We start from the raw sequence: 144,179 nt of genomic DNA, 5'->3' as shown, positions 1-144,179 counted from the left end.
CATACATCTCTTCTTGGTTAGTGGAGAATTCCATTGGAGGGAGGAAACTCTCCTGGGGAAAGCTGGAAGAAGGAGATAGGAATTAACATTTGCTGTTGAATGCCAGACATCGTGCGGGCTTCAAATTCAATGTTTGATGCGCCACGATCCTGACCTGCCCGGACTTGCCGTCACTGATGTTGCCATGGCCATTTATGAAGACATTTGCCAAGCCGTACGTTAGTTTTGTTCATTCCATCTCATTTAATCCACACAACCATGCTCCGAGGAAGATATTATCTCCATTTTATGGAAGAGGAAACAGGAACTCAGGGAGATTAAGCTAAGGTTGCACAGCTAACGAATGGAAGAATCTGGGTCCAAGTCTGTGCTCCATCTGCTCTGCCACATTGTGCTCTATCCTCCCTCCACCCCCCAGCCCCATATTTACGGATTGGATTTTTCCCTCTCTGCTCTGTATGGACAGGGAGAATGCTGGAGATGGAGATAGGGGAAGGTCAAGATGCAGAACTGCTCTGAAGACTGAATCCTCCTGGCCATCTCCCCACAGACTATTTCCCTTTTCTTTCTTGCTGTGGAAAGCATAATATTCAAGGACATGCACATTATTCCAAAGAGAGGGCTGCCTCTAAATAGAGGACACACCACCTATCAATTGACTGATCAAGTATCCTTTGAGGCTAAGTATGTCTCAGAACAGGTGTTTCTGAAGCTGAGCACATGGACTGAGTCTATCCTTATGTTAAAATAGTTCTCCCATGGAATTATTTGACCTGGCCCAGCATTTATAAACCTCGCACACATTTCAATATCTCAATCAGGGGCGCCTAGCTGGCTCAGTCAGTAGAGCACGTGACTCTTTGATCTCGGGGTTGTAAGTTTGAGCCCCATGTTGGGTATAGAGATTGCTTAAAAATAAAATCTTTAAAAAAAATACTCTAACCTCAGGGGCGCCTGGGTGGCACAGCGGTTAAGCGTCTGCCTTCGGCTCAGGGCGTGATCCTGGCGTTGTGGGATCGAGCCCCGCATCAGGCTCCTCTGCTATGAGCCTGCTTCTTCCTCTCCCACTCCCCCTGCTTGTGTTCCCTCTCTCGCTGGCTGTCTCTGTCTCTGTCAAATAAATAAATAAAATCTTAAAAAAAAAGATACTTTAAAAAAAAAAATAAAAATAAAAAAAATACTCTAACCTCAGTCTATATTCGTGCTAGCCTTTTTCCCTACCAAAGGAGACCTGCATCATTTTTCCCTCCTACTTTGAAATTGTATTTCCCATACTGAATACTGTCACAAACACATTGGATTAATAAAATTCCAGATGTTCCATGATGCATCTGGGTCAGGAATACCGTGACTATCTCAGGAACTACCAAGGAAAAAGCTACAGCTAGAGAGGGTTATGGAAAGACAGGAGCTGACACCCACACAGTCAAAGAGGGCAGATTTAGTGAAATGAATAGGTTAGAAGTCACTGCTGGGTGTGGCAGGAGATCATCTGGATGGTTCCAGAAGCTAAGTTTTGCAGTACGCTAAGCTGCACAGACCATGTATTCATCAGGCCTCTTTCGGATCCAAGTGTGGAAATCTGACCGGCTGAAGAAAGGAGAAGTTATTGGCGCCTAGCTGAAAATTCTAGGTGTAGTTGTCAAGTGTAACTGGATCCAAGTTTGTCATCACTTAACTTTTTAAAAAGCAATGCATCACTTAAGAGGTGTCATCGGGAATGTGTCCCCATCTCTTCGCTCTGCTTTTCTCTCTGCAGTGATGACAAAAATACCCCCAGGAGCTCCAAACTTCTTTTCCACAGAAATCCCAGTGGGAGGAGAGTACCTATTTCCTAATTGTTCCATCCAAAGTCCCAGGATTGACTGTCAGTTGGCCTGAATTGGCTCATGTGCTGAACATTTCAGCTTGACTTTCAAATCCGCTCTCCACCCTTCTCCCTGCTCTGAAGCTGAGAGGCCGGCCTGTGTGGATGCATCAGTAGCTTCTTTCCCCTATGCTTTCCTTTGGGCATTGTCGTAGGAAGACCAGCAGGAGACTGGAGGAAGAGAAGAATGAGATGAGGATCTTCATTCCCTCCAGTTCCCTTAGCAAGAGTCTGCATGGATTAGCTGTGTCTCATGGTCAGTAGTCACAGTTCCTTCCTCAGCTCTCTCTACTCATCCTTCTCTCTTTGACTTCGAGTAATGGCTCCTCAATCATGTCTGTACAACCTATGTGTGGTACCAACACCCTGCTATGAGTAACCCAAGGAACTGTACTTTCACTTAGAGTTTTCTTATACTCTGCCCACACCTCTGTGGGAAGGTTATTTGATAACCCAATTTGAGAGTTTCATCTGTTTCCAGGATCCTCACTAATACAGCTAACATACCCATGCCTATATCAAATCTATGTTTCTCATTGGGCAGGCCTGGGTCACATGCCTACCCATGAAACCAAGGTCTGAAATCAGCTCCATTCACTGGAGTGGAGGAGGGTAGTCCCCCAAAGAGAAAGGCAAGAACAACCTATAATCACTATGGTTAGCAAAGTAGGTAAAAAGGAATTCTGCTCATGAGCAAGTATCAGGACTACTCAAGTTTCTTCAGAAGCAGTACTCACATATAAAAAAGGATGCGTTTCAGAGAGTAAATGCATGCTGAAACAGCGGCGAGCATGCCTTTCATCCATGTACACTCAAACTGAGGCCTCCAAAAGAGCTGGCTACTCATTTTCTGAGCTCTGGGACTGTTGACAACTCTCTTCTGAAACAAATTGAAATTTCTATCATTGATTCACGTTGAAATGTCATGAAACAGCTTAGGCCTTGGCTGACTGAGCAATAAAGCAGGTCCTCTTGGCAGCTTAAATGAGCTGCCCCTGACAGCAGGACAGGGGACAAGGCATTAAACGTTGCCAAGAATGGGCAATTTGAGAGCTGCCTAGTGACAGAAATGACAAGGCCAGAATCATAACCACTTTGAAAAAAATGACATCAGTTGAAGGATAAACATACAGCAGGACAAAAGCAACCTCATCACAGAGCTATAAATGCTTAGATGAACATTTGGTCTGATAAACCATGAAACCCTTATATCTTAGCAGGGAATTTTTTTTCATATTGGTTAACCCCCATTATAATGACTGGTTCTGCCTTGCAGGTGATGGATGAGTCACCTTGCAGGTAAAACCATGGACCATCACCCCAGGGAATCTCAGTCCTTTACCATAACCCAGAAAACCACTAGTACAGATATTGGTTACCTCATCCCCCAACTCCATGTTTTGATGGAGACCCCACTGTGCCTTTTTAATGGACAGGTTGACATTTAATGACATGTGAAGGATATTTGGCTTTCCCGGTCAGTTTTCTCAACAAAGTCCCAGATGCTGCTTTGGTTGGAGTTCACGAAGATGCATTTGCCAGGAAGACAGGCCTCCTGAGCCAGTTGTGTGCCTCTCCTACACCCACTAGTAGTTCCTTTGTGATACGATCCCATAGCATTTCTCTTCATCCATAAGGACACTTGGATATCAGCTCTCTGGAGGAAAGGAGATCTAAAGAACCGATTTGCTTCAGCGTCTCTGGAGTCCAAGAAATGAAGAGTTTGGGATCCAAAGAGAGAAGATATCCAAGGGCTCTAGCCAGTGGAATCCCTTAGCCATACTTGGTCCCTATGGGAAAATGGAAAGATCATAGCATGAGAGGCAAACAGACCAGGTTCAAGCTCTAGTATGTGACCTTGAGCAAGTCATACCTTTATGAGTTTGTTTCCTTCTCATCTAGTATTATTGTTTCCAAGACACAAATGATATGATAAACATTAAAAATAAAAAATGAGTTCTCTGAGCCAAGGCAGATCTGATTGGTATTTCCAAGGACATTCCTGCTTTGAAGGACACATTTAAACAAAAGTTATCAATAAACTTAAAGGACAGAATAGAGTAGGGGAAGCATGGCATAAAGTTTTCCTCTTACCAGCCATGTTCACTTCATGGGGAAAAAATGTCCTGATCAATGGGTACAAGAGGAGAGTCTGGCACCATGCATGACATCCTTGTTTTGGAGACTGAGAGCATTGAGCTTGAAAGTCAATTCTTAGAGGAAGTCATGTGTCTTAGCTCTTCCTTCAATATCAATAAAAACAAAATTCTAGTGGGTTGTAAACATAAACACTTATTTCTCACTACACAGAGTGTCAGGCTGTGGGTCGTTTTGGATTCGTTCTGCTCCACAATTCTTCTCAGTCCAGGACCCAGGCAGAAGGAGCTGCCCTCCTTTGGGATGTGCTGTGCTCATGGCAAAAAGCAGAAACTCAAATGGCCAAGCCAAGTCAGATGATCACATTTAAAACTTCTCCTCAGACATAACATAAGTCATATTATTCACATTTCATTGGCCAAAGCAAGCCGTATGGCCAAGCTCCAAGTCAATGGGGAAGGGATATATAATCTAACTGGCAAGGCAGAATTGAGAAACAGCAATTGATGCAGTCTACCAGACGGTGTTTGAGAAAGATACTTTCAGTATGAAGATGCGGCATCTCTTTCCTTATTTATTTTCTATAATACACGTGTAACATACATGTAATTTTTTAAAAATTGAAAAGTTGTAAAATGCTAGTGTATCTTGTGAATATTGGGATTCCCAAAGGAGGGAGCAAGCTGATACCTGGAGAGAGGAGGGCACCTATGCTGATGGAAGTAGGGGGAGGAGGAATATGCACAAAGCTGGGAGCTCTTCAGAGAATCTGTGAGTTTATAGGAGGAGATAGCAAGGGAACTAAGTACACGACAAGTAGATCCACAAGGGAAGCCCAGGACAAGCCTCAACAGCAAGTGGATAAGCAAGTGGACTGGTGTCACTTGGATAAGCAGATCAGGTCAAGACCTGCCGAAGGCACAGAGGTCTCAAAAGATGGAAATGAAGTGATGAATGAATGTTAATGATGTTTGGAAAACAAGGACTATGGAATACTGGTTAAAAAAAATAATAAGATGTCTTCTAAGATAGCAGTTTCAACAGGGAGTCAGGCATTATTAAATCATTGAATATTTATCAAGTCCCTACTAGGCAGCAGGTACCATGCCAAGCACTGCCGGTACACTGGTGCACAACACAAGAGACGCCATTTCTGCATTCACAGAACTCAGAGTTGAATGATAGAAATGGGCAACAATCAGGGATGCCTGACTGGCTTGGTCAGTAGGCATGTGACTCTTGATCTCAGTGTTGTAGATTCAAGCCCCACATCGGCTATAGAGATTACTTTAAAATAATAATAATAAAATAAAAATCTTAAAAAAAAGAAATTGGCAACAATCAAATCTCAAATGGATGCTCAAGCTTCTCTCAATCTCATAACACTTCCCCAGTGTGTTCACTTTCTATCACTCAAAACAACTACTTCCCCAGTTCTCCCTCTTCAAATCCATTATTCCCAATATCGCTGCCCCTACACACAGCAGATAATCACTCATCATACCTAACTAAAAAAAAAAAAAGCAACTAACAGTTCCCCCTAATCTTCCCACCAACAAAATACCAACCTACCTACTCAGTACACATTCTCTTTGCTTCCTTTTTCTTATGATGGGTAATCCCTACCTACTCTCTATCCCATCCCCTCTTGCATTCAGTCTTCTTTCCTGCAGTTATGCTTTGTCTCTCCTGCATTCTCCCTCCCTACCAGATCATTTGCATTATTATACAAACATGTTGTAGTTAGGAAAGGGAGAAGGCAGAATTTTCCCTTCCAAGAAGAATTTGGAAATGAATGAGAATGCATTTTGGTTGTCACAATGAGCAAGGAGACCTAGTGGCATTTAGCTGGGGCCAGGGATGCTGTGTTCCATCTTTTTAAAAAGAAAAACTCCCTTAAACCTTACAACTTCCACCAACTATTACCAACTACTTCTCAAACCCTCCACAGAAGAACTTCTTGATAGAGTTATCTCTGTCCACTGTCTCCACTCCTTCATCTCACAATCTCTGGCCACCCACTCCAATCATGTTTCTGGCCCCACCACTTCCCAGAGACTATTCTTATCAGAATTACCAGTGACCCCCACATTGCCAATGCAGAGGTCACTGCTTGATCCTCATCTTATTTGATGTCACACAGCATTTGACCCAACTATCTACTCCTTCCTCCTTGAAAGGTTACCTAAGGTGGGTGTCTCTAACTAACAAGACCAAACAGAACACTCTTGATTTATTCTTCGCCCCAAGCAAATAACCAGCCAACAAAACAAACCAAAAAGACCTGCTACTACTCTTCCTTTTGTGTCCGGAAAGGTTATGCAGATATTCAAGCCAAAACACAAAAACAAAAAACAAGCAAACAAAAACCAAAAGAAACCAAAAAACCACACTAAGCCATTTTCTACTATTTCCTACATAAATCCATCAGCAAGTCCTATCCACTCTATGCCTAAGATATACTTCCAAAGTCTATACTTCCCTCCATCACTATTGCCCCACTGGTCAAAGCCATTGACATTCCCCCCTCTCTGCCCTCTACTTGTGCCTATCTGTGATCCATTCTTCATTCAGCTCCCAGAGTGAACTTTTTAAAATGTAACTCCCGGGGTACCTGGGTGGCTCAGTCCGTTAAGCGCCTGCCTTTGGCTCAGGTAATGATCCCAGGGTCCTAAGATCCAGCCCCACATCTGGCTCCCTGCTCAGTGGGGGAGACTGCTTCTCCCTCTCCCCACCCCCCTGCTTGTGCTTTCTCTCCCTCTCTCTCTCTCTCAAATAAATAAATAGAATCTTTAAAAAATAAAAATAAATAAATAAAATGTAACTCCCATGCTTGAAACCCTCCACTAAAATTTCATTTTGTTATGAATAAGTTCTACATTCCTTATCCTATCTTACAAACCCACATGATCTGACCCTTGCCTACCTTTCTGATTGCACTTGATACTAATATGTAAGCCACACTGGCATTATTTCCATCCTTGAAATATCCATCTCATCCACACTTTTTGTGCAGCAAATGTTAAGGATTTATTGCATAATGCAATTATGCTTAGAGCAGATGTTAGTGGGCAGTGATATAGGTTGCATATCCAGTTTACCACTCTAGATCATAAAGAGCCTCTGATCAGAAAGACAAAGGAGGTTATTATATATTGATAAAGGAGGCACTCCATCAGGAAGATATAACAGATATAAACACATGCATACCTAACAACAGAAACCCAAAATACATGAAGCAAAACTGACAGAATTAAAGGGAGAAGTAGATCTACGCTAATAGCTGGAGACTTCATACCCCACTTCCAATAATGCGTAGAACAATTAGAAGACCAACAAGGAAAGAGAGGACTTGAACACAATAAACCCACTAGACCTAACGGACATATGTAGAACAGTCCACCCAACAACAGCAGAAAACACATTTTCTTTTTTTTTCTAAGGTTTTATTTATTTGACAGAGAGAGAGAGCTCGCGCACAAGCAGGGGGAGAGGCAGAGGGAGAGGGAGAAGCAGATTCCCCTCTGAGCAAGGAGTCCAATGCAGGACTCTATCCCAGGACCCTGGGATCATGACCCGAGCCAAAGGCAGACATTTGACTGACTGAGCCACCCAGGTTCCCCAATACATTTTCTCAAGTACACAGGAAACAGTCTCCAGGAGAGACCACATGCTAGGCCACAAAACAATAAATTCAAAAGAATTTAAATCATAAAGCGTCTTCTCCAACCACAGTGGAATGAAACTAGAAATAAATAACAGAAGCTAGTCTGGAGAATTCACAAATACATGGAAATGAAACAGACTCTACCAATCAATGGGTCAAAGAAGGAGTTCCTGGCAAAATTTAGAAAATTCTATCTCACCTAGCTGCCCAGTAATTATAGTACCTACTTACTACCTTAATACCCTAGAGGAAGTAATTGCATGATGTCAAGGAAATGCTATAAATCCTTATACAAATCAGCTTTCGCTGCATAACAAACCACCACAAAACTGTTGTGCAACAATAAGCATTTATTCTCAGGTTCACAGGTCTTCAGATTGGCTGAGACAGGCTGCTGTTGGCTGTAGATGTGCAGGGAAGCAGAGACAGTCTGCTGAAGGAGCAACAGCTACCTGGGGACATTTTCTTCTCACAGCAAAGGATAAAAACTCCCAAACAATGAGCAGTGATGCTCACAATTCTTCTTAAGGCCTAGGCTCACATGTTGTGCGTTATCACTTCTGCCCGCGTACCATTTGCTTTAGCCAAAGCAAATCATACAGCCAAGTCCAACATCAGTGAGAAAGAGAACAATATTTACCCCTATCATAAGGGTTAGAGGGGAGGGAATGAAGATTTGCTGAATAATAATCTACTCTTCCACAGCACCCCCCCCACCGTCCTGGAAGAAGAGCTTTAAACAGTGGTGCTGTTGTTATTACTTATGGGTACTGAGCAATAATGTCTTTTTATTAACCGTGTTGGTTGTATTATGAATGAATAACAGTCATATTCTTGCTGTATTTGCTACTGCTGAAAGCCATATAGAAATGTTAAATTCTTCAAAGCCATTTTATCCAGATTCAGTCAACACATGACGACTTACTAATTTATTATCAGCTGAGTAGCCTTATCACCTCAAGAACTCGTACTTCAACACAATCTCTTTTCCAGTCCTGAATGAGAACTTTTAAGATGTCCGTGTGATATATCAAAGCACTAAAACTGAATCTGACACCATCAATAGGAACAGAATGAACATAACCTTCTTTGAAAACCTTCCTAAGAGAAAAATCCCTTTGACTTGTGGAAAACTTCAACTTTCTGGAGGAATCTTAATGAACTTTATCTCTGTTCAAGTAAAACATATCTGGTGTAAATACAATATAGTGTCTAAACTTCCCTGGCCCTGAAAGACCTTGATATGCTGCTAATATTTTCACATGCAAAAAAAATGATGAAGCTGATGGTGAATGATGACATTATCCTGAATTCCACATTGTTCAATTGATGATACACAGCCTTCATTTATGCTACAACCTCCCTTCCAATAAACATCTCTCCCACAAGATTTTCATCTTATTTGTTTGATTTAGAGCTCAGTGGAAAGAAGGATATTTTTATCTTAATTTCATGCCAGAAAATATGAAGTCATGAAAACATACTGAAAAGGACAGACGTTTTTTAAGCGGGATCTTAAGAGCCAGGCCCAAAGCCTGTTGCCAAATTCAATGAAGAATTGTTTGGAATAAGAACAGAACATTGCTCTGGGATTGAGCCAGCTAGAAAGGCTGATACACTATGACATCTCTGGCATGTATAACCTCCCTGGCCTTGAAATGAACTCTGGAGGAAGGCAGCATGGCCAAAGTCAGCAATGAGGTGAAGAGTGCAGCTCCAAGACCTAAAGTACCCAAAACCTCACTATGCAAGTCAATCTAGTCGGGGGGAATGTCCATCTAAATTAGTGAAAAGTCAGAATTCTCATTATTTCCAAATACGAGGAATACTTCTGGGTTTAAACTATTGACAAACAGAATCAAAGTTTTTTCCACTTCTTCCAAATGCCATTGAAATAACAAAGATATAAAAAGAAAAACAAAGCAGTACTAGAAAAACCCAGAGGAATGCTATCACCACCAAAGAAATCTTGATGAATTTCTGAGAGATGTGAAGCAGATAGGGTAAATATAGCTTTGTGTATGCTCTTTTTTTTTTTTAAGATTTTATTTATTGATTTGAGAGAGAGATCGAGAGAGAGCAGGAGTGTTGAACAGGAACAGGAGCGGGTGGTGGGGCGAGGGGGGGAGGTGGGGGTTGGGTGGGAGGGGGAGAAGCAGACTCCCTGCTGAGCAGGGTTCCCAATATGGGGCTCCATCCCAGGACCCTGGGATCATGACCTGAGCTGAAGGCAGACGCTTAACTGACTGAGCCACCCAGGTGCCCCTCGGTGTATGCTTTTTCAATTATGTCTTGATATAAATATTTGCTCAAACTGATAAAAAGGCAATTAATGTCAGAGTTAAGTGCCCAATTCAGGCAGAAGAGGATAGGGACAGACTTCCCCCAAAAGAATCATAGGGAGAAAAAAAAAGGAAAACCTCAGCACAGCAAGGACATAAAGAAGAGGAGGCTGGGGAAAGCTCAAAATAATTACATTAAAAGACTTACATTTCAAGGACACCTCGGTGGCTCTGTCAGTTGGACATCTTCCTTCGGTTCGTATCATGGTCCTGGGGTCCTGGGATCGAGCCCCACTTCAGGCTGTCTGCTTGGTGGGATGCCTGCTTCTCCCTCTCCCTCTGCCTGCTGCTCCCCCTGCTTGTGCTCTCTCTCTCTTTCTCTGGTAAGTAAGTAAGTAAATAAATAAATAAAATCTTTAAAAGACTTAAATTTTAGAATTTTGTCACTGTCTCACATGCTAGTCCTATAGACCCACAGTTCTCCTAAGGTGAAGCCCGTGAGATAGAAACACTAACATGTTATTTGCCTTTCTCACTGTGTTGACATTTGCACCGATGGAACAAAAATAATTGTAGGTAAACTGCTGATCCCTTAGGTACCTCGCTGGTATTAGTAGCCATTGTATTCGTCATCACCAGACACTCACAGAAGTTCAAAAAAAAAAAAAGCCTATCTCAAATAATGCCTTTGATGAAGCAGCAAGAATTATTAATGTTATGAAAATACCAACCCTTGGGTCTTTCTAATATTCTGTGTGACAAAATGGGAAGTATATATAAAGCACTTCTGTTGAATACCAAAATATGATGGGTGTCTCCAGGAAAAGCACTTGTGCAATTGTTTGAGCTGCAAGTTGACTTCACTGCTTCTTTTGTGGAACACCATTATTTCTGGAAACGGCAGACAAACTATAGTAATTCAGACTTGAATATCTGGCAGACATTTTCTCAAAAATGAATGAAATGAGTCTGTCAGTACAAGGAAAACAGCTGACAGTATTTGTTGCCAATGATAACATTCTAGCTTTCAGGAGAACATTAGAATTTTGGAAAAATCATATACAACACCATAAGCTTGATGTCATCCCCATATAACTTAAGACTTTTTTTTAAAAAAGAGATTTTTATTTATTTATTTGAGAAAGAGAGAGCACAAGCAGGGAGCAGGGTCTGAGGGAGAGGGAGAAGCAGACTCCCTGTCGAGCAGAGAACCTGACATGGGGCTCAATCCCAGGACCCCAGGATCACGACCCGAGCCAAAGGCAGACGCTCTACTGACTGAGCCACCCAGGTGCCCCAACTTAAGACTTTTTGATGAAATCAGTGGTAATACTATTGAATGATTTTTTGATGTTGTATAATTAAATGCATCAACATTTGAAAGATCTGCATAATTCAGCGAGCCAGTATTTTCCAAAAGACCAATGTATGGTGTTACAAAATCATGCATGGGTAATTGAAAAGTTCAAGGTAGGGGCACCTGGGCGGCTCAGTTGGTTGAGTGTTCGATTCTTGATTTTGGCTCAGGTCATGATCTCAGGTCCTGAGATCAAGCCCCATGTTGGACTCTGCACTCTGCAGGGAATCTGCTTGGAGATTCTCTCCCTCTGCCCCTTCCCCTGTGTACACTCTCTCTCTCTCTCAAATAAATATAATCTTTTTAAAAAGTTATACTTAAAAAAAAGAAAAATTCAAGGTACAAAATAGACCACCTGATTTTAATATAATAGAACACAAAACATTCACTGCTACAGTTTCAGATTCTGTATTTGAACCATTCTTTAAGAAATTTGCACTCATCAAGTTTTGGTGTAATATCAAAGAAGATTATCCACGTATATATGAAAAAGTTCTTAAAATACTCTTCCCTTAATCAAACACATATCTATGTGATTGATACTGGATTTTCTTCATATACCTCAACTAAAACAACATATTGTAATAGATTGACTATAGAAGAGATGGGGAAATCCAACTATCTTCTATCAACTCGTTATTAAAGCAAATTCTAAAAATGTAAAACAATGCTACTCTTCTCTAATTTTTTTGTTTTGATAAACAGAGTAGTTTTTCATAAAATGCTATTTACATTAACATGTAATGAGCTTAGGGGCACCTGGCTGGCCCAGTTGGTAGAGCAGGTGACTCTTGATCTCAGAGTGGTGAGTTTGAGCCCCAGGTTGGGTGTAGAGATTACTTACAAAAAAATCTTAAAAAAAAAATTTAATGAGCTTATTATTGTTATTTAAAAATAAATATTTTAAAATTTTTTCTAATTTTAATTTCTACCATAGGAGCTATCAGTAGATATAACCCTCACACACAAACGCTTTTTAGGATCCTCAATAATTTTTAAAGGTGTGAAGTGGTTTGGACACCAAAATTTGGAGAATCAATGCTGTGTTCTCATGTTTACCATCTGTTTCTTTCTTTTCTTTTCTTTTCTTTTTTTTTTTAGTTTTATTTGTTTTTAAAAGAGTTTAATCTCTACACCCAATGTGGGGATTGAACTCACAACCCCAAGATCAAGAGTTGAATGCTTGGGACACCTGGATGGCTCAGTCGGTTAAGCAGCTGCCTTCGGCTCAGGTTGTGATCTCAGGGTCCTGGGATCCAGTCCCACGTTGGGCTCCCTGCTCAGCGGGGGAGCCTGCTTATCCCTCTCCTCCCCATTCCTGCTCTCTCTCTCTCTCTCTGTCTTTCTCTCTCCAATAAGTAAAAAAAACCTTAAAAAAAAAAAAGAAAAGAGTTGCATACTCTACCAACTGAGCCAGCCAGGCACCCCACCACTGTGGGGTAAAAAAAAAAAAAAAAAGATGTAGGGGTGGGAAAGTGAACACTGATAGTGTCCTAGCTGCCACCACAGTGAAAGGGAGGACAACACATCACAGCAGTGATGTCCCTTAACTTTATCTCCTTGTATCTTTCATGAGTCTAAAGTCCTGAGGAACATGGACACCCAACGATCCATCAGTAGATTCTGGAAAAGTCACAGTTTGAGAGTAGGCTGAGGGAAGCAAACAGAAGGGTTTCCATACAATCTATTCATACATGGAACTGCTGGCCTGGCCCCATACAAATTTGAGAAAAAGGTGGTGGTGGGAGGGGCATTAAATAAATAACCTATAATGAAAAGGAAAAAAATTACCTGATTTCAGTTTATGACTCTCCATCCTTAAGCAAACATACTAGGAGTTTGTACACTGTGGCAGTCACTTTTTTCCTTTAGGAGTTATAAGGTCAGGCCTGGCTGTAAAGATGAGGAGCAGTGGTAGGCAGGGTTTAAAGGCGCAGGCAAAGCCTCAGGACAAGCACTCGGATTCTCACAGATGATTATGGTTAAGCATTTCGTCATCCATTTATTCAGCAAAAGTTCAGTGTATTAACCAAGGCTCCCTGAATTCTGGACCAGGAAAGCTTCGGTATTGAATGTTTTTAAAGTTTAGGTATATATGGATCTGCTACAAGATACACTGTCCTTCACCTACTGCAAATTTTCTGTTCCTTTTAGAGTGATCCATTATTCTCAGTCTAGTAAACAAATGATTACTAAGTCAGTGATAAGGTAAAAGCATTTCAGTAAATTAACAGTGTTCCAATAATTCCAAAACCATAAATCATTCTACTAAAATTTTCAGTGAAATGACTTGAGTCTCCAAATATCCCACATAATTTCCTTGGTGAGTGATAAAATTAACTATTTTCTCCATTTCGATTCTGGTGACTTAATTTGAAGTTTTAAAAAACACATTATTGATAAAGTTGTAAGTCCTGGGAGAACTAGAAAAATGGCTGATGGTCCTAACTGATAACACACTGTCATAGTTTCTTATACAATTTCCATTTCTCGTTTTTATTTTTGGTAACTAGGAGTTAGGGTTTGAGAACATCTGGCCCTGGTCTGCAATCTTTGAAATTCCCACCTCCCTAAAGTGACTTGCCAATATACAGCAGCCAGTGGTAAAAATATTAGAGATCTGGAACACAAACGCTTCTCACTTCCTATGGTAATCCCAGCAAAGTAAGACTCCACGTGTGTTTATGAGAGAAAAGGAGGCACAGGGACACAATGAGAAGGTGAATGAAGAGTGGTATTATGTCTATCTCAAGACAATGTCTCCCACTATCATTCTTGGGCTACAGAGGACAGACACTATAGAGCATGTCACAGATCTGAGTGTCTTCCTCACTAATGTGTTTCTTTTTTTTTTAATATTTTTTTAAGATTATTTGTTTATTTATTTGACAGAGACAGCCAGCGAGAGAGGGAATACAAGCAGGGGGAGTGGGAGAGGAAGAAGCAGGCTCCCAGCAGAGGAGCCCTATGTGGGGCTCGATCCCAGAATGCTGGGATCACGCCCTGAGCCGAAGGCAGACGCTTAACGACTGCGCCACCCAGGCGCCCCCACTAATGTGTTTCTTAATGCTTTAGGGGAGGAAGTCTCCTCTGGGATTTATTGGAACACCAACAAGAAGGGGACACCAACTAAGTAGGAAAACTCACTTTGGTGTGTCTCCTTCACTCTTACAGTACTACCACTCTCCCAACACGTCTGACACCAGAAATGAGGGGTTATTCCCAAACCAAGCAAGTCTGTGACACTAGCTGGGTATCTAACAACCTAATTCAATTCTGACACTATCTACCTGGACATAGCAGCAGATCCCACAGGTTAAGGGCTTAGTTCCACGTGACTGTCCCCCTCTTCAGATGGCAATCATAAGTCGTAGGTCCTCAAGTTACACACAACTTCTGTCTGACTTGACTAGAAATCATCCATGACCTCCTCCCCTTTGGATTCATGTATTCACTAGAACAGCTCCCAGAACTCAGGGAAACATGTTTACCACTTTATTATATAATAAAGAATATGACAAAGGATACAGATGAACAGTCAAATCAAGAGGCATATAGGGCAGGGTCTGAGAGGGTCTCAAGCACAGGAGTTTCTGTCCTTGTGGATCACCTTCACAGTACGTAGATGTGTGCTTGTCAACCTGGAAGCTCTCTGAATCCCTTCCTTGTGTGTGTGTGTGTGTGTGTGTGTGTGTGTGTGTGTGTGTGTGTGTGTGTTTTAAAGATTTATTTATTTGAGAGAGAGCCCATGTGCAGGAGGGGAGGGACAGAGGGAGAGGAAGAGAAAGAATCCTCAAGCCAACTCCAGGCTAAACATGGAGTCCAATGTGGGGCTCAATCCCAGGACCCTGAGATCATGACCTGAGCCAAAATCAAGAGCCAGACACTCAACTGAATGAGCCACCCAGGTGCCCTTCCTTTTACATTTTTATGGAGGCTTTATTACATGGGCATGACTGACTAAATCATTGGTCACTGGTGATTGAACTCATTCTCCATCCCCCTCCCTTCCCTGAAGGTAGAGGGGTGGGAATGAAAGTCCTTACTCTCTAATCACACCTCTAATCACACAGTTGTTTCCCTTGGCAACCAGCCCCCCTCCGTAGGTGCTTTCCAAAAGTCACCTCATTAACATAACTCCAGGTGTGGTTGAAAGGGATTTGTTATAGATATCAAGACACCTTTATCGCTCTTATCATTTAGAAAATTCCAAGAGTTTTAGGAGCTCTGTGCCAGAAACAGGGATGAAAACCAAATACAAGTTGCTTATTGTAAGTCACAATATCACAGCAGGGAAGTTCTGGCACCAGATTTCATTGAATGCGCGCCATCACTGAGTCTAAAATTTAATCATCCAAGCAAACTATTAGAGCCATTCCCAGCTTTACCTAATCCATACCTAACCCACTTTAAATTCGGAATATCCAGTAAATGTACCTATATCAATATATTAACCCTGACACAAAACTATATTCTGTTCTTTCTGGCTTAACATCCTCAGAATCTATTCTCACACATATTTCTTGGGTTCCTACCAATAGAAATTAGCAAACTCCTGCATTTATTTTGTACTCTAAGCAATTTCTTCCCAAGTGAGAATTTCCATTTGTCCTACTTGAGGATTCTGAGATCTGACTAGTTTAGGTCTAGAACAGGAAATAATGGACAGTGAGAATGGGCCTTGAGGAGAATAAGCATCCCCTTGCAAAGCAACTGCCTTGAATAAGGTGATTTTTTAGTCCAAGAAGGAAAGGGCAGTGCTCTCAGTCATAAGAAGAGGGGCTGCAGCTGCTTGCTCAGAGAGACTTGGGCATTTAACTTCATCCAAGTTCAATATAAGTTTTAGAATCCCACAATGCTCTGACTGTCACATAAATAATTTGGTGGGTCAGTGAATTCAATTTCCTTTATAACTCTGCAACCTACCTGGTCACATTTTTAATAAAGTTGGTCTTACAGTTATAAGAAATAGACTTTTTTAGGATTGCCATAAAAGTTCTCTGATTGTCTGAATGCAAATTTAAAGCCTTGAATTTGTCTTTTTCTGTCATTTTTTTCGTGTGGTCATAAGATATCATTCTACCCCATACTCCCTACTTCAAGAGGTACTTCTCCCCAAGCAAGTATCACAGGTGATACTTCAATTAATCATGATCCTAGTGCATGTTATAGATGATCAGAATCCTGTTTTCCATTGACAAGGAACCAAACACTTCATTCAAGGCCAAGGACATCTACAAACATTCCAAGACCCCGAGTAGATGCCTGAAATCACACATAGTACCCAATCCTACATATACTGCTTTTCCCTCTACATACATACCTACCTATGATAAAATTTAACTTATAAATCAGGCACAGTAAGAAATTCACAACAATAACCAATAATAAAATAGAATAATTCTAACAGTATACTGTAACAAAAGTTATGTGAATGTGGCTTCTGTGCGTGTGTGTGTCTTTCTCTCTAAATATCTTATTGTACTGTCCTCACCCTTCTTCGTATGATGATGTGAGATGATAAAATGCCTTCATAGTGAGATGAAGTGAGGTGAAGGATGTAGGCATTGTGACTTAGCGTTAGGCTACTACTTACCTTCTGACAATACGTTGGAAGTCGGATCGTCTGCTTCTAGACCCCAGGTGACCACTGATAACCAATACCATGGGAAGTGAAACTCTGGATGAAAGGGGACTACTATACACTAAAAATCCTAAACGAAGACCTAAATAATAGTTCTAAATAAATGGGAAAACACAAAATGCTCCAGAATGTGAAGACTAGATAATATAAAAATGCTAACTCTCCTACATTTAACCTATAAATTAAGTCTCATCGCAACCCAAATCCCAACATTATTATTTATCAAAACTGAAAAGCTTATTCTAATTTGTTATTGAAAGAAATGCACAAGATACAGCCCTATAATTTGGGGGAAAAATAATGAGGGGAAACTTTCTATACCAGAGATCAAGATAGATTATAAAGTTGTGTAAATAATAAAAATAAAATACAATATTGATGCAGAAATATGCAAATAGCTTTATTTCGAAAGAGAATCAAGAATTGTAAATGTTTGGGGCACCTGGATGGCTCAGTCAGTTAAGCATCTGACTTCCGCTCAGGTCATGATCTCAGGGTCCTGCGATGGAGCCCTGCATCAGGCTCCCTGCTCAGCAGGGAATCTGCTTCTCCGTCTCCCTGTCCCTTGGCCTGTCTCCCCTGCTTGTGCACACTCTCTGAAACAAATAAATAAAATCTTTAAAAAAAAAAAGAATTGTAACTGTTTGATCATTCTGAAAGATGGCATCTCCGATCACTAGGATGAAAATGAACTAGCTAGCATAGGACTTGAAACAATTGGCTAAACATTTGGAAAAATATTGAAGTAAATCCGTTTCTCACAGCTGTTCAGAATACACTTAAATTAAAGAGCACTTGGTGCATTAAAAAAATAATAGAAAAAATAAAAAATAACTTTTTTATAATCTTGGGTAGAAGTGATGGAGGCATTTCCTTCTTGAGCAAAAGACACAAGTCCCAGAAGCCATCAATGAAAAGATTGATTTCGTAAAAATTAAAAACTTTTCCTCAGTAAAAAACACTAACAATGTCTTAAAAGATAAACAGTAAGCTGGGAAAAACATGCTTAATACAGAATTCATAATCATAATATTTTAATAGATTTTACATATCAGTAACAAAGAGAAAACCTCCCAATAGGGAAAATCAGGAAGCTTCTGAACATCATTTCACAGAAAAGTAAATATGGGTTGATAAACTTATAAAGAGATGCTTAACCTCATTAATAATCAAGTAAAAGCAAATTAAAAATCAGAGTTCTAACCTATCAAATTGCAAAATTTAGAAAGATTGATAATATACAAAACAATGTTGGAGATAGGTACTCTCATGTGCCACTTAAGGAAGTGTAAACGGGTATAGGCTTTTGGGGGCACAATGGAACAGGTACATACTTTTTAAGGCTTAAAGTTTAAGCCAATGATTCCACATTAGGGATCTAACCCACAGAAGTACACACATAGATGCACAAAGATGTATAAACAAGGACATGGATTGTAGCATTGTTTGCAATGCCGGAGGATTAGAAACAACTAAAAATCTTTCCATAAGGGAGCAATCAAATAAATTAGAATACTCTGCAACTCTTAAAATTTAAAGAAATAGAGTTTTATACGCTGACATGAAAGTGTCTTCAAGGCATATTGATAAGGCCAAAACATGTTGCAGAGTGATTTATAAAATACGTATGTCAAACAGTTATAGACATCTGTATGTATACATATGTATCTGCGTATACAACAAACTTTTAATTGTGATTACCTTTGGTGTGTGAGGGAAACAGGGGGCTGGGAGGAGATAAAATAAGATCATACTTGTATTTTTTTGTTGTTGAATTCTGCACTTAAAAATTATAATAAGAATAACTTCTGGGCGTCTGGCTGGCTGTCAGTGGAGCACGCAACTCTTGATCTCAGGGTTGAAAGTTCGAGCCCCATGCTGGTTGTAGAGATTACTTAAAAATAAAAATCTTTAGGGGCGCCTGGGTGGCTCAGTCATTAAGCGTCTGCCTTCAGCTCAGGGCGTGATCCTGGCGTTCTGGGATCGAGCCCCGCATCAGGGTCCTCCGCTGGGAGCCTGCTTCTTCCTCTCCCACTCCCCCTGCCTGTGTTCCCTCTCTTGCTGCCTGTCTCTCTCTCTCTGTCAAATAAACAAATAAAATCTTTAAAAATATAAAATTAAAAAATTAAAAAAATAAAATCTTTTTAAAAAAGAATAATTTCTCATGAAATGTTTGTAATTACAGTTTTTAAAAAAATACATGCGACATGGGAAGCACTCAGAGCTTCTCAGAGCATGGTACTGCATAAATGCAAAACAATGATATCATCCTTGTTATTATCAGTGTCCTTACCCTTCACAGCTGTCAACACTGATATGCCTTTTTTCAGAGAAATTTAAACGAGATTTACAAATAGAGGTTCATTTATTCACAGAGCACACCTTGGAAGCAAGGCTATAATTCCAAAATACAGACATAAGAAATGACTTGCCTAGATTTTCAAACAAGTCAGGAAATGATTCAGAGCCAGGATTCCACTCATGTATGAATAAATATATATACTGGCTCTTAGCACAGCACCATAAATAACCCCATCCCCTGGCATTTCAGTCTCTCCCCAAGTAATTGAGTGTTTACATGACTTGCAAACCTTCACTTTGGCTTTAAAAATTGCTTGTGTCTGGCATTCTTTTTAAAGGGATGGTTTTTAACAGTTTAACATCAACCTTCCAAAGAAAGTAAGAGAGTAAGATCAGCTTTCACCTTCTGTAAGAGGACAACCCTAGAAGAACATAGTGTTTTTCCAAATGACAGCTCTGATCATATTATTTAGCCTGAGATCAATAACTTTGCAGGAGTCCTCTATAACTGCATTATCTTAATTCTGAAAACTTTCTAAAGAAAAGGATTGATCCAAGCACTGCCTCTGCCAATAACCATATGTATGACCTTGCACAACTCCATCAACTTCTCTAAACTTCCGATTCCTCATTTGTAAAACGGGAGTAAGAATATCTTCCTGCTCAACTACATGGGTTGTCTTGAGGCTCAAATAAGAGAGATTGTAAACGTGCTCTGTAAGGTATGAAGTTCCCGGTAAACCATTATTAATGGACAAAACCTGAGTTCTCAATACAAGTATCTTTCCTGCCTCACTCCCTCAATTCCAGAATGTGAGAAGACATGTGGTTTGCCATATTCAATCCTCTCAATTTGGGCTGAATAATGTGTCCTTTCTAGACCAGCAGGTCTCCACGACAGCGTCTACAAAAGGCGTGACATCCCTAAGGTGGCATGTATGTGAAAGGTATGTCACAATTGAAAGAGACAAAGGGACTTAATTGTGTTAGATGTTACTCACTGCAGTATCTACCATACTCCTTGTCTGAGGGAACTGCCTCCTCCTTCAGCTTCTGCTGCTCACGCAATGCTTCCTTAACCACAGCCAGAGCCAGACTGAAAGGTGGGTGGTTGGGCAGTTGCCCGAATCATTATTCTATAAGGGGTACTGAAAAATCACTGGAGTAATTAGTAACTATAGAAACAGCAAAGGTTTTCACAGGCATATTCTTACACAGGTGGAGGAATAGAAATTTGCCCCAGCTTGAAATATAGTGCAAGAAAGAGGAAACTAAAAACAGTAGTATTATCTAACGGGTATTTAATGCTTCTTACATATATTATCAAATGCTTTCCATGTATGATTTCGTTTAAACCCAGCAATTATTTGCTTGTATGTTATTGTTTTTAAACCTATTTCTCAGATGAGGAAATCGAGATGTGCCCAAGACTGTGCAAGGAACAGACAGTGGAAGTGCCATATGAAACCAATCTTCCTCTAGGACCTATACCCACTATGCCTCACAGCACCCCCACCCGCAAGTCTAGCTAAGTCTGTCATATGCTTTTGTGTCTTGCATTTATGAAAAAATGATTAGATTAAATTGATCGGGCAGACTAAATCTGAAACCAAATAGTTCATGGATAGTGCTGTTGGCCAGGAACCAGGGATCAATTATAGAATACAAATTCCAAACCTTTTAGCATGTCTTCAAAGAGCATGTCTGGTTCAGACAAATTGCAAAAGTGAAAAGAGAATAGAAACCATTAAGAAACATGAGGTATATTGCCAAATTGCTTCAAAATATTGACACTGCTTAGGGACTTGTTTGTGATTTTAATTGATTGAAAGTGAGGTATCTCATCAACCCCATCAAATAAGGGTTGAACAAATATTTAAAAACTACTTTTGAAAGGTGCGTCACTCAGAATTCAGTTGTAAATAACAGATTTCACTATAGCTAACTTAAACAGGAAATGATTTTCCAGGAGGAATGAGAGATTTATAAAATCAATGGAAGGGCTAGGAGAACAGAGTTGAAGCTATGCTTTCAGGAACAACGTCCAGAACACCATTACAGAAATGGTCCAACATGGGCACCAGGCTTCTGCCACGCTTACGGAGTTGGGAAATCAGGAAGCCATCTCCATAGCTATTGACTCTGACAGAATCTGAATCAGCAAAATGGATACCCTGCTTCCTGTCTCTCATCACCTATGAAATTTAGGGACTGAACACTGGGGCCTCTGCTAGAGCTGGCTCAGAAAAACCAGTATCTGCCAGTATAAATAACAGAAGTGGTAGAAATACAGCCTCCACCTCAGAATGTTCACTTTTAACTTGCATATCTCATTAAAGTACATCTGTTTTATGGAAACTAGGTTTCATGATCGAGGAAAAACTAGGTTTCAGTCCAAGCTGTAAGGACTTCTGGAAAATATAGTGTCTAGGTTTCCAGCCTCAAGCAATAAGACTTGCAGGAAGGGAGTTGTAATTGAGTTGAGTGCATCAGTTTGTGACGTCTGCTACAATCAGATGCCAAATTATTAGAGCTAGCCTAGAGCACCCACCCGTCTTGTTCCATCCCTGGCAACAGTTTAGAGTAAGATTTCAACTTAAGGGCAGCCCACCCACAGGCTGGCCAGTGGCAGGTGACTTGATGAAAAAACATAACTTGGGACCAGGTTCTTCCCTCAGGATTTTGGGGTTGGGACACTGAAGAATTGAACCAATGAACTGAGGGCTTTAGTGATTTTAGGTTAAGTAGATTCAGAGTCAGAACGATGATGGGCCATGTGTGAGCAAATAGCAATATTTATACACATATTCATTGAGAAATATGGAGGCAAATACCAAAAGAGAATGGCATAAAATGTTACAAATGGTTGCATCTGAAGAAGGGGCTAGAGAATTGCTGTTATCATTTTTAATCCTTTTAGTACTATATGAGAATCTCGAATGCCAAGCCAATGAGTCTATCACCCCAGCAACAGGGATAGCTTTGAGTAAGGGAATGACTTTCACGTAAGTAAGTAGAGTGCTTATCTGTGTGCAAGATAAATTTGATAGACTGATGGTAGCCAACGGATTGGTTAGGAGATTAATAATACAATCCCGAACTAAATTGATGGCAGTGGAATTGGAGAGACAAGGCTGGACAAAGAGATATAACAGTGGAGGACTTCCTGGCAGCTGATTAGATACGAGGGGCAAAGAGAGTAAATTTAGTGGGTAGCTACTTTTCCAGAATCTCTTCCTTCTAGGGACTACCTCTCAATCATTCTTTGAGATTCTGGTGGTGAATCAGAGTAAACTCATGTTCTCAAAACTCAAGGAGATAAATATCCCAAGTTGACCACTTAGAGTACTCCTTCCCTCAATAGTGTTCGGTTCACAGGCATAGCCCAAACAGAATGAAAACTTTCTGGGACCCTTTCTCCCAGTGTTATTAGGGAAGACCCTATCTTTCATCATAAGTTTTGGGATGCCAGAGGCTATTACACCTGCCATTCAGAGAGGGCCTGTCAAGAGATAGAATCCAACAGAGTCCTGACAACCTCATTTGAGCCCATCCATACCTGTACCAATGGACTTTTTAGTAATGTGAGCCAAAAAATTAACTTTTTTGCTTATGGGTTGAATTTCTATCATTTGCAACAGAAAGAGGATTTTTAACAGAGAATTAAAAAGGGCTTAATTTACAATATTTATAGTGCCTCTGCCAAACGAACAGTTTTGTGTCCAGTACAATGAGAGGTAAAAGGGTAAAGGTAGAGGTAAAAGGTAGAGGTAAAAATCTGACCTCTAAGTCATGCCCCGTACAACTGGAGATCTTATTCCAGTTTTGTCACCAATTATCAAAGTCATGTAATAGATCTGGGATTGATTCTTCTCTCTTATAAAGCTGAGGGAAAGGGGGATTGATTGCATTGTCTTATTTTCTAAAGATTTTCTTCAGCTCTAAAATTTTATGATTCTAAACCATAATAGAAGAGAATTAGTGAGTCACTGAAGATACTAAAATATGGAATTTTGGTATACAAAACCAATAGAATGGAGAAAGACTAGAAGCCAGCAAGACTGTAGTAATAATTTAGAAGGAACATTTCTGGAGCTTGGTGTAGAGAACATGGAAGAACGACGGGGGGAAGGGGATGGACCTAAGCAACATTCAAAGAAAGTAACAATTCGATGCCAGTCTGTATGGAATATGAAGGTGAGTCAAGAGTGACTACTATTGACTCCAAGTTTGCTTGGAATATTAAAAGAATAATAAAATCTTTAACATTAATGAGGTCATTGGGAAAGTACAAGTATTAGAGAGAACTAATAAAGTTTTAAATATGCTTAATCTGATCTATTGGTATGTATTCAAAGAGAAGGTCTACAGACTTGAAAATCAGGAACTGAAGATCAAGTGGGAAGTCAGTTATGTAAGCGTTATATTTTGAGAATCATTGAACATAGAAGGAATAGTGAAAGTCCTAGGAGAGAATAAAAGCTACAATAAACATTGATAATTGGCATGATTTGTTATTAATATGCAAAATATGTTAAAATTTTAAAAACTCATTTCTTAAGCCTTTAAGCTCAATTTATAAATGTTGTTAGTCTATTTATAAATCTCATCTTAGCATAAAAATATGGACAATCATTTTCATTTATTCTCTCTGATTTAATTAATTCACAAGCGTAACAGACTAAATACTTCCTAAATATTTAACATAATTTGCATATTCAAGTAGTCAAGTTTTCTTAGCCATTTTAAACTACAATTAGAAATATACTTAATAGCTAGCCAGTGAAATCTTTATAAGCACCCAAATAAATCTAATACCAATAAATCAATCTCCTACACATGATCACAAATTCTCTTACATGTTTCATACGTCTTAAATCAAAATACACAGCACCGCAATACTGATAACCTTCGCAAAAATAATGAAAACTGTACTATTTTACCACCTTTATACTAAAGGTTACACACAATGCCAGATGTGGAGATGTGCCACTCAGATCCTTTTTCAAGAAGGACTTGCTGGGGCGCCTGGGTGGCACAGCGGTTAAGCGTCTGCCTTCGGCTCAGGGCGTGATCCCAGCGTGATGGAATCGAGCCCCACATCAGGCTCCTCCGCTATGAGCCTGCTTCTTCCTCTCCCACTCCCCCTGCTTGTGTTCCCTCTCTCGCTGGCTGTCTCTATCCTGTCGAATAAATAAATAAAATCTTTAAAAAAAAAAAAAAAAGAAGGACTTGCTGCCCTGCTCAGGGGCAGGTGCAAGATCAGCAGGTGGCCCCCAGCTGTCAGCTCACTCAGGGTTTGCCTCAGCTGGCTGCCGTCTTCCCTGCCTGGGACAGCCCACACAGACTGAAAGATGGAGGAATGTAAGGGCAGGGGGTGGGACACTCTGACCTACAATACTGGCTCCAGAGCTTCCTGTCTCATCACATGCTCTGGTAAACCTAACTGCGAAGTAAATTAACTCATGCAACCAAGCAAACAGAATTGCTATCTCAGACCTCTTACAGCAACTGAGGCTGCAAATTTGGGATATCAGTTGAAATTCTTGTCACTGCTTCCAGTGATGATTTTACTTGAGCCCCACGTAACAAACAGAGTTCCTTTTTAACAAGGCTCTACCTACTTACCTAATATTTTTCTGTAGTCTTATTCACAATAGTTTTCTAATACGCGTTTGCAAGTGCATGTACACACACACACACCATTTAGATCCACAGGGCTGTAGTTCCCGCAACCAGCATTGCACCTAACCTAAGTTCTGCTACCAATTAGGTTTGGGAACTTGAGCAAGTTATTATCAATCTGCTCAATTTCCTTATCTGTAAAACAGGAACAATCATCTGATAGGGTTGATGTGTGTGAAGAGTAAATGAGTTAATACCTTAAAAAGTGTATAGAACAGCTCCTGGCTTGTACTATGCACTCAGTAAATGTTAGCTATTATCATTATTGGTCTGAGTTCTTTTTTTTTTTTTTTAAGATTTTATTTATTCGATAGAGAGAGAGACAGCTAGCGAGAGAGGGAACACAAGCAGGAGGAGTGGGAGAGGAAGAAGCAGGCTCATAGCGGAAGAGCCTGATGTAGGGCTCAATCCCATAACGCCGGGATCACACCTTGAGCCGAAGGCAGACGCTTAAGCGCTGTGCCACCCAGGCGCCCCTGGTCTGAGTTCTACATAGTCTATATATATTCTAATATGTCTCATCGACCAACATTACATGATACTTTATTGACTAAGCAATTACAGAAAAAATTCTTACGTTTCAAGTCCTTAATTATCAGACCCTCCAGATGTTGAAGACCTAGGTTAAGTCCTAGACTTTACTTGAACTTGTGTAAATGCTATTTTTCCCATCAACTGAATGTTTCAGGTTTTCTCAGTTCGTGAAGATGCAAACCAGATGTGTGAAGATTAAATGGAGAACTTATATGTAAACGTTTATTCTGAAATATAAAACATATGAAAATATGGGATATTATTCCAATGTCATTATCAAGCTAGACAACTCCTGCAATGCTAAAAGGAAATTCTTTGCTCTTCAAGTAGACCTGCACCCCCCCTTCCCAAAAATGATTCCCACCTTTGACCACAACGTCCAAATGAAACTTGAAATTTTGATTATTTGATTTCACGGGAATATTTTTTTTTAATTTTTTATTATGTTAGTCACCATACAGTACATCCTTAGTTTTTGATGTAGTGTTCCATGATTCATTGTGTGCGTATAACACCCAGGGCTCCATGCAATATGTGCCCTTCTAATACCCATCACCGGCCTATCCTAATCCCCCACCTCCCTCCCCTCTGAAGCCCTCAGTTTGTTTCCCAGAGTCCATAGTCTCTCGTGGTTCATTCCCTCTTCTGTTTAACCCCCCCTTCATTCTTCCCTTCCTTCTCCTACCGATCTTCCTGCTATTTCTTATGTTCCATAAATGAGTGAAACCATATGATAATTGTCTTTCTCTGCTTGACTTATTTCGCTTAGCATTATCTCCTCCAGTCCCGTCCATGTTGCTGCAAATGTTGGGTAATTGTTCTTTCTGATGGCTGAGTAATATTCCATTGTATATATGGACCACATCTTCTTTATCCAGAGATAAAAAGCTTCTGCACAGCAAAGGAAACAGTCAAAAAAACTAAGAGGCAGCTCACGGAATGGGAGAAGGTATTTGCAAATGACACTACAGATAAAAGACTGGTATCCAAGATCTACAAAGAACTTCTCAAACTCAACACACAAGAAACAAATATTCAAATCAAAAAATGGGCAGAAGATATGAACAATGAAGACATACAAATGGCTAACAGACACATGAAAAAATGTTCAAAATCATTAGCTATCAGGGAAATTCAAATCAAAACCACACTGAGATGCCACCTTATGCCAGTGAGAATAGCAAAAATTGACAAAGCAAGAAACAACAAACGTTGAAGAGGATGTGGAGAAAGGGGATCCCTCTTACACTGTTGGTGGGAATGCAAGTTGGTACAGCCACTTCGGAAAACAGTGCGGAGGTCCCTCAAAAAGTTAAAAATCACAGGAATAATTTTTTTTTAAATAATGAAGACATATGGATAGACTACTATAGGGCAAAAATCTGAAGACGTTGAATTGGCTTAAAAATATTTAGGACCAAATGGTATCTTCTATTATCAGTCCAAGAAAATCACTTATGCCGTCCTCCTGAAGATGGTAAGGGGTAGGCTTCTTTTTACGCCTAAGAGATTTGTTCACATATGGAAGAAGCGTATTTGAGAAAAACAGAAGCTGCCCTTTGCTTTTGACCACAAGCTGGAGATTTTGTCACTGGGTGCAGTGCCTGAAAACATGACCCAACGTTCATTTAGCTATCTCCACGGGGCCTCGAAAGGTTAAAATATTACAAACAATGGGACCTACTGTTTGATGCTACTCTTACTCTAACAAATTACCCCTAGACGTGTATATAATTTAAGGGGCCAGTTTGGAAAACCCGACTCCTGGTCTCCACGACGGATCGCCAAGAGGGAAATACACAGCCCACCACCTCTGCTGTGCTGTTTTTCCTAAGAGGGGAGGGGCGTGGGAGAGCATCAGGCTTAAAGCACCCGAATGCTGCAGCTAGCAAACCGTGTAGTCCAGAGGGCTGGCCTGCAGCAGGCGGCCGGAGGCACCCTCTTGTGAGAGGTGCCAAGACAGCAAGCGGACCCTCCCCGTGACACAACGGAGACACCGTTATCCCTACACACGCCTGCGCGGCGGCCACGACCGCATCTGGGGTCACCCGAGAGCTCTGGCGGGAGTCTCAGCTCTCGGCCGGCTCCCTGAGCGCCCCCGACACAGCAGCGTCGGGAAGGGCGAGGAAAGGAGAGGGCGTCTCCCGCCCTACTCCAGAGGGAAAACGAGGCAAAGAGAAGGCGGTTGCGTAACCTGAGCCTGGGGTGCGGCTCGGGAAACAAAGAGGTTGCGAAAGCAGCCGGAGCCCAGGCTCTGCGTGCTCCTTGGAGTAACTGCGAATCCACACAAATCACCGCCGCCCGGGCAGAAGGCCAGTGCTACGAGCATGCAGATTTCTGGGGTCCAGTCCAGCCCCACAGGACGATAAACTGTCTGGCAGTACCCAGGAACCTGCATTCTACACAAGCATCCGGGCTCACAGGAACCCAGGGAAGTTTGAAAACAATCGCTTCACGTCTAGCACCAGCTGGGACTCCCTGCTCGCTGGAACCCAGCACCGCGGCGGCCGCTGGGCCGTGCATCAACCGAGCTTGGTCCTTTCCTTTGGTCCCGCCCCGCTGCTCAGCGCGGATTGGTGGCGGAGAGCAGCTCTGGAGCTGATTGGGCGGCAACGAGCCGCTGGTGGAGACTGTAAGTTCGGCTGCTCCAGAGTGCTAAATTTATCTTCAGAGGAGCTACCGCGCCAGCCGCGAACCGGATCTCTATGGAGGTGGCATAGGCGATGTCCCAGAGCTGAGAGCATCACCCTGTCCCCGAATCCTTCTTTCCTCTATTTTGTTTTCATTCCCCCCTCCCTCCCTTCCCCTTCCAGTCCGCGACGACTGGCTCTTGACCCTGTTCAGGCCTCGGTGAAGGTGAGGACCAGAGCCGCCACGGCGGCTGAGCGGTGCGCTCTGAAATGGCCGCTGCCTTGAGTTGTTTAAAATGGCGGCCGCAGGCTCAGCTGGGGACCGCGGCGCTGCTGTGCAGCCCAGCCGCAGCGAAGACCGTCTCCATCACTGATGGAGGTGACGTAGAGAGATAGTGTCGGGTGCTGAGGACACTGCCCGGGGACGCGAGAGAATTTTGGAGGCGAGGGTGGGCGAGCCCCCGGATGTGGCGGTCTGCTGGCAGCGCGCACCTGTGACAGGGAGGGAGCGCTGGACCAGGCAGCACATCGAAGTGACCGTTTAAAGAAGCATGTAGGTGCTGGAAGGGGCAGCCGCACCCCCTTTGCCTAGGCTTTTTGACTGGACTGCACTCTTAAGCCGGCCCTCCTGCCCCTGAGGGTATTGTTCACAGCTGGAACCGCCCGGAGGTGGGGTGAAGGAATGGTGTTACCTGTCAGTATAACCCAGAGAAGAGACAAAAGAACAGGGTTTCTCCCCACCCCCCCACCCCCGCCAGCCTTTTCGGGTAATGGAATAGAAACTTGACTCTTCATGGAGTCCAGACTCTTTGTCCTCGAGAGATTCGGGGAAGCACCTCTAGAAGAGGTGGGGATGAGGCCTTATTGCAGGAAAACAAAGCTTCTACTCCATTGTGTCCTCCTCGGGTAGCCAGGGAGAGGGATCCTAATCGTAACCCGCAGCTCCACGAAGTTCTCTGTCGCTAAATTAAAATCGGGATTGTGGAAACGAAAATCTACTGCTTTTTTGCTCCCAATAATGGAGTAGGGCTTTCTGCTGCTTCCAGGTTGAGACCCTCGACTTTCTGGCAGTTGTAATCCATTTCTGTCTGTGCAGCCCGTTGGTGCTTGGGAAATTTAGGGTATTCGGGAACACACAAGGAATGGCTAGGTGCGTGGGCTCTGCAGCCCCAACTTTTTGGGTTCTGTTCTTAGTTCTTCACTTACAAGATGTGTTAAGTTAGCAAACGACTTAACTTCTCTGTGTCTATTAGTTCATTTCTTAAGTTCTGTTATTAATAGTCCCTGACTCTCACGTTTGTTTTGAGGATTAAATGAGATCATCTATATGAAGGATCTAGCAGTTACAAGCATCATTCAATAAACATTAGTAACCGAACTTAGGAAATTGGTTGAGGGGACAAAAATGGTTATAGCAAAAATGCATATTTCATATAACACCTCCCTGTATAATTGGATCTTAGGTTACTTTTAATGCTTACTTTTAGAGACATTAAAATGTGGCCACTTTTAAAAGTTAGGTTTAGTTTTTGAAAGTTTTACATGTGTTTCTATGAAGTCAGTAGTTGGGAGAGTGTCTCAAAACAATGAAATAACAAGGGTATTAAGTGAGATGAAAATATTAGCATTTTTACTATGCTAGGCATCTTCTATTTCAGTCCACTGCATTGCAGTGAAGAATCACTTGCACTGCCTGGATCTAAAATAAATTGTAATGAACAGTCATCTTAGGGGTTTATAGTTAGTTCTGCTTTTGCAGTATCTAATTTTAATTTTTCTCATTCTAGGCTTTTGGTTACTCCCTTTCCACCCCATCCCTTAATTTTATTCTTTTGAAGAGTGCATTTCAAGCTGCGAAGGTGGAGAGTGTGATTGCAGAAGGGAGTACTCCTCATTTCAGGTATCTTACCATCTAGCTATTAATAGGAAAACCATTTTGCTTTAGGATGTAACATGAGAATTCAAAGCTTACTCTAGGTTTAAGTCAAAAGCAGATATATTTGGGTAGACACTAAATATGTATGCCTTAACTTGCAAAGTTAAAAGTCTTTTTTAAAGGTCTTAGGATTTGCATTACCCTTCCTTTTAATTATGATTTTTAAAACTATATGAAGAATAAACCTATCAAAATGAGAGTTTATGTTTTTTAGGTCCTGGTTAAGTCTTTACCTGTAGTATAATGGAATGCAGAGTAATCAGTAAAATAATTACTTTCAGTGGGTCTTAATTTGGATGATATAAATATTTGTGTGATTTTAATTCCAGAGAAATAGGAACTAACTTTTGGTCTACATTTTATTCAGTGTTAGCATAGTATTTAGGATGCAGAATTCTGTGTCTTTCAAAACTTTGGAATGTGTTGGTGTGTCTTTAATATAGCTTATCAAAATAGTAGTCCTGTGGGAGGCTTCAGATGTATAATAATATCAACAGTGAATGTATCTAATGGCAGTAGGCATCAGAAAGCTAAACAAGATTGAAGATACTATATGCCATGAGAAGGGGTTGGTAAATTATGGCCCATGTTTTTGTAAATAGAGATTTACTGGAACACAGCTGTGTCCATTCTTTTTGTATTCTCTATGTCTGCTACCATGCTACAACTACAGAGTTGAATAGTTTCAACAGAGGCCATATGGCCCGTAAAGTCAAAAATATTTACTGTATTGTTCTTCACAGAAAAAGTTTGCCAACCCCTGCCATGGGACATATTCCTCAAGGTCCCTTCCTTAAAAAAACACTTATCAACTCTTCATTATTTCTTAGCCTGATGGTTCCCAAATTGTGTTTTATAGAACATTAATATTCTCCATGTTAATAAGTGTTCTGAGAAAAAGATCAGTGCTAACAATAGTTTTCTTTATAGTTTATTTTAAAATATAAGTTTAAGACTACTAAACTCATTTCTATAGCTTTATTTTTATGTGATAATCTACGTTTAAGAAAAGGTGTGCCATACCTGAGAGCACCAGGAAGTCGCATGAGAAATCACCTGATACACGAACGTGTGATGTTCCATCTGCGCATTGATGCATAGGCAGCATTTACAAGTTAACCGATGTGTTGCTCTCTAGCATCTCTTTGATGATTGCTCATCTTCTGTGTATCCTGTCGTATAATTTCAGCACGTTTGTGATACTCGATGTTTATTCTAAATTAACCATGTTTTGTACCACAAACACATTGCCTATGGATCTGTTGCTGAAACAAGGAAGTCTTAAACAAGAAGTAGAATCTTTTTGTTATCAAATTGTGTCTGAATCGAATGATCAAAAGGTTGGAATATTACAAAGTGAGGATGAACAGTTGCAGCCTTCGGTTTCTAAAAAATCAGAAGGTGAGCTTTCCAGGGTCAAATTTATGTCCAATTCCAACAAAATAACAACATTTAGTAAGAAACCAAAAAGAAGAAAATATGATGAAAGTTATTTGTCTTTTGGATTTACTTACTTTGGAAATAGAGATGCACCTCATGCTCAGTGTGTGTTATGTAAGAAAATTTTATCAAATAGTTCTCTGGCCCCTAGTAAGCTTCGAAGACATTTGGAAACTAAACATGCTGCCTATAAAGACAAAGACATAAGCTTTTTCAAGCAACATCTTGATTCACCTGAAAATAACAAGCCTCCAACACCTAAAATTGTCAATACAGATAATGAAAGTGCTACAGAGGCATCATACAATGTAAGTTACCATATAGCCCTGAGTGGAGAGGCTCATACTATTGGAGAGTTGCTTATCAAGCCTTGTGCAAAAGATGTTGTGATGCGAATGTTTGATGAACAATATAGTAAAAAAATAGATGCGGTACAACTATCAAATAGTACTGTCGCACGTCGAATTAAGGATCTCGCTGCTGACATTGAAGAAGAGCTTGTTTGTAGACTGAAAATCTGTGATGGGTTTTCTCTGCAGCTAGATGAATCAGCTGACGTTTCAGGACTTGCTGTGCTGCTTGTGTTTGTTCGTTATAGGTTTAATAAATCTATTGAGGAAGACCTACTCTTATGTGAATCTTTGCAAAGTAATGCTACTGGTGAAGAAATTTTCAACTGCATCAACAGTTTTATGCAGAAACATGAAATTGAATGGGAAAAATGTGTTGATGTTTGTAGTGATGCTTCTAGGGCAATGGACGGGAAAATTGCTGAGGCTGTCACCTTGATAAAATATGTGGCTCCCGAAAGCACCAGTAGTCACTGCCTATTATATAGACATGCACTAGCAGTTAAAGTAATGCCTACATCTCTGAAAAATGTGCTGGATCAGGCAGTACAAATCATCAATTATATTAAAGCTCGACCACATCAATCCAGGCTACTAAAAATTTTATGTGAGGAAATGGGTGCCCAGCACACAGCGCTTCTTCTGAACACAGAGGTGAGGTGGCTTTCCCGAGGTAAAGTGCTCGTAAGACTTTTTGAGCTTCGTCGTGAACTGTTGGTTTTTATGGATTCTGCTTTTCGACTGTCTGATTGTTTAACAAATTCATCTTGGCTGCTAAGACTTGCATATCTTGCAGATATTTTTACTAAATTAAATGAGGTTAATCTATCAATGCAAGGAAAAAATGTAACAGTTTTTACAGTATTTGATAAAATGTCATCATTGTTAAGAAAATTGGAATTTTGGGCTTCATCTGTAGAAGAAGAAAACTTTGATTGTTTTCCTACACTCAGTGACTTTTTGACTGAAATTAATTCTACAGTTGATAAAGACATTTGTAGTGCCATTGTGCAGCACCTAAGGGGTTTGCGCTCTACTCTGTTAAAATATTTTCCTGTAACAAATGACAATAACACTTGGGTTAGAAATCCATTTACAGTAACCGTTAAGCCAGCCTCATTAGTAGCACGGGACTATGAGAGCCTGATTGATTTAACGTCTGATTCTCAAGTGAAACAAAATTTCAGTGAACTTTCACTAAATGATTTTTGGAGTAGCCTAATTCAGGAGTACCCAAGCATTGCAAGGCGAGCGGTTCGTGTACTGCTTCCTTTTGCTACAATGCACCTGTGCGAAACAGGATTTTCATATTATGCCGCCACAAAAACGAAATACAGGAAAAGACTGGATGCTGCGCCTCATATGCGGATTCGACTTAGCAACATCACACCTAATATTAAGCGGATATGTGATAAAAAGACACAAAAACACTGTTCTCATTAGAATTAGAGGGTTTTGCATGTCTCTTGATAACCAAATATAAGATGAAAATAAAAGATAATTTCATCTCTGGTATTTTGGGGTTTTAAATAAAATGATCCATATTTTTTATATTTAGATTTTAAGAAAGCTAAAGAATCAGAAGTTTTAAGCATGTAGTATTGGTATTTCTTCTTCACATTGTAATTTCAAAGAGTTCCATGGTCATAACTGTGAGAAGTGTTGATCCACAAGATAAAACCCCAGTTCCTTAGCATGATGTATCTCTTTAGGAATCTTTCCAGTCCTCCCACCCCGCAGCTCTCCAGTCACATGGAACACCTTCCCATTTCCTAAACACATCACACTGTTTCATGCTTTCAGGTCTCAAAAAATATTCCTTCCCCTTGCTTCCTGACAAACTCCTATTTGCTTTTCAGTAGTTTGACCTAATTTACCTTTGGTACTTTGATTCTCTGTGTCTTTCTGTTTTGGCCCTATTTTTGTGCATGTCTCAACTGTGAACTGTGTGGTGGCCTCATGATTCCCAGTGTTACTGGACTAAGCTCTTATAAGGTCTCTTCGGCTCTGTGTCTCCATTGCCTGCTAAAAGGCCTTACTAAAATAAAATTCCCGGTAAAGGAAAAAAATTTTGGTGAATCAACAAAAAATGGAATAGGATATGGTAATTTATATTTGTGTATCTTTATGTGTAGAGAGAATGTTGTTACCCTTTGTGGTTTGGGCTCAATTATTTTTTTTTTTTTTTTTTAAGATTTAATTATTTATTTATTTGACAGAGAGAGACAGCCAGCGAGAGAGGGAACACAAGCAGGGGGAGTGGGAGAGGAAGAAGCAGTCTCCCAGCGGAGGAGCCCGATATGGGGCTCAATCCCATAACGCCGGGATCATGCCCTGAGCTGAAGGCAGATGCACTTAACGACTGCGCCACCCAGGAGCCCCTGGGCTCAATTATTCTTTTACCTAGAATTCAGTGTGGTGATTAGGCGGAAGTCACTAAATAATGTCACAGCTTTGACCCAAGCTGAACTATTGGGGGGAGAGGGAAGTATGAAGAATGTTATCAGATATTCTCATTGTTTCTCAGTTCTTATGTAGAGTATTGTAAACTCCATATACTGTAGACTAATGAGGTTTTACTGTATTGAAGATGATTAGACTTGAAACCCTTATCAATTTACCCTGAGAATTCTATGAAGGAGGTCTGACTTTTCTGTCCCTAGGATCTCTTACTGCATCACATCCCACATCACAGGTCACCAGCTCACTGTCAGATCTTTTGTGTTACTCCTATATAGATAGCCATTATTTATTTAATATCACTTATTCAAACCTAGTTCCCATTTTGGGGAGTAGAAGGACCTCCCCTCACTACGGCAGAATGTGGTAGCATGACTACACTGGGGGACTTGCTCCACTGCTTAATTAGCTATTTAACATTGGGCAGTTTGAGCCTTCCTGCACCTGTTTTCTCATCTATAAAATTATGCCTTCTTTGAGGGTTATTAATAAGATTAAATGAGTATGTATCCAAAGTTCCTAACAGTAGGTGATAGGAAAAGCTATACAATATATATTAGTTCTCTTCCATATCCAACCATGTCACATTTAAAGTTTACTTCCACATTCACTTCTAGTCTGGGTTTTTGTTCTCGGGAGGCTTAACAGCCCTCCAGTCCATAGGACCTGACCTAATCTAAGGCAGCAAGATTAAACCTTTCTAGGCCAGGTTTTGTCACATTATTAATCACTTATTTTATCTTACTAGATGCTTGTATAATCTTTACAGCAGGCCAATGGGATTAAGTAATTTTTGAATTTGCCTAAGGTCACACATGAAGTAGCAGAATGTAATTTAAAATGTTAGGGTCCCTGACTGGTTCAGTCAGTAGAGCTTGCAACTCTCGATCTCAGGGTCCATGAGTTCAAGCCCCACATTGGGTGTAGAGCTTACTTAACAAAGAACAGTTCATTCCCATAGATGGTACTTTTTGTGGTCATTGCCTTTCAAACCTGTATTAAGAGCATCAAACAGTGACTTAGGAGTATAGCTAAAACTCCCTACTGAAATCTGGACATTTCTTTGAAAGCTTGTATTTTCTTCTCTAGATTCACCTAAAATTAGCTGTCTATTTCAAAATATGACTGCTTACTTTAACATAAAACTATATAAAAATAGGGATTAAATTGCCACCAAGGAAAATTAATTCTCAAAAAAGATTCATCATAATTGCTTATACATACAGTACTTTTTGTCAACTAATCCTAGAATTAAATCTACCCTAATTTGAGAGGCATATATAATGCCATAATGTCCATGGCTGGCTGATACCTCAAGTCTGATAATGAGACTCATTTGATTACTGAACCTGAGCCCTTAAGTTATTTGTCCAGGCTATCATCTCTTGAGATAGAAGACCTCTCTTCCTTTCCAATTCTTTACCTGTAACCTCCTTCTCTGAGAGTCTAGATCCTTGCATTAAACCCAAATCTGTTGACTGGGACCCTGCTATCTGATAATAGACCTCTTTATTGCCAAGACTACCCAACTTGGTTCTTGATGCCATCTTCTCATCTGTTCTGTAACCTCTCAGACTAATACCATGTATGGCTAGTGAGAGTGGACTTTTAGCACCTGAAGGTGGGCCTGAGACCTGCTGGATAGTAGGCAAATCTAGTTCCAGACAACAACATCTGTATTACCCTAACCTACTGTTTTGGCCATGATATGGGCATGGTACCATGACTGAATCCCAAAACAGAAGATTCTTTTCCTTTATGTTTAAACCCTACCTACCCTTTAGACTTTGCCTTTCTTAAATAAAAGCAAAGCAAGCAAAGTCTTGAGCACTGTCAGACTCCCTTTCTTTTGTACTCCACAGCCCTTTGGTTACTCTTCTGTCAGTACTCCGTAAGACTCCAGATACTAGAGGCTCTTTCTGGAGCCAGAGGGAAGCGTCTTACAAACCCTTTCACCCAAAAGAGGAAACAGCTTTTAAAGGAAGAGATTTGGGGACTAAAAAAATACTCTTTATGGCATTCTCAAATGATAGCTACCCTTTCTGCCTGTGCATGAAACAGTTCACCTAATGTATCTAACCCAAAAGGACTTTTCCACTTTGAATCTAAAGTAAAAGAGTGTGCTTGCTTCGGCAGCACATACACTAAAAATTGGAACGATACAGAGAAGATTAGCGTGACCCCTGCGCAAGGATGACACACAAATTCGTGAAGCATTCCATATTTTTAAACAAAAAAATAAAGTAACTGAAATTGTGGGGCGCCTAGCTGGCTTAGTCGGTAGAGCATGTGACTCTCGATCTTGGGGTCATGAGTTTGAGCCCCACATTGGGCATAGAGTTTACTTAAAAATTAATAGTAATGAAAATTAAAGTAATTGAAATTGCCTTGGTTTCTTAATGAGGATTTTATCCTAGTACCACACTTCTTGTATCTAGGACTTCTTTAGGATCATTCATAGAACTTAGTTTCTAATCATACGAAAAGTGCTCAGTGAATTGAACTCTCTACCTTAAAAGGTAAAGTATTATGGTGAAATACAATTTATACTGTAGCACTATAAAAATTAGCTTTAAAGTTCTTAGCCTGGCTTAAACATACAAAGCAATAACTAATCTTTGCCTCAAAGACTTCAGAAGTGGCATTTTGTAAATAAGCTCCCATGTTTCCTTAAAGATGCAGTTTTACTTCCAAAAATATAATTTACCTACAATTCTTGAAAGAATCCATCAACAGTGTAAATTTAGATGCCTCTGGAATTTACTTATGTTCAGTACTTACTTTCATTTTTTAAAGTTGGTATAACTGCGCTGTTAATTAGTACAGTGGAAAGAATTCTGAAGCAGGTGTCAAGAGACTTGTGTTCTGCAACTAATTAATGGCCTTAGAATCTAAGTTCATCCTCCTCTGTAGTCCTTAGTTTCTTGAGATAAACTAAAATGAGTTCTAAAGTTCTTGTCAAATAAGATCCAAATTTAAATCTAAATAGAGATTAGGGTGATTGATAAAGATTTGCTCAGTTATTTGGAATATGCGGTTTTTTTCCTAGAAGCCAAGCTTTTCAATGAGTCTTTTACCATAATGCTTTCTACCAACCAAATGATAAAATTTATAAATTGCCCCACCATGGATACTTAACTGGGGAAGGAATGAAGTGCTTTTTTTAGAAGGGAGGTGTACTTTGAGAAAACATTGGAAGAATTAAAATATACTTGGTTATGACTGTATTGGAATCCAGTATAGATTAAATGATAAAGTGTCAGGCAGGCTACAGTAGAAATTGTTGACTCTATCCCCAGCACCTATTTTCCTCTCCCAAACTGTATCAGTTTTCTTTCAGGTATCCATTTTTCCTTTACATAATCCATGTACTTAAGCAATAGCTGACTCCACTCCAGTTTGGGGAGTGAACCTACCTTGCCTAAGATGGTAGCTTTCAAACATGTTTTGACTCCGATTCACAATAAGAAACAGATTTTGCACTGTAATCCAGATGTGTATATGTGAGCACCAAAGTTTCATAATATAGTACTAACTCTTTATATGTACAATGCAATCTCAAATCTATTTAATTTTTTAAATGATGATTAGGACCTGAAAATTCATTTCATGATGCATTCTTGGGGCATGGTCTACCATTTGAAAAAACATTGGTGAGTGTAATACCCTTGCACTTAAAAATATTGTTAGAAACCCTGGATCTAAGTTTATTAAGGCATAGTATTACTCTGACCACAGGAATTGATCCAGAGTATCACGTGACCCAGCATAGGCTGGAGAAGAGCAAGGGCAGATTGTTGATTACAGGGTCTTTGAGAGAAGATGTTTCCTCACTTAAGAAATAAAGGTCCTGTGTACTTGGGAGACCTGGAATTGCTGCATCTCTCTAGCCTGAGGATAAAGCCAACACACAGAAGTGGGCAGAGCCAAAAACTTAGTAAGAAATTAAACCAGAGCCCTGACAACCATACTTGATCACTATCCTGCCTGTAATTTTTTTGTTACATGGGCCACTAAATGCTCTTTATTGTTTATGATAGTTTACATTGGATTTTCTATTACCATTGGCAAAATCGTCATAACATAGTAGTCTAAAGGGAAAGCAATATAAAGCTAGAATTTATTGGTTAACTTAACCACAATGATGAGATGAGTGCCATCCCAAACAGATAGCCTGATCTCTGGTTATTTAGTCATCTACCATAGTTTTACCATTCAGAATTCTGCCACGGGTAATATTTTATAGACCAGAAACAAAATCAGTGCATATATTGATGTTATTAAGTATTATCAGATGCCATTTCTTATAGTGAGACAACTTGATAAATGTATTTTACTTACTAGCTAATGTTGGGCTAGTTGTGAATCAGATACATGATCCAAATTAGGAATTAACCTTGAGAACAAACTTGTTTATTTTTCCTTTAATTTGTTGAAGACCCTGGTAAATACAGTGTGATTTTTTTTTGAAGTTTAATAAGTCATATTCTTTATTGGGGCACTAATCTAGCCAGAAATAGTATGAGTAGTTCTCTTTCTTAAAAGTTATTTTCTGTCGAAGTTTTAAAGTTCCCTAAGGGACTGTTCTAACTTCTTGGAAGAATTAGTTGTTGACCAGGTAAAATGTGTCACATAGCAGTTAGCATGGCTTTCTTGACAAATCTCTTTGAGCAAAACAAACCTTTCCCCCAAACAAGCTGAGATTTCAGGTTTAAGGTGGTGACCTAAGTGCCTACCTTTGACTCTATCTTCCTAAAATTCTGTAGACATGCTGAAAGAAATATCAAAACTTGGGCTAAATCTATAGTAACACAAATAAAGGGAGTAAAGATGTCATTTACTCTCAAAGAATTTACATTCTAGTGGAAAAGACAATCTTACGTGCTGTGAAGAAGATAAAACAGGTCAATGTCAGAGTAATGTAGGAGAGTGTTAACTGAGTTAATCTGAGAAGGTCTTCAAGAAAGTGACATTTGAGCTGAAGCCTGAGAGATAAGGAGCCTTTCAAATGAAGGATTGGGAGAATATTCCAGATGGAGAGAAAGCAAATGCAAACACCCTGATACAGAAAGAGCTTGGTATGTGTGAAGAATAGAAAGATGAGAATGTATGGAATAAAGAGCACCATGAGCATGATAAAGTCACAGATGTAGGAATGAATCCGATTTCTTAGGGTATTAGAGGCCAATATAAGGAGTCTGGATTTTACTTCAAGTACAATGGGAAGCCATTGTTCTCAAACAGGAGAAGGGGTTGGCGGTTTTTGTAACTATTCCGGGGTTTTTGTAAATATGTCAGAGGGCACTGAGGGAAGAGCTATTAATCATTAGTGCAGACCATATCCACTCTATATGACCCTATCTTTTGAAGAGCTCAAAGTTAGGTGATACTGGGCCCTTCATACACTTACAAGGAAACCCAGAACTTTAGAGACCCCTTTAGAAAATGTACATATTTGTTGAAAGATTCTCCATCTCCATTCTTAAGACCAGGGAACATATGTTGGACTTCTTTTCATCCCATATAGCTCCATGCTAGGCTTTGTGGTACAAATTTGGCAACTATCTAAATTTGGGAGCATGTAAAATGTAGTGGTGATTATCTATTGTGGTAAGTAAGTGTAGTCCATTAAACAAAGGTCCATGATGTATAAAAATGTGCAGATTTGGCCTTAACTATGTTTTTATTGAGTGAAGAGATCATGTTGGGTCTCCAAGCCTCATCTAGTAGCTCTTCATGCTACCTTGTCCTTTTTGCTGTCATCTTTCCCCTGACCCTCAAGGAAGAGACTGCCAGAATTTTTGGTAGAGAAAAAGGGACTCACCCTTTGGTATTTCACTGTTGGAATTACTTTCTAACTTAATTTTGAACTCCCTCCACCAGGTGATTTCAAGATTTCTTATAAAGAAGTAGCCCTTTACCTCCCTGCCTAAAGTAAGTAAGGGAAACTCTAGTCTCCGTGATAGAGCACTGAGTTGGTTTGGGATGACAGAGTAAGATTTTGTTCCAAGGCTTTTCACCATGCTACAAAAGCAATATTTTATTTTTTTAAGTTTTATTTACTTAAGTAATCTCTACACCCAATGCCGGGCTCGAGCTCACAACCCTAAGATCAAGAGTCACATGCTCTTCCGTCTGAGCCAGCCAGGTGCCCCCAAAAACAATATTTTAAAAATCACTCTTGGGGGACACCTGGATGACTCAGTCAGTTAAGCATTCAACTCTTGATTTTGGCTCAGCTCATGATCTAAGGGTGGTGAGATGGAGCCCCGCATTGGGTTCTGCACTGGGTGTGGAGCCTGCTTAAGATTCTCTCTTTCCCTCTCCCCCTGCCCCCCCCAACTCTTGCATATGCATGCTCTCTCTCCCTCTCTTTCTTAAAAAAAAAAAAAAAAAGTCATTCTTGGGGCACCAGGCTGGCTCAGTGATGGAGCATGCAACTCTTGATCTTGGGTTTTGAGTTTGAGTCCCACATTGGATATAGAGATTATTTAAAAAGAAAATATTTTTTAAAAAAATTACTCTTGATGGCAATTTCCAGAGCACTTCATAGGTGTTAGGCAATTCTGTGGTAGGTTTTATGACCATGATACAGCTATGGAAGAATTAATTGCTAACACAAAGTACTTTGGGTCTAGAGAAGGGCCTTTAAAATGCAAAATGTTTTTTTTTATTCTATATAAATGAAAAGGTTAGACATCATTTTTTTTTTATAATGATTTTTTATTATATTATGTTAGTCACCATACAGTACATCCCCGGTTTTCGATGTAAGGCTCGATGATTCATTAGTTGTGTATAACACCCAGTGCACCATGCAATATGTGCCCTCCTTACTACCCATCACCGGCCTATCCCATTCCCCCACCCCCCTCCCCTCTGTAGCCCTCAGTTTAGACATCATCTTTTATAACAATTAGGAAGTCATGGTATATCGTCAAAGCCTCAAATACTTTTGGAAGCTCCCAGATTCACTCAGCAGCATTGATTCACAATCTTTTTCCCCTTATCAAGCACCTGTTTAAGGAGGCAGCAGTGAAGATCACTCTAGAACACATCTACCGTAACAGCAATTTGCCTTTCAAGTACCCATTCCAGCTTTTAAATATAAATATGGTCTATCAAAGCATCGTAAACTGACCAGACAGCTGTCATCGGGAACTAAGCCAACATCCCTTTTCCAGAAGTCTTCAGAAACAAATTTTTCTCTGACAAACTGTGTACTTGTTCTAGAAAACAAGGTACTCTCAAGGCTTCAGTGTCAAGCCAGATACAATATAGATAGAGCTCTAGTCTGTTGTGAGCTTGAAGTTCTGAGTCTTACTAATTTTACAATAAATTGACTACCAGTTAGGAGATTGTCAGTGTTCCAGCAAGCATCTAATAAGTCCAGCACTCGTTAAATAGTGCAACACCAATAAATTGTACCTATTTTGCTTAATTTTGTACTCAAGATAAAAAGACGTTTATCAACTAAACTCTGCCAAAACGAGAGATGAATAGAGCTTATGAAAGAAAGGCCGGGGCAGCCAATCAGGGCAACACTTTCATCTTACCGGGGGACTCACGGGTAGCTTGCTCTTGGGAGCCAGCACCATGGCGTCTGGCTGCAAGATTGGCCCATCAATCCTTAACAGTGATTTAGCCAATTTAGGGGCTGAGTGCCTCCAGTTGCTGGACTCTGGGGCCGATTATTTGCGCCTTCGGTAATGGATGAGCATTTTGTTCCCAACATCACCTTTGGGCACCCTGTGGTTGAAAGCCTCTGAAAGCAGCTAGGCCAGGACCTTTCTTTGATAGGCACATAATGGTATCCAGGCTGGAACAGTGGGTAAAACCAATGGCTGTAGTGGGAGCCAATCAATACACCTTTCATCTTGAAGCTACCAATAACCCAGGGGCTTTAATTAAAGACATTTGGGAGAATGGGATGAAGGTTGGCCTTGCCATCAAACGGGGAATTACAGTTGAGTATTTGGCACCATGGGCTAATCAGATAGGTATGGTCTTGGTTATGACAGTGGAACCGGGGTTTGGAGGGCAGAAATTCATAGAAGATATGATGCCAAAGATTCATTGGTTGAGGACCCAGTTCCCATCCTTGGACATAGAAGTCAATGGCGGAGTAGGTCCTGACACTATCCATTAACGTGCAGAGGCAGGAGTCAACATGATTGTGTCTGGCAGTGCCATTATGAGGAGTGATGACCCCAGATCTGTGATCAACCTGTTAAGAAATGTTTGCTCAGAAGCTGCTCAGAAGCGTTCTTTTGATCGATGAAGCCACAAGGAGTCCAGTGTTTATGTTCATGAAATCTTACTGGAAGACAAGAATACTGACTATCAAATTGTATCCCAGTTGAAGCAGTGCTGTTTTTCTGAGCAGCTATTCATTCCAGTGACTAAAATCTATTCTGCCGAATGTTCCAAGAGGTTAAAAATTGGTGTGTATAACTACATTTTTAGTGATGGAATTTAAAGATTAGTGTGGTGAAATACCATTTTTACTGGGAGACTTGATTTTCATAAAGTAAAAATACGGCTGTATTAAGGTTATAAATAGAAATGTGTCTTAAAGCTTAATGAAGGTGTACTAGCTACTATGAAAGAATTTTTTTTCTGCATTTTAAATCTTCTCATTTCTTGGTTTTACAAAAAAAGAAAAGAAAGTCCTGAAGTTCAAGCTTTATTTTCATAAACCCTGTTATGAAAATTACTGAAGAATTGTTTGGTGTATGCATGGAGCATTTAGCTAATATTTAGCCAGTCAAATACTAAAACAACCATGGCTCTGCTTTGTATTATATCACTGCTAGTGAGATTTACCCAGATTAGGACAAAGTTGATGGTAAAGTAAACATTGCATTTCTAAGTCATAATATGTTAAAAATCAATCCAGAATAAACAGGAAAGATTTAATTAACAAAAAAATATTATTTCCAATTTTATAGTATAAAAAGGAATATAAGCTCTTTGAGGGCAGAGACATTGACTTTCTTATCTGCCTCTGTATTCTCAGGGCCTAGAATAATGCCTGATACCTAATAATTGTTCATTGAGTAAGTGTTGAACGTCAGCATGGTAATGGAGAGAAAAGATTAGGTTTAAATCTCAGCTCTGACACTTTCTACTTGTGGAAACTTGGACAAGTCTCTTAAGTTTTCTGATGCTGTTTCTTCTTCTATAAAAGAAATCTCTTTTTCCAGTATGTGGTTTTTTCAACAACACTAAGCAATTTTCCAATTCTTAGCAGACACTGACCAGATGTCCTACAATTATTATTTTTTTAAAGATTTAAAATACATACATATATATATGTGTGTGTGTATATATATATATATATATATATATATGTATATTTTAAGACTTTACTTATTAGAGCACGAGTGGGGAGCAGAGGGCAAGGGAGAAGCAGGCTCCCTGCTGAGCAGGGAGCCTGACACAGGGCTTGATCCCAGGACCCAGGGATCATGCATGACACGAGCCACCCAGGTGCCCCTAAAGATTGTATTTTTAAGTAATCTCTATACCCAATGAGGGGCTCAAACCTATGACCCCGAGATCAAGAGTCGCATGTTCCACCAACTGAGCCAGCCAAGCACCCCAGATGTCCTACAATTTAATTCAGTTCTGACATTACTCATGGAGATAGTGTCAGATCCCACAGTTAAGAGTTCAATCCTACAAGACTGCCCTTCAGACACCAATAGTGAGTCCAGGTTGTCACCCTAGCAGCTGGCTAAGATCAGATGTTCCCACAACCCTCTCCTCCAGTTCAATTAATTTGCTAGAGCTGCTCACAGAACTCAGAGAAACATTTACTTACCTTTACCAGTTTATTATAGAAGGATGTAGGTAAGGAACAGCCAGATGGAAGAGATGCACAGGGCAAGGTAAATAGGATGGAGCAAGGAGCTTCCACGCTCTCTCGGGCTGCCCATTCTCCCCACATCTTCACGTGTTTACCAACCCAGAAGCTCAACTTGTTGTTCACGAGTTTTTACAGAGATTTAATCTGTAGCCTTCCCCCCCACTTCTCCCTTCCCAGAGGTCAACCACTAGGTCTTTCTGGGGACTAGCCCCATTCTGAGGATATCTACGGGTCCTACCTAAGTCGCTTCTTTAACATAAACTCAAAAAGGATCCTAATGAAGGACAAAAGAGTTTCCTATCAGGTAATTCCAAGAGATTTAGGAACTCTGGCAGAAACCCAGGATTGAAACCATATATATTTCTTATGCCACAGTTTTAATCATGTTCCTGCTCTGAGAAATAAGATACATATGTAAAATCACTGCAAAATTCTGTAACATTATTAAAAATCATTATTGTAATGTCAGCAGTGTTACAACAAGACACTACCTGGTAGAGATACAATCATATTGGACTTGAGTTAATAGTTACCTTTTTAAAAATGTATATATTATCACACCAGTCAGAATGGCTAAAGTTAACAAGTTGGATGTTGGCAAGGATGTGAATGAAGGGGAACCCGCTTATACTGTTGGTGGGAATGCAAGCTGGTACAGCCACTCTGGAAAACAGTATGGAGATTCCTCAAAAAGTTGAAAATAGAGCTACCCTACAACCCAGCAATTGCACTACTAGGGATTTACCCCAAAGATACAAATGTAGTGATCCGAAGGGGCACCTGCACCCTAATGTTTAGCAGCAGTGTCCACGATAGCCAAACTATGGAAAGAGCCCCTATGTCCATTGACAGATGAATGGATAAAGAAGGTGTGGTATACACACACACACACACACACACACACACACACACACTATGGAATGTTACTCAACCATCAAAAAAAATGAAATCTTGCCATTTGCAATGACGTGGATGGAACTAGAGAGTATTAGCGAAATAAGTCAACCAGAGAAGACAATTATCATATGATCTCACTGATATGTGGAATTTAAGAAACAAAACAGAGGATCATAGAGGAAGAGAGGAAAAAAATAAAACAAGATGAAACTAGAGAGGGAGACAAACCATAACAGACTCAATCATGGGAAACAAACTGATGGTTGCTGGAGGGGAGGGTGGTGGGGGGATGGTGTAACTGGGTGATAGACATTAAGGAGGGCATGTTGATGTAATGAGCACTGGGTATTATATAAGTGATAAATCACTCACCTGTACCTCTGAAACCAGTAATATGTTATATGTTAATTAATTGAATTTAAATTAAAAAAAATAAATGGCAGGAATGGGAAAAAAAGTTTAAGATGATAGTTTTTCAAATTTTATAAGGGAAACATAAGCAGAAAGTTTGAATTCTAGTGCTATAATAGTATCTAACCTGGAGAATAAGTACTAATACTTACTAAATGTTAATATATGCTAGACACTCTTCTAAGTATTTCATACATATTTTGTGAAATATTTATCATAAAAGTATGAGTAACATTTTGGTTACTATTACTGCACAGTAAATAACCCAAAACTTAATGGTGGTAAAAAAATAAAAAACTTTTTGAAAAAGTATGTATTCTTTTCTTTAAGGATTTAAATGCCGCTATTTTTATAGCAGGATTTTGGTTCTTACATGCACTGTATAACTTCAAGAGGGTGGGATATATTGTAGGCACTATTTTCCAGAGATCTTCAACTATAAAACTCCTTTTTCTTTTCTTTTTTATCTTTTCTTCTTTTTTTTATTATGTTCAATTAGCCAACATATAGTACATCATTAGTTTTTGATGTGTTCGATGATTCATTCGTTGCATATCAGTGCTCATCACAACACGTGCCCTCCTGAATACCCATCACCTGGTTACCCCATCGTCCCACCCCACTCACCCCAAAAAGTATATATTAGATGCCAAATGCTTTATATACATTATTTCATTCAATTATGATAACTGTGAGGTAGGCTATCAACTCCATTTTTAGAGATGCATTATCTACTGCATAACAAATTATTACCTCACAGTTTCTGTAAGTCAGGAATCTAGGTACAGCTTAGCTTCAGACTTTGCTTCGGGGTCTTCCACAGGCTGCTGTGAAGTTACTGGCCAGGGGTCTGTTGGGGAAGAATCCACTTTCAAACTCACTCATGTTGGCGAGGTTCAGTTTCTCCCCGGCTGTTGGACTGAGTGGGAGGCTGCCCTCAGCTCCTTGACACACGGACCTTTCTATAGGGCTGCTTACAGCATGCCAGCGGGCTTCATCAAAGTGGTCAAGTGAGAGAGTGCCAGCCAGTGAGACAGAAGTCACAAAATTTTACGACCTAATTTTGGAAGTATTATCCTGTCACTTTTCTTATCTTCTCTCCGTTGAAAGCAAGTCACTAAGTGAACAGGACACAAGCTCTCACCAGACATCCAATCTGTTAGCACCTTGATCTTGGATTTCCCAGCCTCCGAAAGAACTGTTAAAAAATGAATTTCTATTGATTTTTAAAAACCAAACAAAAACAAGTTGCTAGATCCAGGCCACATTCAAGAGGAGAGAGTATTACAACAGAAACAGGCTCATGAACACAGAGAACAAACCAGTGGTTGCCCAAGAGGAGTTTTAGGCGGATGAGAAAAATAGGTGAAGGAGATTAAGAGGTACAAACTTCCAATTGTAACTAAGTCACAGGGATGAAAAGTAGAGCATAGGGAAGATATTCCCCACCCAAAAAAAGAGAATATTACACAAAGGCATGAATATCCGGAGGCAGAGAGCACTGTGAGCCATTTTGGAAGATGGCCCTCCCACAGGCTCAGAGTGTTGGAGTTGTTTATCCAGTTTGATAAAGCTAGTAAGTAGCAAACCTGAGATTCCAGATCACATCTGCCAGACAAAGCCCACAGTGTTCTATTACTCCACTGAATAATAGTAATAACATAGGGTTAGCATAAACTTGTCTAGAAATGAATCATTCTAAAGTGTTAAAATTATCTGTTCTCTAAGATAGAATAAGCCATTTCCATCCTAATTGTTTTTCCTAGGATTGTTCATCCTAATCATTTTCTTCATACGTAGGACAAGTTAAGCTTTTTTCATTCTCTGTCTGTGGTACCATACATTTCAAATTTTAGTAATATCAGAATGTTCGTCATCTAAAAAGCACATGAAGTGTAAGTCACCTCTCGACAAGACCATATAAGGAAAAGAATCTGGTGGGGACACTAGGATCATTGATAGACCTTTGGAGAGCATATCTTTTATTTGTTGACTTACTCATTTTAGTAGGAAAGGACACAGACATTTGTAAATAACAATAAAAGTATATACAAGAAGCTATGTAAGTTCAGAGAAGAAATATGGTTAAAGAATTATGAATTGAAGAAGAAAAAGTACTTTGAGTCTTAATGTATGAATCTTAATTTGCCAGGTGACCAAGGCACAGAATTATAAAAACAAATAAAAAAACCCAATCAAGATTATTGAAGATTTTTGGAGCCCAGGATTGCCAGAAGATTTGGAATTTTGAGGACTCCCTGAATGTGAGAGGGCATATGAAATCAGAGCAAGAGTCAGACTTCAGAGGCAATGGATAACAGGGAGTTGGGGTGTAGGGGAAGGGCACAGTGTCCTAGAGCAACCATAAGGGAATGGAATTTGAAACCTCTGGTTGCGTTGGTTTCTCCCTCCATTCCTTCTTCAAAGTTAAGGGTACTCTGGAATGGTATTTGCCCCTAAGCTAGCTCAGTGACTCTAGATACTTGTGGCACATGAGCCAGGCGGTACCCCAGGAGGCTATATCCAGCAAAGGAAGCCTCATTTCACACCCAGAATATTATTTTCTGTGCCCTCCCTCACAATCATCAGAGCAAACTATGATAAGCAAACAGCATCATGCACAGAGAACAGGGAATACCAAGACAGAGAACCACCAAATATCCAAGGAAAACCAATACTATGAAAGGTTGACACCAATTAACAAAAGAACTAACACACAAGCAAATAGTTATTAGAGAAAGCAGAGGAGGATCTTGGAAATAATTATTTACTGCATAATAGGTGTGGTATCAGGCATTGTTCTAATAAGCACCTTACATGTACTTCAAAATGTTACTCCTTCTGCAGAATATCCCCGGAGGAATATGAGAGACTATGAGAAAATATTGTGTCTAAATTTCATGAAAAAAAGACAAGTTAAAGATTGTTAAAATTAAAAAATTAAAGCATGATCTAAGCTGCAAGTGGACTCTGATGAAGAGCAAATTAGCAAAACTGGAAGAATAAGGTGAAAAATTATTCTGAAAGAACAAAGATATCTAAGGAGAGGTGGTTTAAGATGAAAGAAAAATCCAGAGATTCCAATATTTCTCTCATAGTTCCAAAGAAGAGATGAGAGAGAATTTTAAGGCAGCATTAACTGAAGAAATAATAGAAGAAAATCCTGGTATGACTAGTGTAATTTAGAAGAAATATTTAATGCCATTTGTATTTTTTAAAAAAGATTAAACATTAAGTAAGTGCATCTTATTTTTTATTGCCAGGTTGCATCTAAAATTTCATCACTTTTTATTATATGTATTTCTAAATTTTAATACACATTTTATGTTTTTATGATAATTGTGCTTTTTAGATTTTTATTTTGAAATAAATTTTGACTTACAGAGAAGCTGCAAAATAGTAGATGCCCTTCAGCTAGCTTGTTGTAATGTTAATATCTTATATCACCAAATTAAAATTGCACAAATTAATAAATTAACATCAGTACAATACCATTAATTAAACTATATATCAAGTAGGACAAAAGTCAATGGGTATAATTACCGTATACAGATGTATCTGAAACAGAACAAAGGAGATGGCTAGCTACTATATCCTCATTTCTATAACTGGTCTTTTTTTTTTTTTTTAAAGATTTTATTTATTTATTCGACAGGATAGAGACAGCCAGCGAGAGAGGGAACACAAGCAGGGGGAGTGGGAGAGGAAGAAGCAGGCTCATAGTGGAGGAGCCTGATGTGGGGCTCGATCCCATAACGCCGGGATCACGCCCTGAGCCGAAGGCAGACGCTTAACCGCTGTGCCACCCAGGCGCCCCAACATTTCTATAACTGGTCTTGAGGCTTTTTTATTTTTTTTGACAACATCCATCATTATTTCATATTCAATTTGCCAGCCTCTACAGCTGGTTGAGGTTTTCACATGATGTAATTTTCATTCTTCAGAAATGAGTCCTTGGTACTTCTGCTTGAATTCGATTGCTATAGTTTCCTATTTTCCACTGTACATAGCAATACTAGGAGGTGACCCAAAGCATCTCCCAGGTTTCAGAACATTCTCATCCTTGCTCCTATTATGTAGCAGCAATCATACTTTCCCTTGGTATTCAAGGATAAATTGTCCCCGTCTACACTATAACATCTTTTCCCCCCATTGTTCTAATGTCAAGAAGAGCCCAAAATAATAAACTAGTAGTATAAACTTGCAGTTAAGTGGAACCGTTGTTGAGTTTTCTGGGGAATATATTCCTCCCTTGGATGCTGAGACCTTTAAATGGTCAAACCTCAAAATTATGGGACTAGAAAGCAAAATATTTTATGGTTAAGTCAATAGGTATGAGTGGGAGGTGTCTTTCTCACTCCTGGGTTCCCCAGTTCCTGTGCTGTAGATAAGGGAGAAACAGCACTCTCTGTTAGTTGCTAGTTCACAACACACAATACTATAGAACGGGAGTTGGCAAACTTTCTCCTGTAAAGGGCCAGATAGTAAATATTCTAGGGTTTAAGGATCACATATGGTATCTGTCACATATTCTTTGTTTTTGTTTACAGCCCTTAAAAAATGTGAAGGCCAGGGTACCTGGGTGGCTCAGTCAGCCGTCTGCATTTGGCTCAGGTCATGACCCCAAGGTCCTGGGATGAAGCCACATGTTGGGCTCCCTGCTCAGTGGGGAGTCTGCTTCTCCCTGTGCCTCTCCCTCCTGCTCTGTCTGTGTCCCTCTCTCAAATAAATAAATAAAATGTAAAAAAGTGTAAAAGCCATTCTTAAAGATTGTACAAAAACAGGATGTGGGCCAGGGTTAGCCCTCAGACTCTAATTTGCTAATCCCTGCTGTAGGACAACACCCTAACTTTGCAAATTGTTCCCTTCCTGCTGACACTGGAACTGAGTCTTCAGAAGACCCCTCAAGAGTTCTAGAGGCGAGCTGCTACTGGATGATGGGGACATACAGTAAGACCAGTGAGTCTTGTGTGCGTAGTGTTCTGGGTCACCAGGGCTTAACACCATTGTCCATGTCTTCCCCCTTTCTCCCCTACTGATGCAGAGTCTTATTCTAGGAAATAACTGTATGTCCCTTCGGGGAAAGGCTGAGACATTCACACATCATACTTTTGATGTTATCACAAGTTCCTTTCTCATAGGTACCTAGCATACTCTGTATTCAAGGGCCTCTGGGTTTGTGAATTTTCCAGAACTAGGAAATGGGTGAAAGCTATTGCATTACTCTTAGTGGTACTTCTAGCCTCTGTTTTCCCAACCTAGAGATTGTTCAATTACACAAATATGTATGACTTTGGTGAGCTACCCTTCTATTTTAATACTGGAAACTCTATAAATTAAGGTAACCACCACCAAAGATCTCTGTAGATAAAAACCTTTCAATTACTACTCTGGTACAACTTTTTATTGGTAATTGTGCCCACTGTGCCTGTAGCAGTTACGTTCTGCTACCTGACCTCAGGATCCCTCACCATCATTGAAATTAGAAAACCCATTTGAATGGCAACACTTGGAACCTTTATCCCCAGAGGAGAGCTATTACAGTAACGTTCAGGGATGCTTGTGCTGTACTCATCAATCTATTTGTTCATGCTATAGAGTGAAGAGAGGGTGTGCTGTAGGTCCTTTTGGGGTCATAATTAGGGGTGGATAATCCAATACAAATAACAACCCTCTTCATTGTTTCTTTTTTCACAAACCTTTTCATAGATAACATACTTCTATCTTTTATGGCCTGGCCTTGGAAGCCACGCACCATCATTTCCTTGATATCCTGTAGGTTATAAAGGTCAGCCCTATTCATTGTGAGAGGGGACTACACAGGGGCATTTAATACTAAGAGGTGCAAATCACTGGGGTCTTCTTGGAAATTGTTTACTATAAGGTCTCTAGGGTTTTCAAGGAAGATAAGACCAGGGCAAGAAGGGAGCTACTTCTGCAGGCAAGAGACACTTGGTGGAGTTTGGCAGCACAGGGTACCGTTTTTGTTTGGAATACAACTCTCTTACTCTCGGTACCCAAACTTCCACACCAGAGATCAAGTGAAGCTGTTAATTCTACCTCTATCATAATTCAGCATTTTATTAAAGAAGATTCTGTTTCTAATTTTTGGTGTGTTAGACCTGTGGCTCTAAGAGATTAAGGATATATGCCTGGGTGGCTCAGTCGGTTAAACATCTGCCTTTGGCTTGGGTCGTGATCTCAGGGTCCTGGGATCAAGCCCCACATTGGGCTCCCTGCTCAGCCAGGAGCCTGCTTCTCCCTCTCCCTCTGCCTGCTGCTCTGCCTGCTTGTGCTCTCTCTCTCTGTCAAATAAATAAAATCTTTTTTTAAAAAAGTGATAAAGTATGTTTTAAGGGCAATCATAGAAAACCCCTGGTTTTTTAAACATGTCCTGAGTTAAAAATGTGAAATCTTGAGCCTCTAATTTTCTTTAGGTTTTTGTAGCACAATTAGAAGTAATCCCTACCCAGTATTCCTTGTGCGTTTCATAATACTCTGACTTAGCACCCAGTTGGTCCACCAAAGTCTTACTTTTGATAGGCAGCTCATTCTAGGTAACACCAGATGATAATTTTGGGTTTGTTTTGTTTTGTTTTGTTTTTTTAGAAAAAGCAGTGGAAGGGGCAGAGGGAGAGAGTGAGAGAGAGAGAATCTTAAGCAGGCTCCATGCCCAGCTCAAGCCCAACACAGGGCTCCACCTCACGACCCGGAGAACACGACCTGAGCTGAAATCAAGAGTCAGACCCTTTACTGGCTGAGCCACTCAGGGTTCCCAGATGATAATTTTTTAAAGCAAAAATAGAACATATTTTCTAATGTAACTGGAAAGTCTACAGATAGACCTGGATCCAGGGACTCAAATGTCTATTAAGAATCTATCCCTTGCCATCACTTTACTCTGCCTTCCTCTGTTGTCTTCATTCTCAGGGAGACTCTTTCCATGTGATGGCAGAAATGGTCTTTGGCTTATATTTTACTAGTTTATTAGTCCATAGGTGATAATTTAAATAACTGTTTCTCTTCTGTGTATCTTGGACTACCAGTCTCCAACACTAGTAACCAGATCCTTGCTGCCTTCAGATACATCCAAGTCAGATAAGGCATCTCGCATTCCCATTTCCTGGAAAATCATTCATTAACAACTTTTCTTATTACTGCATCAGTGTTCAATTGCATAACACAAAATCATCTAGTTTAGGCAAAAAGAGATTTAAAATGAGGAACTGAGTGCTTATAAAATCGTTGAAAGAAGTAGAGGAGCAACTTCTAGGTCCAACTCCTTGGAATAAACTAGCCCTTACAGCCTTTCTATTTCTACCACGATTAGAAATGTTCCCACAGCCGTTGCTATAGGAAGCTGCTGCTATTATTGTTCACCACAGAACTGCATTACTTTCGCTGCTGCTGCCGTTACAGGAAACTGCTTTCTCCCAAATCACATACATCACCTCTGCCAAGTCCACACGAGCAAATTAGATGCCATGTATCCTTCCTTTCTCCTCACATGGCACAGTTCTGAATTCATTTCTCACAAGATCCATTGAACTGAATCACATCTAGAATCCTAACTGGAAAGGAGTCTGGGAAATGTCACATACTAGATATCCAGTTTTTTCAGATTAGAAAGAGGTTGAGCATCAACCCACAGCTCCCATAGCATTTTGTTGACATCAAGGATTATTATTATTCTGTAGAATTGTAAGTTGTATCTGCTATATTAGATTGAGAATTCTTTAAGAACAGGGATAAGATTTTATTTGTATTTTAGATACCCAGCATTCATCAGTGCCTCCTTCAAACATGATCTCTTAATTAAATACAATAGTATTTTACAAACTTTCATTAAATATTTGCTAAGAACGTTTGTATGTATGAGTAAAGATTCATCCTTACACAATTCCTCTTTCAGCCAGAGCCTACTCATTTCCCCTACCCCTACCCCTTACTGAAACTGAAATTTCCTTCACATCATTTCTTTCTTGTCACACCTTAGAAGACATCATAGTGATTGGAAATCAAAGTTTTGGGGGTCAGACAAATTTGGGTTTGAATTTTGGCTTATCTGCATACTAGCTGTATAACCTTGGGCAAGTTTTTAACAACTCCTCTAAACCTTGGCTATACTATGAAGATAGTAATCCGAAGTTATCCTAAGGACCAACTAAGTGAGATAATGTTTTTAAAGTACTTGGCACATAGTAGATGCTAAGAAATATATATTTAATAATATACATGATATTAAATATATATTAAAATGTCTTCCCTTATATCTGTAACTTTGGATTTAAAAGAGTTATCTAGCCCAGCTCCCTAATACCCATGAATAAGCCCAAACCTAGAAGAAGGGGTTTCATACCTACCCCAGCTCTTCATGGCTTGACCTGTTCATCCTCTATATGTTGACGCAGGTGTACTGTAGGTCCCTGATAGATACTTGTTTGAGTAGAATTTTATCTTCCCTTTGAGTGAGACTTAGTACGGAATTACCTTCCCTATTCAGTTGGCCCAGAAATAGCTGTCTAGTCCTGATCGTCGGATGTTTAGTCTCAAGGACAGTTGGACCCATAATGTCTCATACTGAAAAGGAAGTTTTTGCCTGGCATTCCGGAGTCCAAGACGCTCCTCCTAGACACCAGAATGTGTAATCTTGTTGTCAGTTATTTATCTCATCATGACTGTAGATCAACCCATCGTTGGCTGCTGAATCTCCCCTATGTTGCCAAACCCGCATATGCCATGAGCAAGGCTCAACATGGTGTCAGGGTCCAATGTAGCGCTTCTCAACTGGAGGCTGACTCGCCTCCTGGGGAGGTTTGATAATGCTACCAGACATTTTTGATTCTCAAAACTGGGGAATGTTGCTGCTGGATGTGATTGGTAGAGGCCAGGATTGCTGTTAAAAATCCTACAATACACAGGACAGCCTCCTATAACAAAGAATTATCTGACCCAAAATGTCAGTAGTGTTAAAGTTGATAAATTTTGGTCTAATTTTAAGCCCCAGGCTAGTACACTAAGCTCTGTCTTGGAGTGTCATAACTCACCAGTAAGTTCTGAAATAGGACATCTCCATCATGACATTATCCGTTAGCATTCCTGCCCATAGCAATTTCTTCCTCCACCTTCTATAAGGTTTACTCATTATAGTCTCCTGACAAACTGCTTGTATTTCTTTCATTTTTATACATTGTCTCTCTAGGCTATGAGCTCTTCTGGACAATAGCCCTGTCTCCCACATTCTGTAACCCCGTTGTGTATAACAATTTTAATTAATCCATAAAAATAATGAAAGAGCCTGGATTCAGACCAAATCTTTCAGAGTGCTCCCACTCTCTCTGGACAAAGGCCCAAAAAGGAAAAAAAAAAAAAATAGGGTCCTTACCTAATTAAAATATTCAATCCACTTGATGTCAAAAGAATAAAATCTTAACTTCATGGATCTCCATCTATTCCCACTTGTTCTTGAGAGTTCTTTGTTTTTATTTTGGCTTTCGATTCCTTTCCATTGAGAATTTCTCTTCTGCTTATGTCTAATTGCTCTCTCCACTAATGCTCCTAGCAAGTCGTACTTCCTCTTTCATAACACATCACATTTGAATTTCTTTTTCAGTGTCTTTCTTCCCCAAAAGACTTTTAGCTACATGACGGCAGAGACCGCTTCCGTCTTCATTATCATACCCCAGCACTCTTAGCACCATGCCGGGCACATAGTAGGTAATTTCCTTGTTAGTGCCCTTGAGGTTTGTTTTTTTTCCAAAATGAGTTTTATTAAAACATAATAGATTCCAAAAGGAAGTTCAGCAAAGAAACTACAAAAAGGAAAATTCCGACTTAGAAAGTATAACCTTGTGTTCTAACACAGGTTAATTGATGACCAGATTCATGGTATCTGTTCCATAGCCTACTTGTGAGTGCCACTCACCTCCTTCGTCCCCTTTCTTCCTTGAGGTCTCAGACTTGTAAGCCCTGGGGAAAACTGCATATGAATGGGTTACCAGGCCATTTTTGAAGTAACTGTTGCCATTACTACTCTTCACCTGTTCAGACTGCCCTGGTTGATCTGCGCTTCTACTTGTAGATTCTGTGGATTTACATGCAGCAATCTGACCAAGGATTGTTGCAAAAGCCCCTTTAGTCAGTGAAGAAAAAAAAAATCATGTACTGCTCTTGTCTACCCAGGACCATTTCTAACTAAGTGTATCCCTTAGATTGTTATGCCGCATAAAATTAAAAACTCCGAGTCAAGCTTAATTTCATATATTCCTTCTCCGTCTAGTCTTCCTGTCATAAGATTGGTTTGAGAGAGATTGATTTTTTAAAAACCATGTTCATTATTACTTGTTAGTATTTATATTGTTTCTCTGATCAAAAGGAACAGGGGTTTTTAGAAGCAGAATTTGAGGGGTGGAGGTAAGAGGAAGCTTTGAAACTCCCTTATTTGAGCATTCTACCACTACAATGAATTTATCAACTTCTGAGTTTTAACCTTCCGGCTCAATCTCCCCTTTCCCTCATGCCAGATTTTGTTCTTGGCTTCTAATCCCTCTTTCTCTTTCCCTCTCCACCGCCCCCCCACCCTCTCTCCTTTTCCAATTTCTGTACAACATAAAGGTGGCCAGACAAGTGGTCTGAAAGACCTTATGAAGATCGGAAATCTATTTCACTATCCACTAACCAAGCTGTGGTATGAGTGAGTTTGTCTGTCCCTCCCCATCAGCCAGCAGAGGCCTTTCCCATTCCCACACTTACTATCAGCCAGCTCCTATCTATGGTAATTCCCCATAGTGGCACACTTCTTCCTCTTGGTTCTTGGGTCAGGCAAGTATCCAACTTTGCTTTAATTTAGCATGGAGTTACCCTGGGGCGCTCCTGATTGACCAGAGGCAGTGTACGTGGTGGAATAGCTTTTGGGATCTAGAACCCATGCTACCTAATCTCAAATTCTCATTCTGCCACATATTCATTTCTCTGTGCCTCAGTTTCCTTCTCTGTGAAAGAGAGAATAGTATCCACTACCTCCTAGGATTAGTGTACACATGTAAAATATTTAGAACATAACTTTGTAAATTAATAAGCACAGTATGGTTAATTATTATTATGAGTTGACCTATGGTGGTGTTGGGAAGAGATCTGTGGTACTTCGGCCACACTAACAATTCAGCAAATGTTTATTGAATGACAGCCATGTGCCAGACACTGCTAGGCGGAACACAGAGATGAAGCAGAAATTAATGCTGCATTTGCTTCTGGGTGAGCTGCATTTGGTCCTACAGATGATCGTGATGGCAAAGAGGTAGCTGTTTATTTAAATAGGCCCTCAAGGTTTTCTCCACTGACTCTTAAATGTAAGAAACAATGTTTACCCTTTGACTTCTAATATTATCTTATATTTTGTTTCCTTTGAGAGCTTAGAAGTGCATTTTGTAATCATATATCATGATCTCCCTTGTTTCTCTCTTAAATTTACCAGGGATTGTCAAAATTACATCTTTTCCTATTTTCCTGTAATTAAAAATAAACAATACTTTCTCTTTCCCAAATCATCAGTTCTCCAAGCTCTCAAAAATCATTACTTTGGACCTTGAAATGACTCTGGTCCTTTTTTTACCCCTCTGGTTTTGATTTGGTGATGTGTCTGTATATATGTGTTTGCCCTTTGGCTCTAGTGAGATGTGGAAAGGTAAGCTGAATCAGAGAGGTATGAGTGAATTGACCATTGAATAAATGTATTTATTTAAGTCTCTTTCTTACCAGTTTCCCAGATCCAGCTGGATTTTATCTCTGCCTTGCAATCACAGTGAATGAATGCAGAAAGCAGACAAACTTTTAAAATGTTCTGTCTAGAAGAGAGTAAGAATCCTTTCTAAAACAAAATGCCAAGTTCTAATTTAAATGGTGGTTGAAGGGGGAGAAAAGGATCTAAAAAAGGCTATAGTGGATTACCTAAAAATAAGGACAATCCTTTTTTTCTGGTTTATTATTCTGCATCCAAAACCGAGATTTTTGTTGATTTGTGGACTCCAAAAGTTACTCTCTCTTTTAAGGGAGGGGAGGAGTCATGCACAGGCTGAGTTCAGCCGCAGGGATGTAAAAACGAAGATGTGCAGTGCTGCGGGACAGAGTAGTCTCTGAGACAGCATGATGTAACTGGATCAGCATCGGTTCACCATGATACTTCGCTTTCTGTTTTGAGTTCCTTGGTTCACAAATGTTCTCTCTCTCCACCCTTTATCTAATCAGCCACAATAAAATATAACTATCAACCAGAGAACAGTGTATTTATAGCCAACGAAGGGTAAGTATTTGGTGCAGTAGCAACCAAGATTCACTTTGTTATGCACAGGTCTGCTGCACTATCTTCAAATTTATTTCCCTTTTATAATGGGCTCTCTATTCTTTTTCTATAGAGCAAATCATTATTCAATCACTGAAAGTATAAGTTATTTTTGGTAAGTCATTAATATTATCTTTAGGAGCACAAAAACTCTCCTACCAAAAGTATTGATAGAATGGCTACTATACTTTGAGCAGTTTTTATGTGAACCAGAGCGATCACATTTAATGAATTTATAATTTGATGGGTAAAAATGAACACTCTTTTACATTTCAATTTCATTGCCAAATTTTAAATTTCAAAACATACGTGTGCACGCGTGCGCACATACACACACACACACACACACACACACACAAAGCACACAGCTGGTTAAACTATAAAAACTCCTTCACCTGGCATCACAAAACTTTCCCATTTCTCATTTTCTCAGATCTTTCCCGTTTTCACTAATATTTTTAGTCTAAAATTAGAGGCCACGATGAGTACTAGAGTACTCCAGGTCCAGATGTGCTGGAATTCTCAACAATATTCATAAATCTTTGAAATTCTCACTCCATCATTGAAGTGGTCCTTCAGGGTTATACTACTGTCTGTGGCAAAATTACTAGAAATATAGGCTACTTAAACATACAGCAAGTAGAGCTCTGGTTTACTGCCCGAATCTGGAGGAGGATCAGGGACCCTGAATTCCCAACCCAGGAGACATATGAGGCAAACAACTTTAAAAGAAGGAAGAGCACTTGGCCAGGGAACTGGATATCCTGGTTTCTAGACCCTGCCTTGGGCAACTTCAGGGGCAAGACCCTAAGTATAGATCCTGGAGCGCCTTGGTTGCATCATCTGTAGAATCGTAATACTACTACCCATCCCTTACCATCTCCGCTCAAAGATTCTGACATGAGAAAGTGCTTTGGACTACTCAGAAATTCTAAGTGCTGCACAGCTATGAAATATAATAGCACAGCTATTATTATTATCCTTATGCTTATTGTCATCATCCTTGTACCTGGTACTTATCATGATTGGTGCTGCTTTCATCAGAGAAACTCAGATTTATAAAGAGAAACATGTATTCATATAGCATATCTCTAAGAAAATTCTGTAATTCTCAGTACTCTTAAGTAACTTACTTAACTTTTCAAACAAGTTAGTAGATGTATTCCACTCCAGTGCATATAAATATACATACCAGTTCTCAGAGCAACAACATGAATAACCCATCCTCTGGCATTTAAAACTCACACTCTAGTAATTGTGTGTTTAAATGTCTTGCAAATCTGTAGTTCCACTTCAAAAATTACCTAAGACCAGGTGTTATTTTTAAATGACCAGCTTTTTAAGTTAACCATCAACCTTCCAGAGAAAGTAAGAAAATGAGATTAATTTCGGCTTCTCTAAGAAGACAACTCTACCTGGTCGCAGTAGTTTTCCAAATAGCTGCTGTATCAGTCAGGGTTCTCCAGAAAAACAGAACCAGTAGGATTTGTATTTATATATAGAGAGAGATTTATTTTAAGGAATTGGCTCAGGTGATTGTTGAGCCTTGATGAGTCCAAAATCTAATGGGGCAAGCTGGAGACCCTGGGAGGAGTTGCAGTTGAGTCCAAAGACAGTCTTTTTTTTTTTTTTTTAATGATTTTTTATTATATTATGTTAGTCACCATACAGTACATCCCCGGTTTCCGATGTAAGGCTCGATGATTCATTAGTTGTGTATAACACCCAGTGCACCATGCAATATGTGCCCTCCTTACTACCCATCACCGGTCTATCCCATTCCCCCACCCCCCTCCCCTCTGAAGTCCTCAGTTTGTTTCTCATAGTCCTTAGTCTCTCGTGTTTCATTCCCCCTTCTGATTACCCCCCCTTTCTTTATCCCTTTCTTCCCCTACCGATCATCCGAGTTCTTATGTTCCATAGATGAGAGAAATCATATGATAGTTGTCTTTCTCTGCTTGACTTATTTCACTTAGCATTATCTCCTCCAGTGCTGTCCATGTTGTAGCAAATGTTGAGAACTCGTTCTTTCTGATAGCTGAGTAATATTCCATTGTATATATGGACCACAACTTCTTAATCCAGTCATCTGTTGAAGGGCATCTCGGCTCCTTCCACAATTTAGCTATTGTGGACATTGCTGCTATGAACATTGGGGTGCATATGGCCCTTCTCTTCACTACGTCTGTATCTTTGGGGTAAACACCCAGTAGTGCAATGGCTGGATCATAGGGTAGCTCAATTTTTAACTTTTTAAGGGACCTCCACACTGTTTTCCAGAGTGGCTGTACCAACTTGCATTCCCACCAACAATGTAGGAGGGATCCCCTTTCTCCACATCCTCTCCAACAATTGTTGTTTCTTGCCTTGTCTATTTTTGCCATTCTAACTGGCGTAAGGTGGTATCTCAGTGTGGTTTTGATTTGAATTTCCTTGCTGGCTAATGATTTTGAACATTTTTTCATGTGTCTGTTAGCCATTTTTATGTCTTCATTGGAAAAGTGTCTGTTCATATCTTCTGCCCATTTTTTGATTTGTTTATTTGTTTCTCGTGTATTGAGTTTGAGAAGTTCTTTGTAGATCTTGGATACCAGTCCTTTATCTGTAGTGTCATTTGCAAATATATTCTCCCATTCCATGGGCTGCCTCTTAGTTTTTCTGACTGTTTCCTTGGATGTGCAGAAACTTTTAATCTTGATGAAGTCCCATAAATTCATTTTATCTTTTGTTTCTCTTGCCTTTGGGGATGTGTCATGAAAAAGGTTGCTTTGGCCGATGTCGTAGAGGTTGTTGCCTATGTTCTCCTCTAGAATTTTGATGGATTCCTGTCTCACATCGAGGTCTTTCATCCATTTGGAGTTTATTTTTGTGTATGGTGTGAGATAGTGGTCAAGTTTCATTCTCTTGCATGTAGCTGTCCAATTTTCCCAGCACCATTTATTGAAGAGACTGTCTTTTTGCCACCGGATGTTTTTTCCTGCTTTATCAAATATTAGTTGCCCAAAGAGCCGAGGGTCCATTTCTGGGCTCTCTATTCTGTTCCATGGTCTATGTGTCTGTTTTTGTGCCAGTACCATGCTGTCTTTGTGATCACAGCTTTGTAGTACAGCTCGAAATCCGGCATTGTGATGCCCCCAGCTTTGTTTTTCCTTTTCAACAGTTCCTTGGAGATTCGGGGCCTTTTCTGTTTCCATACAAATTTAAGGACTGTTTGTTCCAGTTCTTTGAAAAATGTCCTTGGTATTTTGATCGGGATAGCATTGAAAGTGTAGATTGCTCTGGGTAGCATGGACATTTTAACTATGTTAATTCTTCCGATCCATGAGCATGGAATATCTTTCCATCTTTTTATGTCTTCCTCAATGTCTTTCAAGAGTGATTTATAGTTTCTAGAATATAGGTCCTTTACGTCTCTGGTTAAGTTAATTCCAAGGTAACGTATGGTTTTTGGTGCTATTGTAAATGGGATGGATTCCCTAATTTCTCTTTCTTCAGTCTCGTTATTCGTCAAAGACAGTCTTTTGGCAGAATTCCTTGTTTGGGAGAGGTCACTCCTTTTTCTACTAAGGCTTTCAACTGATTGGATGAGGCCCACCTGCATTATGGGAGGTAATCTGCTTTACTCAAAGTCTACGAATTGAAATGTTAATTTCATCCAAAAAACACCTTCACAGAAATATCCAGAATGTTTGACCAAGTATCTGGGCACCATGGCTTTGGCAAGTTGACACTTAAAATTAACTATTATCGTTAGAGTTCCAAGAATTTAGTTCAGCACTAAAATGCTATGAACAATTTAGTGGGCTAAAGTGACCACCCCCCAGAAGATATGTCCAGGTCCTAATCCCTGAAACCTGTGAATATTACCTTATGTGGCAAAAAATGAAATTAAGTTAGGGAACTTCTTTTTAAGATTTTATTTATTTATTTGAAGAGTGAGAGAGAGCACAAGCAGGGGGAGCAGCAGGCAGAGGGAGAAGAAGGCTCCCCACCAAGCAAGGAGCCCAATGCGGAACTCGATCCCAGGACCCTGGGATCATGACCTGAGCCAAAGGCAGACGTTTAACTGGCTGAGCCACCCAGGCGCCCCTAAGTTAAGGATCTTGAGAAGAATTTATTCTCAATTATCTGAGTACAGTCACATGTATCACAAGAGAAAGTCAGAGAAAGTTTTGTGACACACAGAGAAGGCAATGTGAAGACAGAGCAGAGGGAGATGTAGCCATAAGCCAAGGAATGTCATCAACCACCAGAAGCTGGAAAAGGCAAAAAATGGATTCTCTAGAACCTCTGTAGGGAGTACAGTCTTGCCAACACCTTGATTTTGGACTTCAGGCCTCCAGAAGTGTGAGGAAGTTAATTTATGTTGTTTTCAACCACCCACTTTGGGATAGTTGTTATAGCAGCCACAGGAAACTAATGCAAGCATCTTACACGTTGCATGGAAAAAGCGACCAAAAAAGGGACGTCTGGGTGGCTCAGTCAGTTAAGCATCTGTCTTTGGCTCAGGTCATGATCCCAGGGTCCTGGGTTTGAGTCCTGCGTCGGGCTCCTTGCTCAGTGGAGAGCCTGCTTCTCCCTCTGCCTGCCACTCCCCCTGCTTGTGCTCTCTCTCTACCTCTCCCTCTCTCTAATAAATAAATAAATAAAATCTTTAAATAAATAAGTAACCAAGAAAAAAAAAGGAATATCCCCATTGTAGTTAGTAATGTTGCTATAGAAAAGAGAAAGCTTGGTGCACTTGGTAAAGTATGAGACCCTGCCACAATCTCACTGAGCTACACTGGACAAGTCACCTAGCTTTCTATGTCCCTATCTTTAAAATGGGGGAAGTGACAGTGTCCTACCTACCCACATGGTTTGTGCTGAAACTCGAATGAGAGAGTATATATTCTTACATTCAGTAAATATTCACTGATGTTTACTATATGCCAGAAACTGTTCTAAAAGCACTGTATCTAAGGGATATAACAATGAAAATGACAGGGTTCCTGCTGTCATTCAGGTTACATACTAATGCAGTAAGCAGACAATATACGAGAAAGAATGTAAAATCATTTCATACAGTGATTAGGACTATGAAAAAAATAAGTGACATAATGATGATAAAGTGGCTGGAAAAGGAAATATTATATAGGAAATCAGGAGGGAAGGCTTTTCTAAAGAGGTGACCACAAGATGATAAAGCTGAGTCCTAAATTATGAAAAAGAGCCAGCCATGGGGAAAACTGGAATAAGAGCTTTTTGGACAGTGGCACTTGAAAAAGAAGTAGCTGTAGCCTTTGCATGTTTGAGGAAAAGAAAGCTTTGCAGGAACTTGAAGTGTGTGAAGAATAGAAAAAAAGACCAGTGTGACTGAAGTAGAGAGGACAAGGAGGAGCATAGCAGGAGATGAAGCCAGAACGGTATTCGAGGGCTGGGTCATGTAAAGCTATGTAAGCCCCAATGAGAAGTGTGGATTTCTCTGTGAATATAATGTAGATCCATGATCAGAGGGTTTTAAACATGGAAGCGGTGTTATCTGATTTTCATTTTTAAAAGCTGACTGGCTTCTGGGTCGAGACTATATTAGAGAGCAAGAGATGGAGTGGAGAGAGCAGTTAGGGGGCTGCTGCCGTAATCCAAGCTGGAGATAATGGGGTTAGGTTAAAGTGACAGCAATGGAGACAAGAGAAGTGGACCAATTTAAGATATATTTTGGAGAGAGTGCCAGTAGAACTTTGATGCATTGGATATGGGAGAAGAGAGACCGGAATTAAGAATAATGCATCGGGCTTTGGCCTTAGCAACCGGCAGATGGTGAACAATGGAGGCAAAACTATTCTGAACATGTTAAATTTGAAATGCCTTTTAGAGACCCAAGGGGAAATTTCAGTAGGCAATTCAATATATATCTATAGTTTGCATGGGGGGATGGATGAATCAGAGATGGAATTATGAATGTGGAAATCGTCATCATGTAAATGGTATTTAAAGTCATAGGATGGGGGGGGAGTATTCAGAGGGAAGAGAAGAAGGTCCAGAATAAATCCTTGGGTACTTTAATATTCAGAGGTCAAGCAGAGGAGGAAAAGCCAGAAAAGACAGCTGAATTGGTGAAGGAGACATTGAGGTAGGAGGAAATCCTGGAAAATGTAAAGTCACCAAAGCCAAGAGAAAAATGAATAAATGTCAACAGGATACTATGCATAAATATTTTCTCAGCTCCTGCTGTGTGCAAAGAACTCTACTGGCAATGCAAAAGAAATGTTCCTGATCTCAAGGACCTTTTGATTTTGAAATGGAGATAAAAATAAGCCCCATAAAAATAATACAGTACATAGCCTTCTGATTTCCCTATCTCCAGGTTTGCCTTTCAATCCATTCTACTCCAGGCACAAGGTTGATTTCCCTAAAACAGCACTCCCATTAAAACGGATTAGCTTTAAACTAAAATTCATCAGAGTTCTGATCAGCTCAGGAACTTTCTTTGCCCATAAGACAGTCCCAAATCATCATTCTGGCACTAAAGGAAGGATGGCCACAGCCTCATGAAACTTTATAGCACTTTTTCTTGGAGGCTCAGTTTAGCACTGATTCTGTCTTTCCCTGTCCTCGTATGTAATTGGTGTATGTTTTTTTTTTTTAAGATTTTATTTATTTATTCAACAGAGATAGAGACAGTCAGCGAGAGAGGGAACACAAGCAGGGGGAGTGGGAGAGGAAGAAGCAGGCTCATAGCGGAGGAGCCTGATGTGGGGCTCGATCCCATAATGCCGGGATCACGCCCTGAGCCGAAGGCAGACACTTAACCGCTGTGCCACCCAGGCGCCCCTAGTGTATGTTTTGTCTAGATTGTGAGCTCCTTAAAGACAGATTAAGCCCAAACTCCATGTCTAGTATGCTAACTTATTAGCTTTATTTTTTTCTGCCAAGTAGACAAAGACCTCCAAATTTTATTTTATTTTATTTTAAAGATTTTATTTATTTGAGAAAGAGATAGTGAGAGAGAGCACTTGAGTGGGGAGGACAGGGAGAAGCAGACTCCCCACCGAGCAGGGAGCCCTATGCAGGGCTCAATCCCAGGTCCCTGAGATCATGACCTGAGCCAAAGGCACACGCTTAACCAACTGAGCCACCCAGGCACCCCAACAGACCTCCAAATTTTAGTCATATGGTATAGAACACAGGTGTAATAATGAAGCAAAATTTGAGTATCATAGAACTAGATTATGGGTAACTAGGAATGGAGGAGGGAACAGGGAAGTAGTCTAAAACTAGTTTACAGAAGGGGGAATGAACCATGGGAGCCTGTGGACTCTGGCCAACAAACTGAGGGCTTCAGAGGGGAGGGATTGGGATAGGCCGGTGATGGGTATTAAGGAGGGCACATATTGCATTGTGCGCTGAGTGTTATACGCAAATAATGAATCATGGAACATTACATCAAAAACTAAGGATGGGGGCGCCTGGGTGGTGCAGGGGGCGCCTGGGTGGCGCAGTCGTTAAGCGTCTGCCTTCAGCTCGGGGCGTGATCCCAGCGTGGTAGGATTGAGCCCCACATCAGGATCCTCCACTAGGGGCCTGCTTCTTCCTCTCCCACTCCCCCTGCTTGTGTTCCCTCTCTCGCTGGCTGTCTCTATCTCTGTCAAATAAATAAATAAAATCTTTTTTAAAAAAAACCAAAAAAAACTAAGGATATACTGTATGGTGACTAACATAACATAATAAAAAATTATTATAAAAAAAAAAACCAGTTTGCAAAGGGCCTTTTATACCAAACTAAGGAGTTCGGATGTTACTCTGTTATGAGAAACCTTACTGAGATTTCTGAGCACGGCAATTATATACTCATATCTGTGCTTCAGAAATGAATTCGTAGAGGGGATATATGAGGATGGCCTCAAAATTGGAAACAGTGGAGAATCAGTAGAGTGAATTTTTTGAGGCAGCAATACCAGCTTAACTTGCCGTGTAAGAGAAGATGGGTGTCTGGGAGTGGTAAAAAATAAGGCCAACGGAAGAGGTAGGGTAGGGCCAGAAAAAGAAGGGCTTGAAAGCTGGGCAAAAGCATTATGAACTGGGATCCCTGGGTTCTAATGCCTGTTTCCCTACTTGGGGAAAGTCCTTTATCTTTTCTGGAACCCAGTTTCCTTTTCTCTGGGGTTTTCTTCAGCTGTAAAAGTTGTCATTTCCTATAAAACTCTGACCTGCTACTGTAGTTCTCAAACCCTAACTGTACATTGGAATCACATGGAGAAGCTTTAAAAGTGGTTGATGCCTGGGTCCCACTCTGAGAGATTCAGATTTATGCACCCTGGACATTTTAAAAGGTCCTCAGGAGGGTGCCTGGCCGGCTCAGTCAGTAGAGTGTGTGACTTGCTCTCCGTGTCGTGAGTTCAATACCCCACATTGGTTGTAGAGATCACTTTAAAATCTTTTAAAAAATAAATAAAAATAAAAATTTAAAAAAAAAGCCCTCAGGTCATTCTACTGTGCAGCCAAGGTTGAGGTCGACTGATGTAGAAAATAGTGAAGCACCAAAATTCTTGAGCATGGTTAATATGTTGTGAAAAAAAGTGTCTTAAGGAGGACTAATATGCGTATACAGAGTAAAGGGAAAAGATTATAGGAGACCAACTGGAATTTTTCAATAATTTAGGAGAAAAATATACTAAGGCCTAGATTAGCATGCATGCAATGACATTGTAGGGAAGAAGAATGTAGGGAAAAGATGATTTAGAGGGAAGTAACACAAGGACTTAGTAATTAATTGAATATTCATTAGCTACATGTAGAAAATAAAAGCAATTTTGAGGAAGGGTGAAATTTATGTTCCTGATCAAAAGGAAAGAGAGAATGTAGAGTCAAGTTTCTAATAGAGAATAATAGTGGAATCCTTAGCAAAACTAAAGCAGTTGTCAAACAGTTGGTTAATCAATATTACTGATGATATGGTAACACATTAATTATTATGGGACTATGCTATTATGCTTTACGTACATTATCTCATTTAATCTGTACAACTCTATAAATACTGTTATTCCCATTTTACAGATTTAGAAACTAAGGAGAGAGAGCAGTTAAATAATTTGCCCAACATTACACAGTAAGAGGTAGAGAATGTAGTTGAACTAACCAGTCTGACTCCTTTTCTTCATGATAGGAAGATTATCAGTTACATACTGAATTGTTTGAGTTTGAACAAATAAGCAATATGGCTGTAGAGGCCAGACAGGAACATAAATGAGTAGATCAAGTCAGATTTAACTGTGGTGAAATGAAGAGAAAACATTTAAATGAGGCAGTCGCTACTCAACTATACTTAAATGTGGCCCTGTTGGAACTTCAGGCCCAGTATTGCCATATTTTAAGATTTTTCATGAAAAGATGTAAATCTAGATTTCTGTGTAAAATCTCCTAAAATTTAAGTGTCAACTAATTCAAATGTTTAAAATTACTGTGTGGCCCAAACAAAATATGGCTGCAAGTTTGCATCTCAGATTAATAATAGGCTGTTAGAAATTCAGAACTGAACTTAGAGATGTGAGCTGCAGATGTATGATTAGGGGGAATCCTTAAGCACAGAGAGGGTAGCAGACGTTTCAGGAGTTGTATGTTAGAATAATAACCAGCATTTGACATGATTAGTTAAAAGAATGCAACAATACATGAGTTAAGTCAGTCAGGACTCGAAGAGTTTTGCAATCTTATAGAAAACTGACATAAAATGGAAATGTTAAAACTAGCAGATTGAAGTGGGTGTATTTAAAATTCAATTTTCTATAAACTAAAAGCTAAATTCCAGATAATGACTTGAATTTTCATACATCCATGATGTGATGGAAACATTTCAAAACTGTGAATATCTCTCCTACTGATTGAAAGATAATTGAAAGATTATGTTTCATCCGTATTTTCACCTTTTTACATTGGGTTACTTTCTCCCAGCCCCAGTTTCTTACACACACACATAAAACCCGGGATGGTCTTTTGAGGAGACTGGAACTCAATAATTAAAAAAAAAAGTTACTTAATCTTTACTAATTGTGAAAGTCCATAGCAGAGGGGTTCACAATTAGTAAAGATTAAGTAAAACTTTTTTTTTTTTTTTTTTTAATTATTGAGTTCCAGTCTCCTCAAAAGACCATCCCGGGTTTTATGGCTCGGTAAATATTCTCTCTGAAATCGGGACTACTGTTTTTGAACATTATTCCATCAGATTAATGTATTATCAGTTATGAAGAATGTTAACCAGTTATTTAAAAATAAAGTATCATATATATGAAAGCATTTTTGCAAACTGTAAAGCCCTGTAATAATATTATAAAGAAATATTGTTCTGGTGTTATCTTGAAGTGACAAAGGTCCTGAAATTACAAAGTGAAACCTCTTATATTTGAAACACAATTTTCAAAATGTTTCCCCAAAATGTCTTTTATTTTCCACATGTAACTAACTCCAAGAATGAGATATTTCCACTTGTTTAAGTTCAAGTGAATTTGACTTAATAGCAGTAACTGTAGTAATATAATGAGGGGTAATGATCAGCCTCATACATGGCAAAGATCTAAAGATGCTGGAATTGTGTTAGAAATCTTCAGAGCCGCACCCCACCACTCTATTATCATGTTTAAACGTCCTAGGACAAACTGCAACTTTCATGAAGACTGTATTACCGACTAGGTGCTTTCAACACCAAGAGCTGTTTTGACATGTCAAACCTAAGTCTGGTCTTTGAAAACCCTGCCCTTTATTGGACACTCTTTAAAAGATCCGCATGTTAAAACAGTTTCTTGCTTTTGATACACATTGTATCAAGAACTGCATGTTCAAAATAAAGATGGGGAAATTTCTGCCAAGTGTATGGAAACATGACTCCATTTTTGTATAGCCAGGACTCCATTTTTATGTAGCTAAAATGTCGCAAACGATGGAACACTTCATTTTACGGTAGCCCTCCTTTAATATATTACCTGAGAAGTAGAAATAGTTCATCCTGCTGGCTTTGAAAACCCTAATCCTATTTGTTATGGTAGACCTTACATAAAATGGAAATACACAGCTCACAGTCTTCAACATGCTTAAAAACAAATCAACAAAACCCAAAAAACAAAAACCAGGAGCTAGCAATTAAAAATCCTCCAAACGCCCGCGCTCCGCAAACACTTCTTCCAAAGAAGTCTGGTATGGTCTGGGTATTCCTCCGTGACCGCTGGCCGGACATTCCTTCGGGAAAAGCAGCTTCTCGTGTGAGGTACAAAGACAATAAACCCCTTCCTTTTATCCCTTTCTCATTCACTTTGCAGGGGGTGGAATAAATAGGGAGCTGAATGACGCCTTCTGTACGCATCTGGGTGCACCGTCTTGTTTCCTGAACACTATCCTCCCGGCTCCCCCACCTAAAGCCGCCGACGCTGAACACCTGGAGACCGATAGTTATTCCAGGCACTGCGCCCCGGGGGCGCCAGGCCTCAACCCTACAGGCCCGTCCCGGGGAGGCCCGGCCTGCGAGGGGCAATCACGGCGCTTCGGGGGCGCCAGGAAGATCAATGCTCCGACACGCCACGGACAGGAATCCGGTAGAGTACGGGAAAGGCGAGTCCCCAGCACTCCCGCCCCCCCCCCCCCATTCCCGCTGAGAAAACGAGGTAGAGGGAAAGGGGGCTGTACAACTCCAGCATGGGGTAGAGTCAGGGAACAAAGAGACAGGAGGAAAATGAGACAGCCACACCAACGCAGACTCAGAAAGGCTCTCCGACTTTACGCAAGTGGCCCGCATCTCGACCGCGCTCAGCTGCCCTTACGCCACTAACTTGGCTTCAGAGCCTTCGCGAATATGGCTTTGCGCACTGCGGCGAGGCTGCGGCGCAACCGAGCTTGGCCCTGTGGCTCCTCCCCGCCGCTCTGCGCGGATTGGTGGCAGACAGCAGTCGGGCTTCTGATTGGGCGGCGAAGGAACCATTCGGGGCGGCTCTGGTGGGTTCGGCTGCCCCAGAGTGATAAGTTCGGCTTCAGACACGCCTCAGCGCCAGCAGCGAGTCGGAGCTCTATGGAGGTGGCGGCGAGTACCGGGTGGTGGCTGCAGCAGCGACTCCTCTGAGCTGAGCGTTTCCAAGCCGTTCCCGATTCCTTCCTCCCCCTTCCCTCCCCCTTTTTTGTTTTCCGTTCCCCTTTCCCCTCCCTTCCCTGTCCCCGACGGCCGGATCCTGAGGAGGCAGCTGCGGCGGCAGCTGCTGAGTTCTCGGTGAAGGTGAGTGGAGCTGCCGCCGCCGCCGCCGAGTAAGAGCGCTCTAAAATGGCCGCCGTCCCCTGGCCGCTTCTTCTCGAGCGGTACAAAATGGCGGCCGCAGGCGGGGACGGGCGGGGCGACCCTTGTTAGGTTTTTTGCGCTCTACGGGCACCTAGAAATTCTTCACCTTTGTTCTCCTTCCCCGTTGCTGAGGGAGTGGAAGGAAACCGGCAGCCGTGGCGGTCCCCGGCCGTCATCGTGGCTGTCGGTGGCCGGGGTCCGGGCGGACCGAGGCGCTGGTGTGGTCGGATTGGGAGAGAGCGTGGCCGGGCCGCGCGCCGCCGCGGGGAGCGACGTGCCGGCCGGCGGGGAGGGCCCGGCCGTTGGCGCGGGACCAGCCAAGGCGCAGGAGTCCCGGAGCCCGGCCTCCCGGCGGGGAGGTGGTATGTTGAGGCCCCGGTGCCGGCGGGGAGCGGTCCCCGCCTGGGACGGGAAAGGGGAGAGAAAACAAGAATTTGCGTTCTTTGGTCAGCTGGGAAGGGGACGGAGAGGCGGCTGTCAGTTCCTCGGGGATTTATGGGGAGGGAGGGGGGTCCGCTCGGAGGCGGCGGGTGGGAAGGAGGACGCCTTCCTGCCTGGAGAACAAAGAGCCGGGCGCTGGGCCGGCGGGGGCGGCCTCCGCTCGTCCCCACCGAGGCTTCCCCCAGCGGCTTCGCGGCGAGGCTGTCGGAAGCACTTCCTAGCTCCAGCCTGGGTGGGTGGAATCCACTGCTCTTTTGTTCCCAGGAAGGGGGAAAACGGGGCGGAGGTTCCTGCTGCCATGTTGTTGCCCGTGTCTTCCTCCTGCCGAGTGCCAGCCACTGTACACCCATGTCCCTCTCGCATCTTCCCGGATGCTCTCCGTGCGGGGGAGTTGAAAGAATGGACAGTGAAGAAAACTGCTCGACAGTCTTTAGTTATTCCTTATCTAGTCCGCTGGGCTCTTCGTCGAGGCAGCGAAAGCTTAGGACGTTTTCCACATCATGTGCTCGTGTTGATGGAGTTAAGATTTTCTGTTACTGATCTCAGTGCTCAGTTCTCAAAGTAGAATGTGGCTCTTACAAAAGATTGATTAGCAGTCGGGATGTTATCCTGCTTCTTTGAAGGCTCTTTGCATCTTTGAACATAAAGGGAATTTCCAGGTGGCTAAACAAAATTTTACTGTCCATTTGTGTTTGAGTACATTCTATTTTAGTCTAAGGAGATCTGCAATGCAGGGAAAGTTCAATCAACTGCAGTGGCAGGATCTAAAATAAATTATAATTGAAGGAAGGTTTATAGATTCCTATGTTAGTAGTGTCTAATTTTGGTACTCTTTCTCATTCTAGGTTTTTCATTTCTCCCATCCTCTTCCCTCCCCACCCCATCCATTAATATTATTCTTTTGAAGATTCTTCGTTGTCAAGCCGCCAAAGTGGAGAGTGCGATCGCAGAAGGGGGTGCTTCTCGTTTCAGGTATGTGCGGATTTATTTTTGGCCGTTGTTAGGAAGAGGCTAATCATAAGATTAAAAAAATTACCACACCAAGTAATTCTGATTTAATGTGTTGCAAGTTTAACATATAATAGGCCATTTACTTTTTTTTTTTTTAAGTTCTTAAATTTTCATTATTTTCTGTTTGCCATATGGAGGGTAAATGTCCTTTCCATTAGGCTCAAGTTCGGTTTTCATCTGTGGTGTAATTTCTGAAATACAGAATAATTAGAAACCCGTTAGCCCTCTTAGATAATTGGCATACAGTTTTTTTAAAAAGTTTTTCTTTTAAATAGTGCTTCTTCGGGCGGAGGAGGAAGTAGGGGTGCACCTCAGCACTATCCCAAGACTGCTGGCAACAGGTATAGTAAGTGTGTAGTAACAGTGAGCTTTAGAAAGCAGATTTAGATTAACAGTCGTTCTCATGCTTAAGAGTACAGCAATAGATACCAGGATTCCTAATCATACTGGGCATGGTTTCCGCTACATAGCCTTAATTGAGAATATCAGCTCTTGATTGTTCTTTTGCTAAATCATCTGAATTAGGGCTCTCAGACTGCTATTTTATTCTCTTAACTCTTTGGATTATTTTCATTATTGCTATTTCTGAAATCAGCAATTATTATCAGCAGTTATCCATACTTATTGGTAGTAAAGCAGTATGCATGTGACATAGTCATAGGACATTAGAAGATGTTCTTAAGGTGTGGCTCTTGGAGCAGCAGCATTGGCATCATCTGAGAGATTATTAAAAATGCAAATTATCTGGCCCTTCCCCAGCTCCACTAAAACAGAAACTGGGGGTGGACCCAGCAGTCTGTTTAAACAAGCCCTTCAGGTGGTTCTGTTGCAGTTTGAGAAGCACTGATTGTGGGTTGCTTAGTTGTAAGGGAAGTTGAAAAAAATGTAAACTTCCTGTTCAGAAAGATGTCTGATCAGTATGACATTTGATATGTGTCAGTGCTAGGTTTTAAATTGTATTAATTATAAATCTTCCATTTTCACTAGCGAGTTCCTGGGGAAAACCCCAGGGCAAAACGCTCAGAAATGGATTCCTGCACGAAGCACTAGACGAGATGACAACTCCGCAGCAAACAACTCCGCAAATGAAAAAGAACGACATGATGCAATCTTCAGGAAAGTAAGAGGGTAAGTTTACAGATCAGTTTTGTCCTTTTACTAAAAGGAGGCGGGGAAGAATGAGTTGTCTATGTTTTTCTTGTGTATGTGCTATATTATCTAGAAGGCAATGTTCATGTCCAAAGTGTATATTTTAATAAATACCAGTGTTGGCAGTTTTATCTTAAATTGAAGATGGAAACATATAGGTATTTTGAGGCTTAAGAGTTGCTTGTAGTCATGGGATTAAAATCCACAAGCCTTTTGTCCTGATGTTTCCCATGCCTGGTGTGTAACCCACTGAAGCATGGAACATAATGGTCTTAGTTCCTGGATTTTAGTAAGGAGATTCTTGTTCTCTGGGTTTCGAGGTAGTGAGAGAGATAGTCAAACAGCTGGGGATTCCTAAGCAGGTACAGATAGGATCTAAATAATAGTGAGAGGTTTATTTTAACATATTCTTGGCTAGATGGGTAGGAGGATAGGTCTTAGATACTCAGTGATGGAAGAAAAAATCTTACATAATTTAAAAGTAGTTTTTCAACTCTGATTCTTTGTGTGTTGCCTGACACTTAGTGTGATTCCTTTCTCCCCAGCATACTAAATAAGCTTACTCCTGAAAAGTTTGACAAGCTATGCCTTGAGCTCCTCAATGTGGGTGTAGAGTCTAAACTCATCCTTAAAGGGGTCATACTGCTGGTAAGTTAAAAGTTAGCTTAACTGAAAGAGTAAAGTAGTTAAACCCAAGGTTTTTTCCGCACACTTGTATTGATGCTTAAAACTCAGGTGTGAGCTAGATACGTGTATCTTTGAATTGTGATGGTGATTTTTAAAAAGAACCACTAACTTTCAGCAGCATCAGACTTTGGAGGTGGGTGTTTATTTTTATATTGAAGTATAGTTTGACATACAATGTTACATTAGTTTCAGGTGTATAATATAGTGATTTGATAATTGGACACATTACACAGTGCTTACCGCAAGTATGGTTGTCCTCTGTCATAAAAGGTGCATTTTAAATTGTTCATACTAAAAAAAATACATGTTCATACTACGCTTGCAGAGTTAGGGGCCTAGCACAGGCTAGTCAGGTTTTGGGGTTTTATGTTGTTCTTTCTGTGGAAAGCCTATTTTGGTGTTGGAAATGAATCATAGACTAGTTGATAGTGAGATTCCAGTGTCCGTTTATAGTTTCAATATCCAAGATACTTTCAGCCCTTGGTGGTGGGGGATGACTCGTATGAGATCTGTACTATCTTCAAGCTAATATTTAAGCGCTTGTATTCTCCCAGGCTGTGTGCTAATCATTTTACATGTATATAAGGCCAAGATTTTGTCAGAAGGTTATCAAAAGATTTAAGATCCTTAAGACTTGCAAGGAAGTATTAAGTTAAAGCAAGGGTTCTTTCAAAAAGTTGTCATATTCAGTTTAAAAAAATGCCATTTTCTGCAGATTGTGGACAAAGCCCTAGAAGAGCCAAAGTATAGCTCCCTGTATGCTCAGCTATGTCTGCGATTGGCAGAAGATGCACCAAACTTTGATGGCCCAGCAGCAGAGGGTCAGCCAGGGCAGAAGCAAAGCACAGTAAGTACTGGTGTTTGCTTACTTACTTTAAAATTGATTTGAAAGATTTCATTAACAAAATCTGCCAAATGTCTTTGTTTCCTATAGACATTCAGACGCCTCCTAATTTCCAAATTACAAGATGAATTTGAAAATCGAACCAGAAATGTTGATGGTGAGAGTTTATATTTGATACTTACGTAGTCTGTGTATTTTCAACTTTATTTTGAAAGTTGACTTTTTTCTGCTGTGTATTTTCAGTCTATGATAAGCGTGAAAATCCCCTCCTCCCCGAGGAGGAGGAACAGAGAGCCATTGCTAAGATCAAGATGTTGGGGAACATCAAATTCATTGGAGAACTTGGAAAGCTTGATCTTATTCATGAATCTATCCTTCATAAGTGCATCAAAACAGTAAGTATGGGAATTAGGTTTAGATCAGTCACTGGGTACATCTTTATTTGGGGGAAAGTTCCATTATAATTGCTTCATGCCATCAGAAAATGTTGGTAGGCTCATTAAATAATTCAAAGGGCTAGCAAAACTTAAATGTTATAAATAGGTACTTAAAGTACACAGTGCATTTTGTAAAGTGTGGGTAGAATTACCTGTCTCTGTTAAAATTGCGTAATTTGGAAGGATTTCTTCTATACACACCGAATAGTACTGTACTTAGTGCTGTATATGAGGGTGCTCTCCATCACTGCAAACATAAGGACAAGTGTTAGAACTATAAACCAAGTAAGATTTTGTCAACCTGTAGCATTTACTTCTTTGGTAGCTTTTGGAAAAGAAGAAGAGAGTCCAACTCAAAGATATGGGAGAGGATTTGGAGTGCCTCTGTCAGATAATGAGGACAGTGGGACCTAGATTAGACCACGAACGAGCCAAGGTATGTGTATTGCTGACAAAAATGGTATGAGAAGCTTGTCTTAATTTTATTTAAATGACTTGTTTTAGGTGATTGTCCTATTCTTGATTATAAACCAGGAAGTCTTAAAAGATTTAAATAACTGTATATATTTGCCATAGCAATTGTTTCTAATTAGGTATTTTTTTATTTTACTAGTCCTTAATGGATCAGTACTTTGCCCGAATGTGCTCCTTGATGTTAAGTAAGGAATTGCCAGCGAGGATTCGTTTCCTGCTGCAGGTGAAACTGATTTAAATATGCTGATAAGCTGATTTCTTCTCTTCGGGAATATTAAAAGTTACTAAAACTGTTTTTAAATTACAGGATACCGTAGAGTTGCGAGAACACCATTGGGTTCCTCGCAAGGCTTTTCTTGACAATGGACCAAAGACGATCAATCAAATCCGTCAAGATGCAGTAAAAGTAAGATGCTGGTGGTTTTTTTGTTTTTTAATCGAGTGTTTTTTAAGTTTATCAAACTGCGAAGATCTTGTTAACATTTGAGACTCCTCTTACTGGTGGAGCTTAATGTTTTTAGTTTCTTGTATAACATGGAAAGAAATTATATGTAGAAATTACATAATTAGCACTCTAGTAGCCTAGAAGTAGTTTTTCTCAGTATGACGATTTTAGTTTTATGTAAGGTAGTATCTAGAATCAGATGTTTATACACTTTATTTTTAAAGGATCTAGGAGTGTTTATTCCTGCTCCTATGGCTCAAGGGATGAGAAGTGACTTCTTTCTGGAGGGACCGTTCATGCCACCTAGGATGAAAATGGATAGGGACCCACTTGGAGGACTTGCTGATATGTTTGGACAAATGCCAGGTGATTTGACTGAAACTGTTACCAATTTAAAAAAAATTCAACATTTTAATAGTAGCAGAGTTGTAAAGAATTCTTTGTTCGTGTGTGTATTTTAAGGTAGCGGAATTGGTACTGGTCCAGGAGTTATCCAGGATAGATTTTCACCCACCATGGGGCGTCATCGCTCGAATCAACTGTTCAATGGCCATGGGGGACACATCATGCCTCCCACACAGTCGCAGTTTGGAGAGATGGGAGGCAAGTTCATGAAAAGCCAGGTATGAAAACATTGAGAATTCTTAGGTAACAAGTATCAAATCCAGGAATGTGAATTACTTTTTGCTTTTTTAAAACAAATATTTTAGGGTCATGTGTGTTTTTCTAAACCAAATTTATATCTGACAGTTAACTTAAAACTGGGTAAGATGCTTATCCTTAATAAAATCACAGCACTTTATTTGACAGTTAGTCTAGATTTTTATTCTTCCCTTGTTTCATCTTTTACTTCCTCTGGGCAAATTCAGTTTAAACTTTCCTTGTGGCTTGGCTCATCCCTTTGGTACTTGATTACCATAATTTGTGGACCCCTTTTTATCTAGACTTTCTTTCTCCCTTTCTAAAATAGGGGCTAAGCCAGCTCTACCATAACCAGAGTCAGGGACTCTTATCCCAGCTGCAAGGACAGTCGAAGGATATGCCACCTCGGTTTTCTAAGAAAGGACAGCTTAATGCAGATGAGGTACATTCGCCTATGTTACTTCTATGCCAAAGTTTGTCAATTTAGAAATCTACTGCCCGATGATTATAAATAAGACGCGTTATTAAGAGGACTTAATGCTGGAGCTCTTCACCTTCTTCTTTCTTTTCTGTACTTCCTTTTTCTTTCTTTGGATGTCCAGCGTCCTGTGAGCGAAGATTATGAGATATGAGGGCAAGTCTCTTAAAGTCTTCAGTTAGAGCAAAGAAAATGGTTGTCAAGATTTTGATTGTGATTTTCCTGTAAATAAACTGATTTTCTGGTTTTTAACATTTCAGTGATGCATCTCCTAGGAGAATTCTAGTACAAATACAAAATTTGTAACAGTATCTTATTTTTGTGTGGGTCAGATCTTTAGTTTTCTTGCCTGAAGTTATGTTAACATGGAGCAACTTTTTCAGCCATCAGTTCTCAAATTTCTGCCTTAGGTTCTAGGATGTTTGTATGCTGATTTAGTAATTGTAGGATGTTGGATCTAATGTTTGCCAACTGCATGGTGTCGATTTTGTTTTGATTTGTTTTCAATCCTAGATTAGCCTGAGGCCTGCTCAGTCGTTCCTAATGAATAAAAATCAAGTGCCAAAGCTTCAGCCCCAGATAACTATGATTCCTCCTAGTGCACAACCACCACGCACTCAAACACCGCCTCTGGGACAGGTATGACTGTAGTATGACAACATTTTCTCTTGTTAGAGTACTTTGGAAGATTTTTTTAGTGTCTGTCTTTTAACTTGATGAGTTGTTTTTTGTTTTGTTTTTTAGTTAAACATTCGTACCTGGTTTTTGTGTTTTTGGTTTTTTTTAGACACCTCAGCTTGGTCTCAAAACTAATCCACCACTTATCCAGGAAAAGCCTGCTAAGACCAGTAAAAAGCCACCACCATCAAAGGAAGAACTACTTAAACTAACTGTAAGTTTCAAATAATCACAGTCTAATTCACGGAGTCTATCTGAGATGGGAAAACACTAAAGATACTTGGATTGTGTTCTTTTCAGGAAACTGTTGTGACTGAGTATCTAAATAGTGGGAATGCAAATGAAGCTGTCAGTGGCGTAAGAGAAATGAGGGCTCCTAAACACTTTCTTCCTGAAATGTTAAGCAAAGTAATTATCCTGTCACTAGATAGAAGTGATGAAGATAAAGAAAAAGCAAGTTCTCTGATCAGTTTGCTCAAACAGGAAGGGATAGCCACAAGTGACAACTTCATGCAGGTACAACACTTGTCTGATTCTGTGAGGGGTTTTTTTGTTTTTTTTTTTTTTTTTTTTTTGCATTCCTATTTTGAGAGCTAATAAACTGTTACCTATTCCTTCAAAGGCTTTCCTGAATGTATTGGACCAGTGCCCCAAACTGGAGGTTGACATCCCCTTGGTGAAATCATATTTAGCACAGTTTGCAGCTCGTGCCATCATTTCAGAGCTGGTGAGCATTTCAGAACTAGCTCAACCACTGGAAAGTGGCACCCATTTTCCTCTCTTCTTACTTTGTCTTCAGCAGTTAGCTAAATTACAAGATCGAGAATGGTTAACAGAACTTTTTCAACAAAGCAAGGTCAATATGCAGAAAATGCTCCCAGGTAAGAGAATGCTGGGGACTTTGTTATTTTGTTTTGAATAGTAAGTCTAGAGAGGCTTAGTACCTTGAGTGGATTTATGTAAATCATCACACTGTGTGATGATCCTGTCCAGATAGTGATAAGCATCACCTTTTATAACAAGTGATTGATTTACTAACTTCATTTGATCCTTTGCTGGGTTCTTTATTCTTCTACATTAGTCTCATACATTTGGGAAATAATTTGTGAAGCTGTTCTCTAGACAGGCCAACTGGCTAAAATGAACAGCCTGATGATGGAGATGGTTTTTGTCTCTTCAGAAATTGATCAGAATAAGGACCGCATGTTGGAGATTTTGGAAGGAAAGGGACTGAGTTTCTTATTCCCACTTCTCAAATTGGAGAAGGAACTGTTGAAGCAGATAAAGTTGGATCCATCCCCTCAAACGATATATAAATGGATTAAAGATAACATCTCCCCCAAACTTCATGTAGATAAAGGATTTGTGAACATCTTAATGACTAGGTAAGATAAAGTCCAGAGTTCATGCTTTATATTAGAAAAAGGTCTAAAGCAAGGACTAAGAATTATCTTTCTTGAGCTGGAAAATGTTGCTTTTGGATTCTAACAAGATCTTTCTTTGCAGCTTCTTACAGTATATTTCTAGTGAAGTAAACCCACCCAGTGATGAGACAGATTCTTCCTCTGCTCCTTCCAAAGAACAGTTAGAGCAGGAGAAACAACTGCTGCTTTCTTTCAAGCCGGTAATGCAGAAGTTCCTTCATGACCACGTTGACCTGCAAGTCAGTGCCCTGTATGCTCTTCAGGTGCACTGCTACAACAGCAACTTCCCCAAAGGTGAGCGGGAGGAGGGCGGGTGAGCGGGCGCGGCATCTGCCAGCAGCGCACTGGATCATGGGATTGCATGTTGTCTTGTAGGCATGTTACTCCGCTTTTTTGTTCACTTTTATGACATGGAAATTATTGAAGAAGAAGCTTTCTTGGCTTGGAAAGAAGATATAACCCAAGAGTTTCCTGGGAAAGGCAAGGCTTTGTTCCAGGTAAATCTTTAGTTAGAGGAATTTTAGTCTGCTTTTTTCAATTTACTTGGTATTTTGTGTCCTGTATTTGTTTTAAAGGTTCTTCCTTAGATGCTTGGTGTTATCTGTACCTCTCCTCCTGCACTGTTAGAAGCTGCGGTAAAGTAGGCAGTTAGCACAGGGACGTAAAGCCGTGAAGTGATGAAAGGCTTCAGTCTAGTGATAGGTAAGGGGTTATTGATGGCTAGCATTTTGTAGAAAGCTGCTTACAAAGGTTGAATGATGGCGTAAGATTGGATTTAAGCTTTTTTTAAAAAAAGGAGAGATTGCTTCTGATTTTTCACACCTTAATTTTAGATCTTACAGAGTGGACTTCTAGCCCTAGGGGAAGAACTTCATACTTCTGGGGATTTTAAAACCACAGTACATATATCACACACAGTGGTTTAAAAGCAGGTTTCAGAGTTCGATTTAGTGGGTCTGTGGTTTCCCAGGGGACCAGGGTTTGAGAAATACTGGTCTCTAGTGTCTTTTTGTGAGGAACATCCATGAAGCATTTACCATTAGCCCTGTCCTTGGGGAATCTGCTTGGGCAGTTTCGGAGCAGGGCTGGAAGTCTACTTCAGGAACCATTCTCCCCTCTTTCCCCATTCCTGCTAAACCTGTCTTAGGTTCGGGAGGAGCCCGTCCCGCTCAGAAATGAGCCTGAGCGGTAACGGAGTAGTGTCACGGACCGACGCCCGGGCTCCCTGGCTGTAAAACTGCTTCCCAAATCCAACTGCCCACACCTTTTACAATAACTTGTAGCCGACAGTATCAGCAGTATGGTCTGAAGGCTGCTGCAGTCATGAAAGGGATCTGCTACCTAAAACTTGTCTCCTTCGGTGGGTTTGCCAGCTCAATCCTAAATCAAGACTATTGGGTAGAGTTTTTGTATCTTCTGTAAGTGCGGCTTAATTCTGTGGAATGACATTCACAGGTGAATCAGTGGCTAACCTGGCTAGAAACTGCTGAAGAAGAAGAGTCCGAGGAAGAAGCTGACTAAAGAACCAGCCAAAGCCTTAAATTGTGCAAAACATACTGTTGCTATGACGTAACTGCATCTGACCTAACCACTGCGAAAATTCATTCCGCTGTAATGTTTTCACAATATTTAAAGCAGAAGCACGTCAGTTAGGATTTCCTTCTGCATAAGGTTTTTTTTGTAGTGTAATGTCTTAATCATAGTCTACCATCAAATATTTTAGGAGTATCTTTAATGTTTAGATAGTATATTAGCAGCATGCAATAATTACATCCTAAGTTCTCAAGCAGAGGCAGTCTATTGCAAGGACCTTCTTTGCTGCCAGTTATCATAGGCTGTTTTAAGTTAGAAAACTGAATAGCAACACTGAATACTGTAGAAATGCACTTTGCTCAGTAATACTTGAGTTGTTGCAATATTTGATTATCCATTTGGTTGTTACAGAAAAATTCTTAACTGTAATTGATGGTTGTTGCCGTAATAGTATATTGCCTGTATTTCTACCTCTAGTAATGGGCTTTATGTGCTAGATTTTAATATCCTTGAGCCTGGGCAAGTGCACAAGTCTTTTTAAAAGAAACATGGTTTACTTGCACAAAACTGATCAGTTTTGAGAGATCGTTAATGCCCTTGAAGTGGTTTTGTGGGTGTGAAACAAATGGTGAGAATTTGAATTGGTCCCTCTTATTATAGTATTGAAATTAAGTCTACTTAATTTATCAAGTCATGTTCATGCCCTGATTTTATATACTTGTATCTATCAATAAACATTGTGATACTTGATAGAGTTGTGTGTGACTTTTACGTAGCAGCCACAAATTTATGAAGAATTACTCTCTTAGATTTTGAAGATTCAGAGGTCTCATGAATTTAGATGCGTAGCAACAAACTTTACATTTGCCTAGGTAGATTTCTAAGTCAAAACACTAGCCTTGGTCTACACTGCCCTACAGCTGATCTAGTCGGCGCTCCTGGCCTTATCCAACACCCTGTTAATCTGATGAAATTTCCTGCAACTTTTGCCTTTGCTCATTCTGCTCCTGCCTCCCGGGACATGCCATGCATTCCTCCCTCACCCCCCATAGCTAGAGGACTGCCCCCCTCCCCGAGTCTGGGTTGAAAAGTCAGGTTAATTAGTAAGGGCCCCACCGTCTGTCTGCCCTCTTGAAAAACTTAACACATCCTTGCTCTGCCTCTTACCCTTTTACACACTGCCACATCCGCCGGTGAGACTTACTGCATGTTTATATCTGACTCCCTCCAGCATGTGAGATTGAAGTGTTCTGTTCACTGCTGTTTACCCAGCACCTTTTAGAACAGGACTTACACACAGTAAGCATATTTATTGAACCAAATCACAAATTTATCCTACATGGCAGGATCTGGCCATAGAAGGAAGTAGCGGAAGGAATCCAAGAGTTAAGAGAGCATTCATCCCTACTACTACTACTGAGCAGTGTGAGCTAGGCAAGATACTCTGCCTCATTCCTCTGAGTTGATTTCTTTTGAAAATGGGGCTAAGGCCATGATCACTAAAGGCAATATAAATGTCCCTAGCAAGAGAGTCTCGTAGGTAAGAAGGCCTTTGATACATGTGAATTCTTGCTCTACCTTCTCAGTAGCTTTTCCAACTCAGGAAGAGCTGCTTCCATCCTGAGCTGCCAATCAGCAGATAAATCCAAGGGGCCTTTCTCAGTCTTCACTGACCTATCAAAAGCATTCAACAGCTGGTTATTTCTTACCTTCAGGCTTCTTAAGGCTTGGCTCTAGCCTGCCTCATGCATGTTACTGTTTCCTGCTCCCCACCCCCCAGCCCTCCTTCCCAACTGGTCCACACATTCTGTCCATCTTCCATGATTACTATCTGAAGCCCTTGACTTCAACCCCATCCCCATTGTACCACCCTAGTCCAGGCCCCACTGTCTCATGCCAGAGCTATTGCAATGACTTAAGGGTCATCCTCCAGTTCATGTTGCTCTCCTTCCAGTCCCTTCTTCACATCAGTGGTTCTAAAGCTCTGGTCCTTCCTCTGCCCTTCAGTGGCCCCAAGTTTTCCTCCGAAGAAAATTCAAATTCCTTAATTTAATAGTGGAGTTAGCTGCTGTTGGCCCCTTTACATTTTTCCCCCCTTCCGTCTCCTGTCTGTGGGCCTCTCATAGGCTGTTTTCCTCTTCCTGGAACATGGCTCTCCTTAACTCTTTACACCTCTCCGTCCATCTAGCTTATTCTTACTCATCCCTTCAGGTATTAGCATAAATGCCCCACATTTGGAAAACTTGCCTTCTGCCAAGATTGAGGAGTTTGGACCAATCAAGAGCTCTTGGTTGCAAAGAGAAACATACCGCGGACAAACTATAAATTTATTGGCATCCCGTTTAAGGGATGCAAAGGAAGCCCAGAGAAGCAGGCTTAGAAATGAAGGGGGAAGAAGGGACACTGGGTAGCTTGAACCACAGAACTTGCCTGGCTAGGGCAGTGCTGTGAGCATCCCCATCGAACCCCCGAGCCTTCTGTGCTGGGACACCAGGTCCAGGTGCAGAGCCTCAGGCAGAAGCCCCCAGCGGCCTGGGCTTGGATCCCTGTGCTCACCTGTTGCTGCCTTTGCTTTAGTAGAGCACCAGTCGGCCTTTGCAGCCCCTGCTGTGTCAGGCAGGCGCTGACCCCACAAAGACCGACCTTGTAGGAGGGAAGGAAGAACTCTGGAAGGGAACTTGGGTAGACAGCCAAAACAGTTGTCTGCTGTGAGGCCTCTCTACTCCAGCTCCCAATCTAGCACTTACCACGCTGCCTTGTGACCACCTGCTTACTGCCTGACTTTCCACACTGTGCTGAGAAGCGCTCCTGGGGGCGGGGGTGGGGGGTGGGGAGGGAGTGTCTCGTTCATTCCTGTTCCCAGGGCTTAACACAGTGCTGGACACAAATACCAATAAATAGGTATGGAATGCAACAATGAATTCGGGTTTTGTGGAACCTGAATTTTCTATAATTGGGGCATGAGGAAGAAGGTCCAATTAGAAGGCAAACCTGTCCACTGTGGTGCTAACCAGCTGAAGTTTGCCTGAAGCCTTCGGTCTGTTGCAGAGGAGTGAGCTGGACACCACTATGCGGCTCACAGAGTCTTGAATCCTTACTGGGTTGGCGAAGAGTCCACATACAAATTCTTTGAGGTTATCCTATTGATCCATTCCATAAAGCTCTCAGAAGAAATCCTGACACTCAGTGGATCACCAAACCAGTCCACAAGCACAGGGAGATGTGGGGGGTGGGGGTGGGGGGGTCCTGCAGGCCGCAAGAGCCAAGTTCCACCGCACTACTGGTTCTCGCTGAGCGGCCTGGAGAAGACGCGATACTCTCCAGCTCCAGCGTTACTGCTGATGTAAGTAATGTTTGTAGAGTTATTACCTAATAAACAATTGAGGACAGTTAAAAAAATTAAAAAGGTGCAACTCAAAGAATACAAACTATAAACTTGGGGTCAGGGTCCAGATGTAAGGGTCCCTGTGTAAGAGGCCGGTTTCGGACTTAACCTCATTGACTACAGGGCAACTCTAGGAAGAAGTGACTGTAGGTGATACCCTAAGCACAATAATTCTTGTCCCGTTCTGTACCAGACCTGCTTCCAATCCGATTACAAAGCACAGCTCCCCACATGTATTCATTCAGACGTTCGGAAGTGAGCACCTGATCACCGCGGGCCTTGTGCTCCGCCGGGACCCAGCAGGAGTAAGACACCATCGCTCCTCCCCACAAGCGCCCACGGGCCAGCGGGGGAGACGGCCAGGAGTGGAGCATGCTGCCATGGGCAGGTGATGGGCCGCCCGAGCCCAGAGGAGGACACTCGCTGGAAAAGCTGGGACTTCAAGGAAGAGTCACTCCTGACGAGCGTTTGCGGGAGGGCTCTCCAGGCAGAGGCAGGGAACCCGGCATCACCTTCCTTCTGGCTCCGCAGAGCCCCCATCTCCCTTCTCTGCAGAGCCCACCGACACTTCTGAGGGGACATCGGCTGGAGGTGGCAGAGCACGGCAGCTTCGGGTACCAGCTCTGTGATGGGGCCAGGAAGACGGAGACTCCCAAAGCTCCCTCACCTCACTAGATTTAGAGACAGCCTTCCAGGGGTGTCCTCCAAGGAAACCCCGGGCTCTGGTCAAGGAGATGTCTGAGCACAGGGCAGGGAGGAGCAGAAAGAGGACCCTGAAGCCATACAGGCTGCCCAGACCCCTAGACTGTCCTCCCACCCCCACCTCGGCTGGGGTTAGTCCCGCAGGAGGGGTCAGAATCACAATCGGGCTTCCTGTCTCCATCGCGCCCTCTGCAGGGCTCCCAGGAGAAGACACCCCACCCCTCCTCCTCTCGGGAGGAGGATACAAGGGTACTTGTCTTGAACATCCCAAGAGAAAAGAGGCCCAAAACCTACTGGACATGCTCATCAAGGGGGTAGGGGAGAGTTAGAACTGGCTCTGGGTTGGTGCCCCTGTCCACTGCAGACGACGCAATAGTGTGACCGAGAAGCAGTGAATCCTCAAGGGCTGCTCATGCCTGCATGGGACTCAGAGCCTGGTCTGGTCTGTGACTCTAATTACTAATTACCTGGGAATCCCAGCTTCCCAAGTAATTAGTCCCATGAGCTTAGGCCAATTGTTTCACCTCTCTGGGCTTCATCTGCCTTATCTGTGAAATAATCCTTGGTTTGGCCCCCTCCTAGGGCCATCGCAGGAAGCCAGACAGGTCATGAAAAACCGTGTTCGACAGGTGTGGGGTTGCTCTACGGGACCATTCATCTCAGAAATATTTATGGAGTTCCAACTACATGCTGGGACTACCCCAGCGCTGAGCATGTGGCCATGAACGAGGCAAAGGCTTTTTATGGAGCACACATTCTGGCTGATAGAGAAGAAACAAGTATACCAGGTCCATCAGAAAGTGCTACACATAGAGAAATGAAACAGGGAGTCATGTGAATGCTCGCTGAAGCAGGGCATTCAGGGAAGGCCTTCTGTGCTGTGCCCCTACAGCAAAGAACTACATAAAGTGAGGGAGTGAAAGATGCAGGTATCTGAAGGAAGAACCTTCCAGGCACTAGGGGAAGCAAAGCCAAGGGCCCTGAGATGGAAACACACATGGGCGTCTGAGGAACAGTGCGGGAGCACGTGCAGCTGGGCAGAGAGCAGGGGCTGAGGCTGGAGAGTGGCCAGGGGGCACGTGAACGAGCCAGACACAGTGAGGACTGTGGCTTTTATTCTGAGTGGGGTGGGCTGCCTTTGGAGGATTGCTAGTATTATTTATTAATAACATTAATCACTCATTAGTACGACACATGCTTTGCTATGGCATATTATTGTGACTATTCTCACTAACATTGCTTGAGCATGTGGTACACGCAGGCTGGATTAGGCCCATTCAGCATCCTGTTTAATCTTCCCAACCTCTTTGAGGCAGGGACTTTATTATCCCCATTTTATTGATGAGGAAACCGACTCTCAGAAAAAATGAAGGAGCTTGCCTAAGGTCTTTCGTTTACTCAACAAGTAGTGGTGAGCACCTTCTGGGTGCTCCTTTGAGGAGCTAGGACACAGCGTTGTCACGGGTTACCATTCACACCTTGCACTGCATTTCAGAAGCCCGTACTCATCATGGGTAAGCCTGATGTGGGGACAGAAGGAAAGGAAAGAAAGGAAAAGATTCACCCAGAGGCAGCGAGCTTCTCCTTCCTGGGAGTGTGCGATCAAAGGGAGCAAGCCCCTGGATTAGCAGGTGCCGCGGAAGGCTGGGCCGTCGGACCCGAGGTGAGGAACAGTCAGCCTCCAAATCCCCCTGGTACGGGTTGTGTCCCACCCTAAAGATATGCTGAAGTCCTAACTGCAGGCAGCTGTGAATGTAACCTTCCCCGGAAACCGGGTCATGATCAGAAGTAATCAAGATGAGGCCGTTAGGGTGGATCCCAATCCAACAGGATGCTGTCCTTACCCGAAAAGAGACACAGAGACACAGGGAGGCCACAGGATGGCAGAGCTGGAGCGGAGTGATGTCTCCACGCAAGCCAAGGGAGGCCACGGACCGCAGCAACACCAGAGGCTAAGAGAACAGCCTGGAACACATTCTCCCCTACAGATTTCAGGTGTCCCGCCAACATCGTGAGGTCAGACTCCCAGCCTCCGGAACTAGGAGAGAATGCGTTTCTGTTGTTTTACGGCACTCGGTTTCAGCCCTAGGCAACGAATGCGCTGCACCTGCTGTAACAGCACCCCCACCCCCGCCCCCATGATGCCTTCCAGTCCCCCCTTCCGGTCCCCCCTTTCCAGTCCCCTCCCCAGAACCTGCTTCACTGCTCAGCTGGGTGCAGAAGAGGGAAGCACTTGGATGAACAAATGAACGAACAGTGGAGCTCTATTTAGTTCTGAGAAAACTCAGCTCTGAAGACAATGACTAAACTGGTCATCCATTTTAGCACTGAAAACTTAGAAAATAAAAATAAGGGAAGAGATATAAAGTTAATCATATCAAAGGTTTTCTTAATTTGGGGCAAGGTGGTCATTCTAAGCATGATATCGGTGGCAGGTCCAGATTTTGTGCGGCCTGAAGTTTAAATCATTTGAGGGGCCCTTTTAGGAAAAAGAATCCAAAATTACAAATACAGAATTAGGTACAGGGCCCAAGGAGATGGGGGACCCTGAAGCATAAGCTTCTTCAACTTCATGGAAAATCCACGTCTGCACGAAAAAAAAAAAAAATCCAGAAACCACAAAGGAAAGTGTTGATGGATTTGTCTAATTAACCTGTTTTCCCCAAAACAAAGGACAAACTAAGAAAAATAGTTGCCATACTTACAATAAAAGGTTAACCACAAAAAGCTCTTAGAAATCAATAAGAAAAAGGCTAACTCTGGGGAGCCCAACTGTGTGCCTGGCGCAGGGCTTACATTATTGCACTGGAGTCTCAGAGCAGTCCTGGGATGCAGACATTGTTACCCCAGTTTAATCAGTAGGAAATCAGGGCTAAGGGACATGAAGCCACCATTGAAATGAAGCCACCGTCCAAAGTCATATAGTTTGTCGTTGAAAGAATAATCTAAAGCTCATATGTTTTCCATCAGATATGGTCAAAATTGGAGCTGATTTCCAAAGGGGGGCGAATAAAAGATGGCGGCCCTGCAGTCTTTCATACCCAAATTACCCCCGAGAGAGGGACCGGCCTGACGTTTTAGTGCTAATGATTTATTTCCAATGATACGAGACCCTCTCAGTTACTATTTGTGCACGAGGATGTACTGTTTGGGGATGACGCATGAATCCGAAATGGTCCAACCAATGCTAGTTTTCCACATGTATGGAGATCCCCCATTGGGCTCAGTGAAGAAGACAAAACAAAACCGAAAAAGCACAGAGAAATTTAATGCAGATTTAATCATTATTCCTGGGGACATGATCACACAATCCAAAGCGGGGAGCCTGCTTTTCCCTCTCCCTCTGCCCCCTGCTCATGCTCTGTCTCTTGCTATCTCTCTCTCTTAAATAAATAAAATCTTCAAAGATAAATGAAAACCGGTACGCTAAATCAGGATGACACACACCTAGTAGACAAACAGAACAGCCAAAAGGCTTAATGAGACGTAAGTGAGCACATTTCCAGCCAAACACAGATTCTCAGGCCTGGACCACAACCAATGCCAAGGAAGGGAAGGCTACATTCTCTTAAAAACCACGGTGGGCACGGCTGGAGACCAAGCCCCTGGTCAAAAATCTTTGTGATGAATCTGAGTAAAATTATTTTATGAAGTGTGAATGGAGAAAAGCATAGCTGGTTGGTTTTTTTTTTTTAAGATTTTATTTATTTATTTATTTATTTATTTATTTATTTATTTATTTATGTATGTATGTATTTATTTATTTGACAGAGAGAGAGAGAGAGCGAGCGTACAAGCAGGGGGAGAGGGAGAGGGAAAAGGAGACTCCCCACCAAGCAGGGAGCCCGATGCAGGACTCGATCGCAGGACCCTGGGATCATGACCTGAGCCAAAAGCAGAGGCTTAACCAACTGAGCCACCCAGGCGCCCCGAAAAGCACTACTTCTTAATCAATGTTTTGTTTTATATGCAGTTTTAAATGTTTGTAATAAATATATTAAATATTATTAATAGACATTGAACTATTTCACCTATATACCAAAAGTCTATAAACTTAAGTTAATTAAAAACCTTTTGAGCAGGGGCGCCTGGGTGGCACAGTCAGTTAAGCGTCTGAATCTTGGTTGTTTTGGCTCAGGTCATGATCAGGGTCCTGAGATCAAGCCCCCCAATTAGACTCCCTGCTCAGTGGGGAGTCTGCTTTTCTCCTCCCTCTCCCTCTGCTCCACCCGCCCCCATACACACACACTCTCTCAAATAAATAAATAAAACCTTAAAAAAAAAACTTTGAGCAGTGAAACAACCTCAAAAGTGGGAATGGAGTTACACTGTAACTCAGGCTACCTTATATCTGGGCATATATGGTATTTGGGACTCAAAACACAATTATCGCTTTAACTTTGGAAATGCTGAGCAGGGAATCCTGTCACCAGTGCAAAGTAGACCTGCATTGCCTAACCACATGGCTTTTAAAAAGCGACATCAGTAATAACGTGCCATGGAGACAAGGTCACTGCCACACGCCTCCTGCCCAGAGCCAGTGCAACAGCCCCTTGGGAAGAGGCACCCCAGCCTCCAGGTCCAGGAGTGACATTGATCCTGTAGTTCCTATGCCCCTCCCCTCCCCCAGCTTCCTCCAAGGACGCCAGCCTGTCTGGAGCTGCCGGAGACCATACTCTTGCTCTATGCAGCCTAAACTGCGCACCTTTCTTCCCAACCTGCCTCACTCCCACCCCAGCCCTCTAAAATCCCGAGGGCCCCTGGCCCTCCACCCTGGCCCCTCACCCCCCAACTTTTCTGTATATATGCTAATCTGTCCCAATTCCCTACCCCTGCTCTCTCATACCCTTCCTTCACACCCTCTGGGTCCCACAATCATCACCAGCAAATGTCTCCATATCCCCAGTCTCTCTCTGAACATTACACTTATCTTGCTCTGAAGGAACACAGGCTATTCCCTGAGCCCATCACATCCCCTGCTGTCTTTCCTCTCATGCCAGTAGCCACCTTGCTTCCCACCAGCACTTTCCAGCACCTCTGTCCTCTTTCCTTCCCAGGACCCGCACCCTTAGACACTGACACCATCGGCTTGCTACTCCCAGGTATGCGCTCTCCTGCTCTTCAAAACCAGTTTCCTCTCTTCTGTTTCCCTAAGCCTTCCTGGACTCTTCCCTCCCCCCTCCAGGTCTCTCCATACCACAGCCCCCATGAAACCACAGTGGGTGTTCCTCCGGTGCAGTGTACAAGGGTACACTTGTCATGATGTACGACCTGGCTACTCAAATTGTTGTCTTTGCAGTACCGTCTGGGAGCTGGTTAGAACTGCAACATACCTGGTCTCGCTCCAGACCTCCTGGAATCTCTAGGTGATCTGTGAGCCCATTAAAGTTCGATAAGCCCTGATTCACAGCATAACACAGGCTCCCTTGCTGACCACCAAGGATGGTACTGTGTCCCTGGGTGTGGTGGCCTGGGACTCAGCTTCTACTTCACGGAGGAGCAATTCTATCTCCCAGGCCTTCCTACCTTCGGAAAGACCAACTTGCCAACAACGGCCATCCCCTCCTTTTACTATGGATGGAGTTCCAGCTCTTTCCAAAGGCCAAACCCTTTCCCCATTCTCAGACCCCATTCACTGGGGCCAAAGAACTGTAAAGCACTTGCCTTCCCCATGACAGGGCGAAAACGTCAGGGTCAGTGGCCACAGCACAGAGGTCACTGGGAGTCAATGGGAGGCCATGCCAGCTCATAGGACAACTGAGAGCCTCCAATCTGCCTTGAATTGAGGTTTTTGACAAGATCAGCTGTTTGCAATGTGAGATTCCAGCAGGAAGAGTCCCTGAGTCTTCCTGGAGGGTGGGACGGGTGAAAGAAAGCTCAGCTCTGTGATTTCTGTGAGCTGTGCAAAGGAAGGGTGTGCACGATCCAAGGCCAGGGTGTTCAGGGTAGACCAACAAGAGGGCCGCCAGCGCTGAAGCAAGGCTTTACCGTTCTTCACACCACCCCCAGCATTCATCCCTCACTTAATTGCTCAAGGTCAAGGACTATGGTGATGCTCCCTTTCCACACCTCCTTGGTCCAAGAGCACTCCCTCACTTCGCTTCGCTTCTGCTGCCCCTTCAAGCTGGAAACAGCAGGAGGAGAGGTAGGGAGGACTGTGTCTACACACAAGCCGGCCAGGACAATCCAGCAGCGGGTGAAGGCAGGAAATGAAGTCTCCCCTTCTCTCCAGCGACGTACCTTGGAGCACTAGCTCTCATTGGAGAAACCAAAGCAGCATTGTTCCCAAGAACAAAACAGTCCAGGAGAGAACAAAGGTTTTGGCCTCGATCCCTCTCAGGCAGAAGATGCTATCAGAGGCGCTCCACCCTACTCAGAGAAAGGCCGCCTGTCTGGCACTAGGACCAAGGCACAGGTTCATTTATTAGGATCAGGCTCAAGAGTAGTGACCTTTCAGCAGTTTGACGAACACTCAGTACCTTCACTGTTGTAAAAATGAGAATAAAATCTGTTGAGCGAGAAGAGCGGTTTCTAAGAAAACACCACCTGCACAACTTACACTCGGAGAGTCAGGCAGCGTGCTGGGCGGCGGCTGCCACGCCGGTAAGGGGCACCTGGACTCAGACCCAAGGGCTGCCAGTGGCAGGTCAAAGGGACACAGGACTCCCAACAAAATGAATTTGCTGAAATTCTCGTAGGGGAGGAATAATGGAAGCTACCACAGACCTCAGTGCAGAGCCCAGTCCTTTCCTGCAACACCCAGTTTTAGATAAGAGATTGAATTTTAAGAACAAAAATATAAATGAGTACCTACTTTTTGCCAAGTCTTAGGTTTGGCTCTTGGAAAATAGATGAAAAAGACAGAACCCCTGCCCTTGAGTTCACTCGCTCGTGGGGACCTACGAAGAGATTACTTCAGTCCATATAGTCTGAGGTCGTTTGGGGCAAAGATGGGGAGTCTGATGTACCTCACTTTCTGTAAGAGCCCACGACAATAAGCAGTGTTTGAATCATGACCCTGGATCATCAAAAGAGGGGTACACACCTCATATGCGGGGTGGAGTGGGGTACAATTGAGGAAGAGTATCCAGGCAGCCTGTGAGGGGCAGAGGTATGGTATACGTTCATATTTATTACAGCTTCTTCTGTATGCGTGATCAAATGAATCAATGAAGCGGAATTTTTGACAATCCTGTCTTTGGATTGAACTGTCCCTTCCTCCTCCCACCCCCACACGTCCAGCACAGGACACAATCATCTTAATTTTTAAATCAGTTTGAAATAGCGTTTTCTGTGGTTTATCACCAAAAGCATCCTAACTGCAAAGGACTATGGAATTCACCATTTTCCTCACTTATTTGGCTAGAGAATTCGTTTTTAAGAAGTCTATTTTGGGACTAGTGTTTTGGGGACATCATGCTGGGGGGATACACTAGATTAGAGATTAAGGAGACAGAACTGATAAGAAGGTGAATTTACTAATTTAGTGATTTCCAGATAAGACACTTCAAAATCTAGCCCCGATGTCTTGCACCCAGTAACCGTCCTCTTCACCACTTAGCTGCGGACCGCATGAACAAGTATGGATCCGCCCCTGGAGGCTACAGTAGTGGCAATGTAGAATAGATCAGCCAGGTCAAGGAAAAGGCATAAAATGTTGAGATATTTTCTAAAACTCAATATGTCCAGAAGGACAAATGTTACAAAAACATTTTGGCTGTAGTAAACAGAATAAAGAAAAGCAAAAATCAAGTGAATATATATAGTTCATATACAAAAAATATAATCAATCTGTATCTATGGAAAAACTAGGCTTGAAACAGCAGACATCATTTCCAATTCCTTGGAACAGAAAAGCCTCAAGTTACCCAGGCCGTTGCAGTAGACTAGACAGTCTATTCAAAGTTCTATGCAATGACCCTAGAATGCTTAACTTAAAAGAATCTCAAACAACCTCAAACAAGCTATAAAGCTGGGGATACTGAGGCTGAAAAGTGAAGTGCTTCATCCCAACAGTGTGTGTCAGAGTCGGGCTGGAAGCCAGGGCCTCACGCCAAGTGAGGCCCCATGACAGTCTGTTGGTTTGCTCCTCCCAAATCAGTGGATACACCGAGGTCTAGATGAACTTGATTTTCCGGCAGCGTATACCCCTCCCCGTGTTCCAGCGAGCATTGCCACGGATCTGTAGAGTGCTAACACTACCCAAAGAAACTACCTTTAGGGAAAAAAACCAAACCAAACAACCAAAAACACCACACTGGGCTGTGCTCCAGATTCTGGTTTTAGAAGCAGATACTAGTCTCCTTTAAAAGGTCTATCTTGACTCTATTGGGTACTTATTCTCCCAGGGAAGAAACTGTTTGTTAGTAGAATCAAAACAAGGGATACTTAGAAAGCTCCAGGAAAGTCACATTTCCTGGAGATTAAAAATATTTTTCTCCAGGGGTGCCTGGGTGGCTCAGTCTGTTAAGTGCCTAACTCCTGACTTCAGCTCATGTCATGATCTCGGGGTCCTGGAATCTAGCCCTGCATCGGGCTCCACGCACAGCCCCATTCTCCCTCTGCCCCTCCCCCTGCTTATGCTCGCTCTCTAGTAAATCAATAAAATCTTTAAAACAAATATTTGTTTCCAGAGGAACTAGGCAGAGTCAAGAATTTTTTTTTTTTAAAGAATGATCTATGAAAGAGTAACTGACCTAGTCCTCACTCAGCCTACACAAGGACCACCGAGCTTGGCAAACACTGCCAGACGTTCAGACCCGATCCAGTCACAGGAAGGACTTTCCTGGGAGCCCGTCACAGGCTCCTCACTGAACCTGCTTCACAATGCTCACAGCCATCCCAGGAGCCTTTCCTACAATGGAAGAGTTGCCCACTTCGGAACACTCATGCTATAAAAACAGCAATTTCAGCAGAGGAAGTGATTGAGTTTCAGTCAGAATAACAAAGTAGGTTTCCTTGCCTAAACGTAAGCAAAGTTTATTTAAAAGTTTAATAGCTCCAAAAGTTGTGGTACTTGGTCTAGTTCTGAATTAACTGCAGAGCCAACGCAAATCACCTTCTCTAACTGTGACAGATCACCTGAGGCTCTCAAAACCTAGGGTGTAGGAGAGGGGTGCCTGCGCAGCGCCGTCGGTGAGGTGTCTGACTTTCGATTTTGCCTGGGCTTATGGTCTCAGGGTCATGAGATCGAGCCCTATGTTGGGGGCCTTGCCATGAGCACCGGGCAGGGAGCCTGCTTGAGATTCTCTCTGCCTCTCCCCCTTCCTCTCCCCACCACACACGCTCTCTCTCAAATAAATAAATCTTAAACAAAGTATGGTGTAGAAATGGCTTGTTTTATAAAAAGGAGAGTGACCTAACTAGGGAAGTAACTTGCTCGAGGCCACATGGCTTGTCGGCGTCACAAAGCGAGATTCCCTTCGAGGACGCCTGGGTTCCAGTGTCTCTGCTGGTGCCCAGCACCCCCTGCTCCTCTCGTGCCGACAGCCACCCCACTGAGCGCGAGGCTGACGTGCGTGGTCAAGATGGCGACATGGGAGGCTCCCGACCCCACGGGTCCACTGAATCCACAGTTACTCACGGAGCAGCGTGCTCTGAAAAACCCCAAACGAGCAGAGCGACCCCTTCACATCCAGCACATGAGCGGGAAAAAAAAATCATCCCATCAAAGTGGGTAGGAAAGGCTGAGAAACCCCTCACCGTTAACCCCGCACCCCCCACCCTCTCACCTCCCCATCCCCCACCCTCTCACCTGCCAGCCCCCTCGCCCCTCACCCGCAACCCCCTCTACCCCCACTCCTCACCCTCTCACCCCCCAAGCCCCTCACCTCCCACCCCTCAACAGCAACCGACAACTGGGAGGAGACTCAGAAACCCAGAACTTCTCCCTGAGTTGGTACCCCATATTGGGCACCCCAACTTTAAGATCCGCTCCTGAAAGACAAGCCGCCCCCCCCCCCCCCTCAAAAAAACCCCAGCCAGCTTTGGAAACCAACGAGGCTCAAGCCCACACACCCCGGACGGCCGCGGCACACAGAAACAGCCCCTGGAGAGCTCGCACGTGGGCTCACTCACCGCGCGGCCGGCGCAGAAGCGGCCTCTGAGCGCTCGGTCCCCTGCGGGGCAGCGCATTTACGGCGTGGGGCGGCCGGGGGCCTGCGGGATATTCCCCACCGGAAGCCGCGGGCGCGCTCTCTCGCCGCCTCCTGGGCATCTTGGGCGCCATCTTCGCGCCCCGCTCTGCTCTGCTCCCCGGAGACGAGCTTCTGCGCACATCGGGGGTCTGGTCTTTACGGTGACCCAGTTTGGGGGCCGGTAGCCCAGGGGACGCCCCTTGATCTCCTGCTCTGGGCGCCAGGGGGGCCTGCGTTCCGGATCCCACGGGACTAGGCTTCGGACACGTTCTGGCCGCTGCAGAGGCAGCACGGTGTCGCATGACCCCGTCTTTCTGAGCCAGAGGCCCGCTGGCGTGTTCGGTAGCTTGGGCCTGGCCACCAGTTGGGGTCTACGGAGCTGCGTTCAAGGAATGGAGGCCGGTGGAAGCAATCTTTGTCCCCTCTGCCTGGCTGCAGCTGTCTGATAAATAGCTACCGCCCTCAGGGCACAGCAACAGGCAGTGAACCCAGAACTCAGTCTTCCTGTGAAAGGGACCTATTAGCTAGTCATCATGGCTGCTGCCCGAGGCTCTGCTTCCAATCGGCCTGAACCGAGGTGTCGTCTGGGATCAACCCCTTCAGGACACGGACACGTCTTGGCAAACCCTCAAATACTGGGAGCTATGAAAAATGAAATAGGCTGCTTGGATAATCACAAAGCTTTGAGAACCAAGAACTAGGGCAGGATTGAATGAGTTTCAAGAGTCACTGTGCATAGTTACATTTTTTTCTTGTGATTGTAACTTTTAAGATAGATACATTCTCTTGCTGGCTTTCAAATATGCATTACAGTATTATTATTTTTATTTTTTTAATTTTTTAAAAAAAGATTTTGTCAGAGAGAGATCGAGAAAGCACACAAGTGGGGAGAACAGCAGGCAGAGGGAGAGGGAGAAGCAGGCTCCCCGCTGAGCAGGGAGCCCAATGCCGGGCTGGATCCTAGGACCCTGGGATCATGACCTGAGCCGAAGGCAGACGCTTAACCGACTGAGCCACCCAGGCACCCTTATTACCCCATGATTTATTTTATAACTGTAAGTGTATACCTTTTGAGCCCCATCACCTATTCCCCCCAGCCCCCTACCTCCAGTGATCACCAATCTGTTCTCTGTATCTTTGAGCTTCATTTCGTTTTTTAGATCCCACAGATAAGTGAGATCATATGCTATTTGTCTTTTTTCTCTTATTTCACTTACCATAATGCCCTCAAGTTCCATCCATGTTGTCACAAATGGGCAGATTTCATTCTTTATGGCTGAATAATATTCCATTATGTGTATATAATGGAATATATCTCACATTTTCTTTATTCATTCATCCATCCATGGACACTTAGAATATGTCCATATCTTGGCTAGTATAAATAATGCTGCAGTGAACATGGGGGTGCATCTATCTTTTCAAGTTAGTGTTTTCATCTTCAGACACACAGAAGTGAAATTGCTGGGTCATATGCTAGTTCTATTTTTGATTTTTTTGAGGAACTCCCATACCATCCTCCATTTTTGTCATTATGTGTGGTTATGGATGTTAACTAGACTTAATGTGGTGATTATTTTGCAATATATACAAATAGCAAACCATTATGTTGTACACCTGAGAGTAGTAAAATGTCATTTGTCAATAATACTTCAAAAAAAAAAAAAAAAGAAAGAAAGAAGAATGAAAGAAAAAGAAAGAAATTGAAGGCTGATCCGTTCATGCAGGCCCCAGGACAGTGGAGCTACTCTGAGTTCCTGAGGGTGATGGGCGGCAGCAGAGCAAAGATTTGTCAGAAAGGCCTTACCCTTCCTCAGTGGGGCATTCCCCAGTTCTTGGTCATGTCTGTCATCTCCGGTCTCCAAACCGTGGCCAGAGGGGAGTTGTGCCAGAAGAAACCTCACAGTAGCTTCTGATGTGGGCCCCATGGCCAGAGGACGTTGCTGCTCAGCTCATCTGAGGGCACACCTGGAAGAAACACCCAGATTGAGGAACTGCCCAAAATTACAGATCAGGACATGTACTAAAAAGCACCTTTGTAGCCAAAACCTGAAGCAGTGAAACAGCATTATGTTAAATCCCTCCTCCATAAATAGCTCTCCGAAGTTCCTTCTCCCACATACTCTAGTTACTGCTTGATGTCAAAATTGGGAAATGTTTTTAAACTTAGATTTTTGTCTCTTGGGGATTAAATAGTTCACCTCGTTATACATGACATATTGAAAGAGCAGAGAGACCTGGTTCCTGGTTCGAATCTCACCTTTACTAGCTGCAGGAACTTCTGAATCTCAGGCTCTTCACCTTTCAAAGGCAGAAATTCATATTGCCTCTTACATTCTAGTTCCCAGAGTTGCACATGTGCCTCCCACGTCCTTGAGCACCCTCCCGTGATTCTCCACTTGCCCGGTCCCGAGTTATTAAAGGTCTCCCGAACTTCAGGAAACCTTGCCTTAACTTCATCCTCCCTTCTGCACCCACAAACTGCGCAAATATTACCCTTTTCACACCATAAGGACAATGAACTTACTTCTCCATTATATTTTTGGCAGGAAAGACATTTTATCTCTGCAATTTCAATGCCTAATGATACTTATTGACTAAATTAATTACAGCTTTTTAAACAAGTTATTTTTTATTTCTTAATTTTTTTTTTAAGATTTTATTTATTTATTTGACAGAGATAGAGACAGCCAGCGAGAGAGGGAACACAAGCAGGGGGAGTGGGAGAGGAAGAAGCAGGCTCATAATGGAGGAGCCTGATGTGGGGCTCGATCTCCTAACGCCGGGATCACGCCCTGAGCCGAAGGCAGACGCTTAACCGCTGTGCCACCCAGGCGCCCCTTATTTCTTAATTTTTAAAAAGGATTTTATTTATGTATTTGAGAGAGAGTGAGAAAAGCAGGGGGGAGAGGTAGAGGGAGAGGGAAAAGCAGACTCCCTACTGAGCAGGGAGCCTGATGCAGGGCTCAATCCCAGTTCTGGGATCATGACCTGAGCCAAAGGCAGACGCTTAACTGATTGAGCCACCCAGGCATCCCAAAAAGTTTTTATTTTTAGAGAGAGAAAGTGTGAGGGGAGGTGGGGAAAGAGAGAATCTTAAGCAGGCTCCATGCCCAATGTGGAGGCCGACATGGCGCTTGGTCTCACAACCCTGAGATCATGACCTGAGCTGAAATCAAGAGTCAGACGCTTAACCGAGTCACCCAGATGCCCCTAATTACAGCTTTTTTACGAACTGTACGGTGCAACATAAAAATGTTAATCATAAATCATTAATCACTGAATTATTGAAAATAAACTAGTACTATTGAAATTAGTACCAGTACGTATCTTAAAAAAACTCCACAAATCTATGAAGAATTGTAAGTTTTAGGGCACCTGGCTGGCTCAGCAGTAGAGCATGAGACTCTCTTGATCTCTGGGTCATAAGTCTGAGCCCCATGTTGGGTTTAGAGATTACTTAAAAATAAAATCTTTTAAAAAAATGATAAAACTTTCAAGTAAACAACCTTCAGCTTAGTTCAGGTTCTTCCAAATACTTGCATAGTTTGTTTATGCTAAATTTTCATATACAAATGTACTGAGCAAATACAAAGGACACGATGTTACCCATAAAAGTTGGTAAAAGAATTTTATTGTGTGGCTTATGTAGATCTTTGCATTCTACTAACAGAAAAGCATTTTTCCACATCTTATTTGACCTAACAAATTGTGATTTTATCTACATGGCTGCGGTATTACACTATTGAAGAAAACCTTCCTTTCACTTGTACTTTGGTGCAATTATATAGTAGATACCTCTTCGTCCAGAAAATAAAAATATTATCAATCTCAACTTAAAATGGAACAAAGACATTAATACCAAGTTTCTTGCACCACTCGGTAAAAGATTGCAATAAAATCCAAAACAGTATGCTGCTTAACATACAAGATGGTGAGACGTCTGCCAGTTTGTCAAACCTCTGTAGGAATGATTTAGCATCTGGGTTTGTTTTTACTGCGGTTTTCACATACGACAGGTGGAATTGTACCATAATGAAGAATAGTCCCATTCTTCATTTGCTCAAGAGACTCAAATATTGGACTCTAGCACAGGAAATATCTCTTGGGGCTTAGTAATATACAAATGGGTAGAAAAAAAAAACTGCCTTAGGAAAAATTTCACAATTTGACCAAACATCTGAAACGTTTTTTTTTTTTTATCACAGCTTTCATATATTAAAAAAGTTTCCTCCAGAGATGAAGCTTATTTATGAAATAAAACCTAGTCGCTATCATCTGACCCATGTTCTGAGCCCCGATCCGAGGCCTCATTGTTGGATCCCTCTGGTTCGGATTCATTTCCAGAGCCTTGGCCAGAGCCCTCATTATCAGAGCCTCTCTCGGAATCGTGATCGGACTCGGCACTCGGAGACGCGGGGCGGGAGTCCATGTCTGAACCTCCAGAGCGGCTTCTCCCGGACTGCACAGACTCATTGTCAGACTGCTCAGAACCCGAGGGCCTTCTCTTTCTGGCTGGCTGGTCACTGTCTGAATCCTCATCTGACTGCTGTCTGCGGGGCCTCCGGGGACTGCCGGCCTCGCTGCCAGACTTGTTTTGGTTCTCATCAGAATCGCTCTCTGAAGAGGCACGTTTTTTCCGCCGCTCTCCGTCGTCCGAGTCGCTGTTGCTGTTGCTGTTGCGGTGATGTCTGGGAAAGACAAGCACTGGTTAGACTGGCCAATGGGAGACTCGACAAGCAGAGAATGCTTTTAAAATGTCATGGCATTTAATGTTCTATTTCTTGACCTGGATGGTGTTTACACAGGTGTTCATTTTGTGATACTTGTTTGTGTCCTGTTTTGTAAATTTGATCTATTTCACAGTAAAAAAAGGATTAAAAGGAAAAAAGAATATGGCACTTTGGTTATAACAGCATTTAAACAGTAAACGAGGAATCTCATTGGCTTATATCAGGTACCTTTCATCGGAATGAAGCACTTCTCAATTTCATACATAAAATTACAAAAAGGAAGGAATGATTTATTTTTATAAATAAATTCATAACAGCAGAAGTGAAACCCAGGATCTTGCTTGGCTGTAGACCCTGAGGAATTAACCCCCTCCCACGGTTGGATGAGTGGGACTCATCCCCGTCTTATCAGACACCCAAAGAGCAAAGGCACCTTTTCTATCCATTATCTGCTGCTGCACTAGGGCCCTCCACCAGCACAAGACTTACTTAAGAGAAGAAGCTGGGGCTAAAAGGCTTCTGTAGCTTGCTTACTTCTGCTCTGAGTTTCCCTCTACTTATCAGTTGATGGGTTAAAGGGAAAGGGACTTGTACCTATGCTTGAAATAGTGGCGACACCCAGGAAATCTTGGCTTCCTGGAGGCTCTGAAGGAAAGAGCATTCCCTTAACTGCTGTGACAGCTGCTCACAGCCCAGAGCTTTGGATGGGAGGACATACTTCTGTGGCATATTCCTGTTTTGGTTTCCATGACAAATATTCCTGGAAAGGAGTATTAAATCCTACAGGGTTCAGTCTAAGAAGGGAGAAGACGATGAAATACATTCCTCTGTTTGGAAATGAAACCATCTCTGCATCAGTGAAGAAAGCGTCTTTGTGCTTAAATCTGAAAGAAGAAACCTAGACATACAATATGTAATTCAAGTCACTCTGCGTGGACATGAAGAGTGACGAAGAGGAGGACACTGTATTTCCATTCTGTATATATACACTAAAGGCCAGTGGGCCTCCTGGGATCCAATTCCCACCACTCTACCTGGCCAAATGAGCAAACACTTCATGATGGTCAGGACCAAGTTTAACTGATAAAATTGACCCAAATCAACTTGTTCTTGACCTTGGATATAGTTTAGCAGCAGCTCAGCCTCTCACAAGGAACCTTCTGCCTACACACTTTAACAATGCTCATTCCAAACCAGACATCTCATTGCTCTGCTCACACATGCCTCTCACCACTGGCAGGGTAACACTGGCCACAAAGGGCAAAGCAACCCCAATGTATGTCAGCCTTCAGAGAAAAGGGGAACTGCAAGTCATATACAGATGGTTCCCTAGAGCTCGCTACGTAGGAGGCCAGCACCCCCGCTAGCACCCTCAGCTCCCTCAGCATGCTAACCAAGACTCAAACAGCCTTCCTTTTACAAAGCCTGTCTCCTACAACCCTCCCCTCAACTCCAGATTAGGTATAGTCCCTGGAGAGCAATAAATGAAACCTTAAGTGATAACGCTTATCCCATGATAATGTGGTTTTTGGTTTATCTGTTACTCTCCACTGCCTCTAAGGCATAAACTCCTTGACGGCACAGTCTGATTCTTTCCTCTGTATCCCCGGCACTCAGCACACTATCTCATGGAATTCTCAGTGGATGTTCAAGTGACTGTGGAATGAAATGACAGCCATCAGAAGAAATACACAGTGTGGTACAGCATTCAGAGTCCCAGTCTGTGGATCCAAGTTGGGGGGAACCTCCAGCTTGAAGGACAAGCTTAGGACAAGTAAAATCAAAGACTGCTTCTCCAGGTGCGCCATGAGCTAAAGGACAGTACTGGACAAGCGGTCTAGGAAAAGCCCTTCATGGAGCAGGCAGAGCTGAGTCACCACCGCAAGAAAGTCCCATCTCCATGTGACCAGGATCAGGCTACTCTAACAGTTTTAGCTGGTCTGGTAGTGTAACAAAGTGATACATTTCACTTAGAAGGATGCCATCCAGGGGCGCCTGGGTGGCTCAGTCCTTGAGCATCTGCTTCGGCTCAGGGCGTGATCCCAGAGTCCTGGGATCGAGCCCCACATCAGGCTCCTCTGCTGGGAGCCTGCTTCTTCCTCTCCCACTCCCCCTGCTTGTGTTCCCTCTCTCGCTGGCTATCTCTGTCAAATAAATAAATAAAATCTTTAAAAAAAAAAAAAGAAGAAGAATGCCATCCAAAGCTAGAGCGTATTAAGCTAAGTGAAATACGTCAGTCAGAGAAAGACAAATACCGTATGATCTCACTGATATGTGTAATTTAAGAAAGAAAACCGATGAACATATGGGGAGGGGAAAAAGAAAAAGAGAGGGAAACAAGCCATAAGAAACTCTCAACAACAGAGAACAAATTGAGGGTTGATGGAGGGAGGTGGGTGGGGGATGAGCTAGATGGGTGATGGGCATTAAGGAGGGCACTTGTGATGAGCACTGGGTGTTGTATGTAAGTGACGAATCACTGAATTCTACTCTAGAAATCAATACTGCACTGGATATTAACTCCTTAAAATTTAAATAAAAAAATAAAAAAAATAGCAAAAAATAGTAATAATAAAATATAGTAAAATAAAATAAAATTTCACTATTAAAAAAAATAGAAGGATGCCATCCAGGAAATTTCAGCTAATACCCACAGAGAAATAAGATTTCAAAATAGGTTTTTTTCTCTGAGGGACGAACATGTGACAGGACAAAATGACAGTGCTAGAATAAGTTGTGTGCTGAGATTTCTGCCAGCTTTGACATTCTAAGAAGCTGGAGGGAAGACATTTTGTCATAGTGACCACTCTTATCTTTCATTAGAAGAATACACTAAGGGAACAATTCCTACCCTTCATCAGCAATTTTAAGTTTATCTTCGTCTGAAGAATCATCACTTGACGATATGATGGCTTTCGATTTTATTTTGCCCTTCATTGAAGGAGGCAGACGTTCTGGCTTGGGCTAAAGAAAGAAGACCAAACACAACAGATTATTCAAGACTCTCAGGTTACATTACATTAGGACACCTTGTTAAACTAAGTTTGCAGTGTAATGATAACAATCAAACAACAGCCAATACACTTCAAAAAGAAGCATCTGTGCTTCAAGAAACTGCAGGGAAAGAATGTATTCTGATGTAGTGTGATCATTCCTGCCTACAATGGGGATGAAAACCACAGTATTATAAACTCACAGCCTTCTTCTTCTCCGCTCTTGGGGGACGGCGCTTTTTCGGTTTGGGGCCATTTTCGGTTTCGTCATCGTCAGATCCTTCTTCTCCCTTTGGAGGTCTTACAAAGTGGACATCAAGAGAAAGTCTGTCAAGATTCACTCATACCTAGAAACTCTAAAACTACTTTGTCATCGACACATATTCATTCTGAATACTATTCTCTATGCGTGCTCTCCTCAACCACACTGTCCCTCCTCAAGGGCAGAGGCCATCAGCTACAGTCGTTTTACATAGCTCAGGAGTGTGCAAAAACCATGGATTTCTGTGACGTCTACCAAATAATTACGTTTCTGTCAAGTCCTCTGATTAACCTAAGATAAGCTTGAATCTTGCACTTGGTGGAGGGATGGAGGATGTGACAAAAGACCCAGGCTCCAGACCTTACATTTTTCCTCTCCTCTTCCTTCCTTCCTTCCTTCCTAGCTACTCATTCTGGGCCTACCGGTCCTATCATAGCTTCCATTCCACAGGTCTGTGTCTGGAAGAATTCACGAGGCACTTCCCCAAGTAGAGGCAGTGAAGGGCTGGGAAGAACAGGTCTCGCTAAGGTAGCTGACTGGAGGTTCCTGGACAGGGGAGCACCACAAGAGAGGAACGGGACACATCAGGGGCACCTCCAGCTGAGGGATGGGCAGGGTACCACTTAACAGCAAATGGCACTGGGAAGATTCGAAGTCCCTTCTTTCACATTAATTCACATTTTATACATCTAGCAAAACTCGAGGTGGGCATCGTTATTACCATTTTACACAAAGGAAACTGAGGCTCAGTGACTTTCCTAAGATTGCACGTGGACAATTAGTGTGGACACACCCAGTTTTCTCATTCTAAATTGCATACATTTTCCCACAAATAAATATTACAATTTTGAAGACATAAGAAAGGCAATGATGACTAACTTGCAGCTCTCACAGGAAAGCTGTGGAGATGTGTGGAGACTCCAAGTTCTCAGGGGATTTGGTGGTGGAGTCTATCTTAGGATTATTATGATTAAAGTAGAAGTGGGGGAACAAAAAGCTTCACTGTCTGGAAAGATCAAGTGATCACCAGGTTTCACGAATTCTAACACAAGATTCAGGTGAGAGGTCATTTGTCACCTTTATGAAGCTAGTCACACACACTGATAATACCTTCTCCTCTTTTTCTTCTTTCTCTCACCACCCTCGTCTTCTTCGCCTTCTTGTTCACTACCACTGCCCTTTCTTCTCTTCTTCTTTTTGGATATAGGCAGGTCATCGTCGGTATCATCGTTGACAAATTCATCAAACTCTCCTCCCTTTTTAGAACGCTGAAATCCAAACATGACTACAATCAGTTCTCTCCTGGCTGGTGGAATGAGGCCAGATCCTATCAGTCATTTGACAAACAAAAGATCTTTTTTTACCAAGTCACAAGGAAGGGGTGCTTGATGAAGCCCAATGTTAAAGACTTCTAATTAGGATGAACTGTTCAGATGTCAAACATCATCAACTACTTAGGCCTCTACGAGGTACAGCGTGCTGGACTAACCCTGGAATGCATTTATAAGTACTGGATACCACCAAAAGCACTGTGTTGGAAGAGTGTCTCTCAGCAAAGGAGGAAGTCAAACTTAAGAATTAAGCACTGAGTAAACACAACCAATGATATTTAGCTCTAGGAGTCAAACAACAGACACTGCGGCCATCAGTATGAGCAGGAGTCCCATCTTACCCGTCCACCACCGCCACCTCTTTTCTTTTCTTTTGTTGCTTCAGTCTCTCCAGTAAACATAAGAATATTTTTGGTCTTCTCTACATACTGGGCCCGCTGTTCCAAAAGTTTCTTTTGCTCTTCCTTTTCTCTGAGACGTTTCTCTTCCTATGAGGGAGAAAGAATAGGAAAACACTGCATCAAAATGTTATGTTGAAAAAATATCATGACCATCAGAAGGACTTCTTTTTTAACATACAAGGTGTATGTCTGCACACAATTCTTTAGTTCTAGTATAACTGCAAACACAATAAATACCTGTTCTTTAAGAAGTTTCTGCCTTAACAGTTCCTTTTCTTGCTCTTGTTTGGCCCGTAATTCCCTTTCCTCTTCATCTTGTTTGCGTGCCCGGGCCACATGGTACTGGGCCTGGCTCAGTAAGTCAGAGCATTGCCTACAACATTTCAGATTCACAGAGACATGAATGCAGTTGGTACACTTTTTGTTCAAAAACTCAGAGCATCTGTTTTCCTTATACTAACTAAAAAGTCTGAAGCAGGATCATTAGCTGATATCTAAGGGATATTTTAATTAGCAAAATTAACTCACTTTCTCAAAACTCAAGACTGTCAACTACAGTAACTTTCCAAAGTATAAGCGTCCTCTCCAAGCACAAATATAAAAATTTTCAACATTATCTTCACATGTGACTCAAAGAGTCAGGATAGCTAGAAAAGTATTTTTTCCACACAATTTAAATACTTGTACTAAACTGACTTTGTCATATTCCCTGAAAGGACCCTTAGAAAAAAAGCCTTGACCCAGGCTGGGGAGTCCCACAGAGGAGTGGGAAAGACTGACCCCTGGAAGGCCACCCAGCGCACACTGATATCACTGCCTCACCCAAAGTCACCTTCCAGAAGTAGTAACATTACCTGGCTTCTGTAGCAGCAAGGGCCAAATCGAATCTCATTTTGTCTCCCACTTTACTCAAGTAACTGAAGTATCTAAATGGAATGAGAAAATAAAATACTTTGCTTAAAAAAAATTCTAATGAAACAGGCTCTTTACATTTTTATTTTTATATATATATATATATATATATATATATTTTAAAGATTTTATTTATTTATTCGACAGAGATAGAGACAGCCAGCGAGAGAGGGAACACAAGCAGGTGGAGTGGGAGAGGAAGAAGTAGGCTCATAGCGGAAGAGCCTGATGTGGGGCTCGATCCCGGAACGTTGGGATCACGCCCTGAGCCAAAGGCAGATGCTTAACGACTGCGCCACCCAGGCGCCCCTGGCTCTTTACATTTTTAATCGGCTCTACAAAAATAGTCTGAGAATAGGTTTACATATTGACTGACTTACATGAACCTGTTTGATACATGAAAGGCTATCATCTCAATAAAACTATAAATGAAACTCACTTAAAAAAAGACTCTCATCAATATAACACTCAATATGTTTAATAAAAAACAAGTTCACAAAGTTAGTCATATTTAATATTTTCAGTAAATTCATAAATAACCAAAAATCAGCTCAAGCAACAAATATTTACTAAACACTGTATTTACTAAATATGCATGGAGGTTAGGAGGTGTAGGCCATGAAAATACTTGCAACAAATGTACCAGGCAAGGCAAGAAATGCTTATTTAAGAATTTAAATAAGGTTGGACAAAACCTGAAGAGATGTCAGGTTTTGATTTCACCACTAACTGAATTAGAAACAAATCCTATGAAGGTAAATTTTGAGCTAAGCTCAATAAACCTATTCAACATTTTAAGAGGACAGGCCTTAATAATCTTAGCCCAATAAAAATTAATATCCCATGAAAGACACACCAGTATAAGTAGTAAAACCAATATAAGTGAAGCCTAAAAATTTCAAGTGTGTAAAATGCTGGGTCATTTTATTGTCAGATTAATGAAAATCTAGGGCAAGCCTGCAAGGCTAGCCAGCCAGTTCTAGCAGAGGCTACATGATCCAAACCTGGCAAGAACTGGGCCAGTTTGGTGCCACCTGGTGGCAGCTGTCTGCTTTGGCTTAAAAATCACTGGAATGCTTCTAAATAGAAATTCTCTTGAAGGGAAATGATTTTCAGCACCTTTTGAGACAAATGGATTGATTGATTAATGATTTTATTTATTTATTTGTCAGAGAGAGAGAGAGCACAGCAGAGGGAGCATCAGGCACAGGGAGAGGCAGGCTCTCTGCTGAGCAAGGAGCCCAATGTGGGACTCATACCCCCTGAGCCGAAGGCAGACGCTTAAGTGAGCCACCCAGGTGTCCCGAGACAAATGGATTTAAAGAAAAAAAGCATTTCAAAAGTTGTTTCTACAAAATCTTTACCTATGTGCAAGCTCCAGTTCTTTCACAGCATTAAGTACTTCCTTCAGATTACTCTTTTCATCTTTCAGAACAGAGGTAGCTAATCTTTGCAGGACCAAGGCCACATTAAACATAAGTACTGTATCACTGGGGGCCACATGTCTAGCCTATTAAGAAACAAAGCAAATACTTCATATAATCGAATGATGTGAAAAGGATTTTAGCCAAATAGAGTGTTACGTATATATATATATATGAACATGCATAAAACAGAACTGTAAAAAAATACAATGCACCACAGAACTAAATGAGAATAATGAGTTTTTCTTCTTACCTTTAGCAATGTCTGTTTGCACTCTTGTAACTTGCCACACTTGAAGAGGGCCCGGGCCAAATACAACACAACTTCAGTGTTCTGGTGCTTATAGAACTTTCTGAGGCAGTTTTCATACTATAATAAAAGAAAAAATTAGTTAAAATACAAAAAGGATTAAATAATGTTGTCATCATATAACAAGATTTCAAGTGATTTTAAAGCTATGTGAAAAGGTATTTTACCTTTTGAGTGGTTAATTTAATTTAGTTAATTAATTTATTTTTTAAGATTTTATTTATTTATTTAACAGAGAGAGACAGCCAGCGAGAGAGGGAACACAAGCAGGGGGAGTGGGAGAGGAAGAAGCAGGCTCTTAGTGGAGGAGCCTGATGTGGGGCTCGATCCCAGAGCACCGGGATCACGCCCTGAGCCAAAGGCAGACGCCTAACAACTGTGCCACCCAGGCGCCCCATTGAGTGGTTAATTTTAAAGAATAATTTGAGAATGATTTTTGACATTCGCCAGGATACACTTTCACAACATGTATATCTGCTTTAAAAAAACCCAAAAAACCCACAACTAGATACTCAAAATAGTTTTTCCATTTGAAACTCGGACCAACACTGAAAGGATAAATAGATGGGAGGGCCTTTTTCATATCTCTAGCAATATTATCTAGAATCAGCTGACTGACAACTTACTAAAAGTTACACGCCTGGCTCCTCTGGGTTAATCTCTCTACCACCTTTCTTTAGGATCAGTGGAAACTACTGCCAATGAGCATGTGAAATCTCACAGTTGTGGTTGTTAACTTCTTGGCAAAACCAATATATAGCAATACTGGTGTCAATTTTGCCATGAACACTTCACTTTTGACCATGGAACCTATCCTGTCATAGGTAAGATCTTTTTCATGGAAGGTGGTTAGAGAGTTTCCCCTTGAATATCCCTGGTAATTAATTTGCATTTTTAAAAGGCAACATTATCACTCTGCAGATCAGGAAGGCCCTACCTCCAAAAACACCACCCCTGAGACTACCATATGCAGTCTGGATTTTATAAATCTTTGTGACTAGTGCCTTTCAAATATTCTGAATTTGATAACAATATCCACCCTTCTTAGACAAAAGGTTAACCACTTCCAGGAGCCTGACTGCACTTGTCTTCTACCTCTGGTAAGAACCTTGTTTTTTCTGACCATACTATTTCCCATAGAGCCTAAGAACCTTTTTACTTTTTAATATGCTATAGATGCTAAATATATATATTTTTAAAGATTTTAAACTTACAATCCTGAACTCAAGAATCACATGCTCTACCTACTGAGCAAACCATGCACCCCTAGATGCTAAATACGATTTTTTAACTTCAAGCTCAAGCTCTCCACAAATACAAAAAGCCTAACAAGATTCTACAGTGATGAAAACTAATCCCTATGGAGTTTTTCTTTTTTTCCAAAATGTCATTTAACCTTTCTGAAACTCGATTTCTCCCATCTGAGAAAGAAGAGTGTAAAACAAGGAAACAAATATTAAATCCTCCTATCTTCTGGGTACTTACTGATATACTAGGCATGTTAGTACCAAGTATGGTATCTAGTACTCTTCATACTGGATCCTCATACAATTCTGTGAATTTAAGGTACACGATCTCCATTTTATAAATGGGGAAACTGGTTCAGAGAGGATGTCCTTTGCCCAAGGCATGCGATTAGGGGTAGCACCAGGACTCATATCTCTGTTTGAACACCAAAGACTGGCCTTAACATTATATGACTGTAAGTCTCTGAACAGACACAGTATCACATGCTCCACGGCAGGGTCAGAATGGTTAAGAAAACATCTGTTCAACGATCAACACAATATAAAAACATCTTGGAAGATAAACTGTTACCATCTGAACGGCACTGATATACTGCTTCTGTTCCACGTAGATGTGTGCTAGGTTCAACCACACATCACTGATATCTGCTGTTGCTTCTCTTACTTGGGCAAATACATCACGAGCTTCACGAAAATATCCTTTGTGGGCCAAAACAGCTCCTAAAATTATAAAAAGGCTCACATTTAAGAATGTTCTAATTGTAGCCAGAAAAACAACTGAAAGTCATATTTTAAAACAACTATGTTTATTACTTTTAGGGAGAAATTATGATCTACAAACATTCCTGTGAAAGCACTTATTTCACACATCACTACAGTTGCCCGTGTCTTATAATCACCTATGCCATTAGCAGCATACAGATTCTTTGCATCATTTCTGAGTACTTGTTTATAGATGGCCAGAGCACGATCCTGATGGCGCTTTTCCTATAAAAAGAAACAAGCATTATAAAACAAAATTCAAACAGGAGTCAAGTGTCAGTTTTGTTTTAAAGAGACAAAAAGGAAAAAAAAATGAAGAGACAAAAAGTAATTACCTTTTCTCGATCCCGGGTGGGCTGATGCAAAGTCTGGAGCCAGACGTTGCCAAGCGCCAGCATAGAGTAAGTATCACTCTGCGTAGATGGTTGTTTTAATATCCTCTCAAATTTCTTCTGTCCTGGACCCCATTCTTGTTTTGCTAAATGAAGATTACCAATCAAAGACCAAGCATCTGGATGGTCCTGAAACACACATGTGTTAAGAATCAAAATCTGTAATTTGGATTCAGAGTCATCAATCACCTTTCCATGATAGCTGATTACTGAAGAGGTTTACAAGCTACATTTACAAATCGAGAGTGGAGATGGATTCATGAATTGTAAAATCAATTTAGTGTATAATTATCAGCATAAGAAATGCAACAGAATGGAATATAGGAAGGTCATGAGTGTACAGCACATGGCGACAGCACATAAAGATTTGCAAAACTTTGATTTTAGTTGTTTGTATACACACGCGTTCTAGGCTATGATGTAAAGGCTATTTCTGTGGGCCACAATCAAAGAGGTTAGATGACTTTTATTCTCTAGTATCTTTAACAAGTAAAAATAAAACAGGGAGATGTCAAGATATGAGACATATGATAGACATTAAAATGAGAAACTGATTTACTATGAAAATAAAAGGTGAGAATATTATTTTTCAAACCTGAGAGTTAATACTACCAACCTGATTAATTTGAAGAGCTTCCTTAAACCAATCTGAAGCCTCATAAAAATTTCCTTTATCTCTAGCCATGGCTCCTAGGCGCAGATAGCCTGAAAATATACATTTAGAAGTTTTTATGTTTAAAATATTAGCTATAAAAGATCATAATTTTTAAGTCATACTTTCAAAATGATTGTATTTTGTTAATTCATTCATGCAATGAACAGAAATCCCACAGGTGAAAAATACTAAGCACCAATAAAACTAATTAATAATCTAACAAGTTAAAGAGCAACTCTGTCACCATCAAGTCTCACTCTTTGAAATCTCAGATTTATCTCTGCCTGTCTATTCCCAATGTTAGCACCCTGGTCCAAGTTCTTATCTCTACCACAGTTACTTAAAAAGCTTGGAGCAGTTCTGTTTCCAGTTTCTCTCTGATGTACCACGCTGTCACTTTTTCTTAAAAAGCTGCTTGTCTTCTGGCAAAACAGTGAAAGCATGGACTACTAGGGATTACTAGTTAGAAAATCTGGGCTCTAACTGTGGGCTTCCACTTAAACAACAATAAGAAAGTGTCACACAAATGCAAGTTGTTATTTTCTCCAGAAAATGTCACTCTCCTCAGGCAACTAACAATGGCTTACTATTGCCTATCAAACCAATTCAAGTTCAGCTGGGCATTCAATTAAAATCTTACTTGTTTTAAATCACTTTTGCATCCATAACAGCATGATCAGGGCCAAGTTAATAGCTCCTGATTTAACCAGAGTCAAAATATCATAGCTTTAGGTTCTTTCAAGGGAAGTATAGTATTATAAATTATTTTTAATTAAAAACTTTCCAAATTTTACAATATCTAGTGTGTAAAAACTCAAGGTAGGACATTTTAGTAATAATTATTTCCAAATAAAATAGTGTTCTTTCTTACTATTATAAACATTGCAAAAATGTTAACAGGAAATCAGAGCAAGAGCATCATAAAGGTACATCCATCACCAAATAAGCCAAGGAGTTCTTCAAAGTCTAATAAAGGTAGCTTACCCACTGAAGATCGCCTCCCCTATGAAATATATGGTTCAACTGGTTTTTAGTTATTTCTTTTAGTTTCTAGCGTAAATTTAAGTGAAGCTGCATTGTTTTGTTTTGTTTTTTTAAAGCCATAAATTTGCCTTCAAGGGAAAGGCGACATTATAACTCACATTTTTTTACTATTGGTTCTAAGAAAGATTTTTTTCAGGCTGAATTTTGCTGCTGTTGTGGGAATTTTAATTCATAAAAAAAGTTTACAATTCTTGAGACGCCTGGGTGGCTGAGCCTTCGGCTCAGGTGATGATCCCAGGGACCTGGGATTAAGCCCTGCATCAGTCTCCCTGCTCAGCAGGAAGCCTGCTTCTCGCTCTCCCTCTGCCTGCTGCTCCCCCTGCTTGTGCTCTCTGTCAAATGAATAAAATCTTGAAAAAAAAAAGAAGTTCACAATTCTCACAGTCAACATAATTAGGATGTTCCCGTAAGATGTTTTTATATAATTTTTCTGCTTCATGGAATTCACACATTGCCTCATAGAGCCTGGCTAAATTATATGATGTTGTAACAGAAATGGCATTATAGTAATGCTCGTCATGCTCAGCTTCTGCCTTTGCGCGATCCAATGACGCCAAAAAGTATTTCTAAGAGAAAGAAAAGAAAATTACATTGTTAAAAGATAGTTAATCCATCTAAAAAAGTGTGCATCAACTTGACAGTATGTAAGAAGGGAATATTTCCAGTTCCCTACCTTTGCCTCCCCGAGATTTCCAAGTCTAAAATGCAGGGCACCCACATTATTCAGAATCTCTGGCGGGACATCGGCCTGCACTTTCTCCTGAAGGATCCGTGTAGCTGTTCCATAAGCTGAAAGGGCACCCTGTATTTTCATGGTGGAAACAAGAAGGTATAAGTGAAAATGAAAGGGAGAAATACTACACCACACTTTCAAAAAACACATCAGATAGAAGACCAAAAACACTGCTAAAATACCTGTATATCAGTCTGTTCTAAGATCTGTGCCAATTCAATCCAAGCTTCAACATCATCAGGATACTGTTCTGTGACCTTTTTCAAATGACCCTGGGATAAAAGAGATCATTAAGCTGAAGCAGGCTTACTGCAGCAACTATGGGCTGTCAAGGTAAATAGTGGTAGCTACTCTACCTTGTTTAATACGTCAACTGTTTGTTATTTCAACCGGAACAAAGCTCGGCTAACAAAACCGCTTCCATCATATCTCTACTAGCAATAACAAGAATGAGGCATGACAGTCTAGTGATAACTATCAGAAAATAGCTACAATTTTTAAAAATGTACCTTGGCAATATCTCGTTTTTCTTGATCTTCTGAGGCAGCATATAGCGAGCCAAGAATTTTCATAGTTTCATAATTATTAGGATAAGCTTTCAAAACTTTCTCAAAGCACTGAGATGCATTTTCTTTGTCACCTCGATAAATATACATTTGTCCTAAACCAAAAAATGGCAGCACAAAAGAGGATGAAGCAAACTGTGTGGCTTGATAGTAGTACTGGAAGGCTTGGTCATAATCTTCCTAAAAGATGAAAATCAAACAAGACCAAGAGTATGTACAAAAGTTTATCTTCCTTTTCATGTGCGAAAGCTTTTAAAAGACTTGAAACACTATGAAACAAAAGAATTAGATATTTAGAGAAGGTTTAAAATGATCTTACCTGAACGTGGAATGATCTAGCCAGCTGATAACAACTTTCTGCTTGCATAGCCTCCACTTCTGTATTATGGAATGCATGGAGAGCCAAGTGCTGGACTTTACTATAATCCTGAACAATGGGATCCAGAAATCAACTGAGTCAATTCAAACAACTCTAACAGTCTCAATCATAAGGCTTCCTCAAATTTCATTTTTAAAATGTGTTCACTAGGGGCGCCTGGGTGGCACAGCGGTTAAGCGTCTGCCTTTGGCTCAGGGCATGATCCCAGCGTTATGGGATCGAGCCCCACATCAGGCTCCTCCGCTGTGAGCCTGCTTCTTCCTCTCCCACTCCTCCTGCTTGTGTTCCCTCTCTCGCTGGCTGTCTCTATCTCTGTCGAATAAATAAAATCAAATCTTTAAAAAAATAAATAAATAAAATAAAATGTGTTCACTAAATTACCAATAACAGTGCTGTATCCAGAATTACGAATCATTTTTCTCATTCTCCTTGCATATACATTCATTTACATAGACCTTAACACCTAGCCATCACATCTATTACTTTATTTAATCCCACAACAATCCTTTGAGGTATCAGCCCTATTGTTGTGATGAGAAGACCTGAGAGGTTAAGTCCCTTATTACTAGTAAAGGGAACAGTTACAATTTATTGAGAACTAGTATATACTAAGCACTGTGGTAGGTATGATACTTACAATTATTCTAGCCTCCGTCGAAAACCCTTCAAAGAGTATCATTATTACCATTTTATTGATGGGGAAATGGAGGCTTAAAGAAATAAAGTGTGTTGTCTAAGGTGGAAAAGCTAGAATCTGGATTTAATTTTTTTCTGACTCCAAGGAAATACACAAGGGTAGCAAGCTTAAGTGACGGGATTTGAATTCAGCTCTCTTCAGATGCATGGGTCATGACTTTCCCATTAGACCTGACTTAATTTGGATTACAGAGCTAATCTTCTGAGAGTTTCAAATTCAGAGTTCATATGTTGGGAGTAGGAAACAACTTTCTGGTTTTAATAGGGATATATTTTATCCATTTGATAGTAATCTGGTCTGGAGAGCCTTTGTTTGGTCAATGGTCAGTTTCAACTTTTTAAAAAAATATTAGGAATAATAATGTGATTGCTGTTCTTAATAGTAACTGTTTTCCATTAGATAAGTACTTAATATGCGCATGACATTGAATCCTAACTGCCACTACTCAAACCCTATAAAGTAGGTTTTATTACTGTTTTACAAGTGAGGAAATTAAAGTTTAGGGAAATTATTTGCCCAAAGCCACATAACTATATAATGGTGGTACCTGAATTTGAACCAAATGATTCAAACTCTACACTTGGAATTAGGTTGCACAGCCTTTCAGCTAAATTTATATATTGCTCCCTGGGATGAGGGTAAAGGTCAAATGTTGGGTTTGGAATATACTTTAATTTTTCTATTTTTATTACTCTTTGGCTCATGACACATCTTTTAGGGAATAAAATGGTTCCATTTTGAAATTTAACATAAAATGTATTGGAGATTACATTCCATTTTAAAATCCTTATTCACATCTTTTTGGTTCCTCCAGTTTTTGTCCCCAACCCCCTCTGCATTCCAGCTGCTTCTCTTTCTGATCAAACAACCAACCTTAATTCTCAGTTCTTTCTGGAAGTCTGTGTTAACTGCTCCAGGAGTCACCATAGCTCCCAGCTCTAAACCCACTTTACTACTTAATTACTGAAGTATCTGGGATGTTAATTTATAATGCCTTTTCTTCCCAGCTAAATGATTCTTCTACAGGAGAGGCAATGTAGTGTGGTGGGCAGAGAATTAAAATGCCATATCTCAACTGTACTACCTGCTAACTGAGTGAATTTGGGCAAGTGATGTTACCTAACTTTGCTGAATCTCAATTTTCTTATTCATAGCAAGGGAAATAGAAATACCCTGCTTACCTCCTAGGGCTGCTCTGATGACAGATCAAGAAAACATATGTAAGCATGCTCTGTAAATCTTTAGGACATATATTCACTACAAGATGACTTCACAGTGTTGATCACATATCAGGTGTTCAGTAACACTCAAATAGACTGGCTTGATTTACATATTTCACATATATAATCTAAAAGGTTTTGAGCTTGTTAAAAAGCAAGACTTTATCTTCAGCAGTGGAAGGGTGACTAGCATTGAAAATTAAAAACTGAATAATTTTCATTTGGTTCAAGGAAGCTGTCCTAACAGCTGTGAGCAATGATTATTAAATATGTACTCAAATATTTAGGATTATTAGTCCTTTGTTTTTCTTTTTAGTAAAAAGCATACTTGTGTAACTCTTTTATCTGAAACAGTAACACTTCAAGTACTTATAAGATACATTTCCATCTTCTTCTATAACAGTTACAGCATAAAGCTTAATTAATAATTTATTAGGAATGGGGAGTATGCTGCTATAGCCAGAAGGCATAAGGCATCATGGTAAACAGCTGTGTGACCTTAGCCTATTACCTCTGCCTCAATTATTCATCCACAAAATGGGGATAATATTAACTACCTCTGACTATTACCTGACTATTCTACAAATTCATGGAATGCATTTTTTTTTTTAAGATTTTATTTATTTATTCGACAGAGATAGAGACAGCCAGCGAGAGGGAACACAAGCAGGGGGAGTGGGAGAGGAAGAAGCAGGCTCACAGCCGAGGAGCCTGATGTGGGGCTCGATCCTGTAACGCCGGGATCACGCCCTGAGCCGAAGGCAGACGCCCAACCGCTGTGCCACCCAGGCGCCCCAGGAATGCATTTTTTTTAAGTTTTATTTATTGAAGTAATCTCTACACCCCACATGGGGCTCCAACTCACAATACTGAGATCAAGAGTCCCATGCTCTTCTGACTGAGCTGGCCAGGCACCCCCATGAAATTCATTTTTAGTAATACTTGGTATTTAGTAAGTATTGACTGCGTATTAATAGCAGTAATAACAGTGATATGCTATCACTTTTACCTAAATTGCTATCTAATTAAAGTTCCTAGTACAATTTAGTACCTGGTTTCCATATGGCAAGTAAAACTTTCATACTTACTATATAAAAACTTTGCCAATAAAATCTTGGATTTAGTATTCAAGAAATCTAAAATACCACTGCTTCTACAGAATTAGTAGCAACTCTAAAAATTATATCTTGATCAATATGCAAAAATAAAAACTTCAATAACTCCTTGGATACCTATGTAAGTAGGTCCAAACCCCTTAAATGACACAAGTGCCTCACTACCTGGATCCAATGCATTGTCTAGCATGAGCCCACCATATGCCATGCTTTTACTAAACTAGAGACTACTTCTACATCTGTGCCTTTCCCCTTTCAACTACCTAAAGACCTCCTCCTAAAAACCTAGTTCAAGAGCTTTTCCTTCTTGGTGAAAACCCTTCTTAACCACTTGGTCACCTCCTCTTTCGTTTCTCTACCACAGCAAGATAGAGGCCTTTATTTCTATATTTACATTTGTTTACATGTCTGTGTTTTCTATGAAACTGAACCGAGTGCAGAAACCACACTTTTTTCATCTCCACGTCTCTACTGCAGTGTTGGGTAGAGTATAAAGGGTCAATAAATATTAAATGAGTAAGTGAACAAACATACCCACCCCCAATTAACTAATACAAATTTTAATTTGAAAAAAACTCGACATTTTCAATTTTATTCCAAGTTAAAAAAAGTATCAACTGCAGAACAGAAAAACAAATCAGGATTTAAAAGCAAACAACTTTAATAAATTGACTTCTCTTACCTTTTTGAAGAAAAAGTGATTTGCCAAGTGGTTCAATACCATGGGGTTGCTAGGATCAATAGTATAGGCTCTGGAAAGAAGCTGGACACCATTTTTGATGGAATCAGCCTAAAAGAAAAACAATGACAACAGCGTCATTACTTACTTAGCATTTTTCTCAAAGTTTTCTTTATAGTCTGAAGAAATAAGGTTATATAAATCTAAGTTCAGATACCAAAATATAGCTCGTTTCAGTTAACCTTCAGCAGGGATAAAAAAAAAAATTTCTAATAGTGAATTAAATTGTTAGAACTTCCCTCACAATCAGCCACCTTTGGTATTTTTATAGATCCTGGCTGTCTTCTTGATGTGGCAGATGTCTGCGGATTACCCAACAGCCAGTTTACCCCCCTTACTGTGTTAATAGAGTCCAGACTTTGCAGCTTGTGATCTTTTAATTTCAGGAAGGAAAATTCCTTCTTCCTCTTCTCAAACCCCAGGGGATGAATGATGATTGATCTAAACCAGTCAAGATAATCTATTTCCCTTCTCTGGGGATCAGCCTAAGGCAGTGGTTCTAAACTGGGGGCGATGTCATTTTTCATTATCACAACAGGTAGGACACGCTGGCATTTAGTGGCCAGAGGTCAGGGATGCTGCTAAACGTCCTACCAATGGGTAGGATAATTTCCCACAACAAAAAATTACATAGCTCCAGAAGTCAATAGGTAGCTTAGCTAAGGCTAAGAAACTCTGACAACCCTGTCTAGACAATTACACACAAGGGGAAGCATGACGGGGATAGAACTGCTCTAAGAGAAAGCCATTTATCCTTTCCCTTTCCTCCCTCTATATAAGGTTGATGAAATAACAAGAGCCTGGAAAGACAGCAGCTATCTTGCAACTATGAGGTGACAGACATGAGGAGGAAAATCCACATACTAAGGAAGGACAGAAAGATGTAAAATTCTGGGTTTGAGGATACTGAGGTGCCAAATCCAAGACCTTAGATAGCTGGTTTGGTAGACGATAAAAACCCTCATGTTTAAGTCACTGCAGTAGGCTTTTTGTTACTTGCGATGGAAAGCATTCCAAACTGACAAACGTCGTACAACTGCTTACCTGAAATTCTGAAATTCAAAAACTTCTTAAAAAACAAGTTGTTTGGTAATCTTAGAGCAAGCTTACATGGGGGCAAAACTTTACCTAAATTGTGGAGTTATCCTATTAGTGTGAACAGTCACTCATTCCAACACAGAAATATAAGTTTGCATTTGGGGTGGTGTCCTAATACCTGGGTGTTAGATATTATGCAGTGCAGGCATCATATGACATTTCTATTATCTGCAATCTTGACGTCTAAAACACTCTGGTCTCAAGAGTTTTAGATAAGTATAGTGAGCCTGACAGATCAGTCACGAAAGAATTTTTTCATTCACATACCTCTTTATTGTTGAGTTCTAGTACAGCCAGTCCAACCAATGCTCCCACACATTTGGAATTGAGTTCCAGGGCTCTGCTGAATGCCAGACGAGCTTTCTCCAGTTTGTTAAGTTTCACAAAGCAATGGCCCATTCCTAAACGAACTTCCGCTAAAAAAAATAGTCAATCTGTCAAACTGGGACATTTTTAGGGTTTGAATTAAACAAAATGATTAAATATTCTCTTTTAGTTGCAAAATCTCAAAATTAACCTCAGTATAACTACACTATAAAATCTTTTGGTATATCATGAATTTAGTTTCAGTGGATATTATACCATACTGCCCACCCCCTTTCTCACCATGAACAGAATACCTACAATACTGGTATTTTTCTTGCACTCCTGGCTACACTGTACCTTCAAGATCTAATTTTCAAAGAGCAATTTTTAAAGACAGCAAAAAGTTTCATGAAGGCATTCAACATTGTGACTATGTGCACATACTGTCATTCCCTTCAGAGCTATGCTTATACTTGCTACCCAACTTCAAGGCCATGCCAAAACTCCACCATGTTCCCATGAAGGGCCAACCTCCCCACTGGTCACTGGATCTTACCCTTCTCATCTATTTAAGGACACTGCTCCAGCAACCGTCTCCTATTTTTCCTGCATTATCAAATTTTCTCTCTCTACTACATCATTCTCATATACATACGTTCTCCCATCTTAAAAAAAAAAATCCTCTCTTGATTCCATTTCCCTTTCCAATTGTCAACCCATTCCTATTCTTCCCTTGATAGTAAAACTGCTTGAAAGATCTAGCTATAGTTGCTGCCTCTCTAACTCTCCTTTTCCATTTTCTCTTAAATGTATTCCACCGAGGATCTCACCCCCACCATTCCAGTAAAACTGCTTTTATCAAGGTCACTAACGATTACTATGCTGCTGAATTCAATGGTCAATTCTGGGTTCCTATTTTACTTGACCTAACAATAGAATGGGACAGTGTCTGACCCTGTCCTGGAAACATTTTACATTTGACTTCAAGGACATTGCCCTTACTCTCTTTTCCTCTTACATCTCTGGCTGCTCCTTCTCAGGCTCCTTTGTTGGTTCTTCTTCATTTCCCTAACCTCTACAATGTCACAGTGCCCTAGAACACCATCCTCGGACCTTTTTCTATCTCTACTCACTCCCCTGGTGACCTCATAGTTTCATGGCTTTATGTACCACCTACATGTTGATGACTTCCAAGTTAATTACTTCAGCTCAGACCTCTTTCCTGAACAACAGCACTCCTGACCTCTCCACTTGTAGGTCTAAAAGGTATTTTAAAATTTTCATGTCTAAAACTAATTTGTCTTGAACTATTTTCCAGATGTACTAAAATGTAACTCTACTCTTACAAGGAGTTACCCTTTGATTCCTCCTTTGTCTCATACATCACATCTACTCTGTCAGTTCTTCCTTCAAAACATATAGATTCCAATCACTTGCTCCTCTACTATTACCTAGTGCAAGCCGCAATCATCTCTGACCTACACGACTGCCAAAGCCTTCTACCTGGTCTCCCCATTTCTGTCCTTGCCCTCCTGACCCACTCTAGTCTCAACCCAGAAGCCCAAATGATCCTTTTAAATATAAGTAAGATCAGGGGCGCCTGGGTGGCGCAGTTGTTAAGTGTCTGCCTTCGGCTCAGGGTGTGATCCCTGCGTTCTGGGATCGAGCCCCACATCAGGCTTCTCTGCTAGGAGGCTGCTTCTTCCTCTCCCACTCCCCCTGCTTGTGTTCCCTCTCTCGCTGGCTGTCTCTCTCTGTTAAATAAATAAAATCTTTAAAAATATATATATAAGTAAGATCATTCATTACTTACTCCTTTGCCCAAAGCCCTCGAGTGGCTTCCTATGTCTATCAAAGTAAAAGCATAAGTGCTTATAATAATAATAATCTATGACGCCTTACATGATTGGTCCCTGGTTCTATCTTTGACCCAATTCTTACTACTTTTCCTCTTCATTTTCTCTCTCCATTCCAGATGGAGAGAGCTTTTTCACCGTTCTTCAAACTTGCTAGACCAACTCTTTTCTCAGGACCTTTATACCTCTTGTTCTCTCTCTCTGGGAATAATCTTCTTCCATATATCTATATGTCTATTATTTTAAGGTCTTTACTTAATTGTTACCATTTTCCTGGTCAACCTTTCTTTTTTTTGGTGGCGGGGGGAGCAGAAGGGGAGAGAGAGAATCTTTTTTTTTTTTTTTAAGATTTTATTTATTTGAGACAGAAACAGAGCATGAGCAGGGGGAGGGGCAGAGGAAAGAGGGAGAAACAGGCTCCCCACTGAGCACAGAGCCCAATGCGGGGCTTGATGCCACGCCCCTGAGCTGAAATCAAGAGTCAGATGCTTAACCGACTCAGCCACCCAGATTCCCCAAGAGAGAGAATCTTAAGCAGGTTCTACACCCAGTGCAGAGCCCAACGCAAGACTTGACCTCACAACCGTGAGATCATGACCCAAATCAAAATCAAGAGTCATATGCTTAACTGACTGAGCCACCCAGGCACTCCCTGGTCAACCTTTCTAAGCAATCTCCCAATTCTTCTCATACACCTTTTCTGCTTTACTTTCCTTTTACTGCTATCTTATGCAGGATATATTTTACTCATTTTATCTTCCCCACTGCAAAATGAATTCCACGAGGGCAGGGAATTTTTTTTTTTTTAGGATTTTTTTATTCATTCCAGAGAGAATGAGTGAGCAGGGGGAGGGTCAGAGGGAGAGAGAGACAATCTCCATCAGACTCCCTGCTGAGTGTGGAGCCCGACATGGGGCTCGATCCCATGACCCCAAGATCATGACCTAAGCCAAAACCAAGAGTCTGACGCTCAATCCACTGAGCCACCCAGGCACCCCAAGGCAGGGACTTTTGTCTTTTTGGTTTACTGCTGCATTCCTTCGGTCTAGAACAATACCTGGCACAGTTGATCAATAAGATTTGTAAATGACTGAGATTTTCAATAGACAAATAGTATAAAGCAAAAAGATTATAATATGATCTGCTAGGGATGCCTGGGTATCTCAGTTGGTTAAGCTTCTGAATCTTGGTTTCAGCTCAAGTCACGATCTCATGGGTCATGAGATCAAGCCCTGCATTGGCTCCATGCTCAGCAGGGAGTCTACTTAAAGATTCTCTCCCTCTGCCTCTCACTCCCACTCATGCATGTTTGCTCTCTCTCTCTCTCTAAAATAAATAAATCTTAAAAAAAAAAAAAAGATCTGCTATTCAGCTTTTGGATCAAACATAATATATTTTTTTAAATTTCAATTCTGTCATTTCAACAACCCCATAGCATCTTTTCACAACTAACTTCCTAGGCAACTGCCAAATCCTCAATATTTTCAGTTGGATCACATATAGCTTAGACTTCAAATAAAGTTTTTTTCTTACCTGGACATCCTGGGTTAGTACGCAATGCTTTCTTATAGTAAGCAAGAGCTCCTCTGTAATCCTTCTTGTTGAATGAAATGCAAGCTTTACCTGTAATAATTTTAAAAAATAAACATGCATTGATTAAAGAACACAAGTCTCACATGTTCTATATAAACTCACCTAAATCCATACATCTCTGAATAATACTTGAAAATGGTGAAAATGATTTCATATTTAAACTTGTTTTCCGTAAGGATATATTAATTTATGCCTATAAATAAAAGAATCCTGTTAAATGGTATAAAACAATTAAAATAGCTTATAGTTGTCCAAATAGACATTGCTTGTTGACTCTTTAGAACTGGATAATAGCTTATTCTTAACTGGTGTGTATATATATATAAATATATATATATATATATATAATTTTTTTTTAATATTTTGAAGTGACTTTAATGGTAAAGGGAATTCTTTCCTTTTTTAAAATTTAAATTCAATTAATTAACATATAATGTATTATTTGTTTCAGGGGTACAGGTCTGTGATTGTAACTTCAAAAGAAACAATGATGTATTGCAGATAGTTTCATTTTTATAAAGTAAAGCTCTTCTACATTGCTGTCCAGCCCAGTCAAAGAAATATATTACAGGCATATGATGAAAGATAGTTTCCTAAGATGGTTGCCAAAAATGACTTACCAAGAAGGGCTGGGATATTATTTGGAGACTGGTTGAGTACAAAATGAAACTGCGCATCAGCCTGATCCATTTTGTCACCTTCAAGTAGGCAGAAACAGGCTCTTCCCAACAAATGGTTCTGAAAAAGTAATATATCATCTTAGACTTGACTTTACCAAGGAGCAAACACAATTTAACATGAATGTGTTACACTAAAATGAAAACCACATAGGAAGGAGGTAGAGTATCACATAAATTCCTCTATCAACTGTAATGTGTTTAAAAACTACCAATGGGCAATTCTTAATTACAAATCAAGAAATTATCCAGAAATGCAAGTCTTCTGTGCCAGGAACAATGACAAAAAGAAAAGTTCATTCTTCCACAATAGCCAAAATATGAAGCCCAGATGTCCATCAACAGATGAATGGATAAAGATGTGGTGTATATATATATATACAATGGAGTATTACTTAGCTACCAAAAGGAATTAAATCTTGCCATTTGCAACGACATGGATGGAACCAGAGGGTATCATGCTAAGTGAAATGAGAAAGACAAATACCACGATTTTACTCATATGTGGAATTTTTTTTTTTTTAAGATTTTATTTATTTATTTATTTGACAGAGAGAGACAGCTAGTGAGAGAGGGAACACAAGCAGGGGGAGTGGGAGAGGAAGAAGCAGGCTCACAGCAGAGGAGCCTGATGTGGGGCTCGATTCCGGAACGCCAGGATCACACCCTGAGCCGAAGGCAGACACTTAACGACTGAGCCACCCAGGTGCCCCATATATGTGGAATTTAAGAAACAAATCAGACAAACACAGGCGAAGGAAAGGAAAAATAAAATAAGATGAAAACAGAGAGGGAGGCAAATCACAGAGACTCTTAATCACAGGAAACAAACAACTGAGGGCTGCTGGAGGGGAGGTTGGTGGGGGGATGGGGAAACTGGGTGATGGGCATTAAGGAGGGCACTTGATGTAATGAGCACTGGGTATTATATGCAACTGATGAAACACTAAACTCTACCTCTGAAACTAATACAGTACATGTTAATTAAATCGAATTTAAATAAAAAATTTTTAAAAATATGCTTGAAATTCACCCGGAGATGACGGAATTACTGACTCAACCTGTGGATAAGTTTTATACATGCTAAATTTGCCCACATTACTTCAACAGTACAACAACCAAAGAAATTCCAATTTTAACAGGGAATTCTTCTTTTGATATTTTTATTATCGACCATGTTATTTTAAGAAAAATTCTTTCCAAAAAAAAAAAAATTCCATTGCCTATCACACACACATTTTACTCTCATGTGGTATTCTTTCCTCTTTCATGAATTCAAAGAAATCTGACTTATTTACCTGATCATACATAATAATTTTATCAGCCATGGTATACAACAGGGTTGCCTGTGTAATAAGATCTTTCTTATTGTCCTTATTCTTTTCCTTCCGAGCCTGTTGTACATAATAGGCTGCCAATGTATCCAAGCAAGTCATCTGGTCTTTCTCATGGTCTCTATAGTCCAAATTGCCATCTATACGTGCTGCTTCCAACAACTTTACAAACTCTTCTGTTTTTCCTTGCTTGTAATATTCCAGCTAAAAGGTAAAGAATCAAATTAGAATTAATTAAAGCATATGTCTATACAAATAGCTACACACAAACATTTATAGCAACTCTGTTTGTAATAGCCAAAAACTGGAAACAACTCAATTGTTGATCAACAGGTGAACAGACAAACAAGCTGTGGTCTATCTGTACAACGGCTGCTGCTCGGCAGAAGAAAGAACCACTGATACATGCTACAATGTGGATAAGTCTCAAGATAATTATGCTGTGTGAGAGAAGCCAGACCAAAGAGAGTACATACTGTAATGATTCCATTTGTATAAAAACTGTAGAACATGCAATCTTTAGAAACAAAAAGCAGATCAAGGATTGACTGAGCACTATGGGGTGTGGGGAAGAGTTTGGAGGAAGGTTTTGGGGGGTGATGGGTATATTCATTATCTTGAATGTAGTGGTGATTTCACAGGTGTGAAATATGCTAAAACTTCTCAAATGGTACATGTCAAATATGTGCAGCTTATTGTAGGTGAATTATGCCTAATAAAGTTGTTAAAAAAGTGATAATCACCATATGTTTCCAAATTACTACTTACCTAGCGATAGTTGATTTCAAACTAAATCAGAGCCCAAGAGAAAAAGCAATAATGAGGGGGATATAGAATTCTAAACAGAAAACTTAGGTTCTGGTTCTAGATCTATCAAAATTATCCATGACTTTGGGCCTGCTGGATAACATCCCTGGGCATCTGTTTCATTCAATAATACTAAAAGGAAGATCCATCATTTATTACCCACCTACTGTGGGCCACAGATTATGCCAGGAGCTTTATATACTTATTTCTAATCTGTATAATCACCCTTAAAATGAATGCTAAGATCCCCACATTTTAGATGAGAAGGCAATCATTTGTCTAAGGTCACACAGCTAGTTAGCAGCCAAGTGGGAATTTGCACAAAGGCCTCTCTAATTCCAAAGCCTATACACTCTTTTCTCTGTAACACTCTACAGCCCACGATGTTTCATCAATCTTACCACAGGTGCACTAACCCTACAATCCCCCATTTTTCCTGTAAGTGCTGCTCAAGGAGGCATTTGTGCTAAAGAAAATCTAAATTCCCCTCTGACTTTAAAAACTGCATGACAAGCATTAGTGGCTGGTTCTCCATAGACCAGGAAAACTTCACACTTCAGAAAGGCACTATTGTCACTAAAAATATTTCTCTGCAAATCCTTATCTAATAAATTCTTAACAGTTAAGCTTGAGCATTGGATATAAGCCCAATTGTAGATCAACTTCTCCTTTCAAGATAATAGGAGGAGCCTCCTATGTATCTTTACACAAAAGGGACCTGGGCACACTTGCTTAAAAAAAATGATCTTAGTATATCCTATATTACAGTACCAGAATAATTTATTATGATGCTCTCATAAAAAGGAAACATTAGGCAGTTGGTGCTGGGGAGAGTGAAGGGTGTTAGAATTTTAGGCTGAGGTGATTCTCTTGAGAATCTCCAGTAGGGTTTATGTTATGGAAGGGACTGAACAGGACAAAAAAGAAGCCTGAGATAAACTTCATCCAAAGGGATTTTGTGAGTTAGCCTGGAATATAATCACCTTCTACACTATTTTATGGGAAAACAATGTTAAGTAACAATGTTTACATGGTAGCACCTTGTCTTTTCTCAGATTATCTACAAATCATAAGCCAGTCTTCACTGAGTAATTTATAAATAATCAAATACACAGTACAGAGTACTATTTAACTTAAATGAATTTTGCTTTTACCAACATATACTAATTTACCAGTGGAGTAGTATATCATTTAGGAAACTGGCCTTCTTATCCCATAAATGGTAATACAATTAACTTCCATACATATGGTACAATTTACTTATCCTGCTCCCAAGCTGGCTATTACTATATCTGAAAATAGAAACCAAATATTTTTCCCAGTCAACATATAAAAAATATTTGTTACATAAACACTGACCGCCAAAGCAATCCATATGTGCAGTTGTGTGTGTTCCTGTTTCAGAATACTGATAACTTCATCTCCCTCCGGTAACTGATCGAAGTCAAGTTCAATGACCTAAAACACAAAATACAGGTTTTGACTCTTATTTCTTCAAATTCACATATCTTCTTTTCTGCTTTTCAGAATATACATCAATATGGATATACATAGGGTTTGTGTTCACTTGCCATAAGGCTGAGCAAGTATATATGTTAAGACATATTTAAGGCACACATGTCAAATAGGGCATATGAAAATATTAAGGTAAAAGCATAGAGAAGCCAACAAATACTGCTAGATGTCTTCAAATCACCAGAACTATAAAATGTTACAAAAGTGTTGCTTACTCAAGAAGAACAAAACAAAACCCTGCCTAACATATAATCCCGGTGAAGTGCAGACAAGCACCCCTGAGACTCTGATGCCATAGGCCTGACTACTTGAGAAGCACAATCCTAGAGGCAATGCGAAGTTGAATGTCACTGGACACATTCATCAGGGAGACAGCATTTGTGTGTCACACACACTCCTGAATGTGGGCACAAAAATTAACAGTAGGCAAATGTTCTGGAATTTGATAGATGATGATGGTCACACAACTTTACAACAATACTACTGAAAACCAGTGGATTTTATGCTAAGTCAGTTATAGCTCAATATTTTATCTCAATCAAACAAAAATGAGAGTATGAGATATACTGGATATAGACAACATCAATGCTGAGGGCTTTACTCAGACAAGCCACAGGGTACCCATGCTGAGGCGAACCGAAGGGGAAGAGGGTTAATTCTATCAGCACACCGTGGCGGGTAGATCTCGGGGTCTCCATTTCGCCGTTGGAGCCGTGTGTGGCGGACACAGTGCACCATGACAGGCTCGAGTTTCTAAGGGATGAAGGGCGACATCCTATGTATCCTCAGGGAAAGATAGTTTGAGCAGCAGAGACCACGGTGACATCAGCGCCCACCTTTTACCTGTGAGGCGCCTTAACAATTTATGCGCACTCTCACACCCCTGCGTCCGACAAATTAGGAAGAGCAGAGTGCTGTCACATACGAACAGGTAGGAAAGGAACTTTCAAGAACTCCTCGGGGTGGCCCCGAGGCTGCGGGGACGTGATGTTGCCAGCCTGAAAAGGGGCAGGAGCTGGGGTAGGAGGTGATTGCGGCTTCGGTCGGGGATTTCGACCTGGGATCCTGGGGGAGAAGGTGGGGATCTCGCTTTGGAGGCGAAGTGAAAAGAAGGGGGAAGGTGTGGATCGTCCAAGTTCACAGTCCCCACCCTCCCCCATACTCGACACTTACCTCGTCAGTGTCCCGGAGGGGAATCTCGATGGAGCCCCGCGACATGATGAGATCAGAAGGCGAGCGGGCGTCTCGCCCCTCCGCTCTGCAGCCGGTACTCCTGGCTTGTGGCTCGTCCAGAGGTTAGCAGCGGCCCCGGCTCAGGTCGTGACTGCCGCCCCGCGGCGCCGCAGGAGCTTGGGCTTCTCCTTCCCGTCAGCCGCTTAAACAACGAACCGCAGACGGCTGCCGGCCACTTCCGTCAGCCCCGCCCCCTGCCCCGGAAGCATTCCCGGCGGGAGGGTCTGTCAGATGGCCGGTTCAGCCTGTGGCTCCGGCGTCTCCTTGACTGTAGGACGCCGGCGTCGAGGTTTTCGTTAGCGGGTCAGATCCTCGGTGGGTCTGCGGATTTTGAATCAGACCCGCACTGGCGCAGCCTGAATAAAAACGCTGAAGGCGTAGCCGACCTACCCGCGGTGGGCGGGGCGACGAATGAGGCGAGGGTTCGGGGCCTGGCCACTGACTGACGTGGGACCTCCGGCCAATTCTGGCAGTCGGGTCTGACCCGGACTCCGCCTCCGCGCCCCGGGCTTGGCCGCTGTCTTCTGCTCCAGATTGCCGTGAATAATTCAATCATTCATTCCTCAGCCCCTCCTCCTTTAGCAGATATGAGGCGCAGTCATGCCTGTGCTACCTTTCTGATCAGTTTAAATATAAATGTTACAATGAATTCTGTAACCTTGTGATAGTTCCGGTATTGTGTGTGTGCGTGCGCGCGCGTGTGCGTGCGTGCGTGCGTGTGTGTGTGTGTGTGTGTGTGTGTCTTTTCGGTTCTTAGGATATGAGAATCTGCTAGATTTGTGATTTTAATAAAATTGTTGAAGAATTTGATTAAACCTGTAATCAGTGTTTTGAAAAAATTACAGAATTTGATTAAATACATTTTAATTACTGTTTTCATTGTAGAACATGATTAAACTGTAGTCAATGTTTTGATTCAATCAGATAATCTGATTAAGTAGATTTTTAAACTTTGTCAGTTTTACGTCCCGAGTGTCTCTCAGATGTAGCTTCTCTTCATCTCACCACCTCCATTCTAGCCCAAACCAGTATCATCACTTTTCTGCCTGGTTTACTGCAGTAGCCTCCCATTTTACCCAATACTCTGGCCACTCGGCTTAAATTCCAGTCCAGCTTCGGCATCTTACACAGTTATCTTTTAAAAATACCAATTTGATGTTTGTATTTCCTCCCAACTCCCTCAAAAACTTTAACCGGAAATTTTGTAAGCCTTTACCTGGAAACTTTGTTAAATTTATGTTTTTGATTAGCTGAGGAGATATTTGGAGCTGTGCTGTCCAACATAATGCCAAGTCTGTAATTAGCCATGTAATTTAAAATAAGCTAGGTGATTTAAAGTTTTCTTTTAGCCACATACAAAAAACAAAAACATAGATGAAATTAATTTTAGTAACGTTTTATTTAACCCAATATATCCAAAATATAACTTTAACATGTAATCAATATAAAAACAGATAATTTACATTTTTTCATACAAGTCTTGGAAATCCAGTATGTACTTTACACCTATATACTTTATTCTTTTTTAAAATTTCATTTTTTAATTTAAATTCAATTAATTAATATATAATGTATTATTGGTTTCGGAGGTAGAGGTCAGTGATTCATCAGTCTTATATAATACCCAGTACTCATTACAACATATGTCCTCCTTAATGTCTGTCACCCCGTTACTGCATTCTCCCACCTCCCTCCCCTCCAGCAACCCTCAGTTTGTTTCCCATGATTAAGAGTGTCTTATGGATTGTCTCCCTCTCTGGTTTCATCTTGTTTTATTTTTTCCTCTCTTCCCCTATGATCCTCTTTTTGTTTCTTAAATTCCATATATCAGTGAGATCGTACAATAGTTGTCTTTCTCTGATGACTTGTTTTGCTTAGCATAATACCCTCTGGTTCCATCTGTATACTTTATTCTTAATTGCTTAATTTCAGTTAGAAATACTGGAACTGTATTAGATTTCATAAAATTTGAAGTTGAAAAGATAGATCCATATACTTGAGTTTTTCCAAACACACTTAAAAAATTTTCAATAACTGAAGCAATTATCAGCTTTAAATTTTAATTAAAAATAAATAAAATTAAAAATTTAATTCCTGAGTTGCATTAGCTGTATTTCAAGTGCTCAATAGCCACATGTGGTTAGTGGATACTGTTTTGGACAGCACAGCAAAGTATTTCCAGGAAATACTGTTTACTAGGTATTAAGGTTTGTATAGTGAGCTTTAAACAAAAGTACACATAGTGCTGAGTGTTCTTCTCCATGCTCAAAACCTCTCTGGCTTTAAAGACACTAGCAATACATTTGAATTAGTCTTTGAGTTACCGACAACCAAAGGCATCCTAACTGATAATACAGACACTATGACTGATTTAATAATAGGAGTATTGATTCAGATTGGGATTTGGAGGAAGTGACATTTAAGTTGCAACTGGGAAGATGAGTAACATTGGGCTAGGTAAAGGTTATAGGGGAGTGTGTACCAGAGAGAGGGAATACCGTGCTAGGGAAGAGCTTGGGAACCTAAAAGAAGGCCAAGTGGCTGGAACATAGAAATGAGGGGGAGAGTAGCATAAGTTGAGGATGAAGACGTTAGAAGTAGCCAGATCATGCCCAGATTTATCCTTGTAAAGCAAAATCGGCTCCTTGCCTTGCTTCCAATATGAATAAGTATAAATGTCACATACCACAGTTAGGAAAAACAAAACACTTTGTGCTCTGAGGTAAGCCAAAAAAGAACAGTGTCATACTATCCATAGTCTCCAAGGTGAATGAAACCTTTAGCCTTTTTCACATGTTTCTGATTCCTTAACAAAAACAATTTAATCACTGGCTTTTGTAATGCTGAGTCTTGTCTTTTATAAGTCTGATGATATGCAATAATTTGGGGGAGTATGGCAATCATATGAGAAAGTTATTTTTTCCATCATGAACCATATAACCTTGGGGTGTGTGCTGAACCAGTCCTTTTAAAGTTGATCTCACTTGTAAACTTTTACAAGTGTTTTTCCAAGAAAACTTTTTTTTTCCTAAATGCTTTTGTCTCTGAGACTTCTTTTGACATAGGATATATTAAGGAATTTGGATTTTATTTTAGGTGCCATGTAACTGAAAAGTTTGAAGTGATGTTTATATGTTTCAATCAGTATGTGTGTGTGAAAGTGAGAGAGAGAGAGAATTGGTTCTGTGGTTTTAAAAGATTGTTCTGGCTACATTGTACAGAATGGATTAGAGAGTGTTGGAGAGGGTGTGGGCAGACCACTTAGGAAACTAGTCCTGGTGACTGTCCAGGTGACACATGATAAATATCTAGGAATAGCTTTAAGGTAGTGGAGGTGGAGAGAGATATATAATATATCTCCATTTCTCTCCACCTCCACTATAATCAATCAAGCAATAAATAAATTTAATTTAATATGGGTCATTGAAAAAGTAGTGTCAGGAAGGGCTTCCAGAGTTCTGCCATGAATTGCTGGGTGAATGAAGTGTCATTTTCCAAGATAGGAATGATTATAGAGGAGTACATTAGGGCAAGGCTAGATCACAAGTTGAATATCAGAGATATGTCTGAGACAGATATCAGACAGACAGTTGGATATTCAAATCTGGAGGTCAAAAGACAGTTTCTGAGCTGAGAAATAAGTCTGAGAGCTGCTGACATATAGATGAAATTTAAAACTCTGGAATTGTATGAGATAATCTAAAGAGGGTATGTAGAGTGACAGGACAAGGCCCCGGACCAAGTTCTGAGGCATTCTAGCATATAGCAGATAGGTAGGGGAAGAGGGTCTGCAAAGAATCAGGATCGGACAGAGAAAAACCACCTGACAACAGTCAGGATGGAAACTGCAACTCACTTTGTTACCTACAGGCAGCTTTTTATTTTTCTCCAAGTGTAGCATATCTGGATGCTGGCATGATTGTGCAATGTCCATTCACAAAACATCATTCTCCACATTGGGCTCGAGTGCACCAGATCCAGGTAAAGCAGTTAGTGTGTTTGATCAGTATGGGCTTTGTTGAATGCATATGAAAGACAGCTAAGATTCTTTAGTTTTCTGTTATTGATACTGTGGTTGGTTGTAGTATTGGTAAATACATATGTTTAGGCAATCCAAAGAGTGAGCTATTTTTTTAAAAGATTTATTTATTTTGGAGAGAGAGAGAGAGTGTGTGTGAGCAAGAGGAGGGGCAAAGGGAGAGGAAAGCAGACTCCCCGCTGAGCGAGGAGCCCCAGAAAGATCTCACAACCCTGAGCTCATGACCTGAGCCAAATCCGAGTCTGACACTCAACCAACAGAGCCACCCAGGCACCCCCAAAAAGTGAACTGTCTTTTATGTTGATACAATATGCCAATTATTAAAAAGGAATAAAGAATATTTGATCTTAACAAAGAACGTTAGAGACCTTAAATTAGATATCGTTTAAATAGCAGAACACAAAGGGAAGTGTTTTAAGTAGTTTGTCTACATTAGTGAGAAAGAATAGGCAGCTCTATTAATTCGCTAGGGCTGCCATAGCAAAGTACCACAGACTGCTTGATTCAAGCAATAGGGATTTATTTTCCTACAATTCTGGAGGCTGGAAGTCCAAGATCAAGGTGTTGGCAGAGTTGGGTTTCTTCTGAGGCCTCTCTACTTGGCTTGTATGTGGCCCTCTTCTCCCTGTGTCTTCCCTCTATGTGTGTCTGTGTCCTAATTTTTTCTTCTTATAAGGTTACCAGTCATATTGGATTAGGACCCACCCTAATGACCTCATTTTAACTTAATTATCTCTTTTAAGATCCTGTCTCCAAATATGGTCACATTCTCAGATAGTGGAGGTTACAAGTACAGCATATGAATTTTTGGAGGACACAATTCAGCCCTCAACAGAGCTGATGAATAGAATAAGTCTTGGAAGGTGTATTTTTAAATTGTGCTTTTCTCTCTCTCTCTCTCACAAATAAATAAATAAAATCTTTAAAAAATTTGAAAAAAAAAAAGGGACATCTGGGTGGCTCAGTCGGTGAAGCATCTGCCTTCAGCTCAGGTCATGATCCCAGGGTCCTGGGATCAAGCCCCGCATTGGGCTCCTTGCTCAGTGGGGAGCCTGATTCTCCCTCTGCCTGCCGCTCCTCCTGCTTGTGCTCTCTCTCTGACAAATAAATAAAAAAATATATATATATTTTTAAAAAAAGAATCAATTGTGCTTTTCCCCATAAAGTATTAAAGTAAGGCTTGTTTCTGAAATATTAGGATATATGATCTGTAGTAAACCATTTTAGGATAATAATTTGTCATTATATTTGTCTGGACAGTTTTACAATTTATGCCATAGTTTCCTCTGGGTTTTCAACAAATATTCATCTCTAAAACATGAGCTTGTTTTTAGGAATTTAAAACCACATAAAATGCTCCCTTAGGTAAGGACTGAGAATGAACAGGTAAACAGACCTAATTTGATTGTCAGTGAAAAACTATGATGGGAATCTTAGTTCTGGCAAATTAGAAAAACCAGACAATCCTCCAGCTATAAAACACCTAGATGTGCTGGATTAAAAACCAACAAGAATAATCTAGTAAATGTCCTTATAAATGCATAGTTAAGAGATCTAATAATCTGAGTAACAGTAATTCAAGCCTATACAAAGACTACCCAGATGGTGGTAGGTACAAGAAGGATGTTGTTTTTCATTACTTCAAGGACTTGAGTTTTAATGTTCACACAAGACAGAATTAGAGGCTTTGGGCCCATGCTGCAAGTCTTAAAAACTACACCCTCAGTAAAAGGGGTGGTGGAACTAAAGAAAAAAAATCCTACCAAGACAGATGATGGTCTGGCCTGTGCATTTACAAGTTGCAGATGGCGGTGGTCGTGCTGCTGGAGGTGGCCAGGAGAGGGGTGGGAGAGTGTCCCTCGAGAATTTGCAACCACGGGTCTGTATCTCAGGTCGGTTTGATATCTGACATTACCTAGTTTGGGAATTCCTGAGGCAAGAAATTAGCACAGGAAATATCCCTAAGTGTGTGGTATCTCTGGGGTGCCCGGGCAACTTACTTCACCTTCTTGATTGATTCTTATTTCTCCCAGTAACTAAAAAGGTATTGAAAGATTATTGTGTTAGCACTCTACACGCCGAAACTCATTAATCTTCAGAACAGCCCTATGTCATGGGTACAGTAATCTGTTAATGGTGTGGGGCAACGAGGAGTGGTCATATCTATCTCCTAGGATTGGTGTGGAAGTAAGATAAGGAGTAATGAGATAGGTCAATGCTTGTGTGCCTCGACTTTGGAAACTGTGACCATATGCTTTATCCCTTGGGATTTTCTCGATTCATGTAGGACACAGACTCTCAAACTCTTCTCTTCCTCTCTTCCTTGTTGTCCCCAAAGAGAAGAAACATAAGATCCCGTCTTGTTTTAAGGATTTTATTATTGATTCTTGTTGAAGGAAGGAAAGAATTTGAGGTGGCCTTAAAAGATGGGTGGAATTTGAATAGGCCGAATTTGGGAAGAGTGTTTCAAGCAGAACAGAAAGTGAGCAAAATCTTAACAGCAGGAATAATACTCTTCAAAGGCCAGTGATAAGTAAACACATCACAGCATTAAAACTTGATAATTCCTAAAAACAAAAAGCAAAAACCAAAAGAAAACAAAAAATCCTTGATAATTCCTTGATATCCGTCAGTGTCCCATCTCCTCCCAGAAGCCTTCCTTGCAGGCATCCTTCAAGATACTCTGTCCTTCCCATGTTTCTTATTGTCTCCAAAAGAAGCTTGGTATGGTGCTATATTCAGCTTGGAAGAACAGTATTTATCACAGTATATTTAAAATACATTAAATATACATTAAAATACAAGTCTTTTCTTCCCTCTGACTTTGCCCTGCCTGAAGATCATAAAACTTCTGGAATACACCCTTCTCCTAGTGTAAGGAAGCTAGAAGGTGCTCAATACATCGTTAGATTTGGGGTTGCTTTGTCAAAGTCACAAAGTATAGCAGACAATTCAGCTTCCCAAAGCAAACGTACTAATGGAATTTGTAGGCTATTGCTTTGTGTAGACAAAGCTTTCTGCTTAGGTGTTTAAATAAATATTTTGAAGATATTTTCAGAACCTTGAAAAGTGAAGATTGGTCTTCACATTCATTCCTAAAAATTGCGGGAAGCATTACAAATTCAAGAAAAGATGGATTATTTTGACTGAATTAGCTGAGGTTTTGTATATTAAAAGTTCTTTGTTTATAAAATGAGTTTAGCACTGTTTAAAAATACTTTTACCTGATTCTTTATCTATCTTTATGTATGTTATAAACACATCACTGTGCTCTGGGACTTGTTAGGGCAAAGAAAAATTAATGTGCGCTCCAGTGAGAATTCTTTTTACTTAACCCTGTGGTGACTTTATGCGGAAACAAGTATGTTATAACAACTTAGGAGATTCTTTCCCAACTATCCTCTCCACTTACTCACCTCTATGAGTGCGGAAAATCTGCTTGACCATGTAGTCTATGATTGGTCAAGTAGCGGCTTACACAGTATAACCAACCTTAGCCAATTTATAGAGCTTTTGGCTGATGACGTGACAAGGGCAGGTCAGACTCCTGCCCGTGAGTCCTGTTTACAAAGACAATGGTAAAAAAAAAAAAAAAGGATCAACATTTCAGCACTATTTTCAATTTTTTAAAAATTTTTCATTTATTTTTAAAAAAGATTTTATTTATTTATTTGTCAGAGAAAGAGAGAGCACAAGTAGGGGGAGAAGCAGGCAGAGCCAGAAGCAGGCTCCCGCTGAGCAAGAAGCCTGATGTGGGCTCGATTCCAGGACCCTGGGACTATAACCCAAGCCAAAGGCAGACGCCCAACTGACTGAGCCACCCAGGTGTCCCAGCACTATTTTCATTTTAAAATAACTTAATTTCATGGAGGAATAAAGGGAGAGCATTTCAAGTTTTGGAGAGATTTTCCATTTTCATATTTCAAAGATAGGACTGTCCCTGGGAGCGGTGCTTTCTAAACTTTTTAGTGTAACAAGCATCACCCAGAGAGCTGCTTGAAACTCAGATTTCTGGGCCTGACCCCAGTTTCTGATTCAGTAGGTGTTAGGTTGGGGTGGAGAATTTGCATTTCTAATGAGTTCTTAGGTGGTGCTGAAGCCCTTGGTCCAGGGAGCACACTTTGAGAACCACTGTTTAGGGAGCCTGGGATTAGAGAGTCCTAGAGTCCCAACTCCACACGAAAAGTTTTACTTTCTTGAATACTTACACTGTGCCAGGCCCTTTGCAAGTCACTTTGCATATATTCTGTCTGACCCAGACAGCAGCCTCGCAAGCTGGGAATGAGTGTCTCTATTTTACAGATCAAGGAGTTGAGGCTCAGAATGTTAATTAGGCAATCCAAGATCACACAACTAGTAAGTGGCAGAGCCAGAGTTTGGACCTGGGCTTTCTGTCTCCAGGTGCATGCTACTCCTGCTAAAGTCTGCTTTTTCAGCTGGATTCAAGTTCTAGCTCCAGCTCCTTTCTCATAACATCCTGGAACCGTGGTTTTTCCAGCTTCTGCTCAAACCCATCACAGAAGGGCACTGACTACTTCAGGAAGGAGGCCTGATTGGGGGACAGCTAGAGTGACCAATCAATCATCTCGTTTGCCTGGGACACAGGGTGGGACTTTCAGTTTTAAAATGCAGACATTGCGGGGCTGCTTGGGAATAATGGGTCTCTCTGGGTTGGCTGGAGCCATATCAAATGCATTCTAATGAGCCCCACCTTCTTTCCTATAGTTTCCACTTCTGTTGCAGTTTTGCCTACAAGGGTCTTGTCCACGACAGTCCTTCAGATATTTGAAGATGATGATCTTTCCACCAGTCTTCAGACTGTCTTCATTCTTTCTCCATATAACATCATTTACATAGCATTTACGGTGTGTCAGGAACTCCCCCAAGAGTGTTATGTATATTAACTAAATCCTCACCAAAGTCCTATGAGGTAGGTATGATTATTACTCCATTTTATAGATGGGGAAGCTGAGGCATGGGCAAGTACCCTGGCCAAAGCCACACAGTTATCAAGAGGCTGTCAGGATTTTCACCTATGGAGCATGGCTCCAGAATCCAAACTCAATCACTACACTTTCCAGCTTTCCCCTCAGTCAGTAGGGCTTTACTGAGCACCCACTATGCACAGAGTGAAGAGATACAGAAAAGAGACAGGGTCCTTGTCATCATGGAGTGTATCGTTTATCAGGAGACATGAGCAATAAGTAAATAAATAAAAGAAACAAAATAATTACAAATTAGAATATGTGCTGTGAAAGCAATAGTTGTTAAGACAAAAAATGTGGGTGAAGCAGTTTGAGTCCAACCAGGAGACAGAAACTACACAGCAGGTAAAATGGGGGCAGTGTAGAATAAAGAATTATTAACTGTAATAAAAGAGTAACTACAGGGTGTGAGGACACTATCTGGGACCCCAGAGCTGAGGGACTGTACCCAAAGGACAGACTTGGAAGGGATTCAGCTTTCATTAGGGAAGGTATGGGTGTTAGCTCAGGCTGCCATAGCAAAATACCATAGACTCGGTGCCTTAAACAACAGGCATTTATTTCTCACAGTTCTGGAAGCTGAAAGTCCAAGATCAAAGGGCCGGTTGATTAGGTTCTCTAGTGAGGGCTTGCTTCCTAGTTTTCGGCCTGCTGGGTTTTGGCTGCATCTTCACAGTGAGCAGAGAGAGACAGTGAGAGAGAGAGAGAGAGAGAGTGCGCTCGCACGTGAGCACGAGGGTTGGGGGGTGGGGAGAGACAGAGACAGTGTTCTCTAGAGTTCTTCTTACAAGGCGCTAATCCCATCATGACAGCCCCACCCTCAAGACCTCTTCTAAATGTAATCATCTCCCTAATGCCCTATTTCCAAATATTATTTTGTGGGAGGTTAGGGTTTAACATATGAATTTTGGGGAACACAATTCAGTCCATAGCAGTGTGGTTCAGACATGTGATAGCAGAGAAGCTGGCTGATTTGGCCAGGCTGGGGCTAGGCTGGAGCCACTGAGCAAGCAGTAGGCCACCTTCTGGAATGCAGGTGGGGATGTAGGCGATCAGCACCTGGTGGTCTGGGTGGTCTTGGGCCCAGGAGTGGGAGGAGGCCTTTATTTTTATTTTTTTCTTTTTCTTTTTTCTTTTTATTTCTTTTAATTTTTTTAATAATAATCTTTTATTATGTTAGTCACCATACAGTACATCCTTAGTTATTGATGTAGTGTTCCATGATTCATTAGTTGCGTATAACACCCAGTGCGCCATGCAATACGTGCCCTCCTTAATACCCATCACCAGTCTATCCCATTCCCCCACCCCCTCCCCTCTGAGGCCCTCAGTTTGTTTCCCAGAGTCCATAGTCTCTCATGGTTTATTCCACCTTCTGTTTACCCCCCATTCATTCTTCCCTTCCTTCTCCTACCGATCTTCCTATTTCTTATGTTCCACAAATGAGTGAAACCATATGACAATTGTCTTTCTCTGCTTGACTTACTTCACTTAGCATAATCTGGGAGGAGGCCTTTAGAACACGTGGAGCGCATGGGGCTTAGTGCTTATGGAGATGCTGTGGAAAGGTTATCAGTCAGAGGAGGCTTCAGGGTTACAGAGGGATGGTGCTCTGGGCCCGCACTGGGGTAAGCTTCAGCATGCATCCTCTATTACCCCCACCCTCACGCCCTCAACCCCCTGCCCTGGAAAATGGCAGGAAAGCCTCTTCCTCCAGCAATGTCCCTCCAGTGTCTTCGACTGAGAAAGTTCACATCTTACTCACTTTAAAAGAGAATGCATAAAGGAATCCTTTTGTTTAGCACAGAGCATATTTTGAAAGGTGCATCCAGAGCTGAGAGGCCATAACATGATTATGAACGATTTAATGCCAAATTTTAAAAAAATTGTTGATAATGTAAATCCAAAGTAAAAATTTCAGAGGTCTTCCACTTGACTCCAAAGGTACAAAACGAGAAGGGAGAATCTCATTCCTTTCATATCCCATTTTCTCTCCCCAAAGGTAACAAGGCATAGTTTCCTGTGGTTCCTTCCAGAAAAAAAAAATGCATTTAAACACGTATGCGTCAACGTTATAATTTATACAAAAGGGATCATTTTCCTCTATACTATGCTTTCTTCTCTTAATATGTCTTAAAAACCTTCCCCCCATCAGCACATCCAGGTCTCCTTTATTCTCTTTAATCGCTGCACAGTATTGTGTCATGTGGGTGACATATAATTTACTTACTTTTAATAGACACTTTGGGTGTTACTTTTATAAAAATTATGCCAAGAAGATTCCTGTACATATATGTGGCTGCATTTTTGCACATATAACCATATGTAAATTCTTTGCCATGGGAAAGGATATGTGCCTTCAAAACTTTGGAATGTATCACATTAATCTGCAGTAAGGCCCCAGTTTGTGGCCTCTCCCCATCACAAGTGGACTAGAGGATTAATTCCCTCACAGCCCTGCCAGCATCAGAGAAGACTTGCAGCAGTCTGACGAGTGAAGAAAAAATATTTTCTTACTCTTTTGACTTGCATTTTAAAAATTATACATGGCTTAGTCATTAAGCATCTGCCTTCGGCTCAGGTCATGATCCCAGGGTCCTGGGATGGAGCCCCGCATCAGCCACCCTGCTCAGCGAGCCTCTTCTCGCTCTCCTTCTGCCTGCTGCTCCCCCTGCTGTGCTCTCTCCCGCTCTGTCAAATAAATAAATAAAATCTTTAAAAACAATTATATGTGAAGCCGTGCACCTTTCCGTATGTTTACCATCTTTTGAATTTCCTGTTCCATAAGCTATTTCTATCCTTCATACGATTTTCTATTGAGCTGTTCTTTTCTTAAATATTCACTTATATCAATTCTATTTAAGTTAAGCAAAAGAGCTCTTTGAGAAATACGTTTTAAATATATTTTCCTTGTTTTGGAACTTAGTCTTGATTTAAGTTTTAGGTGTTTTTTTTTCCCCTCTCTTTTTCTATATCGAATTTACCTTACTACTTAGATGAATTTATCAGCTTTCCCTTTACAGCTTTCAGATTTAGATCTTTCTCAGAAAAGCCTCGTAGATTAGTGCTAAATTAATCCACATTTTTATTTATTTATTTATTTTTTACAGAGTTTATTATTTTTCATTAATCTTTTTCTTGTCAAATAAAACACAGAAACAGAAAACTGCATGAAACCAGTGTGCATCTTAATTATTAAAAAGCAAGTACTCTTGTATCCATCACCTAGCTCAAGAAGTAGAACTTTGCCAGCCAACCAGAATGCGGTCTATATGCCCCCTTCAGCCGTAACTCCTGCCTTCTCCCCCAAAACAACACCATGATGACTTTTATGATGATCACTTATTTGAAAAGTGCTATTATTATTTTTTCAGGTGGCTTTTCAGAGGATAAGATTGTGTACCTGTGAAGTCAAAAGACTCAACTGACTGACGTATTAGAACTAATGAGATCAGTAGGATGGACTTCGCTCCTACAATTATTCTACCACTTTCTATTTTTTTTACTTTTTAATTTTTTAAATATATTATGTTAGTCACCATACAGTACAGCCCTGGTTTTTGATGTAAACTTCGATGATTCATTAGTTGCGTATAACACCCAGGGCACCATGCAATATGTGCCCTCCTTACTACCCATCACCAGTCTATCCCATTCCCCCACCCTCTCCCCTCTGAAGCCCTCAGTTTGTTTCCCAGAGTCCATAGTCTCTCATGCTTCATTCCCCCTTCTGATTACCCCCCCTTTCTTTATCCCTTTCTTCCCCTACTAATTATACTAGTTCTTATGTTCCATAGATGAGAGAAATCACATGATAATTGTCTTTCTCTGCTTGACTTATTTCACTTAGCATTATCTCCTCCAGTGCCGTCCATGTTGCAGCAAATGTTGAGAACTCGTTCTTTCTGATGGCTGAGTAATATTCCATTGTATATATGGACCACAACTTCTTAATCCAGTCATCTGTTGAAGGGCATCTAGGTTCCTTCCACGATTTAGCTATTGTGGACAATGCTGCTATGAACATTGGGGTGCACATGGCCCTTCTCTTCACTATGTCTGTATCTTTGGGGTAAATACCCAGTAGTGCAATGGCTGGGTCATAGGGTAGCTCAATTTTTAACTTTTTAAGGGACCTCCACACTGTTTTCCAGAGTGGCTGTACCAACTTGCATTCCCACCAACTATGTAGGAGGCATCCCCTTTCTCCACATCCTCTCCAACAATTGTTGTTTCTTGCCTTGTCCATTTTTGCCATTCTAACTGGCGTAAGGTGGTATCTCAGTGTGGTTTTGATTTGAATTTCCTTGATGGCTAATGATTTTGAACATTTTTTCATGCGTCTGTTAGCCATTTGTATGTCTTCGTTGGAAAAGTGTCTGTTCATATCTTCTGCCCATTTTATGATTTGTTTATTTGTTTCTCACGTATTGAGTTTGAGAAGTTCTTTGTAGATCTTGGATACCAGTCTTTTATCTGTACTATCATTTGCAAATATATTCTCCCATTTCGTGGGCTGCCTCTTAATTTTTTTGACTATTTCCTTGGCTGTGCAGAAGCTTTTTATCTTGATGAAGCCCCACAAGTTCATTTTATCTTTTGTTTCTCTTGCTTTTGGACATGTGTCATGAAAAAGTTTGCTGTGGCTGATGTCGTAGAGGTTGCTGCCTATGCTCTCCTCTAGGATTTTGATGGATTCCTGTCTCACATCCAGGTCTTTCATCCATTTGGAGTTTATCTTTGTGTATGGTGGGAGAGAGTGGTCATGTTTCATTCTTTTGCATGTAGCTGTCCAATTTTCCCAGCACCATTTATTGAAGAGACTGTCTTTTTCCACTGGATGCTTTTTCCTGCTTTGTCAAAAATTAGTTGCCCAAAGAGCCGAGGGTCCATTTCTGGGTTCTCTATTCTGTTCCATTGGTCTATGTATCTGTTTTTGTGCCAGTACCATGCTGTCTTTGTGATCACAGCTTTGTAGTACAGCTCGAAATCCGGCATTGTGATGCCCCCAGTTTTGTTTTTCCTTTTCAACAGTTTCTTGGCGATTCGGGGCCTTTCCTGGTTCCATACAAATTTAAGGACTATTTATTCCAGTTCTTTGAAAAATGTCCTCGGTATTTTGATCAGGATAGCATTGAAAGTATAGATTGCTCTGGTTAGCATGGACATTGTAACTATGTTAATTCTTCCGATCCATGAGCATGGAATATTTTTCCATCATTTTGTGTCTTTTTCAATGTCTTTCAAGAGTGATTTATAGTTTCTAGAATATAGTTACTTTACGTCTCTGGTTAAGTTAATTCCAAGGTAACATATGATTTTTGGTGCTATTGTAAATGGGATGGATTCCCTAATTTCTCTTTCTTCAGTCTAATTATTCGTGTATAGAAATGAAACTGATTTCTGAGCATTGATTTTGTATCTCGCCACATTACTGAATTGCTCTATAACTTCTAATAGTTTGGGAGTGGATTCTTTTGGGTTTTCCATATAGAGTATCATGTCATCTGCGAAGAGAGACATTTTGACTTCTTCTTTGCCAATTTGGATACCTTTTATCCCTTTTTGTTGTCTGATTGCTGTTGCAAGGACTTCTAGTACTATGTTGAATAATAGTGGGGAGAGTGGGCATCCTTGCCGTGTTCCTGATCTTAAGGGAAAGGCTTCCAGCTTTTCCCCATTGAGAATGATATTTGCTGTAGGCTTTTCATAGATGGTTTTTATGAGATTGAGGAATGTACCCTCTATCCCTACACTCTGAAGGGTTTTAATCAGGAAAGGATGCTGTATTTTGTCAAATGCTTTTTCTGCATCTATTGAGAGAATCATATGATTTTTGAATTTTTCTTTCTGGATAAAATCTAAGACACTGATAGATTTGCAAAGGTTGAACCACCCTTGCATCCCAGGGATGAATCCCACTTGATCGTGATGGATAATCCTTTTAATATACTGTCGGATTCTATTAGCCAGGATCTTGTTGAGGATTTTGGCGTCCATATTCATTAGGGAAATCAGTCTGTAATTCTCCTTTTTGATGGGGTCTTTGTATCAAGGTAATATTGGCCTCATAGAATGAGTTTGGTAGCTTTCCTTCTGTTTCTATTTTTTGAAATAGGTTTAGGAGAATAGGTATTATTTCTTCTTTGAATGGTTGGTAGAATTCCCCAGGAAAACCATCCGGGCCTGGAGTTTTGTTTTATGGAATGTTGTTTATCACTGTTTCAATCTCTTCATAATTAATTGGCCTGTTTAAGAAATCAATTTCTTCCTGTTTCAGTCTTGGTAGTTTGTAGTTTCCAGGAAGGATTCCATCTCTTCCAGATTGCTTAGTTTATTGGCATAAAGCTGTTGATAAAAGTTTCTAATAATCCTTCCAATTTCATTGGTGTTGGTTGTGACCTCTCCTTTTTCATTCATAATTTTATTAATTTGGGTCCTTTTCTATTCTTGTGGATAAGTCTTGCCAGTGGTCTGTCAATTTTATTAATTCTCTCAAAGAACCAGCTTCTAGCTCTGTTGATCTGCTCTACTGTACTCCTGATTTCTAATTCATTGATTTCTGCTCTAATCTTGGTCAACTGCTTCCTCGTGCATGGATTAGGCCTGTCCGTCTGTTGCTGTTCCAGCTTCTTGAGGTGAGAATATAAAAACTGCATTTTAGATTTTTCTATTCTTTTGAGTGAGGCTTGGATGGCTATGTATTTTCCCCCTTAGGACTGCCTTTGCAGTGTCCCATAGGTTTTGGACCATTGTGTTATCATTCTCGTTGGTCTCCATAAATTGTTTAAATTGATTTTTGATTTCCCGGTTTATCGAATCATTCCTGAGCAGGATGGTTCTTAGTCTCCAAGTGTTTGAGTTTCTTCCAAATTTTTCCTTGTGGTTTAGTTCCAATTTCAGAGCGTTGTGGTCTGAGAATATGCAGTGAACAATTTCAGTCTTTTGGTATTGGTTGAGACCTGTTTTGTGACCCAGAATATGGTCTATTCTTGAGAATGTTCCATGGGCATTAGAATAGAATGAGTATTCTTTGGTTCTGGGGTGTAGTGTTCTATATATCTCTATGAGGTCCAACTCGTCGAGTATGTCATTCAAAGCTCTTGTTTCTTTGTTGATTTCTTGCTTGGGTGCTCTGTCTATTTCTGATAGTGGAGTGTTGAGGTCCCCTACTATTAACGTATTTTTATCTATATTCCTCTTTATGTGGTTAAGAGTTGGCTTGTGTATCTTGCTGCTCCCCTGTTGGGGGCATATATATTTATAATTGTCATATCCACTTGTTGGATACATTCTTTAGGAATAATATAGTGCCCTTCTGTGTCTCTAAGTATAGTCTTTAGTTTAAAATCAATCTGTCTGATATGAGAATTGCTACCCCAGCTTTCTTTTGGGGTCCATTGGCTTGAAAGATGGTATTCCATCCCTTTACTTTCAGTCTGAATGTATCTTTAGGTTCATAATGAATCTCTTGTAGACAGCAAATGGATGAGTCATGTCTTTTTATCCAATCTGCAGCCCTGTGGTGTTTTATGGGAGCATTTAGTCCATTTACATTGAGACTGAGTACTGAGAGATATGGTTTTAATGATGCCATGTTGCCAGTTAAGTCTTTGTGTCTATTGATTGTGAGTTTCTGTTCTGTATCACTCTTGGGGCCTCTTTACTTCTATAGAACCCCCCTTAATATCTCCTATTGGGCTGGTTTCGTGGTTATGAATTTGGTCAATGATTGGCGATTCTGGAAGGTCTTTATTTCTCCATCCATTCTGAATGACAGCCTTGCTGGATAAAGGATCCTTGGCTGCATGTTTTTCTCTGAAAGAGCTTTAAAAATGCCCCCCCAACCCTTTCTCTCATTCCAGGTCTGTGTAGACAGGTCTGACATAATTCTGATACCTTTGCCTTGGTACGTGAGAAATTTCTTTGCCCTGGCCGCCTTCAATACTGTATCCTTGGATCTAATATTTGCGAAATGCACTATGACGTGACGTGGCATAGGTTTGTCATGGTTGAGCTTGGAGGGGTCCTCTCTGCCTCTTGGACACGAAAGCTTGTTTCCTTTGCTAGATTAGGGAAGTTTTCAGCTACAATTTGTTCAAATATCTCTTCTAGACCTCTGTTTTTCTCCACTCCCTCGGGGATGCCGATGATTCTGACATTGGAACGTTTCATTGAGTCAGTAATCTCCCGTAACCTACATTTTTGAGATTGGAATTTTTTGAGTCCAGATTCTATTCTAGCTTTCTCTTCTACTAACCCATCCTCCAATTCGCCGATATGTTCTTCTGCCTCAT

General features: G+C 41.0%; 3 protein-coding genes and 2 non-coding genes across 5 annotated transcripts; 4 read left to right on the top strand and 1 right to left on the bottom strand.

Moving 5' to 3' along the window:
* The first annotated feature begins 28,288 nt into the window (after positions 1–28,288).
* ZBED5 (zinc finger BED-type containing 5) lies at positions 28,289–33,303 on the top strand. The gene has a single exon (XM_087855269.1). The coding sequence runs from the start codon at positions 31,149–31,151 to the stop codon at positions 33,231–33,233; it is 2,085 nt and encodes a 694-aa protein (XP_087711395.1). The 5' UTR covers positions 28,289–31,148; the 3' UTR covers positions 33,234–33,303.
* A 3,067-nt stretch (positions 33,304–36,370) lies between these two features.
* Positions 36,371–36,478, top strand: LOC123791687 (U6 spliceosomal RNA). Its single transcript, XR_006779477.1, has one exon. It is a non-coding gene; the product is annotated as a U6 spliceosomal RNA (small nuclear RNA).
* Positions 36,479–69,124: 32,646 nt separating this feature from the next.
* Positions 69,125–81,051, top strand: EIF4G2 (eukaryotic translation initiation factor 4 gamma 2). Its single transcript, XM_087855268.1, has 22 exons — positions 69,125–69,343; positions 71,345–71,471; positions 71,786–71,851; positions 72,498–72,638; positions 73,205–73,307; positions 74,062–74,193; positions 74,281–74,347; positions 74,434–74,585; positions 74,953–75,063; positions 75,241–75,324; positions 75,409–75,507; positions 75,771–75,912; positions 76,009–76,169; positions 76,517–76,630; positions 77,180–77,305; positions 77,454–77,558; positions 77,645–77,860; positions 77,967–78,225; positions 78,525–78,729; positions 78,851–79,062; positions 79,144–79,265; positions 80,224–81,051. Exons 1-22 carry the CDS (start codon positions 69,298–69,300, stop codon positions 80,287–80,289), a joined length of 2,856 nt encoding a protein of 951 aa, XP_087711394.1. The 5' UTR covers positions 69,125–69,297; the 3' UTR covers positions 80,290–81,051.
* On the top strand, positions 76,683–76,826 carry LOC123791686 (small nucleolar RNA SNORD97). The gene has a single exon (XR_006779476.1). It is a non-coding gene; the product is annotated as a small nucleolar RNA SNORD97 (small nucleolar RNA).
* Positions 81,052–98,138: 17,087 nt separating the features above from the next.
* Positions 98,139–127,049, bottom strand: CTR9 (CTR9 component of Paf1/RNA polymerase II complex). Its single transcript, XM_045796491.2, has 25 exons — positions 126,799–127,049; positions 125,470–125,568; positions 123,268–123,507; positions 121,913–122,030; positions 121,233–121,322; positions 117,805–117,953; positions 116,383–116,490; positions 112,609–112,716; positions 112,233–112,469; positions 111,906–111,995; positions 111,664–111,792; positions 111,373–111,556; positions 109,908–109,996; positions 109,235–109,420; positions 109,037–109,124; positions 108,709–108,857; positions 106,834–106,950; positions 106,521–106,666; positions 105,099–105,170; positions 104,482–104,617; positions 104,185–104,331; positions 103,623–103,780; positions 102,454–102,550; positions 102,109–102,221; positions 98,139–99,215 (listed from the first exon to the last, which is right to left on the bottom strand). The coding sequence occupies exons 1-25, from the start codon at positions 126,841–126,843 to the stop codon at positions 98,789–98,791; spliced, it is 3,522 nt and encodes a 1,173-aa protein (XP_045652447.1). The 5' UTR covers positions 126,844–127,049; the 3' UTR covers positions 98,139–98,788.
* Between the last annotated feature and the right edge of the window lie 17,130 nt (positions 127,050–144,179).

Source organism: Ursus americanus, chromosome 24 (assembly GCF_024610735.1).
Source record: "Ursus americanus isolate L20-20 chromosome 24, mUrsAme1.1.p, whole genome shotgun sequence".
Classification (NCBI taxonomy): domain Eukaryota; kingdom Metazoa; phylum Chordata; class Mammalia; order Carnivora; family Ursidae; genus Ursus; species Ursus americanus.
This window is presented reverse-complemented; position numbering and strand designations above follow the sequence as displayed.

Coding starts and splice junctions, on each gene's coding strand:
- ZBED5 (XM_087855269.1), top strand. CDS start 31,149: ATGATTGCTCATCTTCTGTGTATCCTGTCGTATAATTTCAGCACGTTT.
- EIF4G2 (XM_087855268.1), top strand. CDS start 69,298: ATGCTCCGACACGCCACGGACAGGAATCCGGTAGAGTACGGGAAAG. Junction 71,472..71,785: donor GGGGGTGCTTCTCGTTTCAG/GTATGTGCGGAT, acceptor TCTTTTAAATAG/TGCTTCTTCGGGCGGAGGAG. Junction 79,063..79,143: donor CAACAGCAACTTCCCCAAAG/GTGAGCGGGAGG, acceptor GTTGTCTTGTAG/GCATGTTACTCCGCTTTTTT.
- CTR9 (XM_045796491.2), bottom strand. CDS start 126,843: ATGTCGCGGGGCTCCATCGAGATTCCCCTCCGGGACACTGACGAG. Junction 112,717..116,382: donor ATCACTTTTTCTTCAAAAAG/GTAAGAGAAGTC, acceptor CCCATTGTTCAG/GATTATAGTAAAGTCCAGCA. Junction 109,125..109,234: donor CCACCCGGGATCGAGAAAAG/GTAATTACTTTT, acceptor TTCTTTTTATAG/GAAAAGCGCCATCAGGATCG.